Source organism: Pogona vitticeps, chromosome 2 (assembly GCF_051106095.1).
Source record: "Pogona vitticeps strain Pit_001003342236 chromosome 2, PviZW2.1, whole genome shotgun sequence".
Taxonomy (NCBI): domain Eukaryota; kingdom Metazoa; phylum Chordata; class Lepidosauria; order Squamata; family Agamidae; genus Pogona; species Pogona vitticeps.
Window position 1 is genome coordinate 162,960,350 of NC_135784.1, and position 123,249 is coordinate 163,083,598.

General features: G+C 42.7%; 2 protein-coding genes and 1 long non-coding RNA gene across 4 annotated transcripts; 2 read left to right on the forward strand and 1 right to left on the reverse strand.

Moving 5' to 3' along the window:
• The first annotated feature begins 18,727 nt into the window (after positions 1-18,727).
• Positions 18,728-79,357, forward strand: LOC110091588 (uncharacterized). 2 transcript variants are annotated; one of them, XM_072991057.2, is made up of 9 exons: positions 18,728-24,436; positions 43,659-43,873; positions 52,392-52,452; positions 55,827-55,922; positions 67,640-67,807; positions 68,828-68,953; positions 69,947-70,167; positions 70,894-70,952; positions 72,574-79,357. In XM_072991057.2, the coding sequence occupies exons 1-9, from the start codon at positions 24,104-24,106 to the stop codon at positions 75,564-75,566; spliced, it is 4,272 nt and encodes a 1,423-aa protein (XP_072847158.2). In that variant the 5' UTR covers positions 18,728-24,103; the 3' UTR covers positions 75,567-79,357. The 2 variants fall into 2 exon arrangements, with proteins under 2 accessions (XP_072847158.2, XP_072847159.2); XM_072991058.2 differs by lacking the exons at positions 18,728-24,436; positions 43,659-43,873; positions 52,392-52,452; positions 55,827-55,922 and adding an exon at positions 63,777-63,937.
• Positions 79,358-95,569: 16,212 nt separating this feature from the next.
• Positions 95,570-101,289, forward strand: LOC140704660 (uncharacterized). The gene is made up of 3 exons (XR_013541232.1): positions 95,570-98,105; positions 98,340-98,458; positions 101,059-101,289. It is a non-coding gene; the product is annotated as an uncharacterized LOC140704660 (long non-coding RNA).
• An 8,532-nt stretch (positions 101,290-109,821) lies between these two features.
• Positions 109,822-115,544, reverse strand: BCDIN3D (BCDIN3 domain containing RNA methyltransferase). Its single transcript, XM_020815759.3, has 2 exons — positions 112,712-115,544; positions 109,822-110,852 (listed from the first exon to the last, which is right to left on the reverse strand). The coding sequence occupies exons 1-2, from the start codon at positions 113,054-113,056 to the stop codon at positions 110,250-110,252; spliced, it is 948 nt and encodes a 315-aa protein (XP_020671418.3). The 5' UTR covers positions 113,057-115,544; the 3' UTR covers positions 109,822-110,249.
• Between the last annotated feature and the right edge of the window lie 7,705 nt (positions 115,545-123,249).

Here is a 123,249-nt window from a genome sequence, read left to right on the forward strand (position 1 = left end):
TTGCATTTAATTTCTGTTGAGTTTTTAAGGTAGCTAAAAGTAACTGGTTTAGTTACTTTTGAGAAAGGGGGAATAAAGAGTTACATTTAAAACTATAGCCATAACATTTTCTTGGGGGCTAAGCTGATAATATTTTAAAAGTAAGTTTTCAAACTCTAGTAGGGAGGCCTATTTACAGCAGAGAAAACAGCACAGAACTGACAGACAGATTCAAAGTGAATCAAGTCAGTGAGAGAAAGAGTAGCAGAAGAGTGTATTTAGAGGAAAGGGGAAAGAAGCATTACTTGTGACATTCAGAATAGCCCAGACATCCCCAGAGAACAATTACCGGCCTGACTTTTGTAAGCTTCTGGTTACACATTAATGATGGGATAATCATTCTTATAGCTGTCTGGAAAGCTCAGTGGTTTAGGCATCTCACTGCGGAGCCAGAGATTGGCAGTCCAGTTCCCCACTGTCCCTTCTAGGGGAAGAACCAGCCTGTGTAGCCTTGGGCAAGCTGCACAGTCCCAAGATGCCCCCAGAACAAGGGATTGATAAACCACTTCTGAGTCGTCTTTACCTGGAAACCCCTGAAAAGTGTCACCATAAGTCAGAATTGACCTGACAGCATGCAATTATTATTAGCATTCTTATAGAATGAGGTGCATCTAATTATGAAGAAACATCTCAGGAAAGGCTTTGAGGTAATGGTAGGGACTGAGGGAAGGCTAAGCTATGCTGGAGAACATTGAAGCAACGCATAGTGTGGAATTCCATTGCAACTTAATATAGTGTGCAGTAAAGCAGTGCTTCCCCTGTGATCCTAAACAGTGGCGGCAGGGGGGACGGACGGACAACAAACCTAGAGTGTAGACAAAGGTACAGGGAAGAAGGCTTAAGGTAAAAAAATATGTTTAAGTGTGGGACAGGTTGAACTAGCATGGAAAAACAGTCTCTCCAGTTGGCACATCAACCTTCTGGGATTTTTGCCCATCCCAGATTATGTCAGGTATGCAAAGATGAATTGGATGGAAATGTTCCAACCTCAAGGCTTGTCAATATCTGCTGGTGGCTTTTCCAGAGGTAGGTCACTGCAGTATATTTCACACTCAGGCTTTTAGACTGTCCAATTTAGGTTATTCCCTTGACTAATTCAGCTATGCTGGTGACTTTGCTGTTTAGAAGGCATCTGCTTAGATCTTGAATTCCCACACGTTGTATATTGACATAAATTCCTATGAATGCAATTATAGCAGAAGATAAATAGGCTGGAAACTTTAATTACCTTCAGTGACAATAGCCTCCATGCTACCATATGGAATGTTCTCCTCAAGATCACCTCCAAGCATTTGCTAAAACAATACAAATATGATGCCCCCAATACATTGGAGTCAGCGTGGATGAGCTTCTCAGTAATAAAAGCATACATGTATGCTAGCCATATACACATAGCCCTGGTGCAGAAGAGTAGATGAACATGGGGATGCTAGGTCTACTCTTCCTTTGCTCAATGATCCCATCATCATTATCCATGTATTCAATGTCTGAAATCCTATTGCTAAGCACAGGAAGTCATACTAGAGTAGGCCCATTGAATCAGTGCGGATTTGGTGAGTCAACTTATTTACCATAAGTTCTATTGATTCAGTGGCCCTATTCTAGTAATGACTTACTATGCTAAGCAACAGGAATTCAGCCATTGCATTCATAATGTAATACATTTGTCATTCCATTACTGGAAGAAAGGAATTAATTCAGGTACTCGTTACTTTTGAAAAAATTATTTCTAAAACCTGCAAGTACTTTTAAAAAGCAACTATCCAAGTTCTGAAATCTCCTTCAGTGACATAACGTGATAGGTCTCTTAAATGAATCTCTGCATTAGGAAGAGCCCTGAGTTTAAATCCTTGCTCAACCATGGAAATTCACGGGGAGGAGAGAAAAGTAGTAAATCCACTCTTTAAATATCTCACATATCTTGAAAATACTGTTAGAGATGGTGTAAATCTAATGAAATTTAACACATAAGGATAAAGACCACCAGGTATATGTAAAGGCACCAATGTTTAAAGGACCAAGGTCTTTTAGCAACTGCTTGATAATATTACTATGATATTTAAAATAGTAACTGCAACAGACACTTTTAAGATACGATTGTCTCTCCCTCCTTCTTCCTCGTTACTACTTAAACTGCAGTCCAGCCAAGAAGGGTCCTATAGACATCATTAAGGGTCCTCCTCCATTAAAATTACTTTCCTCCCTTCACCCTGGCATTAGAATCAGAAGTAGTAGACCCAGCCTTTGTGTTCTGTGGAAGTCCTCAGGGCATAAATTGTCAGCCCAGAACTAATTTAGCTGCAGGGCTTGAAAAAAATGCATGAAGATTACAATATGAATCAGAGGATGGAAATGAATAAAAATGGATTAGATAATCTTACTGAGGCTTTTCTGGAGCTATAATTGGTAGCATACACACGTGTAGGAAGATATGTGGATAAATTGTGGCAAAAGAGAATTCTTGCCAAATGCCTCATCAATCACAGGGTTTTGTGTTGTTTGACAGGGTTTTATGTAACCACACCCCTTCTCCGATAGACACATAATTCTGAGGTGTTTCATTAAAGTCTTTTTTGGCTTCTCTGAGGGAGCCACAAAGTAGATACAAAAACAAATATTGAAAATTGATATGAACACAGCACATATTAAAAATATAATGTAAATTGTACAATATATTGATGGGTTTTTTAAAGAAATCCATGGGAGCAGGACCCTCTCTTCACAACTCTCCCTGCCCCCTCCCCAGTGTTAGAACTGTTATCAAATCTCTTCTGTTTTCCTTTGACAATAGTGAAAATCAGTGCACCAATGGGGATGGCCATTCCTGCCTCGCTCATAAAAAATGAAGATACTCAAGATGCTGCAGCCAGTTTTGAAAGCCAGTTCTCTCAATTATGTTGATGCTTCTTCCTTAGGCAAAAATGCCTATGGAGTTTTACGTTTTTCCCTCAGGAGAAGCAGCAAAAATACCTCAAAATTCTTCTGTAGAAAAGTTCAGGGCCATCTGAGGAAATGTTCATTTTCAGTGGAGGTAATACAAGGAATGGAATCCCCATTGATGCACTGCTGTTATTGTGGCAATGGGTCCTTATCCCAGAACTCCAGCTCCGCTCTGCACTGCTTTTCAGACTCTTCATCGTATTTTTTTTAATTAAGACCCCCTATCTTTCACAGTAATCCAAGTTTATGCACCAACCACCGATGCTGAAGATGCTGAAATTGACCAATTCTATGAAGACTTACAACACTTTCTAGAACTGACACCAAAGAAAGATGTTCTTCTCATTATAGGGGACTGGAATTCTAAAGTGGGGAGTCAAGAGATAAAAGGAACAACAGGTAAGTTTGGTCTTGAAGTTCAAAATGAAGCAGGGCAAAGGCTAATAGAGTTTTGTCAAGAGAACAAGCTGATCACCACAAACACTCTTTTCCAACAACACAAGAGGCGACTCTACACATGGACATCACCAGATGGGCAATACCGTAATCAGATTAATTATGTTCTCTGCAGCCAAAGATGGAGAAGCTCTATGCAGTCAGCAACAACAAGACCTGGAGCTGATCGTGGCTCTGATCATCAGCTTCTCATAGCAAAATTCAAGCTTAAAGAGAGTAGGAAAAACCATTGGGCTAGTGAGGTATAATCTAAACCAAATCCCTTATGAATACACAGTGGAAGTGAAGGTTTAAGGAACTTGATTTGGTGGGCAGTGTGCCTGAAGAACTATGGATGGAGGCTCATAACACTGTACAGGAGGCAGCAACAAAAACCATCCCAAAGAAAAGGAAATGCAAGAAAGCAAAGTGGTTGTCCAACGGGGCCTTAGAAATAGCAGAGAAGAGAAGGGAAACAAAATGCAAGGGAGATAGGGAAATATATAGAAAATTGAATGCGACTTCCGAAGAATAGCAAGGAGAGACAAGAGGACCTTCTTAAATGAACAATGTAAAGATATAGAGGAAAATAATTGAAAAGGAAAAACCAGACATCTATTCAGGAAAATTGGAGATATTAAAGGAATATTTTGTGCAAAGATGGCCATGATAAAGGACAAAAATGGGAAGGACCTAACAGAAGCAGAAGACATCAAGAAGAGGTGGCAAGAACACACAGAGGAATTATACCAGAAATATCTGGATGACCCAGACAACCTAGATAGTGTGGTGGCTGACCTTGAGCCAGACATCCTGGAGAGTGAAGTCAAGAGGGCCTTAGAAAGCATGGCTAACAACAAGGCATTCCAGGTGATGGCATTCCAGTTGAACTATTTAATATCTTAAAAGATGACGCTGTTAAGGTGCTACACTCAATATGCCAGAACATTTGGAAAACTCAACAGTGGCCAGAGGATTGGAAAAGATCAGTCTACATCTCAATCCCAAAGAAGGGCAGTGCCAAAGAATGCTCCAACTACCGTACAATTGCACTCATTTCACACACTAGCAAGGTTATGCTCAAAATCCTCCAAGGTAGGCTTCAGCAGTATGTGGACCGAGAACTCCGAGAAGTATAAGCTGGATTTCGAAGGGGCAGAGGAACTAGAGACCAAATAGCTAACATGCGCTGGATTATAGAGAAAGCCAGAGAGTTCCAGAAAAACATCTACTTCTGCTTCATTGACTATGCAAAAGCCTTTGACTGTGTGGACCACAGCAAACTATGGCAAGTTCATAAAGAAATGGGAGTGCCTGATCACCTTATCCATCTCCTGAGAGATCTATATGTGGGACAGGAAGCAACAGTTCAAACTGGATATGGAACAACTGATTGGTTCAAAATTGGGAAAGGAGTACAACAAAGCTGTATATTGTCTCCTTGCTTATTTAACTTATATATGAAAGGTTGGACTGGAGGAATCCCAAACCAGAATTAAGATTGCCGGAAGAAATATCAACAACCTCCGATATGCAGATGATACCACTCTGATGCCAGAAATTGAGGAGAAATTAAAGAACCTCTTAATGAAGGTGAAAGAGGAGAGTGCAAAAAATGGTCTGAAGCTCAATATAAAAAAAAACTAAGATCATGGCCACTGGTCCCATCACCTCCTGGCAAATAGAAAGGGAAGATATGGAGGCAGTGACAGATTTTACCTTCTTGGGCTCCATGATCACTGCAGATGGTGACAGCAGCCACGAAATTAAAAGACACCTGCTTCTGGGGAAGAAAGAGATGACAAACCTAGACAGCATCTTAAAAAGCAGAGACATCATCTTGCTGAGAAAGGTCCGCATAGTCAAAGCTATGGTTTTTACAGTAGTGATGTATGGAATTGAGAGCTTGACCATAAAGAAGGCTGACCACTGAAGAATTGATGCTTTTAAATTGTGGTGCTGGAGGAGACTCTTGAGAGTCCCCTGGACTGCAAGAACAAACCTATCTATTTTGAAGGAAATCAACCCTGAGTGCTCACTGGAAGGACAGATCCTGAAGCTGAGGCTCCAATACTTTGGCCATCTCATGAGAAGAGAAGACTCCCTGGAAAAGATCCTGATGTTGGGAAAGAGTGAAGGCAGAGGAGAAGGGAACAACAGGACGAGATGGATGGACAGTATCATCAAAGCGACCAACATGAATTTGACTCAACTCTGGGAGGCAGTGGAAGACAGGAGGCTCTGGCGTGCTCTGGTCCATGGGATCACGAAGAGTCAGCCATGACTTAACAACTAAACAACAACAACAAAGCTCTTCCACAAGGATAGTACATACATTTCTTTCTGACAAACATGTCCTCTTGTCCCAAAGGTCTGTTCATTTATAGGCTTCACTGTTTGCCCAGAAAATCTCCCTTTTGGCCCCTCAGACTGGCATGGTTCTGTGGTGTGGGAAGGCCCCTTACAGCTGAATTTTGGAGTCAACTACAGTGGCAGCAGAAGCATTAGCTCCACTGTGGTCAGTGACTTTTACTTATCTAACTGTGGACCTTGAGTTTGTATTGTTCTATTTTTAACTTTAAAATAACCTGTACCGGAATAAGCACCAGGCCCTGCCTCTCTGCGCAGTCCAGGAAGTTGGTAGGCAGCTGCTCAGACACCCTGGTATGTTGGAGCATCCGTGTGTTTGGTGGATCGGATGCTCAGGATTTGTGGGGTCACTTGCCCGCTTATGGGACTTGCAGTTGTTGAAGAAGGAAGAGGCAGTAGAATTGGGCCCTAATTTTCAAGTTAAAAATAGAACAAGACACATACACACAAATATTCTATCCATTTTATATAATAAAAGTAACTGATAATGGCAGTGCAACTCACAGTGTAACAACAATGCAACCAGTGGCTTTTGCAAGCTAGATAAATAAATTGCCTATTGAGGCAGGTAACTGGTAATGCAGCTGACTACTTTTTAAAACTTACATCCCAAGCTTTGGCAAGCCTGCATAACTTGTGACCTACTGACTGAAATACAGACCACAGGCCATGTTTGCACCACCCCCTCACATTCAGCAGCTTGATAAATATCCTGATTTTGCTGTTTGCAAAAACAGGAGTCTTATTGAGTGCCTGACGGGCCACAAATGACCAGTAAACTTTGTTTGGCTTGGTGTGGCTCACAAGTTGCTTAATCTTAGGGTATATCTCTCAGTTGTCCCTCCGAACATTGTTCCCAACAGATTCCATGCATTCCTCTACCACCCTGGCACTCTCTTTGCTCTCTGACAAGGAAATGACTATCCCTCCGTCACATTCCTCTAGCCTTCCTCACAGGTTGCTCCCAGGAAAACTGTAATTATATAAGGAACTAAAGGGAAGGACATGGAAAAAGCTGGTCCTCCTCAAGTGATGGTGAGAAAAGGACCACCAGGGTTCTGAATGCTGCCAGGAAGTCAATTCTGGAAGCCAACCAGGGCACAGAAGGGACTGCTGAATCTATACCTTTGCAGGCTCAGATAACTGCAGGAACGTTCCTGTTGATCTGTAGACACGACAGTGTATATACCTGAATGGAAGTGTCATCAGTAACTGCTAGACCTAGGGGATGGAGTAATTACTTGTCTGTGTAGAAATAAACAGTTTGATGGAATGGATGGAGGGCGGGATGAGGGGAAATCAGGCTCCTTTTGAGCAGAGATGCAACAAAATCTGACACCTTGAGCGAGATGTCATTTGGAAAATGGGAGCTGCCTCCTTATAGACTGAGGGCCTGATCACACAGGCCAAATGACGCCCAGTTCTATCGATCCTTTTCATACCTCTGTTGTACTGAATCACAGTCACTTGGTATATATACCAACGTGAATGTTCCCATTTGTTTTAACGCTACCAATTCATTTCTTCCTATTTGAAATGTGGAATCGATTTATTTTCTCTGATGTTTCCTGGGGCAAAAGAACTGTGGTGCAACAGAGAGGTCCGAGCTTTCTCTGCTCCTCCTGTTTCCCTTCGCAAAGGAGCAAGGTACTTTGCAATAGCAGGGTTTTTTTTAAAAAAGAGAGAGAGAGGAGAAGCAACCCTTAATAAATAAATAAATAAATAAATAAATAAATAAACAAACAAACAAACAAACAAACAAACAAACAAACCCTTCCCACCCTCACCCTGGCACAACCTGGACAAGCATGTAGAGAACAGATTGCAGACAATTGACTGGAAGTTGTGATGAGAGATCTGGGGCAAGGGTGGATGGGGGTCGGGAAGAGCTTCAAATTATGACTTTTTCCTCTCTGATTTGTGCCCTCTGGAAGATCCTGGATGAGATTCTGCCTCCTCCTCCGGCTGCTGGTCTCCATGCCTCATCCACCCCATCCCAACTGGCAAAGGAGTGAGGAGGGTCAATCAGGGAGAGGCAGAACGGCTCCCGGCATCTGTAGCGATGGTACTGCATTTGAAACATGTCCCTTTTAATCTAATCTGCTTCCCTCTTCCCACAGCACCCACGGACACGAGCCCTTTGCAAAGGAAATACATCGATTGGAGCATGCATGCATGCTAAACTGGCAAGCAATGAATTGATAAATCATCAGTACAATTTAAAATAACCGTCTTGGCAAGAGGGGAATAAACTGGAAATAAACCGCTGACCAGGAAAATGAATCAATGTTAGCAATGCGTGGTGTGATCGGGAATTTATGAAACAATCTGAGATATAACTGATGTTCATTTGGCTCATGTGATCAGCCCCTGAGCCAGATCTTTGGTCTCTCTAGCTCAGTATTGGCAGACTCTAACAGCTGCTCTCCAGGGATTGAGGAAGGATTTTTTCCCTAATCACATCTAGAGATTATTTCAATATTCCTTAGTAGTCTCCCATCCAGTACGGACAAGCCCCATCCTCATTCGGTTTCCAAAATCATTTAGGAGCAAGTGTTTTCTGGAGATCATGGGGAGGCAGTATAATGCTGACTGCTCAGTCATTGGGAGGACTGTATTCAAACAGCAACAGCCTTAAAGGCCGTTCTGCACACTGGGTTATCCCCCTCTACCCTACCCTTTATTGTTTTCTCTCATCGGTGCCTCCAAACCATTCAAGGAAATGTGATTTGATCAAATAGAACAAAGGATTAGATTTGCAATTTTATCACATATATTCAGACCACAGAAGTCTGGTTTCCTGGATTGCAGAATTTAAATGGTTTTGATTTGTTCATTTGTATATTGCGGGAGCAGGGTAGCAAGAAAAGTGGGGGTGGGGGTCGAAGAAAGCATTTTGCTGTTCATTGATTCCTCATATTGATCTAATTGTTTTGATTCATGTAATTGTACAAACGGTCCCTGCTGAAATAAGGCATAAGGCTGCTTTTTCTGTGTCCTTATTGTGAGTAAGGCCTGTAGAGACAAGCACACTGTCTATACATGTTTTAATTCAAGAAACAACATGGCATCTAATTTAGTGTCTGGGAAACACTGGGACAGCAGGTGGCACTAGATCTGGTGGCTGTGAATTGTGATGCAGAAAGCCAGAAAACAAGGAAATACAACCCAATATTAGATACTGCTTTCAGAATCTCAGAGGAGCAGTCAACCTGAGGGATGCTTTTAAGGGAAGAGTTTGGCACATATAAATAGGGGACAATCTTATGTTTGTATCCCATCTATCTAAAATGAGAGTAGTAAAGTCTTTATGTTGTTTATTTACACCTGCTTTCATCAATGTATTTATTTTGGTATGGAATCATATAACCGTGGGATTTTCAGATTTTTTTGCACCACATATTCCATAATTCTTCCTTCTGGGAGTTCCACCTGACATATAGACATCTACAAACACCTAAATATGGCTCACCTGGAAGATAAGCTAAAGCTGGAAGGCTTTTCTCCCAGGTTAGCCACATTTAGGTGTCTGTATGTCAGCTGGCTGGATAGTTCAGTATCTGACTGTGGAGTCAGAAATTAGGAGTTCAATTCCCCACTGTGCCTCCTGTGAGTAGAGCCAGCCTGTGTGGCCTTGGGGAAGCTGCACAGTCCCAGGGCACCCCCAGAAGAAGGAAATGGGAAACCACTTCTGAGTACTCTGTACCTCAAAAAGTCTGAAAAGGGTCACATAAGTCAGAATTGACTTGACAGCACATGATGATGATGATGATGATGATGATGATGATGATGATGATGATGATGATGATGATGACAACGACGAGGATGATGATAGGTGGAACGCCCAGAATGGAGATAGGCAATAATTGGGATAGAATTACTGTACTGTACTTCAATTATTATATAGTTATTATAGTGATTTTGATTGTTGTTATTGTCTTATGGAATGATAATTGTTTATTGTATGTTTTTATCATTGTAATTATGTTATGGTTGTATTTTAATTGTTTTTGACTATTGGAATGCGCTCTGATATAGAGTGCAACATGATTAATAACAACAACAACAACAACAGTAGTAGTAGTAGTAGTAGTAGTAGTAGTAGTAGTAGTAGTAGTAGTTGTTGTTGTTATGGGATTTGTAGTGCATAAAAATCTGAAACTCCTATGCCTGATCATATATATCAGGGATCTCCAAACTATGGCCTGCCGGCCACATCTGGCCCACCTTGCCTTTTTATCTGGCCTGGTGAAAGCCATAGGCTCAGGTCCTCAGGCCCTTCAGCACGTGCATGCACACAGACATGCATGTGTTCCTTCAGCCCTCAAAAATGTGTAAAATATATGATGTGGCCCTCATGCTGAAATGTTTGGAGACCCCTGATATATATGAAAAGACAATGAGTTAGAGTCACTTAGTGCATATAATAGGTTACTTATAATTAATTCCTTTTTGCAAGAATCGAGATATAATTAAATAACTTTATGATTGTAATGTAAAGAGGAAACACTTTATTCCATTTTTGGTGTAAATATTTTATAGCTTATAATTAAATAACTTTATGATTGTAATGTAAAGAGGAAAAACTTTATTCCATTTTTGGTGTAAATATTTTATAGCTAAAGAGTAAAAGGACACAAGGTGGCTTACATCACCAAAAGACAAAATTAACGCTAGCTACAGTGAGTATACAAATACTAAAAAGGATCAGACAAAAACCTACTGTAAAACATAAGTGTGACATTTACCACGTGGCCCCTGCTTGTTTCACCAAACAATAAGCTCACGTTACGTATCCCACCACGTCCTTTAACGCGCAGCCACCAGTTGACCTCTTTACTAACTATGTTTCCTGTGAAAGACCGAGGTCCATTCAATACTTAACTCTGAAATAAGAAGAGGTTTAGCAAAATCAAAGCCAGGAAAAATAAACCAGATATACCTGCGCTGGATAGAACTTGTGATTAGAAGCTTGGAGGGCCCTAAATGGGAAATAATTGACTGATACCAAGGTGCTTTACTGTTGCTACAATTATAATAGATAATAGTAAAAATATTACGATAACATACATACACCATGTGCAAGCAAAAACATAAATATCTCTACTTTCTATCCATAAATCCATCACTTTTTCAGAATCCTATGCCTGGTGATACACTGTAAAACAACCTTTTCCTTTGCCTCCTATAAAGTGTGGAACAATGACATATATCATGAGGTAAGATGATAATGATGTCGATGTAATATTGACAAGCTGAATCCTAACCTCAGTTACAGTTTGTGAAACCAAGGAGTGCCGGAGAGTGTAGATTTGATTCATGAGTTGTATGTGAATTGGTGTCTATTGCGCCAGATTAGGATGCCTGAATAGTGAAAGAAGTAAATTAACATCTAAATAGAATTAAAAGAAGCATGGAAGCTGGATACCACTCAATTTTATTTTGAAAAAAGTCGCACAAGATTCAATAGGATGGAGGCCAGTAGCAAGCATGATGGAAACTAAATGGTTGCTGCACTAGGTAGCTATATTTTCACTCTCCTTCTTCATACTGGGTAGCATATAGGAGAACAAACATGACACATAGAATTACATCATCATACTTTTTCTTTAGATGGCAACCAAGTAAGGAAGGCAAGAGATACTCAAGGCATGAAACAACATGGTTCTTTTACCATATATGGGATGGTGTAGGACATGAAGATGGGTGGCTAATGTTGTCAGTATGTGCCTCTCACAGTCCCAAATGAAGTAGTTCTGGCTCCGTTGACCAGTGTTGAACTGGTACCTGAAGGGTAAAAAGCAACCCTGAACTTTGCCCAGATAAAACAGTGATCATCTTAGAGAAATAGCCTTCCTGGGATTATAAAATCTGCTTGAGATGGAGTTACAGTCTCTGTTTAGATCACTGCTCATATGGCAGTGGCAGCTAGGCGAGCGTCTTACAAAGACTTACATGCTAGCAATGACACTTCCAGGAGAAAATAGATCTGGCCACAATATGATTCATGCCCATATTAAAATCCCCTTTGCTGTAATGCATTGTGTATCTAGCTACCTCTAGAAAAACAGACATTTCAAAAGATTCAGAATTCTACTGTCCAGTACGGGGTGGTGGATGTTCCTGTTTCATCTGTAATTCCTCCTGATTTGTTTCCAGGTTCCATTGAAAAATCACATATATGGCCAGGAACCCAGATATATAAGGACCAGTTTTTCTCATGCATACCTATCCTCCATGCGACACCTAGGTTAACATCAGTGTTCTTGCTTTCAGCCCCCATCATCTGAAGTGCCATGGGCAAATATAGGAGACATAGTCTTCTCGACTGTGACTTACTTTTTACGTATCACAGGTCCCCCTGTTAACTCTATCTCTGTCTTTTCCAAAGATCCTCTGGGGATCAGGGTTTTAAAAGTGAAACCTATCAATCTGTTTCAGCATGTGTAACAAAAAAAAAACCCAATTCTTTAGTTCATTTGTTTTCGGTCATCAGGTAGCCATACTGCTGGTGAACCACAGCTGATTATTTGACTGAAGTCATTTTCTGTGATCCTTTAGTTAGATTGTTTTTATTGGTCTGTTGTTTCTTTTAACTTGATTCTATTGGACGGCTTGGGTCTCTTGGAGTCTCTGTCAGAGAAAATAAGTAGAAAGGTGAGCTACTGTTTGTTTATAAATAAATAAAATCTCTAGAGAAAAGTCCTATTCAATGGGGAACCTTTGAGTAACCATGTGGAAGCCTGCAGATGAATATATATATAGAAATAAGGTGTAAACTTTATGTTCTGAGGGACTAATGTATATTGAATTATCAGTATTCTGTCAGGGACCTATCAGAGTTGTATGAGAAAATCACTGTTTCCTGAAACAGAACAGGACGATGAAACTAAGTATTTCATACCTAACCAATTAGTGTTCTTATTGCTTGTCTCTAATGCCTGAAATTTCTTGGGGATTATGTGGTTGTGACAGCCACAAACGCATGGGAGTCCTCCCAGAATGTGAAACCTAAAGCATTAGGGATAAAGATAATTTTCTCACATGCCCCAAGGGTAATGTCACTGGATTTTATTTTCTTCTTCTGTTTATTCCCCCAATTTACATGAGGAGTCCCTGAAAAGTTAAATTATTGAATGATATTTTTAAATAGAATTATCACTGCAATTCTAATGCACACGGAATGAGAAATTGTCACTTTTTAAAGAAATATAAGTTGTATCTCTGCATGATGGAGCTAATGTGGCTTGTTGAAGGGAACTGGTTGCATGTGAGTGTGTAATTGGGTGAAAACGGTTCTAGTCCAGAGGCTCCCAACTGTGGGGAACCCAAGTGTTCTTGGACTACAACTTCCAGAAACCTTTACCAAACCAGCTGTGCTAGCTGCAGTTTCTGGGAGTCCAAGAACGCCTGTGTTACACTTGGGTTCCTGAGTGTCTGGAACCATTGTTCTAGTCATTGTTCCAAGAAAGGGCCACATGTTTTCTATAGGCATGTCCTAATCAGTGAATAAACAAGGCTAGGAAAACAACAATACAGTCCCATGGTCCTAGAGAGGATATGCCAGAGGCCACAGGATTTGGGGAGCAACCTCACAACCCTCCTTTTAGCACCTGGTGGAAGGCTGCTCCATTCTTGGAACCTGAATGTCAAGAGAGCCAAGAGGTGCGTGCTGGGACAGGTTATGGATCTGCATGATCCCAGATCGTCCCATTCCAACAAGCTCTGAGAATGGGGAGTGGAGCAAAGCCATCAAGAGCTTGGTGGTTTAGGTTTGTGGCTGTGGAGCCAGAGGTTGGGAATTCGATTCCCCATGGACTCCTTAACAAGGGGCTGGACTCAATGATCCATAGGGTCCCTTCCAGCTCTGCCTTTCTAAAATTGTATTGAAGACCATCACCTCACCTTTCTGATTGCATTTCTGAGCTGGCTGGAAAGAGGGGGGAAACCAGTACTTCTGCTTTAGCCTTTCTCTCTCTGGACTCCAGAGGGTTTTTTGTGAACCCTCAGAGCGTGTGACATGGCACCAGTGTATGCGTACAATTTGTTGCAAGGAATGTTGTTTTTACTTTCGATTGAGAAGTTGTGATTTGGTATGCAGATGTTATTTTGGTTTGGTTCAGTTGTTCTTAATTGAAGACTTGGTGATAATTCTGATATTGCAAAACTGTTGTAACACTTATTACAGCAGCATAGTGTTTGAGGTGAGGATGATGTAATGAGCAACAAACATGAAAGTAGGCAAAAACCACCCTTCGCCACACCCTCTCTCTCACTACAGAGGAGTGGGCCTTCTCTGCTCCATTACGTTATTTGTTTGGTGCATTCACTCTGCCTTGTGTGCTACTCTTCTCGAAGTTGAGTTTAACTGGAAGAGTTTCTAAAATGAGTTCCAACATTTCTGAAAGGAGTTCCAGAACATGCACACTTTACTGTCATTCCAGTTCCTTAATTTCATTCTCTTACCCTGCCTCACTCCCTTTTTCTATGTTACTGTTGTCCACATACATATTTTTTAAAAAGCCCTGGTGTGCATGTGGATGCATTGTATTGTCCTTGTATCAAGATTCTTTCCAAATGATTTTTTTTATCAGTGCACACTGCAGTGCTATACCCAGGGAGAGGAAAAACCCTGCCTCCCCCCCCCAAAAAAATCTTGATATAATCAATCATAAAAAAATAGCCTGCAAAAAATAGACTCTTGATTCAAACATTTGTACAATTATATCAAAACTGCTTTTAAAAAACATGATCCATACATCCGTATGGGACATGCAGAGTGGTGAAACGCCACTTTCAACAATACGATCACAATTAGATTGCTTTTTTGTAGTCTTTTATTGGGACATATGCACGCAATTGTTAACACTCGGTTGATGAAAATGTCACGAGCTTAAAAACACAACACACCATAAGCTGTAGGAAACCATGTATATAGAACCCTCTGATAATAATTCTTCTACTTTTAAAGAAACCTCCACTTTCCAAGCATTGCTAGACAAGATGGAGAGTCCAAAATCGGATGAAACATGAGGAGAAAGATGAAAGCAAACTTTTTTTTCAGGAGCCTGATGATGTTTTCCACCCTACATTATTCCTAGCAGGATTCTCATATTCCTTTGTTAGGGCAATGGATGCTATGCTCACCAAACAAAAACTAAATCTCCCATACATCTAAGCCAAGGAAACAGGAGAGAAAGTTCATTTGAAAAAAAAATTCAAGTATTAGGAATGTTTTGCTTCATGGGTACAGACGGTGCCGTTCCAGTATAAGCCTCATCACAAAGGGCTGATATATTTCTCTGTCTAAATGTTTTTATATCTATCTGCCTGCCTGCCTGTGTCAGGGTGTGACATTCCACCCTGTTCTAAAATCTCCTTTGGAAAATAAAAATGCCATGGGACAGAGAGACTAAAATACCTGCTCAATATAATTAAAGAACAAATTAACAAAGCAAGATAAATACCCAGAAGGTAACCTATTGTAGGACAGACCCAAAGGAGGAAATGACCAAGCACCGCTAGTTGACACCTTCAGTCCACAACTGAGACCACGTACAGGCTTGAGGGATCTCCAGCCCATCCTTCACAAGAATACTTCACTCTCCCAAGCCCTTGGTGGCAGATGCAGATGTCTAGTTGCCTACAGACAACCCCTCAGCCTCAAGCAACTACTAATACACAACAGACCACACAACACTGACACAGAGATAGGGACAAAACCCTGCTACAAATTGAGATGCCAACTCTGCCCCCACATCTGTTCTAGCAACAGAATTGCAGGACCTAACAATGTCACACACAACATCAAGGGCACCTTTACTTGTTCCTCGGCTGATGGGACCTATGACATCTTTTGCCAATCGTGCTCCTCTGTATTCTACATACGACAAACAAAACAATCTCTAAGCAGAAGAATTAATTGACATAAAATCAGGCACCAGAAAGCACAATCCACAGAAACATATCTCAAATCACTTCAGTCTACCAGGATACTCTTCCCAAGAAATGAAAGTTGCTCTACTGGAAAACACTACAAAACAAGAATACAGAAAGAAACAGCTGAGATAAAAATTATTCATATATATAAATGGAATGAATATCCGTTGCTTTAGTCAATACCAAATATAATAATTATGCTCTTCACTACTGTTGTTTTCCTTCACAACTACCAGACCCATATTTCAGAACAAGACTCAAAGTTATAGTCTGTCATTTTCTATACAGTATTAATACACATTGTTCCTGTTGGTCTTTAAAGTTCTTCTCTCTCTCTCTTTCAGCTTTTGTGTCTCTTGCTAAATGTTTACAGAACTGAATACCAAACAGAGGTCATAAATTATGGCATGTGTGAAATGCACCTCATATGTCTGACAAAGTGGGGTAAGAAGGTCCATGAAATCTTACATTAAAATTTAATAGATTTTAAGGTGCCACAACACTTTACTTATAATTTTTAATCTTTCTTCTGTTTTTGCTGACATGGAAGGAGGGTCATTAAAGGTGATGAGAAATGTATTACACTATATTGGCAAGTATGGTTGGTATTTACGACCTTGTAATTGTGGCTGTGGTTTTGATTTAATATAGATAATGATGCTTCCTATTAGCAAGTTTAGATATTGAATCCTCAGTGTTGTATACTATCTGTGTCAAGCAGTGGTGGTTGTACAAATACCTAGTAAACTTCAGAGATGGTTGTTGTGGGTTTTACGGGCTCCCTGGCCGTGTTCTGAAGGTTGTTCTTCCTAATGTTTTGCCAGTTTCTGTGGCCGGCATCTTCAGAGGACAGCACTGCCGGCCACAGAGACTGGTGGAACTTTAGGAAGAACAACCTTCAGAACACGGCCAAAGAGCTCAGAAAACCCACAACAACCATTACATCCCGGCCGTGAAAGCCTTCGCGAATACAAACTTCAGAGAGTTTTCTGAAACACACACAACTATTCACCTTTACTGCCACCATCTTTGGGGGGTAGAGAACAAGGAACCACATGATGAGTCAGATAAGAGTGCATTTTATTCCATTACCCGTTCAATCTGTACACAAAACACATCATACAGAAAGCCAGACTAGATGTAGATGAAGGAGGAATGAAAATTGTCAGAAGAAACATCAATAAGCTAAGATAAACAGATGACACTATTGTACTGACAGAAAGCAGCAATGACTTAAAATAACTGTTAGTGAAAGTGAAAGAAAAAAGTGCCAAAGCAAGACTGCAGCTGATCATTAAGAAGACCAAAAGCATGGCTATAAAAGAACTACACAACTTTAATGTTGACAACAAATAAATTAAAACAGTCAGAGATTTGTATACCTTTGGATCAACAATCGATCCAAATGAAGACTGTAGCCAAGAAATCAGAAGAAGACTGAAACTCAGAAGGGCAGTGATGAATAAATTAGAAAAGATCATGATGTTTAAGGATGTGCCACTGGAGACCAAGACCATCCACACCCTTGTATTTCTGATCATCATGTATGGGTGTGCACACTGGACAGTTAAGAAAATTGGTAGGGGGGGGGGAATTGACTCATTTGAAATGTGGTGCTGGAGGAGAGCTTTGTGGATACCCTGGACAGAATGACAAACAAGTGAGTTCTAGAGCAAATCAAGCCTAAACTATCTCTGGAGGCCAAAATGCTGAAACTGAGGCTGTCCTACTTTGGGCCCATCATGAGTAGGCAGGATTCTCTAGAAAAGACAATAATGCTGGGAAAGGCAGCAGGGAAAAGAGGGACACCGAATATGAAATAGGTTGACTCCTTAAAGAAACCTCAGGCTTGAGTTTGCAAGAGCTGAACAAGGTTGTTGAGGACAGAACATTTTGAGATTGCTCATTCAGGGGGTGACTTGGCAGCACTTAACGACAATAACAATAAAGGAAATTACAGTCCAATAATGGATTCTGTAGAGAACTGCTCTGCAGATCCATGAGAATTGAAATACGTATAGAATAGATATTGTAAAATAAAGTAATAAATCATCTGCAGGACAGAGGCAGAATTCTGAGTCAGGGTATTCACTCAGCGTTTTGGACGGAAGGTCTGGATTGCCACATACACAGTGGCTCCACACCAGTTTTGTTTGTCACCTTCTTCCTAGCTTTTGACGCCTCCATCCTTTGGCTAAATACTGTATAGCCAATTAAGGATAGGAGATAGATGCCTTTCAAAATTGCACCAGATATTTGGCATATAGAGAGAGGGGGTGGTGGTGATAGAAACAGGAAAGACAGGAAAACACCCTTTCAAGAATTTATCGCTCCCACACCATCAGACCTTGAGGAAGTCCAAAACAATCAGGAAATGCCATAGTCTCCATCACATTACACAGCGTTTCCCCCTCTCATAAAATAGTTTACACTAATGTAAAGCTAAGTTCATCCCAACATGTGAGTCAATATCTTCCTGTCAACACACAACATTTTGTGTAATCTTAAGCATCTGCCCTACAGTTGTGGAGATAAAGGGGGAGTGTTAGAAATGGACATCAACACAATTTTGAGGCAATTCTGTAAGGGGGATTGTTGTTCAAGCCATATATGTCTGTGTAGAAAAAAAAGGGGGGGGGAGAGCATGTTTAAGAAACATCTTCCCGTATAAGAAAGCCATAATTTTTGTTCCAGACATGTCTGTTTGCAAAAGAGAGCCATGATGTTTTGGTAATTATACCTGTTTAAACTTTATAGTGCCCATATTTTTGCTTTTCAAGAGATTGTGAGAATGCCCTCTTCCTTTTTTTGCTACCTTAAATATGCTAAGATTATAATTCTTCTGATTTCAGTTCTGTTCAAAGAAAGTAAGTCTCTGATCTCCAGAAAATATGCATTAAAATGAATGATGTGAAGGATGGGAAATTTATCTATCTATCTATCTATCTATCTATCTATCTATCTATCTATCTATCTATCTATCTATCTATCTATCTATCTATCTATCTATCTATCTATCTATCTATCTATCTATCTATCTATCTATCTATCTATCTAATGAACTTTCCAAAATTCTCAAATTTCTTCCTCTTTAGAATAGAAAGAAGTTTAGAATTATTTTTTGAAAAAAAACATCCTGAAATGTGAGAGAAATGAAAATTGACAAATGTCTGGGCTGGAATTCCTGTATATTCAGCTATGCTAGGGCTGATTAGGGTTGCAAAACACTAAATAATCTATATCTTAGATGGATAAAGGGTGACCCATGAGCTGCATGTGCCCCCCATGTCCTCTTTTGCTGCCCCCCTGGGGTTCTTAGATTTTTTTAATGTTAAAAAGACAGAATCCCAATTTTCCGCTGAAATTTATACAGCTAGACATTGTTTATAAACAGTATTTCCAGTCTTAACTGGAAGAGGAAATATTTAATTATGTCCAGCTCCAAGGTTCTTCCCCTGGTTTCTCTCCCATTGTAACCAGTAAATCAATCAATCCATCCATCTGTTCTTTGTTATTTAAAAAGTCTTTGCAAACTTTACCATTTAAACGGCTCATGCTGTTTCTTCTCACAGGGTAACCAAATGTAAACTGCTTGGTTCTCAAGGTTGAGTGCAATTTATTTTCTAAGGAATTAAATGTAATCTTTATTTAATTTTAATCAGTCTTTAATTAAGTCTCAGTGGGCTTTGAGGGGAAAATGATGATATAATATTTAATAATAACTACTTACGTCTGAGTATAATTTTTAATAGTAATAATTCCATTACTTTCATTTAGTAAAAATAATTTTATAACAGCCAAGAGACTATGTAAAACAAAGCTGGGAACTAATATATTCTTGGGCCCAGAAGAAGACAGGAGCTTAGGGCAAAGTTTATGATGCATGTATATACTGAAAATGAAATTGGGGGAGCAGGGGGGTTAACAAGGCTGGAGTCTCTGACTCCAAAGGGGGGAGGGGTTGGTTTAACTTGAGGGGTTAGTTTTTTTTCCTTCTTCTTTCTTTTTTTTCCCTTTCTTTTCCCCTTGTCTCTTATTTGTCTTGCTTTTTTTGTGCAAAATGAAATAAAATAAAATAAAAAAGTAAAAATAATTTTATAATAATAAAATAAATATGTAGTGCTCTCTCTCTCTCTCTCTCTCTCTCTGTGTGTGTGTGTGTGTATAATGTCTGTAGTACACATTCTCTTCTCTCTGATATAAAATACAACATAGAAGGAAAAAAAGACTAAGCTCTACTCAGCCCCATGCATCTCCTTAGGTAGTGACCTCTTTGGGTAAACAGCCCTTCTATAACTGGCCAACAGGAAATATGGCCCCTGATCCCATGGAAGTCCCCCCCTACTCCTTCTGAGCCTGCACAAATGAACTTCTTATTCCATACAGTCATGTGCCATTATCTGGTGAGATTTATTTTTAATTGCTTAACTCCTGCTTATATCTTTATTTAAAACACCCCTTTTCTCTTAAATCAATGGCTTTTAGGGTACTGCAAAACAATCTATTGCAGTGCGCAGGAGTCGGAGAAGAAAAACATTCAATCTTGAGGAAGAAACTCTGGCACAGAATATTTCATTTTAGAACTACAGAGCTGGGCGGGACCCTATGGATCATCAGGTCCATCACCTGTCAATGGGGCACAGTGGGGAATTGAACTTCTAGCCTTTGGCTCTGCAGCCAGGTATCTAAACCATTGAGCTATCCAGCAGTTATGTGACATTAAATGTTTTGCAATTTTAATCTATAAATTATTGCATGGCATGATACAGTTTCAGAAAAAACACATAACACTGTCCGTAAGTATGAAACACTGACCAAATGGAACACCAGTTTAGTAAAAGGCCAATGGCTGCCATTTTGGTATCTTGGGAATAAAGTCTTAGGTTCTTCCCTGTCCAAACACTATAGGGAGCTGAATATTCTGTTGAGGCATAGAATAAGAAATTCATTTGTGCAGGCTCAGAGGAATGCCCATATTCAGAAACAGAGGTTTAAAGTGAAAGGTCACATACGAGGAGAGCACACATAGTATAGTGGATAGAGTGCAGGACTATGACTCTGGAGACTTGTGTTCAAATCTTTGCTCAGCTATGGAGACTAATTGTGGGGTACCAAAGGCAAACAATTTCTTGAATATCTCTCACATCTCAAAAGCCCTTATAGGATTGTCCTTGACATCTCATAACAACAACATATATTAACTCTGGAGCACAGGGAAAAGTATGATCATTGTGGAGTCAGTTCTGAAGCCTATTAATCCACAATGAGGTGGCATTTTTCTGATGTGTCAATCTAGAAGGATTGGTTGGAGAAAGTGAAAATGTGTAGCAGCTAATGTTGGTTTCATGCAGAAGAGATAAACTAAAGGAGACTGGAAAGAGAAGAGAGAAGAGCCTGGAGGTTTGGGAAGAGTAATGACTAAGATGGAGAAAAGAGGAAAGAAATTAGGCCTGGAATTGACTGAGGACCAACCACAAAGGTAATAGATATTCTTGCCCGAGAGAGACTGAGGTGGCTCAATGGCCAGCTTGGTGCTAGTATTGCAGAAAAAATAACTGTTTTGACTATATCTGATAGGCTCTGATTAGGACTAGAAAGGTGTTTTCTTCAAGGCGTTCCTATAATTTAAATACAGTACATTGTACACAATGCTGTGCAGTAAAAATAAATAAACTACAAGAATGAGCTCCTAAAACCATCATCCCCAAGAGCTACAGAAAGACCAGTAAAAAGAAGTGTGCTTCTGGAACTTTCCTGAAGATTCTAAGAAAGCAACCTGATGACGGCCCAAAGAAGTAGGTCACAGTGTTTTGGAGACTCGCCTCTCTAAAGACTCTCTGACTTTTACTCAGTCGCCAGCACAATCACTCTTGGGATAGCAAAACAGTTTGTGATGAGAGAAAAAACGATAGTACTGTCACATGGCTTTCTGTATCCAAAAAGTTGTTAACATTCAGCCTTGTTGATTAACATATTCTTAAACCTCTCTGTTTGAGGTCCCGGTGAGGCAAGAGGATTGACCGACTGGCCTTGTTCTCAGAAGTGCTGCTGCTTCGCAATACTCTGCTGATGACAAGCCGCAAATCCATGTCTTGTTTTTGAGCAACCACTACTCGTATCCAAGTCCAGCTTAATTCAGATCTTTGCATTGATTTGTTTATTAGTTACAATCAGATCAAGACAGCTTTGGGCGATGCATTTTTTTATTTTTATTTTTTTAAGCAAGATGATCCTGCTCTCCGTTTCCTCTGCAAGTTCAAACTGGCAAGAAAGAAAACATGATCCCCAGTTTTGCTGTTGAGAAATAGAAGAATTAATGGTGTGAAGATTTGTGTGATCTTACAAGATCTTACCGGAGTTAACTGCTGAAGTTGGGACATACCAAAGCTGAGGCCCTTTTTTTATTTCAAGAATCAACTTGGAGGATTGGCTGTTTCTTCACATCAAGAAGATGCACAGAAGTTGTTGTTTTCCCCCCTAAAATATTTGTTCTCCAGTTCAGAAGGCTTGGCAGACATTCTCCTCTAAATACCACAGCAGTGAAGTCAGTATAAACAGATAATTATGTATTCTGTTACTACAAAGGGCCAGACAGAGATGTGATTAACTAACCCTGCTTCTGCTTACCCTTCATATAATCAACGGTCCTTCTCAGCAGGCCTGAAGCACTTCACTTTCCATGGTGCCCGCCATGGAGCTTCATAACTTTCAATAATTTTACATGACGGTCAGAATTTTGCTAGAGTTGTGCACATTTAAACTGACATTGACAGAAATGTATATACAATATGTATAACTGCCAGGTTCTGGTCTTTCATTTCCTTATACCCATGTCCATCAAGAAAACTCACGCCCTCTGGTTTGCTTGCATGTACTCATTAAAGCAGCAAGAACACCTTGCTTGTGTGAAGGAGGTATACATGATGAACAATATTGGGGAAATGTGCATTTTTGCTTGCATGTAGCACATATGTGCAGGCAAGACTCTTCTCTTCAGACTTTTGCTGCTTTGATGAGCAAAGTGATTACAGGCAGAATATGGCTAGGTGCTACCCTCTAAGCATATACCGGAACCCAGTTGCTATACTAATGCCTGGAGAGGGCTTGTATCTCTTCTGTATGTGCTCCTATGTGCCTGTTTTATCATGTCTCCACATTAGAAAATAAACAAAGAAATCCACAGGAAAATTCACATTGTGAATATACATGTTTGCATCTGCTGAAGTGTTTATGCCAAATAAAACTTGCTGATCTTTAAGGTGCCCTAGATCCCTTCATTGTTTTGGCTGCAGCTGTTTATTGTTGCTCCCCAAAAACATTTAGAATGTATAGTCTGGAATATTTTCCCCCTCCAAATGTGGGCACCTAAATATATTATCCTACAATGCACGTATTTCTAAACAATTTAGCTTCATGTGATTACATTTAAATGTGTTTTGATATGTTTTGGAGCTAAGAACTGCATCACAACATTTGGGAACGTGTCGCACAGCAGCCCAAGAGGTGTGTACCAGGCTGGTTTGAATCTGAATTTGCAAATACTCAAGTTAATCAATTATCTACAGGTTGAGTACACATACAGTGAACTGTATCAAATGTATTTTTACCCATCAGCATGGTTGGGGGGGGGAATGTCATTGCTCACTGGATATGAATGATAAGGAAAAAATCCTCATTGTTCACTTCTGTAACGAGGAACTTGTAGCTACTTCAATTAGCTTCAATTTAAAGCAGACAGAAGGTGGTTGTGTTCCCCTTTGCATTCAAACTACCTGAAACCGAGTGAATTGAGAAGGCAGAATTTCTTCTTTAACTGGCATGTGCCATAGCATGCCATTCTTTGGATTTACGTAGCTCTAGTTGTCAGTGAAGAAACACGATGACCTCAGTCTTCCAAAACATTCTACTCTAGGCTAGCTGTTCCCATGTGTCTGTTTGCTTTAACTTGTGTATTGCGTTATTCTCTCTTTACCACCTTCTCTTTTTGCCATTTTAGGCTGAGGAAGCTTCTCTCAGCTCCTCAGGGTGCCCGTAAACAGAGGCAAGTGAGTAATTGGGGGTTGAGTGCCGGTGTCTGTGCATGTGCGCTCATCTCACAAACAAAACTACAAAAGACAGGAGGGAAGGAGGAAGGAAGGGAGAGAGAGAGAGAGAGGAGGAGGAGGAAAGAAAGCCAACAGGTTGTTCTGGATTACATCAACAGTCACACCCTCACGTCTTTATGAGCATAGCAGAACAGGTGTTTGTAATTCATTAGCCAAACCGAGCTCGGCACAGACAGGAATTAAATCTACGCTGCTCTCAAACGTGCTCTGTTTCTAGCTACTTTCAGTCGCAAATTGGCTGGCCCAGTGCTTCCTTAGGTTCCTTCTGAGACACCATGACTAGCCGCTACAGGGACTTCCGTAGCCTCAGCAGCAGCTCTCTCAATTCACCTGAAGCTACCTATAACAGAAGAAGAGAGCGGTCGTCCTCCCCTTGTTCAAGATTTGAAGCCTGCGGTAGCCCCACCAGGGGTGACGCCAGCAAGAGAAACTTCAGTTCTTCGAGTTTCACCGGGTATAGCCGTCATGCTTATCCAAAAGTTTCTGTTAATAAGCGGCTCTTGACTCCGCTCCACCTGGACATTGATCCTGCCTTCCAGGAGATACGGAACAAGGAGAAAGAGGAGATGAAGACACTCAACAATCAATTTGCTGCCTTAATTGGAAAGGTAAGATAAGTCTGTCTTTATGTTGACCTAAGACCTCGCTTTGGCCTACTCTGTCATAAGGAAAAGCGGCCGTCTCTAGTGGTAGATTCAGGGCACGCTTTGAGGTTAAGAAGCTCTTAACCTGTTTATGCTATTGCTGTTACTGCTATTATTTCATAGTTTAGATGGTATGCCCTAGGAACCCAAGTGCCCATGGCCAGCCCTGATGTAGGCTTCTGTTATAGGCAGAATCATGGTGATGGAAGAGGCCTTTAAGTTCATTGAGTCCAACCCCCTGCTCAGTGCAGGAATCTGAGTATGTATATCTGACAGACGGCTGTCCAACCTCCTCTTGAATGCCTCGTGCATTGGAGTGTTCATCACCTCCCAAGGTAATTGGTCCTACTGTCAGACATGGAGCCTCCATGTCCAGATGAAATGGGCCACTATATCAGTTGCTAGAGAGCAAGACCAGGAGACACCTGGTTAACCCCTGTGGAAGCAGCAGGCTGGATTAGATTGCTCCTTAATATGACCCAGCAGGACTGTTCTTGTGAAGCACTAGCAGAAGAATCATTTGACATGTTTCCCGTCTTCACATTCGAAGTCGTTTGTCCTGTAGTAGGATTGTCAGATGAGAATCCTTGTATTGCACCGCACGCTGCTACTTCGGATGTTGCACCGGGTCCACAAACAAAGGATGTCTATCACCTGCACGTACTTTGTCGATGCTTCTTATTGCTAAGATCCATTCTATAGCAACTCTTTCTGCCTTGTCAGATCATTCACTAATGTAGAATTCTGGTACTACAGACGTATTAGCTTTGTGCCCATGACAACGGCAAAAAAGAAAAAGAAAAAAAAAGGTTAAAGTGTGAGATTGAGGGTAAAATTATTCTCAAGGGTTGGTGGGCGGATGAAGGTGGGAGGTAACCGACATGTGTTTCTAAATCATGTAGAAATAAATGTGTTGTCCAGTGCAGATGATGGAAGGTATAGCCTTGCGAGTATCTACCTTTTTTTTTAAAGGTCTCCATAAAAACGCCCACACTGGCAAGGTATAGAAGGGAAGCACAAGGAAAACAAATATTGACAAGCAAAAGAAATCTAGAACAAAACACAACATTGCAGAGTGGGAGAGAGGAGCGTCACTCATCATTTGCAATTAACATTACAGGCACTGCTAAATACCTGCCAGGGTCATTCAAACGGTCCTAGTACTCATGAGTGGTAAGGGACATAATAACTGAAGAAAGCCTGCATATTCCACTGAGGAAATAGGGATGCAAGGTGACAAAATTCATTTCTGAGGCAGTTCACTAAGTATCTATTCTCTGACTTAAAGGGTATATTTCATGCTACAATTTTATTTCTTTTATTATATTAGTTTAGATGGTATGGCTTTCTAAGGTAAATTCTGAGGATTCTGCAAAGAGTCCTGTTGTACAGTATGGTTACTGAGAAAAGAAGAGTCAATAACCTAAAGTGCAGGAGAACTGAATGTCTGTTATTTTTCTTTTCCCTCCTCATCCCTTTTTCCTTTTGTGCTGTATTTGGTTGCGGTTGTGTGTTGTTGTTTTTTTAAAGATTGTTAAGGCTAAGGGTAGGAACTGTTTTTATTGACCTGTCAACTACTCCTGAAGCTTTGTTGGCTAAAGAATGTAGAAATGCTTGAAGTCAATAACTTTGTGGCGCAGTGGTTAAAACGCTGTACTGCAGCTAAAACTGTGCTCACGACCTGGGGTTCAAATCCCAGGTAGCCGGCTCAAGGTTGACTCAGCCTTCCATCCTTCCGAGGTCGGTAAAATGAGTACCCAGCTTGCTGGGGGGGCAATGTGTAGCCTGTATGATGAAATTGTAAACCGCCCGGAGAGTGCTTGTAGCACTATGGGGCGGTATATAAGTCCAAAAATAAATAAAATAAATAAATAAAAAGGTGATGTCTGACGTAACAAAAGTTCAGATTATAGTCGGGACCCATATTTTCAAATCAACACCGAGTAAAAAGTTCTAAGCATGTAGTAAAAATACCCTAGCTTGTGTCATTTAGAGTTTTAAGTTGCTCCTCCTGTTTATCATCTATTTTGCTTCGTGGAAGGACCTGTTTATTTTGCAAAACATTCAAAAATATGAATGCACTTGCCTCACCTGCAGAAAGTGTGATAACCCAGAATTGTTCTATTTACTTAGCGATCTGTCCTGAGATATGCATTTAAGCTAATAAAATTGGTAAAACAATACAAATAATATTTTTTTTAAAAAAATAAACAAACAGAAGCAATAAATAAAGAACGATTAATCTCATGGGCCATTAAAATATAATCCAATTAAAGAGAAGAGGAGTTGTGATAAAATAAATGCAACTGGACAGCTTTTGACTGATGCTGAAAGGTTGTAAGGGATTTGCCAAGCAAAACTGCCAAAGAAGGTGTTCCGCTATTTGGGTGCCTCCCCTTATACATCTCTCCCTGTTAGCAGCAGCAGTAGTCTGTCTGGTTTTGGAAAGACACCCAATGAAGTGAATCGTTGTTAGGCATGTAGAAGTGGTGTTCTGTTGGATACCTCTCTTTGACCATTAAAGGCCCAGACAAGGACCTTGTAGTGAAATTCGGACATGGACTGACTACTACTACTAGAGAATTATTTAAATGTACATTACCTCACTCTCTTTCATCATCACATTCTCTGTACTATGCACATTACTTCACTCTCTTTCATCATCACATTCTCTGTACTATCCACAGTGGTCGTAATGGTTGACTATTGATAGCAGTGAGATCTTTTGGCAAGCAGGATGTATGGCTCTATGCAGTCATGTTCCTGTTGCATTCGGCACTTCATACAGAGGGAACAGAATGAATCATTTGCACAGATGGGTCCCAAGACCCTTTCAGGTTTTACTAAAGCACATAACCTTTAGAAGTGTGAAGAAGAATGTCACAGCAGCACTGTACAGCTCTCCCTTGTGAGGAAGAAATCTGTGTATTAAAGTCCCATAGAGGAGATTATTTTCAAAATAGAAGTTTGACTACTCAAGGCAGATTCCTGCAAAGCCCTCATGTTCTGTAAACAGATAGTAATCTCCTTAAGGATTGCTTCATTGAAGTGTCTAACGTAGGCACCAAGTGCCAGTCTTAAATATTAACAAATATATCACTGTGGCACACAAAGGGATTATGTGGAAGCACACTCTCTGTTCCATACATTAAAAGACCAACTAAACAGAATAATCTAGGCTGAACAGAATAATACGGTCTTTCTCAGTATGCTTTTCAACCCATATTGATGAATTGTTGTTGACTGAGTGGAAACTTCTGAAGAACTCCTTAGAAAGATGAGTCCTAAACGGGAACAATCTTCTCTGCCTACCACTAGAGACCTCAGGGTAGAATATAATTCTCTAAGAGTGTCACAGCATGTCGTAAGTAAGGTGTATTCTCAGTTGTTGAGGGCAGTGTAGTAAAATAGGCCCTTTTACTACCCTGCAAGAACAGAACACCTGCTTAATGAAAATCTCTCCTCCTAAATCATGTTGGTTGGACAGATATCCCTTTTCTGTTCTGTTCACTATGAATCACTGAAGAAGAAAGTTTAAAAGTGGTACAACCAATAGTGTATTAAGCTCAGGGTTGGAAATAAGTGATCCACTGACTGTTTAAATTTCAGGGATGGTGATATATACTATGTGAATAAGTCTGGACCAGATTAACAAGGTCGCTGTTGAGGCAAGTCTTTCCATCATGTCTCTGCAGACATTTGTAGAGAATGTGTACATTGAAAAGAAAGTACTCAGAAATCTTTTGCTTTCACTCTACTTTGTTCATGGCTGGTACTATCACTGACCACAGCAGGGCCTCAAGTTATGTGGCCTTTTAAAGTGGATGCTACAGGAGAGATGAGGCATACAGCTGGTGCCTTCAGCAGCAGACCTAAGTTCCTTAGAACATGTCATTTGAGGACCTTCAGTACAAGACTTCACCATCTCCTTCCCTGGAAGCTTGTCATGTCATAATTTTGTGGGTCTGTGTATTCTCATTGGGAAAGGAAACACATCAGTTGAACAAGCCAATCACTGAAATCATGGACCATGGACCGCTGTTTCCAGGACTGCGGCAGGACTGTTCTCCCAAAGCAGCCCTCAGGGCTTGGCTGATAGATCATGAATGATCAGTCAGATCACATGATATGTTTCACACATGCTTTTTTGGTCAGCTAGAGTTCCAGAATCTCCTAGCTAGCGGCCATGCTGCCTAGGGGATTCTAGCAGTATTATCCCCAAAACCTAATTTTTCCAAGGTCTGGTTATACTGTTTACATTTCAGAGGCAGTATGCAAATAAGCCTGGATCACTTGTATTACGTCTGTCTTTCTTGACTCAGTTCTGTTTGGATTACTAGGTGTCTCACCAACGATGCTGAAGGCAACTGCACAGTTCTCCATTTATAACTTGAGCATTCTTTGTTGTTGTTGTTGTTGTTGTTGTTGTTTGTGGTCAAGTTGCTTAGTGACCTCCAAAAGATCCTGTAATTAGCAGTTCTGCTTAAGTATGGCAAATTCATATTCTTGGTTTCCTTTCTTGACTCATCACATCTCATATTACTTCTTCCTCTTTTCCTACTGCCTTCATTTTTCTCCAACATTATTATCTTTTCCAGCGGGTCTTGTCTTCTCATGATACCTCTGAAGTATGACAGCCTCAGGTTTGTTATTCTCACATCTAGTTCAGTTTTGATTTGATCTAGCACCCACTTGTCTTTCTAGAGATCCAGGGTATCCAAAATGTTGTCCTCCAATAACACATTTCCAATGAATTGACTTCCCCCGTCACCTGTGTTCAGTGTTTAGCTTTCCTATCCATACTTAGCAGTTGGGAATACCACAGTATGGTATGGTGTTGACCTTGGTTTCCAGTGACACAACATTCCTTTTGGAGGTCTTTTTTTTTTTTTTAGTTCTTTCATAGTTGCTCTTCCAAACCCCAGTCTTCTGGTTTCTTGGCTAAATTCTCCATTTAGATTAGTCACTGAACTGAAGTATAGAACATTTGTAACCATTTCTATTGCTTTATTTTTACCATTAAAGTTTGTAATTTTTTTGTAATCATTGTTTTTCTCTTAGCATTCAGTTGTGATCCTGCTGATGCACTTTCTTCTTTTACCCTTATAAGCAGTTGCTTTAAATAAGTTCTGTCTTCTGACATAAATATTATATCATGTCTGCCTTAAACTTGAAGTTTCTTCCACCAATTTTCATTCCTCTTTCATGTGAATCTAATCCATTTTTAAAAAAATGAGAATTTCTAGGTATAGACTGAACAGTCAGGGAGATGAAATGGACCTTTGTTTGACACCTATACCAATAGGAAACCACCCTTCTTCTTCCTATCCTCCTATAAGAGCAACTTCCTCCCACCAGTATTTTCATGGGTGGGCGGAGATTAGTAAGATAAAAACTGAAAGGCATTTAACACACTTCTTTAAAAAAAAAAATGCCATAGAAAGTATTCACTCTCATGATTGCAGGCTTTGTGTTCTAATTCAGAGCATTGATTGCTGCATTAGAAAAGCAGTAGTGTATTGATGCCTTAGCTACAACAGGGTAGGCAGTTGGGGAAAGGTTTCTGCCATTCACAAGGGTGGCACCAATTGTAGCTACACTAGCTATTTTATGCACACTTCCAACTTTATAGAATGAAAATGATCGGTGATATTTTGCCAGGCTTAGGAAGATTCAGTGAGAAGGTCAGTGGCTGAGTAAATGCTTTGCATAGAGTTTTCCAGGAACAACCCCCAGCGTTAAGTTCCAGTCAATCAGAACTTGAAGTAGAACCTGGAAATTTCTATTCAACCAGAACAAATGTAATGATATTCTAATCCGGTGTATCATCCTATGTCATTGCTCATTTATGGATAGCTCAGTACATCCTTAAAAGTGTTCATCGTAAAGAGATATTTTTCCAAGCTCTGTTCAAGTGGTAGGACTGGGAAAGATCCTTCTCCAAATCATAGGGAAAACTTTAGGACCCACATCCAGCTAGGAAAGAGTAGGGCTAGATAGAACAGTGGCCTGACCCACTATTCTGTCTAGGCCTGAGAACTGAGAAGAGTGTTTATGGAGAGTTTTTGATGCCATGTTTTGGGATGTGTCAGTATTAAGACTATTTAATGGGAAGCATAAGGTAGATTCTGCAGCTAAGGAGCTACGGATTCAAACTGGGCAAGGGTCAAAAGGTCATACTGGCAAAATAAGGGCAAATCACTACTCAGTCATTAAAGAAAATACTTTTTGGCTGCAAACTTGGAAAATCTCACATGGTTATGTCCCATAACTGCATGAAAATAACCATAACCTGGCTACAGTGAACACAAAGAAATGAACTCTGAGAACAGAGTGTTGAGGGCACTCCTGTTTCTTTCTCTTGGCTCATGTGTGTTTTTGGGAAGATTTCACTCCCTCAGAGTTTATGTCTGTGTCTTCAAATGAGAATGTATTCAAGTTTGTGTTCTTGTACAAGGCCATGATCAATAGGGTAAGCACCTTGCTCTAGGTGCGACATAATAGGGTTAAACAGGAAGGAGCCTATCACAAATCTCTCTTTGGTTATTCTTAGGCAATTCCAAACAAAGATTGGAAGCAAGAGCCAGTGCTAATAACTAAGTTTAGGAAGAGATTGACAAAAGTGCGGGTGAAATCCATCCTCTGCAATCTTGGGATAAAAAAACAGCAGATGCTCTTTAGAAAGAGAATGCACTAAACATAGTTTTGCAGGTGCCATTATCATGATGGCCTGAGCTAAAACCAATAATCAAGGGGGATAGGCTATATCTGAGGAACTGGGGAATTTTAATGAACACTTAGACACGAGGTAAATCTGCACGTTGCGTCATGGCAACTGAACTCCTTTCTTATTATGTGGAAACGTTTCCCTACTTGCCCAAGTAGTTTCTTCAGTCTTGGGTGAATAGTGAAACGTTTCAATCTAATAAGAAAGAAGTCCAGTTGCGATGACTTCCAGATAACCTCACCTGGATGACTGAGAATCTCCACAGACATAGACACGAGTTTTGCACTAATGTGTATAAGGGATGCTGGTATCTTTAATCCGAATGTGTCAGAGTCATCTACTGAAATCGCTGAAAGCATGAACCTAAATTCAGACCTATGATGAGATTTTTGCTCTCTCCTCCTGCTTTGTAGGGTTTCCATAGGAATTTTAGGAGATTGCAGGAGGTAGGGAGGCTGTATCCTTTCCTGGTGGCTGTGATTTGGACCTTAATGTATTGTTACCCTGTGTATTTATATATTGCAATAGTGCCTTGCTTCTCTGTGGAGTGGGGGGGGGGGAGTGAGAGAAACCTGGGCCCAGCCTATTTGGTGAAGTAGAGTTTGCACTTTTGGAAAGATGGCAGGTGGATCTTAAATGTGGCCACACAAAGTCTGAGGCCTGATTTTCAATGTCACTTTTGAGGTTTTAAAGCAGGCAGGCCAGCTACCAGACAGAGCAAGATTATTTCCTTTTCATGCAACAATTTCCAATGTTTTGTGCTTTCATACAAAATATTTATCCTACAGTCTCCCTGCTCTGAGCTGCGAAAATTTTTAACATTTGTTGTATTTCTCAGGATCCCACCAGCATTCCTGCCCTGTTGAGTAGCAGAACGTTTTGAAACATTCCAACATGACGAGCTGAACATATTTTGGTCAAGAGTCTTGTGGTGCAGGGGTTAAACTGCAGCCCAAATTATTCTGCTTGTGACTGGAGATGGGGCACGAATCAGAAAAATGATGAATGAATTGATTTGTCAATTTGTTCTTCGCCTTAAAATGCTATAAAATGCCCGCCCAAGCACCTAGAGTCCCTTCCCCCTTTGGGGTGTTTACATGATCTGTTTTTGCCTGTACTGTTAAGCCCAGCAAGCAGTTACTTTTATGTTTAATGGACTTTCGCCCCCATAATTCAGTGGGAACTTCCCAACCATGTTCTAGAAGACGCTGCCTCCATATAGTGGTCCCCAACCTTGGGCCTCCAGATGTTCTTGAACTACAACTCCCAGAAGCCTTCACCACTACCTCTGCTGGCCAGGATTTCTGGGAGTTGAAGTCCAAGAACATCTGGAGGCCCAAGGTTGGGGACCACTGCGATATGGAAGCAGCCTCTGTCAGAACTTTCCCTCCAGTGGGTCTTTGGAAGGCTCAGGGAATCTCATGATTCACACAGTCCATTGAGGTGCTCCCCCCCCCCCCCCGCTGACTGGAAGAACGGTGAGGGAACCTAATGCATGTAAAACATGGCCTGTTCTACCTTCATGCTGCTGAGGGGCTTTCAATCTCATAATTTGGTCTGAAGAGTCCCTGAATTGGGGTGGGGTAGAAGTCCATTAAATATGAAAGTCCCATTCTTAAAGTTTCTGCTTGTACAAGAAGGAACAGCTGATAAGCAGCTAACGGTTACTTCAATGCAAATGTTTATAGTCAGGTGTTTGCATATCTGTTTATCTCTGTTATCTATTACTTCCCATATCTGCCTATGTGACTTGTTCTCTCTGTTGGACTTCTCCTTTATCACTTGAATGAAATGGCTCCCATCTACTTCCACAACATTTATTTGCATATATTTGGGGGGGGAGGCAGCAAAGAGAACTGCTCTCTCACAGTTTATTTTGGATGGTTTCTCCTGAATTCGCTTTTTTTAACCTCAGGGTCTTTCTGTTCCAAATATGTGACTTGAGTGTTTTGCTAAAGTCTTCAAAGACAAACCTCCAAACAAAATTCTCCCCCATTTTCATTGGTGAAATTCAACAAGTACAGCTATTCTCAGCCTAGTAAGAGCTGTGTGGTGTTCGTCTGCTATATATACTATAAAGATTAGGAACGTCTCAGGACAAAAAAAAAATGAGATGACCTAATTCATTGTCAACATGGTGAAAACCAGCAGGATTCGAATCCAGAATTGAAATTCTTGGACCTGTTTTTCCCCCCATGCAAAGTGTGTCTATGCTACACATTCACAGCCGCTTGATATGACTTTAACTATAACCACTTAATCCTACAAAATTCTGAGATTTATCTTTGGTGAGAAACATCTTAGAGATGGGAGGTCTTGACTGTCATATTCTCTCCATTCTGAATATTAACAAATACTGTACATAAAAATATAGCAAAATCCAAACAAGCTCAAATGAGATGGTGGTCTAAATTTTGCCCTTGTCTCCTATTAGTTGTTAATTGTAGTACTGTATTTGTTTGGGGGTTACTGATTTTTTTTATTATTGTGAGCCACCTTGCAAAAGAGGCTTTCACTTTTAGGGTGGACTGTTAATATTTTAAGTAATAACTCTGGAAGAAAAAACAGCAAGAAAAGCAGTGTCTTTTTTCCACTTATGTGGTGCTTCTGATTGTTACATACAGCACTGATGTTACCTGTCTGTCATGGGTTTGGAGGGAAAGTTCCATCCTATGGGGAGTGGAAGGCGGGACATCAGGAGGAGGGGCTGTACTGTATATATATGTGGAGCGTGTGTGGTGAAGAGAGAGATGCTGAGAGACACTGGGATGTGACGAAGCAGCAGCTGGGAAGAAGAAGCTGTTGTGGGAGTCTGTGTGTCAGACAGGGTACTTCTGTGTGTCAGAGTACCAACCTGATAGGTTCAGGTGTCTGTTGGGTAGCCAGAACTGATAGGTTCAGGGTCTGTGCTTCAAGTTAAGGGTTCTGTGTGAACCAAACTGTATGCTTGTATGAGTGAGAATAAGCCACGTTACTTTATCTTATTCACCTGATTGTTTATTTTTCCCTGTGTGTATTTAAAATAAACCTTATTCTTTTTATTGTTTAAAAATCCATCCCTGGTCTGTGTGACTTCTTATAGGGAATGGTTGGTGGCAGCTTAGTGTAACTGTGTGACATATCCCAGTAGGTCTGGGTTTGTCACATTGATTGGTGTCCAGCGTGTGGGATACGACTGGTCCAGTTGTCCAGCGGTCCAGCAAAGCCTTGGCAAGTGTGCCCAGAGCAAGGGGGGTCTAGTCAGGGACAGTCTGAGGCGCGTAGGTAATCTTCTAGGTGTACCTCACGGGGAGGTGCGCTAGTAGAAGAACGTGCCAACTGGGGAGACTTAGATTAGGGTGCTCTGAGGTAGCCTAGTTTTGGCGGGAAAAAGCTGAGGCAAAACTGCGTAGTAACAGTGAACTAGCTTGCCAGCTGAGAGGCCCAGCAGAGGGGGGTAGGCTCTGACTCGTTACTGTTGCAAGTTTAGTGCTGAAGAACAGCAGCAATCTCTAGGGAGAGCTGGTTCTGAGGCAAGAAGGAAAAAAGTGGTCGTTTTATTTTGAGGCTTGACTTTTTAAAGCAGCCTGTTCTGAGGGGGGATTATGCCCTTGACTCGAAGCCAGATGGCCGAAATGAGTGAAGTGAAAGACCCCCAGATTGACCAAGGTTCTGAGGATGAATTTGGCTCAGTGCAAGGTGACAGCACAGGAGAGCAGAACCCAGAACTTAGAAAAATACTCATAGCCCAACAGCATGAACTGAGGGTGAGGGAAAGGAAACCGAAATCTGTGGCAGCAGCCGCAGAGATCGCAGATTTTATTTCCCAAATAAGAAAGCCCTTGGGTGAGGGGAAATCTGTAGGTAAACCCAAAGAAACCTACAGCAAGTACTCTCAGGGACCAGGGAAAAACCAGCAAGGGGGAGGGGCCCATGGTGAAGGGAAGCCCTCAGACATGAAACTAAGACCTCAGATTTTGGAGGGAAAACCAAAACAAGATGAGAGAGAATCAAAATACACTAGAAAATGCTATTTCTGTCAGGGAAAGGGTCATCTAATCTCGGAGTGTGAGAAATTAAAGCAGCTAAAAGGAATGGTGCCTCAGAATTCTAGTGGGACCAAGCCAAAAGCTGTGTTCTGTGTCCAGAAAGAGCAAGGCTCAGTGTCACTGAGGGAGCCTGTTGCCATGGCTACTCAGTCTGGAACAGCTACCTCTGCTGATCAGGCTGAGGAAAATGGTCCTCTTGTGGAGGTAAAGCGCTGCTTGCTGATAAAAACAGATTCTCAGTTGTTTGAGACAGCAGGAGTGGACGTAGGAATACTTGACCGTCAGTATAGGGGGCTGCGGGACACTTGTTCCCAGGTAACCCTATGCCATCCAGATATTATTCCTAGGGAGTTTATAATCCCAAATGAGAGCATAAAGGTGGCAGGGATTGAGGGGCAGGTAATCTCTCTGCCAGTAGCAGAGGTACCTGTCAACTTTCAAGGCTGGAGGGGAGATTGGCGGCTAGCGATTTCATCGACTCTGCCAGCAGCCGTGCTCGTGGGAAATGACCTGGCTGAACATGTGAAACGGGTGCTAGTGATTACACGCTCACAAGCCACCACGGGGACAGTTCAAGGGGGTAATGATGAGCCAGAGACGGCAGCAGAGGGGAGTTCAGAAGCTGTGGTGGAAACCTTAACCACAGACAGCAGATTTGGACAGGAGCAAAAGGCAGACGCCACTCTCCAAAAGTGTTTTGAACAGGTGACTGACGCCCAGCTAACACCTGAAACCCCAGTGAGATTTCTGGAGAAAAAGGGGATTTTATATAGAGAAACCCTGAGGAATATCTCAAAAGGGGGAGATGGGATCAGAAGTCAGCTGGTGGTGCCTGAAAAGTATCGCCCCATGATCTTACAAAGGGGGCACTCTGACATGTTTGCTGCACACTTAGGGGTGAACAAAACACAGCAGAGAATCACACAGAATTTTTACTGGCCTGACATAGGGAAGCAGATCAGGGAGTTCTGTAAACAATGTGATGTGTGTCAAAGGCAGGGGAATAACCGTGACAGGACCAAAGCAAAGTTGTGCCCTTTGCCTGTGATTGACACTCCGTTCAAATGCATAGGGGTGGATATTGTGGGACCTTTGCCCAAGGCCACAAAGAGGGGGAACAGGTTCATTCTAACAATTGTGGACCATGCCACAAGGTATCCTGAAGCCATACCCTTGACTAACATTGAAACTAACACAGTGGCCGATGCTTTGGTGGGGTATATGTCCAGGATGGGATTTGCCTCAGAGATAATCACAGATTTGGGCGCATCGTTCACATCAAAGCTCATGAAACGCTTATGGCAGATCTGTGGAATTAAGCACAAGGAAACCACTGCTTATCATCCTGAAAGTAATGGGTTAACTGAGAAGTTCAATGGGACTCTAATGCGCATGATTAGGGCTTACTTGGCAGAGAATCCAAACAATTGGGACCAGAAGCTGCAATCCCTTTTGTTTGCTTATCGATCAGTGCCACAAGCCAGTACCGGGTTTAGTCCATTTGAACTTTTATTTGGGAGAAGGGTGAAAGGGCCCCTTGATTTGATCAAACAAAATTGGGAGCAGATCACCCAGGATGACCCACAAGACGTTGTGACATACATAGACACCTTGATGAATGACCTAAAGAGAAATCTAGAGCTGGCAGCAGAAAACCTGCAAGCTCAGAAGGTCAGACAGAAAACATGGTATGACCACAAAGCTAGAGAGAGGCACTTTGACCCAGGGGAGGAAGTGCTTTGGCTTAGGCCCTGCAGAGAGAATAAGCTGCAGCTCAAATGGGCAGGACCATATAGGGTCATTTCCAAGATGTCAGACCTGAACTACCTAATAGAGCAGGAGGAGAACCAAGCAAGGAGGGTGGTTCATGTGAATGCCCTAAAACCCTACTACAGAGGGGAACAGAGGGTTTTATTCGCGATAAAAGCAGCTGAGAGTGAGGAAGCTGAATTACCCTTCTGGGAGGGTAGAGGGGAAGTAAAATACAACCCAGAGGAGGTAAAGATCAGTCCTGCACTCACCCAAGACCAGCAGCAAGAACTAAAAATGCTGCTTAGTAAATATCAACAGGTGTTTTCCAACAAGCCGGGGATAGTGAAGGGAGTGATGCATCGGATCCACACAGGGGATGCACCCCCGCAGGCAGTATCCCCATACCGAGTAACGGGACCCTATAGGGACAAGGTGCGGAAGGAGCTGGACGAGATGCTGAGGGAGAACATAATCGTCCCCTCTTCTAGTCCTTGGTCCTCTCCGATAGTCCTTGTGGACAAGCCTGATGGGAGCATTAGGTTTTGTGTCGATTATAGGAAATTAAACCGGGTAACCACTCCTGATGCCTACCCAATGCCCAGGCTAGACAACCTGATTGAAACCATAGGGGGTTGTCGGTTCATCTCATCATTGGACCTGGTAAAGGGATATTGGCAATTAAGAATTGATCCCAGGGATCAAGAAAAGACTGCCTTTTGCAGCCCTTTTGGTCTCTATGAGTTTCGAGTCCTGAGCTTTGGTCTCAGAAATGCACCAGCCACATTCCAAAGGCTGATGGACCAGACCTTGGCAGGGCTCAGTGACTTTACAGTGGCCTACATTGACGACATAGGGATCTTCAGTAATACCTGGGAAGATCACCTGTTACACCTGGAGTTAGTGCTGCAGAGGTTAAGTGCAGCAGGGCTAACAGTAAAGGCCAGCAAGTGTCAGCTGGGTAGCCCAGAAATAAAATACTTGGGTCACATGGTAGGGGGAGGAGTGATAAAACCCCTGGAGGCCAAAATAGAAGCTGTTCGTGATTGGCCTAGACCCAACACCAAGAAAAAGGTCAAATCATTTCTTGGGTTGGTGGGCTACTACAGAAAGTTCATCCCGAGGTTTAGCGAGATTGCGGCTCCGCTGACCGATCTGACGAGGAAGAAGGCTGATGACCGCATCCCGTGGACCAGCGACTGTGAGGCGGCGTTCCAGAGGTTGAAGGAGGCGCTCATCAACTATCCAGTCCTGCGTGCTCCAGACTTCGACCGGGAGTTCATCATCTACACCGATGCGTCTAACAGCGGGGTAGGAGCAGTTCTGTGCCAGGAGGATGAGAATGGTGACCAGCATCCAGTGTCCTACCTGAGTAGGAAACTTCAAAAAGGTGAGAGACATTTGGCAACCGTGGAGAAGGAGTGTTTGGCCATAGTCTACGCGATCCAGAAGGCCAAGCCTTACATCTGGGGAAGACATTTTATTCTGTGTACTGACCATTCACCATTGCAATGGTTAAAGACAATGAAAACCCACAATAGCAAACTTATGAGGTGGGCTTTAAACCTACAGGACTATGACTTTGAAGTGAAGGTGGTCAGAGGGTCAGTGAACTGTGTTGCTGACGCCTTATCAAGAAGACCTGAAGATTGAAGACGGCGAAAGAACATGGACTATGTGTATATATTGATGACACAAAAGTAAAATGTACCTGGTTTTGAATTTGGTTTGTATGAATAAAGGTAAATGGATGTATTGTATATGGTAAATGTTTAAATGCCTATTTGCTATGGTTAACTTAGAATGTAAGTATAAGTAAGTATAATATGGTATGTATAACTGTTGTTGTGTATTTTACCCAGGTTGTTTTTTGGTGAAAAGCACCTTAGCTTTCCCCCTACAAAACAACTTATAAAGAGGGGAGGTGTTACATACAGCACTGATGTTACCTGTCTGTCATGGGTTTGGAGGGAAAGTTCCATCCTATGGGGAGTGGAAGGCGGGACATCAGGAGGAGGGGCTGTACTGTATATATATGTGGAGCGTGTGTGGTGAAGAGAGAGATGCTGAGAGACACTGGGATGTGACGAAGCAGCAGCTGGGAAGAAGAAGCTGTTGTGGGAGTCTGTGTGTCAGACAGGGTACTTCTGTGTGTCAGAGTACCAACCTGATAGGTTCAGGTGTCTGTTGGGTAGCCAGAACTGATAGGTTCAGGGTCTGTGCTTCAAGTTAAGGGTTCTGTGTGAACCAAACTGTATGCTTGTATGAGTGAGAATAAGCCACGTTACTTTATCTTATTCACCTGATTGTTTATTTTTCCCTGTGTGTATTTAAAATAAACCTTATTCTTTTTATTGTTTAAAAATCCATCCCTGGTCTGTGTGACTTCTTATAGGGAATGGTTGGTGGCAGCTTAGTGTAACTGTGTGACATATCCCAGTAGGTCTGGGTTTGTCACACTGATAAGGCAAGAAACAGCAAGATAAACTTCTGCTGTTTTTACATTTTACAAGTGGGAAGAAAACTCGTAATCTGTCTCTGAAGCTCTTTCAACAGAGATTTGGAGAAGTGGGGGGAGCAGCAGTTTCTCCCAAGGGTTTGATCTTCATCCAAACTGGGTTGCAAGGGAGACAAGATCTCATTTTCTCCCACAAGACCTTGAGCAAGCCAAGAAAGACCGGATTTCCTTTCACCTGCAGCGCAGGTTGGAGGAGAAGAGAAAACAGGTGGAAGAAGTCTTACCTCATCTTCCCTTCACCGAACTACAAGCAGAGGGTATCTGTTCAGAGGCTGCTGGGCATCCTCCTTGCCAGACAACTGGGGCCAGTGTAGACACCTCTTGCTGTATCTATGAGTGGTTTTATGGGTGCCATGTTTCCTAAAATGTGTTTGCATCTATATTAGTTAACTATTTGTTAGACTCTAATACAGTATTCAGTTTCTGCCTGAGAGCCTATGGCTATAATCCTGTGGATTACAAGTGACTCAATCATTTGTTTTCAGTTTTGTGCTTGGTTAATTTCTTTGGGAGGTTAAGCTTTAGGAGACATTCAAGGGATAAGAAGCTTTTTCCTTCACATTCTGGGCTGAAGCAGGTGTCAATCTGGATTCCAGGAACCAATATGTTCCTTGTCATGGACTGAGGCAGGGAAGGCAATTTTAAACTCACTGTGGACCGAGAACAGTCATCATTGATACTCAGCTGCATAATGCTTTGCTAGACCACCACAATTACCACACATTTCAGTGTGGCTGCAGAGTGCAGGTATGCTCAGATCCTTGTGTGGCTGGAAGCCATGGATGGTTTGCTCTCACCCACAAAGGGCTGTCTGAATTTATGTTTGCTTTCTCTCCCCCCTTCTCATTCCTTCTCATTCTCTGCAAGTTCAATAAGGAGATGGATAAATGAAACTACTAAAATAAGCCGTAGCCTTTTTTTGTCTGTGTCCTATCAGGGAAAGTGTGCCAAATATGTCCCTAGAAATGGATTCCGAGACTTCTGATACCACTCTTTTGGGAAAAGATGCCACCACATCTCTTGCAATCTCAGCGTTTGAAAGTCTAGGCAACTTTCTGTCAAGTGATTCAATGGATAAGTTTGTTTTCCATGTGCTATCCCGGGAATTATTAAAAAAAAATTAATTTTAAAAAACCCTGGCAAAATGGCTTAATGAAATTTAAAGGTCCTTCATAAAATGTAGCTGCTTTCAAAGAAGTAGCCACTTGTCTCAGCAGACTGGTGAAAAGAAAAGAAGTCAAAATATCGTAACTCTTCCAAGACTAAAAGTCCAGTTTTGTGGATCACATAATCCTCAGCTGGTCATGGGATATGTATAAATATGCACAACATGTATTTGCATTCCTGTGTCTGAGGAAACGAATTCTGGCCCATGAATGTTCAACCAGAAATAAAAACTGTTAGCATTTGAAGGTCTACAATGTGTTGCCTTATTTTCTTTTGCCATCATAAAACATAATAAGCAAAACTTGCATTAAAAAAGAAACAAAAAACAAATGAAAACAGGAGGAAATCTTAAGAATGAATTGTCATTTATTCTTAATAGTGCCCTTCCCTGTCTGATAGGGACAGGGTGCCCCCTGTTCTCAAGCCAAATATAGACATCCAAGCCTCCGCTTGGACCTCTGGATTTCCTCTAAAGTATACTCACTTTCTGCCCCTACCCTGAATTATTTGCCAGGTTTACTTCTTTTTGTCTTGGCTCTTGATTACAGAGCTAACAGAGGGAACATTACACAAGTGGGGTGAAAGAGAATGGGTGGATGAAAATGCCCTGGTGGTGGTGGTGATGGTTGTATCAGTTTTTTTTTAGTTCCCCAATCCCTTATCCTTCTTGGTTCCAAACCTACAAGCATTGACAGTGGCTTGTTATTTGTTTTCTTCCCACAACATGCATAGCAGGCTCTGATTCACCTCAGCTGCTACTCATAGTTACCTGCCTTTTTATTTATTTATTTATTTATTTATTTATTTATTTATTTATTTATTTATTTATTTATTTATTTATTTATTTATTTATTTATTTATTTATTTATTTATTTATTTATTTATTTACACCTCACCTATCTGGTCAATTGTGACTGCAGTCCTCTGTGAGTTCATTTGGGCATACATTTATCACTGTGGGGCTTCCGTGAAAATATGTGAACTCTGTCTTCTGTAAAGAATGGGTTCCCTTTTGCAAAAATATGTATTTAATGGGGGCAGCTCACATAATATGTGGTTGCTTGCTTATTTATACATTCATTGCAGGAATGGGCAAATTTCCGCCCTGGATATGTGTTTGATCCTCTAATGCTGTCATTGTTTGAGTCTCAGTCCTTAGCCAGTTTTTTTTTTCTGGCAAAAAAAGATGGATTGCAGCTCCTGAAAGTTTCCAGGAATGATAATTAAACTTTTAAACAGGTCACGTGGTCCTACTGCACTGTTTAACATCCCAAAACACTGTCTTTTCCAAATAGAAAGTTAACTTTTATATATTTCTGGTTTCTATCTGTCTTTGGCAAATTTGGATATTTTTTTTGGTCTGTAAGGTCCTTGAAGGTGTGTCTTGTGGCAGAAAAGTGGTCCCTAAACTTAACAAATTTGACTAATAGTAATTAATTGAAATAACCAGCGTGGTATATTGGATAGAACGATGAACGAGGATTCTGGAGAACAGGATTTGAATTTCCACTTGGCCCTGAAATCTCAGTGGGGAATTGGAAGTAGGAAAATGGCTCCTTAAATATCTCACTTAACTTGAAAGCTCTATTACGGTCACTATAAGTCAATTTCGATTTGAAATAACAACATGAACAGGCCTTTGACACCTGGAACTTACAATCTGAAATTCAATTCAAAGGGCATCCAATATGGGCATGGAAAAATATGGATAAGTTCAATCGTGCCCATATGGGTTAATTTCAGCAGAAAATGTGAAGAACTAAAGAGATTAAGGAGCTTCATGGAAAATGTGGATTTTGAGGAGGGATTTAAAGGGGAACCACTATAAAATGGTTCCATGGTTCAGCTGGAGGCACCAAGAGAGAGAGGTCAAGACTCTCAAGAGCAGAAATTGCAGTATGGAGTGATCTGATTTACACCTTCCACTGATATGCAGATTAGAATTTTCAGACTCGTCAAGCATTCTGCCATTGTTCCTAGGTACAAAAACATATCAGATACATATTTTGAAACGTGTATCTTAAAAGCAGAACTTGAGCCACAGCTTCCAGATTTTGCACGATCCACATGTTTCCTACCAAACCTTGCATCCAAACATGGTTAAGGGCGCAATTTTTGTTAAGAAGTATGTATGCTTACTGGCTTGTGATGTGTTCCACTTCACATGATGGAGAATGAAAATATGAATCTCCCTGAACAGAAACATGACCTCCCTTCCACACATATATTGGCTGAGATCCTGTACTGTAGTAAGTCATAACTAGAGTAGGTGCATTTGAATCAATAGGGATTTGGTAAGTCAACACCTATGTACGTTTTATTGATCCAATGGACTTACTCTAGTTGTGACTTACTACTAGATTTCACCTATTGTGTACTTCTGTCCTATTAATATTTAAAGATACTATGTTCGTATTTTGTTGTCATCATTAACAACAGCTTTATTGTTCCAGGCATTATTTTTGACACTTCCAACAAGGTGTCTGTAAGCACTGCATATGCTGCTTGGCACGTGCTTACAGGAAATGTACAACACAAGATCCTCATCTGACACAGTTGCACAATAGGTAGGAGGTTACTTGATCCAAGATAGCATGTAACAACCCGAAAAATTACAAATAACCCCTCCCCAACTCTGCCATATCTAGGAGATTTAACTTTGAAATGTGGAAATGATAAAAAATTTGCAAAATGGCTTTGCTGACACAATGTTTAAGTGTAATATCAGGGCCGGGTTTCTATCGCTTTATCTAGAGCAATGATTGGGGTAACCCAGGTGTTTTTGGACCTCAACGCCCAGAAAGCCCGGCCAGCACAGAAGAAGATTTCTGGGAGCTGGAGTCCCAGAATACCTGGGTTGCCCAAGGTTAGAAACCACAGATCAGGCAGTAGGTAAGAACTCTGGATATAGAAATTCTTATATTGGAGAATCAGATGGGTGAGCAAGAAGATTGCTAAGGTCCCCTTCAGCTTACTCTGTATGCTAATAACCCACAGGTCCAGAGTCTGGAACAACACAATCAGGTCCTGCTCACAAGGTGGAACATTTTGAGAGAACAAGACAACTCTCTTTCTGACTTGGACATCAAACTTTTCTACGACCAGTATATGAACAGACTGAGCTTTGAGATCCGCTCCATTGATAATGAGAAGGAGCAGCTAGAAGCTGAACTTGATGAAGTACTGGAAGCCATGGATGATGTTCGGAGCAAGTAAGTCTCCTTCTCCTCCTTCCTCTCATCTTTTTCTACCTGGTCTTTTACAAGCTTGTGCAAATTTATAAAACTTTTGCCACCAGAAATCAAATACCTTCATTGGCCCACTAGAATATTGTTTAGAAGGTAATTTCCAGAATCATTCAGGACTTGTCATCAAGGCTCAGCATTACAATGCTTGCGGTTTGAGGGGAAGGAAGTAGAGATAGGAAAGTTCAGAAATCAACCTGTCTGGATTCTGATGTCAAACTACAGTATCTGCAGGTAAAATTCCAAGATGGAGACTAAACTTGAAGGATCGGCTTGAAATGTGGTGGAATGAGATTGTCTTGGCAAATGTAGATTGCTCCAATAAAGGGCATATAATGGCTCAATAAAGGCATTACAGTACTCCCTTCTGATTTTGAATGCTGCTGATGGACCCCACAAGTGCGCTTGTTTTTGGCTTTGTAACCTGGTTGTCACCATGATCAGTCTTTCCAAATAGGCACTACAACCTATATACATCTACACATTTCATAACTATACAGTACCTATCCAAATGTCTTGCTCTTGTAACAGATATCTTTGCCATCAGATATAGAGGTTCTAGAGGGCTCATGCAAGGAAAGTCATTCACTCTGCTCTGTGCTGGAGAGACAGAGGTTCTTGAATGGTTCTTTGGTTGCCATGCAAAGCAACAACAGCCTGCCTGAGACTGACTTTTCTCTTTCCTCCTTAGAGAACTTCTGGATAGCTCAGTGGTTTAGGTAGCATGGGAGTTTAATTCCTCACTGTGCTTCCTAGACAAGGGTTGGACTTAATGATCCATAGGGTTCCTTCCAGCTCTGCAGTTCCAAGATGATGATGATTATATAAATTGTCTGACTTGTTTATACCTTGAAAAGACTTCAAGAAATGAATTAATCAATCACTTCTTTTGCCTGTGTCAGTTTTATCTGTATTCGTTCCTATGTCCAGTTTCTGCATTAGTCTATGGTTTTTAAAGCAAAGCCCCATAAACATTTGAATTTATTTTGTATGTATGTGCAATTTTCCCAGATATTTTTGTGAAACTGAGAACAACATTGTAAAATTCATAGAAGAATGTTGCCTTTGGGGTTACTGCGTCCTGATCTCCATGTTAGCCCAGGAAATGCAACTTAGTTAAGATGGTTCACTTAAAAATGTGGACCAAAAAAATCCTCTAGTATGTTGATGGTTCAGTTGCAGCAATGCTGGTGTATCTAAGCAATCAATACAAGTGGATAACAGAACCAGAGCAACAATCATACTCTCTTTCATAATAAATAATAATGTCAGAACCACAGAGCTAGAAGGGACCCTATAGATCATCATGTCCAGCCCCCGTCAAGGAGGCACAGTGGGGGAACTGAACTCCCAACCTCTGGCTCTGCAGCCAGAGACCTAAATCTTGTGTTGAGTTTCAGTCTTTAGTTTCAACCAGAGCAGCATGCAGGATCAAATTCCAAGTAAGTGCATTCCTGACAATGTTTGTAAGAAGAGTTCCTTTCCATTCTGAAGAACAAACCAGCCCTTAATTTACATCTAGGCTGTTTTGTCTGGCTTGATTGGTGGATAATGTATGTTGATTGAATGGCCAATGAATAAAGTTCAACTGAATGATGAGAAACAAGAGTCGCTGAATCTGTAACTATGTGTAAATTTAGTATAACTACTCTCCCTTTCATCTTGCTTTTCTCTCTATATTTTTTCTCTTATTTCTCTTTGTGCCTTCCTGAATCCCACACTCTCCTAACAACAACCCCTCTGTTAATCCTAAAATCACTGTCTTTCCCCCCCCCCCACCTACATTACCTTTCTTTTGCAGGTTCCTGACACTTCAGTTCTCTCCACCTGACATCCAGTTTTTCCTCTCCTGTTACTGCATTTGTAACTGACTTCTTAAGACACACATGTTCTCTCAGCTAACCTCCCTTATTCTTCTGCTTTCCTTCCCTAGCAAGGGAGGAAAGTAGAAGGAGGCAGTTTTGTTTCTTTGTACTGCATCTGTCTGTTATAAAGGATGTATATCTTAGCTTTATTCATTTTCACAGCAGAGAACAAAATGAGTGCTAGATAGCTAAGTGGTTTATGTCTCTGGCTGCGGAGCCAGAAGTTAGGAGTTCAGTTCCCCACTGTGCCTCCTTGATAGGGGCTGGACTTGATGATCCATAGGGTCCTTTCCAACATCTGTCACCCCAAACTGGGACCGTATATTACCTGAAAACTGAAATGTACATGTGGGTGCAGACTGAATGAACCAAAGTCAGTGGTACAACTAGGAGGTGTGAAAATTATAGATTTAACGAAATGAAATATGCCACGATATAATCTGTGAATCTTAGAAAGAGATTCCCTAGACATCATCATTCATCAAGCAAAGTAATGGGGCTTTTGTTATTATACTTGATAACTTCTCAAGGGGAAAAAGAAAGAAAAAAATGCTAAGAGCTCAGGAGCAAAAACAGAAACCACCAACTATAATTTTAATTGTGGTGCCAAAGCAAGGGAAACTTCCTTGTTTAGATTTTTTTTTAAAAAAAATAGCAACACCAAGAGGTTAATTAATGTCTTCTAAATTGTGCTTCATGAATTGGCTCTTGGGGCACCTTAGACTTGGCAGCCCTGCTCGCTGAACAACAAATCTCATAATTCCATAGCACTGGGCCATGGTGTGTGCAAAGTTGTGTCAAGCTGGTAGAAGTGTGCAGTGAAGATTAGTTCATAATTCTTAGTAAAGCATTTCATCTCTTGCAGTTAGGAAGTAGCCTCTCCCCTTCCACCTAAGTCATCTCCTAAATGCAACACCTCCGTACCTGATACTACCAATTGCAAGGGTTCTGCAACCCACTTGCCACAGGTCAAAACCATGGGGATGTAATCCCAGAAGGAAGACATGCTCCATCTCTGCTCCCCACTCAGGTAAACGTGGTCAGATCCCTGTGATACAGAAAGCTTGCTCTCTGAGGGAGCTGAGCCTAGGAGGTAGTTAGGATAAGAGGGGATGGAGAGGGAGCAGGTTTGTTTGGATGAGTTAGGCTGTAATTACTCATAACATGCATGCCCTGGCTGCAAGTCAAACATTCCAGCCCAAAGGGCAGGAAAAACCAGAAGAACCAACATTTCTGCCATCTCCCATGTCAGAGGACTTGTGAAATAGGTAGCTCCCAGGGTGTGGAGGAGGTTCTGTCACTACCCATTCCATCTTTGGAAAAGTTGTATGTTCCCTAAGCTGCAGGCTGTTTCTGTTGGTTCGTCCTTTTTCATGGTCACTGAGGTTGTATCATGCATATTTGCTGATCCGAGGGTTTCATGGTTTGAACTGGGAGCATCGCTGACAATGGCTGAGACCTGTCCTCTTGAGCTACTTGAATTGACCTGCACATTCAGGTCTCAGAGTTCCCTTCAAAGTATAGAAGGAAATAGGAGCGTTGCAACTGACAAGGCAGTATGCAACTGCAGGTCGGTCAGGCTGCATATACTATGCACTGGAGCCTTGCCTTGCTTGAGCAACAAAACAGAATAAGAAGAGCCATGCTAGATCAGACCAAAGGCCCACCACTCACTCCAACATACTCTTCACATAATGGCAAATAAATATCTCCTGCTTGGTTGTATTATTGTGATCTTCCAGGCTTCTCCCACTTAGAGATGGGAGAGATACTTCTGAGGTTCACAGAAATCCACACATTTATGAAATAAATGGGATTCACTCCAAAACAACAACATGCTTGAAAAATTCTCGTAATTGAAAAGGTGCATTTTGAAAATGTATACATTGTCTCTGGAACAACTTACCTGTAGAGATCCACCTGGCCCCCTCAGTGAGGGCCTTTAAGGCCAATCTGAAGACAAGGCTATACAGGCAGGCCTTCCCTACAGCCATCACCTAGCCTATCTTTCTTTTTTCCTTTCCTTTTCTTTTTCCATCTTGAATTCTGCTGTTAATTTGGGCCTTATTCTTAGTACATTTATATTTTCATATTTTATTTTCATATTTTATCTAAACCGCCCAGTGTGGACACGTTCCAGATGAGTGGCATATAAGTTTAATAAATAAATAAATTTGAAACATAATGTACAAACTTTATTCTGTCAAGTTTTGCAATTCACTGCAAACCCCAGTCAGAACAATAACAGAACCTTGGTGATGACAGCAGGTGATAAATATTCACACATCCCTGCTCACACTCTGAGGATCCTGTTCCAGTACTAAAACTGGACAAAGATGTCCATGGCCCCAGTCTATTTTCATATAGCACCAATGCACATTAAGGTATATCCAGGAACAGATGCATGGTGATGAATTCACACAGGCGATGCAGCATGGCACATTTTTAAAAAGCTTATAAACACAAGGAAGTGCTCAATTCATCACACCTTCAGAAATGGAATTACTCTTTCATTCTGTGACAAAAACATTTGACGTTTCCACTTTGCTTGAAAAAGGACAGGAGAAGCATGAACCTAATAGGAAATAAGGGTATGATGCTATCATGTAGATTTGGTCTCGGCCCCTGGAAAGATGTTGCCAGTCAGTCGGTAATACTGAATTAGGTAATGCTGAGAGAAGTGACCTGGTGGAAGGACTTGGTATAAGGCAAGTTTTTGTGTTTCCCTCAACATTTCCTTCCAACGTGTGTGTTGAGGCTTGTCAGAATGATAGCACTCCAATGGGGCTGAGGCACATTCGTGGGAGAACAATAATTATCAGTGGCACATCTTGGGAAAATTACTTTTCTGCACTACATCTCCTCGAATCCTCCAGCCAATAACCATGCAAGCTGGGGGATGCTGGGAGCTGCAGTCCAAAACTGCTTACTGTTAGTGAATGATGGGTGATGTAGAAGCTGCATGCCTCTGGAGACTTGGCTTGTTGCCCTCCCGCCTGGCCATTGTGAGAAACAGATGCCATGCTTGTCCTCTTGCGCACCCACTTACATAGGAGTCGGTCTCCTTGAATTTTGTGCATTGTTACAGAACTGCACCCGTGACAAGTGAGAAAGAAACATATGACAGTTTCCTGGTTCTTCCCAGAAACCTGAACTCATCAAATGTAACTAAAATATATGGAGGGGGGGGGGTTTCATGGAGCAAGAGGTGTCTTTCTCATTTTATAAATGCCTCTAAAGAAAACAGTCATGTGGTTAATAATCCATTATAGCCATGTCCCTCCGACTAATATTTCTCTCTTTCAAATTCAGCACAGGCAAACGTTTGATTTCCCCCCTGCCCCAAGAGATGGTTGTGTTAGCCTCTAGCTGCACAACACCTAAGAGATCTGTGGCATCTTTAAAACTAACAAATTTATTATAGCATGTGTTTTCATGTCTGACACCCCACTTCTTCAGAGGGATGGAATACAGTATAATCTTAGAGGTTCATAGCTCTCGCTCTCACTCTCTGTGTGTGTGTGTGCCCACGCACACATTGCCCACAGAAATACACAGTACACGCAGCTGATGGTGCAGTATTAAGCTCAGAGCAAAATAAAATACAAAAAATTAATAACAGTGATACTGATGCTTTCACTTAACTAAACTCTTCATGATAGCATATCCTGGCAATAACTGAAGAATTAAGACCTGTGGCACCTGCTGTCCAATCCAAACTTCTACTTGACTGTTTATCACTGTGATCTACCTTTGATGTTTCTTTGTGTTGTCAGCCAACAAAGTGTCCTCTTTCCATGTCTAAACTGTTATGATAACTAGTCAATTAGTATAGTGTTCTAAGAAACCATTATCCCAGTTCAAACATCCAGCAATAAAACTAGATTTGCTAATATAATGTAATTTAGCCATCTCTCATTCTAATAGACTTCTGACTTTTTCTGTGCTCCCCAGCAGGCACCCAAGTCAGTGCTAAGTATGTTCTGGAAGATTAAAGTGTTCTGCTACTGTTTTTTTTTTTCTCCTGTACTTTCATTTCTCATGCCAGACTAGTGTCTCTTTTTTTAATATGGCTGGCTTTATAGCTCAGTGAGTTATGTTTCTGTGGAGCCAGAGGTTGGGAGCTCCGTTCCCTACTGTGCATCCCAAGAGAGGAGCCACCCTGTCTGGTCTTGGGCAAATGATACCGTCACATATGTGTGTTCATCACGATGCATCATAAAACCTTGTTATAAATCCAGATCCCGAAACCGCACCACCAGGAGAATGGAATAGTAAACCACATCTGAATATATTCTGCCTAGAAAACCCTGGAAAGGGTCACCATAAGTCAGAACTGACTTGACAGCATACAATTATTGCTTATTATTTTTATTTGGGATGGGAAACACCCTCCGTATTCTATGTAGAATGCTCACAGCTGACAGGGAGCACTGTAGATCACATTAGAATACGAACAAATGAATGAACCCCTGATGCTGTACATGACATTGGCAGATCCTGTAAGAATGTTGTCAGAACAGATGTGAGTGCAGTGTCAGGATCTGGATTTATAGCAAGGTTTCATCACTGCATTTGGATCTGTGCTGAAAGGCCCATCAGGGTTAGTGAGCACTTGTTTAAGTCTGGGAGGTTACCTGCGAGCAAGCACAGGCCTATAACCCACCATCTGTGGTTTCATCAGAAGAGAGCAGTACAGACATTCCATTAGAAATATGACTCTTCACTGCTTCACAGTGTGAAGAAACTGCTGCTTTCATATCGTGATAACCTATAGTATGAAGAACTCAGAAGTGTGTATCGGTTAACCAATGTTTGTCACACTGCATTTGTTAATTGTCCCACTTATCACCAGGATATCTGTGTGGTCACCAACAACTTTGCTAAGGACCAGTGTTAATAACCGGATTATCATTCTCAGTACATTCACTATTTAATTTCACTCTGACTTCAGGATCAACATTCTGCTTACAACCACATGTACTGTTACTTTGGGTTGCCAGGTCAATAGTCCCATTCCCTGACACTGGAATTCAAAGGAAGGCCTTCCGATGTCACAGAATGGTGTATGTGTGAGATGGATAATGTAGGGAACCCGTGAAGAATTTCAAGGCCAGTGTGTGAATTCCAGGACAGGCAGCCCAAAAGCATGCAAGGTGAAAAAATGACAAGGGTGCTTCTGTACATGTCTAGCTGGCATGAAGCTATGAGAATGAACTGTAGGGTTGCCAAGTTGGAAGCATGTCATTCTCTGAGATTTTCTGGTCCAGATTTCTGGAGAATGGACCCTAAATCAAAGCTTCAGGCCATGCTTCTGACTAAGTGTACTGTAGTCTACGAAAGTTTATTCCACAATATATCTGAGAGTCTTTAAGGTGCCACATGACTCTCTGCTGCTAATCTTTGTCAATAAGATAATAATGTACATGTGTTGTGTTACCAAGATGAATGCATTCAATGGTATTCACTAGAGTATTAATATGCCAACCATTGTGTTCAGAGCTTGCGTCAGGGAGCCCTGTGGGACCTATACACCACCTAAGGCTACACCCCGTGGCTTCCTATTGAAAAGAAAATGGATCATGAACATCTTTGTGACTGCCAGCATCACAAAACCAAGCAGCCTTAGTTCCCCTCCCATCTTTAGCAGCTTAACAAACCTGTTTTGAAAACCTACACTCATGAAACCTTTTCTGAGAACTCAGGTGTAATGGGACACCACCCCATCCATCTAATTTTGTTAACCTCAGAATCGTTGGGCCCCATCAGATACATTTTGACACACCTTAGAGAGATTCTTCACAAGTTAAGCACATGCTTTTCTAATATGTGCTGCTGCAAACATTCAGAATGATTTAAATGAAATTAAGCTTAGCTAGCTACCACTTCACTACACATTAGCAGCTTTTTCATATAAGAAGAAAATATAGTGTCCTCTAAACTGGAACAGCTAGAAAGCACGAACTAGGAAAAATACCTATCCCAGATGTTGGGATGGAGTGATTTAAACAGCAAAAAAATTAGATGATGTTAATTAGTTGCTGACCAGTAGCTCCTAGTTTCATACCATCTGGCAGCACTAGCCAATAATAGATCAGCTCTAGGGCTAGTCACCCAGTCTGAGTCACAGACTTTTTGAACATGGCTTTTAAAAAAAGTACAGTAAAAGGAATGGAGAACTGGAAAGAAATTCCTTGTGTTCTTTGAGGTGGTGTGTTGAGATCGTGAGCTGTCCACTACACTGAGAGGGATTTTTTTTTCCCCAAGCTTGTCTGGACTTAACGGAAGTCATGTTTTCCTCTGTCATCTATTCCCAGAAGTTTCTTCTCCCATATATTTTGATATTGTTCTGGGAACTGTTGTGGATAGGAATAGGCTTTCATGATTACTTACCTGAACAACACAATAGGTCAACAAGCTATGGCCCCTTACATTTACACATCGGGAAACAGGTGGCAGAGATGTGGGGTTTTTGTGGGTGGGTGTGTATATATGTATGTGTGAATTTCATTTTCTAAGCAGATCAAGGTGGCAAGACTAGAGAACTTAAAATATATACACCAGTTAAATGAATACCTTCTGTCATTTCATGCATACCTACTATATCTTTCTTCCTTTAGGTATGAGGAAGAAATAAACAAGCGCACAGGGATGGAGTTCACTTTCACAGTACTCAAAAAGGTAAGTAGGCAGCATGCTTTTTGGTTTCATATCCATGCACTGTGTTGGCAGATCAGCTATATCTGCCTTGGTAAACAAATTACCTGTTGGTCTGGCTTCCCTAATTTTACAGGGAAGAGAGGAAACCCTTAAAGTCTTTTTAAAAATCTCATTGGATGGATCCCTTTGCTTTAATGTAACCCGGAAACCACCAAATATAGAAGTTGGTGAGATTTTCAGGGAACTGACAATCCATGAAAGAGGAGAACAAAGAAAGAGGCCACCCCCTGGCATGTCTGCCTGAAAAAAACAACTGAGATGATTAAACACTCTGCCTGAACAGATGTGAGATGGTATTTCATCTTGCCACACATTACACTACGAGTAATTTTTAAAATTAATGATTGTTTTGCATTTTAAATGTTTAGTTTTAAAACTACATTCAGCCCTCCTTTTGTAAGTACCTTCACTAGAGCTGGAATGAGGTTTTGGGATATGAATCATTAAATCATCATCATCATGTGCCATCAAGTTAATTCAGACTTATGGTGACCTTCTTCAGGTTTTTCCATTTAGAGAATACTCAGAAGTGGTTTACCCTTTCCTTCTTTGGGTGTGTGTGTGTGTCCTGGGACTGTGCACCTTTTCCAAGGCCACGCAGGCTGGTTCTACTATTCCCAGAAGGCACAGGGGAATCAAACTCCCAAGATCTGACTCCGCAGCCAGAGACCTAAACAAATACGCTACATATGAATGGCTAAACAGACTTCAAAAACTGAAAAACATTTCAGACATTAATAATGAGAAAGGTAGATGAAAATGGATTGGATTGTCCAACTCCGCTATTTGGATTTTTAAATTTTCAGATTTTAAATTTAGATTTAGACAGCCCTCCTCTTCTTTATTATAGTAGTTTCCTCAACCTTCTCACTACTGTGTGCAAAGTAAGTGAAATCCAGGTAAAAGAGTGTGGGATGGACACAACAAGTACAGTATATGTGTCCCTGAAGAGGTGAACAGATTTCGGGGCTACTGATTTTATGCAGCAGCCATGGCCTTTCATCTTTCAATTAAATAATCATTTTGACCTCAAATATGTATGATCATTATTCATCCAAAAGGGAGATTCTTCTATAAATGGAACTCAGACACCCTACAATTGTTCGGCTGGCATTCAACTGCAACGTCTCTAGGCCAAACCTATGTAATTATAACCAGTCTGTTCAAGATTATCCTACTGTTTTATATACAAACTGAATGTTCCAGCCTTTCCTGTTCTTAAAACGATAATGACACTGTTGTGCCACCACAGAGTTGCCTTAGCTCTGCCTCTGGAGAGGCCGCTTTGAGTGTAAGTTGACAGCTATGGCTATGGAGGACTCTGGGAATGAAATAGGTTGGGCGTCGGAAATATTTCCAGTGACAGGCTGCTGTTATGAACTGGAAATTCTTTTCAAATGTGTTCATCCCCCGATCGAAACCTAGGTGCAAGTTATTTTCTGTTTACTGTGCTGGTGCTATTCAGCAGTCTAATTGATCTAATAATTAAATGATGACTCCGTAGGCTAGTCCAGCTTCCAGCTTCCTTCCTTCTGTACTCCGCCTAATTTCTAATAGAACAATTGATGAAATCATACGTGCATTTTGGAAAACAGAGGGAAAGCCAGGTATGCACCTCAAACCTGGATTCTGCTCTGGATTCCCATGTTACCGATTTAGCTGGGATTTAGTTAGACTCTAGCCTTATTTACCTGGATTCCTGAGGTGGCTGAAAAGTAGCCCCATACCCTCTCCAAACCTCTATGGCATCTAAAAGTCCCTTCTTGTGACACTACAAAATCCCATTCTTGTGATATCACAAGGGTTTGTCCTTTGATGTCAGGACAGGGCCTTGAAACTTTAGGGCAGCCATTTTTAACCCCTTCCCCCTTTTGGGGGGGGCATGGCCATAAACACAATATGAAAGAAATATAGGCCGAATCAGGATTGTATAAGTTGCATAACTAACCTACTGTAATAAGGTGGTGTGTGATGAATTGTTTTCAATTCTGTGCCCTCCCCCCCTTCAAATCTGCCAAGGACCCCCAGGGTTGCCTTAGGGAATAGGATACTATTGACATGGCAACCCTAGTCCTTAATCCCACACAGAGAGAGAGAGAGATCAATAGTAATAGGAGAGCTTGCCTGAAAGATAGCTTTCCCCGAAGTGTGTGCGCAGCTGCAGAAAGGAGCTGGCTGAGTCTTTGAACAGACCCTCAGCTCAGATATGCTCCCCATAACATTGGACACCTGGGTCCAAGTCCCCCATGTAAACTGACAGAGCATGCCCCTGAGAGAGAGAGGAGACCCAGAATCCTTTGCAGAACATGCAGGATCCATGTTGTGTGGCCTCAAACAGGGCAGATCCACCTTCTGTTCCCTAGACCAGTGGTTCTTAACCTTTGTTAATCAGGTGTTTTTGAACTGCAACTCCCAGAAACCCCAGCCAGCCGAGCTGAGAATTGCAGTCCAAAAACATCTGAGTAACAAAGGTTAAGAACCAGTGCCCTAGACCCCTTTACTACTGTGTTAATGACAACAGCAGGGGCAATTTTAAGACTTCTGGGATGATCTGACCCTTCAGTTCCTGTGCAGCTGCCTGGCAGCGCATTTAAAACTTAAGTTCCATATAAAGATCAAGGCCAGTGTTCAGCAGTGGCAATGCCCGGGGCAGCATGAGTGCTCTCCAGGGTCACCTCGAGCTCGGCGTTTTGCCCTAACCATCCTTCCCTCAGAGCAAGAAATATGTGGCAAGCCATGCTTCTGAGAGCCCCATTTTCTTGCGGTAGGAAAAGAGGTCATGACAATCCTCCAGTCTGGAGGACAGACTTGCAGATGCAGCAGCAAGTGGAGACGATGCATACACAGAGGCCGCAAGCAACGAGCAGACCTGGAGGGGAAGGTGTTGGACTCTTCTGACCCACCCACCCCTCTGAGCTGTGGGATGAGCCAAGCTGGAACGCTTGGAGTCTGGTACTTGACATTCAAGTCGATACAGGAAGGGTTCTTTGCCAATAGAGACTTGGAAGACCACCAGTGGTGGGGCACAGTTTTGTTAAAAGCAGTTTGAATGTCGAAATGGTGCCCAAGGAAATATGAGAGCTATGCAGTTTTTTTGTCTGTAAACTGTACAGTTAATGGAGCCCCATGGTATGGGTAGGAGGAAATGGGCATTTTGGTAGGAACGCTTGGTAGACATTTGAGCATTTGGTGTCTCCTCCCACCTCATCCCCAGGAGGTCAAAAGCCATCTGGCGTGTTGTTGATGCCCCCTATTCCAAAATGGCAAGATCCTTGTACGGTATCCAGCCAAATCCCAAAACATCAGTTCTTTCTCTCTCTTGCTGTGCTGTGCAGGATCTGGACAACGGCTTTTTGCACAAAACTGAACTGGAAGCAAAACTGAACGGACTTCATGCTTGGGTGGAGTTAATGAAAACAATTCAGGAGCAGGTAAAAAAATAAATAAATTTAGAGAATGTACTAAGTATGAACAATTTCTATCATCACATGAAGACATGCAGAAAGATGCTTTGAGGAAGGTAGTAAGTAGAATTTGTAACCTAATTTTGGAACAAGAGGAAAAAGAGACTGAAATAGAAGGTTTGAAATCAATTTGGGAACATGATTTAAAGACAGAAATTAAAACAGGATTGGACAAAAATTTGGAAGATGAGATTTTTAAGATTAATGTCGGTAAGAATAAAGGAAAAAAATTAAAATTAGTTTAAGGTGGTACATGACGCCAGTGAAATTGAACATAATAAATTCAGACTATTCTAAGGCCTGTTGGAAATGTGATGAAGAAATTGGCATGTATTATCATATGTGGTGGGAGTGTAAATTGATTCAGAAATTTTGGAAATTGATTTTTGATATATTTGGAAAAGATATCAAACTTAATTCTAAAATTACTTTGCTATCAATTTTTGATAAGATGAGAACTTGATTATTGCTCAAAGGAATTGATTTCTAATTTTATGACAAGTGCTAGAATATTAATAGCTAGATTCTGGAAAGATAAAAATGATTTTAAATTAGAAGATTGGTATAATGAAGTATGGAACATTGCGTTAAATGATAAATTGACTACTGAACTTAAGATGAAAAGAGGGGACATAAGTTTAAATATTTTTAAGCTATTTGGGGTAGATTTATTGAATTTGTATTAGTGAAAGGAAAGGGGAAAGCCTCTAAGCAACAATCAATACAATTTTGGAAAGAACGTTCATAATAAAAGTATTGCTCGAAAGGGTCCTGTGGATATGGGGGTGCACTGTGTTTTAGATTGTATTAGTATGTATGTATGTATGTATGTATGTATGTATGTAGGTAGGTAGGTAGGTAGGTAGGTAGGTAGGTAGGTAGGTAGGTAGCTAGGTAGGTAGGTAGGTAGGTAGGTAGGTAGGTAGGTAGGTAGGTAGGTAGGTAGGTATGTAGGTAGGTAGGTAGGTAGGTAGGTAGGTAGGTAGGTAGGTAGGTAGGTAGGTAGGTAGGTAGGCATTTTTATTTATTTATTTATTTATTTATTTATTTATTCATTCATTCATTCATTCATTCATTCATTCATTCATTCAACTTATATGCTGCCCACTCTATTTTGTATTCTTGCATTTGTTTTGGAAATTTTAAATAAATAAATAAATAAATAAATAAATAGATAGATAGATAGATAGATAGATAGATAGATAGATAGATAGATAGATAGATAGATAGATAGATAGATAGATAGATAGATAGATAGATAGATAGATAGATAGATAGATAGATAGATAGATAGATAGATAGATAGATAAATAAAGTTGGGCTGAGGTTGTGGGAGGAGCCATAAAGTAAATTACTAACTGCATTTGAATTTGTTGACTGCTTGCATATCTACCAGGTATTATTTTTAAGAGCTTGTCTGAACTTTGAAAAAAGGGAGGGAAGGGAGACAAGAGATCTTGTAGATGTTCATTCTTGGAAGCCACAAGATGCCAGTGTGTCCAACCTGTCCCTGACTCATGGACAATCTGTTTTAGAAGATGCACAGAATGTTTGCCACAAGTGTGTGGTGCAGACCACACTGGCGAGGTGTACAGCAGATGGTTCTTCCCTTTTATCTCTCTACCTCCTCCACTCTAAACATTACAGTCCTTCAGATTAAACCAAATCAAAAACAGAAGGATGGGAACCTTGTTGAAGCAGCAGTACAAAAAGTTTGGTAAAAAAAAAAAAAGATCTTGATCCCTTTTTCCTTACCCATTTATTCAGAAGAGGGGCAGAAACTCTTCCACAGAGCTTTTGAGCAAGTATAAATTGAACATGCCAGTGTTAGTGTATAGCAAAACACAGACATCTGTGGGTTAAAACTTTTATTGCATACAAATTCAGCACAAAGTAATGGTGGCTGTAAAACCACTGGTGGGAACTACAGACTGATCCACACAAAACAGTGTTGCAAAGCAAACTGAATGCTTTCTTTTCATCCCAGACATTGCCTTTAACCAGGACCATTTATTTATAGGCTAGAAAATGCAGCAGTAAATTGCATTTGCCAAATTATTTTTAAAATAGCCCTTTCTTGTAGTTTGACAAAATACGTACAGAAAGAGGATGCGCCTTCATCTCTCCCTTTCTTAGGCATTCTTATCTGAAGCATTAGGGTTGTAATTGTCAGGGCGCAATTATAGCCATAATGCTTCAAGGCACAATTATGTCTGCCTGGTTCAGAAAGGAATTCCCCAGCATTCATTCTGCCTTCCTCCTCCTCCTCCCTCCTCCTCCTCCCTGTGTTTGGTCTAGATACAAAATCAGAGGACAACCTTTCCACAGGAACTCAAAACATGGAATTCAAGGAATTCAAACTATGCTCAAGGAGACGAGGCTTCAGCTGCCAGAGCCATTGGCTCAGTTGAACATAGACTTCCTTGTGAGTTGTGTGGAGAATATGCCCATCCTTGCCAATTTTCTTGAGAGTTGTTTGTCTTTAAAATGCCAGCCTAGAGCATCTGTGGGTGGTGTTTTGGAAGGCTCAGAACAGTTCTTCCCTTGTATTTGGCAAGCCACCCTCATTTCCTGCTTTGTTATCCTCTTTAAGATTGGCTCATACATCAGCCATTTGGGAACTCACCGACCCTTTTCTCCCTTCTTACCTGTGTCAGGAATTGCTCCTCAGTCCTGTCCTCTTTTAGCAGGGAAATTCACTTCAAGCCATTCAGACCTCCCTGCTTCCTTTGATCGCAGGCTCTCTAGCATCAAACAAAGAGGCGCCTGGAAAGCTGTTTAACCACTTGCCTAGGGAATATTTCTGGGCCATCACTTATACTCTTTCCTTAATATCGACGTCTCTAATTTTCATTGCTCCGTCCTGTATCATCAACTGTGTTCCTGGAAAAGACCTCACTGTCACTTTAGTAATACAGTGACCGATTAATTAAAATGAGAGTCACTAGTGTGTCATAGGGGATAGAGTAATGCACTAGGGCTGCAGGAGACCTGGGTTCAAATCCCTACTTAACCATGGAAACTCACTAGTGGGATGGTGGTAATGATAAAGCCACTCCTTAAATAGCCTGCATACCTTGAAAGCTCTGTCACTTAGATGCAGACATGAAGAGTCGGACAGGACTAAACGACAAAACAACAACAACAACAAGAACATTGGTAGAGTTAGTTTGCTACCATGTCCTATTGTATTCTACCCTCCTTGGGGATGCAAAGTTTGGGTCACCCGGCTGTAACACTCCTTTGGGTAGCCGGTGGCAACTACTTTCCAGAGGAACCTCCATTATTTTTGGATGCTATTTTCTTCCTTGGGACCTTAGGGTCCCAGCACAGAATGTAGTTATTTGAAGCACAGAGGCTTGCCTCTATTCTATATATAGGTAAGGGTAAAGGCTCCCCTTGACATTTTTAGTCCAGTCGTGTCCGACTCTAGGGGGCGGTACTCATCCTGTTTTTCAAGCCGTAGAGCCAGTGCTTATCCGGACAGTTTCCGTTGCCACCTTGCCAGCGTAACTAGGGAACACCATTTTACCTTCCCACCGAGGTGGTCCCTATTTATCTCCTCGCATTTTTACATGCTTTCCAACTGCTAGGTTGGCGAGGAGCTGGGACAAAGCAACGGGCGCTCACTCCGTCGCGTGGATTCGATCTTACAACTGCTGGTCTTCTGACCCTGCAGCACAGGCTTCTGCAGTTTAGCCCCCAGCACCACCACGTCCCTCAAAAAAATACCTGCTGAAACCCGGCAGGTATATCATCTATATATGCAGAGTGCTAAGTCAGGAGAGGTGCATTGTTGTGAAATACAATAATATTCCACCTCTCTTGACCATTGTCATGAAGCAGTCACAGGTGTGATCATGAGAAGCGTTCATTGTGATTATGAGGAGTGCATTTTGGGTTCAGATAAATCCCAAATGCAGAAAGGAATTGGGCTGATCTGTGCAGATTTAGGCAATGAATCTGAACTGGGGAATCTCATCTGAAGTAGGCTGCTTCTGAATCTTTACACTTCTGTAGATTCATTAGTAAATTGGACTGGGATATGGCTAGAGGCACAAGGGGCATCTCTTAAGTTGACACATTTCACCCCACTGCTGTCCATATAAGGTCAACACCAGAATAAGAAGAGCTGGGGAGGAGAGAACTTGCAACTGACAGCTCCATCTTCCAATCACAGTTAAATTTATATGTGACTGTGTCTTTCTTTTACCAGGGCTTGCCAATCATACTATTTCGGGGGGGGAGGGATGTTGAATTAACATATAAAAGGACTGTAGCAGTATTCAGTAGATTTTGACATTTTTTTCTCCTGAGAGCAAAGATATTAAAAGAATTTTTGCTGAGTCTTTCTGCGGCATGAGAGGGTGTCGCACTGTGCACTTCTTTCAAAAATACCATATGATCAAGTCCTTCTGACTCTACCATTAAGTTCCACATCAGTCATTCTTTCTGGTTCAATGTTACTTTATTTTTGGTGTCCACTGAACAGAAGACAAGAAGTCACATTCATTATACAGTAGACTTTTGGTTTCTACACCTAGGTTTCTTAAATTTTTCCTGCCTAAAAACAAGTGTATGACCTCCAGCATGTTCATACAAGTGGTTGAAATGCCATTAGGGGCCACAGAAGGAAATGTTTCTCATGGAAACTCTCCATAAGAAATACTGCACCTCTTTTTTTTCAAATGGTGCAACGTCTGAATGAGTGCTACTATGCTGTTTCTAAGAGCAGTAATGATATTTTAAAAATATTATTAAGAGTAATGTCTTTTGAAAAACTCCAAATTGAAAAGACATCTCCTGTACAGGTCTTGGCAGGTTTGATTCCCTCAGAACGGGAAACTGTTTCTGTAAATTCTAATTATTATCCAATTTGGTTACGAAACTTCTTTTAAAAACCTATTGACACATTTCTCTCTCTCATTATTATTATTATTATTATTATTATTATTATTATTATTATTATTATTATTATTATTATTATTATTATTATTATTATTATTATTATAGAAGCTGGATAGCACAAAACTTCTGCAGCTGTTTCTTTGTGGTAGACACAAAACTCTTCAAAGGGGGAAAAAACTATCAGTAGTTGACCAATTAATGCTCCTCTGAGCCTAGAGCTTTCTCCCACCAGAGAAGTTATGTCCCGCATTGTGCAGTAGTATCATTCACTGTTGTATCTCTGTGTGACTTTAAGCTCATCTCCTGACCATCAGGAGGAGTTGTGCCAAGACTCTGAAGATTCACTGAGCCATCAAGAATCTGAAGAGATAGAGTCTTCTGGTGGTGGGCCATTTTTACATGTTTTCAGTCATAAAAGTAAAGCATGTTCCCAACTTATATTCAGAGGGAATCTTGGTAGGGAGAGTGCCCTCACTACCTTAATGTAGTTCAGTATGAGAGTGCTTGGAATGGATTACTTTCTGTTGGTGTCAGGACAGCCCGTAAGGGGGCCGTTCTTATCTTCAGTGATGTTGCTTCTCTGTCTGCAGATTCACTCCGCCTCCTCTTTGCATGAGCCTGGCGTTGCTGACTTTGGCATCGTGTTACATTTTTTCATCTGCCCTTTGTGCAAAGCAGTAAATATTTCCTGACTCTTCTCTCCTTTAGCTTTTCCTCAGAGTAGAGTTGTGATCGGGTGGGGCTTGGAAAATTTCAGGACTAAGACAAAAACCTCTTCAGTCCAACACTCTCTTGAAACTCCCCACACACAACCCATTACAAATCAGGCCCAAAGCCCTTCTGCCCAGATACTCCATACCATCCTTGTAATTTTTTGGCTTTCCCGAAAATGTCCAGGTGAGGTAGGAGTTAGCAAAAAAAGGGCTGAGTGGAAGAAGAGGTTGTTAAGCTGGGGTCTACATACTTCATGAGCATGCACTACAGCAGATAACATCGCCATTTACTTCTCATGATGCCCAGTGCTGTGAATGCTTGCTGGAAATGGTTAATCAAAGGAACTAAAACTATCAGGCAGCTGGACTAACCTTCCCTGTGAGGAAAGGTGAACAGCACTTGAGGCTGTTTAGCTGGGATGGGAGTGGGAGAGAAGGTAAGGGGAGTTTGACAGCAGCATTTTAAATTATTATGTGGTGTGGAGCACACTGTCAGAGAGAAGTACTGTACGTCCCCACCCACCCCCATCTCATAGCATTAAAAGCTTGGTCCACCCAATGGGGATGAATTGGTAGGACAGGCCAAAGGACTTAACTTCTTTGCCCACTGCATTGACAAATGATGGAAGATGGTGCCAGTAGGGTAGAGTTCCACAAGACAAGGTTGCCAATGTAGGTGGCTTCAAAAGGGGATTAGATAGATTCAATGAAGATAGGTCCACCCATGGTTACTAGTTAGGGGATCTAGTATGCCTCTGGAAGCCAGCAGCTGTGGAAGGATGGTAAGAGAACCTGAAGGAAAGCAGCTAAGACCCTCAAGCACACTCACTCTCCAAGGACCTTCTCACCCACCTGCTAGCAGCCCCTTTCCCTCCCATCAACCCATTAATGTTGCTTCTGGTCCGGGAGCTTTTTCTTTTTCCCACCCTGCTTCTCTCTGCCATGTCAGCAAACCAAGCACAAGGAGTCCGGGCTAACGCAGATCTTTCAGGACCTACTGGATGCATTGAAGACACTACAAGTCTCAGCAACCCTCCGGGGTTTGTACCAAAGGAACTCCAGGAGGGACGTGAACATCTCTGCCCCAATGCCATCACGCTTCTCCAAACCCCATCTGCATTCCCTTCTCATCCTGTGCCTGTTTGCCCATATTAGTTTTTACTTCCCACCTAGACATTTGTGTATACTTTGCACAATTTTCCTAAAGTGCTTAATTATTTGCATGTTACCTCTCTTCCCTAAAATGTGCATTCATTTACTCTTCCCTCTTGTAGACTAAAATATGTTTGTTCAGTTGTACACAGATTAGACGTGTGCCATTTTGTGCCATACTTCATTTCCCCATCCATAAAGTTTGCCAGTGTACAGATTCCTGAGGTGAAGGCATATCTTAGGATTCTTGAGATTGTTAAATTCAGAGAAATACTCTTCCATCCCTAAGCTTCAGCAACACAACAAGGAAGGCAGAATTTCCTTCTCCCCAGGGCTGAGAGGGGAGTAGCAGTAAAATAAGCAGGCGGGGAGGTGGGGGAGAGGCAGGAAGGTGAAGCTCACAGATGGTTGGGAAGGGAGGGAGGCTAAGAGGTAAAGTGGGTGGGCAAGAAGGAGTTAATTCTTCCCCAGCTTGGATGCAGTTTGAGTTTGAAACAACCTCCTGTTTGAGGTAAGCATCAGAAGTCACAAAGGTTTATTATATCCACAATCAGAGATACCTTTTCAGTGCATCTCCTGTTAATTGCTTTCTGTGGTTTATGTTTTAGAATCAATTGTGAGGCTTCTTCTCTCTGCTGCACCACACTGGCTCCCAATTTCACTCTCTGGCCAACCTGTTCTGTTGTGCTCTGGAAGGACAGTAAACTTTTCCTTCTGACTCTACTCATGAGTTGCCCGGTTCCAGCCTGGCTTGTGCCAGGCGTCCAGCAGATTTTTTCAGGCTCCTTCTTGCCTACCCTCAAGACTGGCTCCTTTGATTGCTTCAGGTTAACATATATCCCATGGCCCGTGAATGCATCAAAAATGGTGCACACATGAACCTCTCTTCCTTAATCCTTGCAGACTTTCGCCTTGTTTAAATGCAGAGGCTCTGCCTGTTTGCCCAGGAATTCAGTGTCAACAGAGGTTGTGAACACAACTTGGAGAAAAGTAGCTTTTTGCTGCTTGATGGGCAAACCAGCCTTGCTAACCTCGGCTTTTTGTTCCTTGCCAGTGAAGTGAGAGGCACCATTTTTAAAAAAAGGAGTGCAGCACTTCTTGTTGAGACAGTTTTAAACTGTTTTTTAAACCTGATGGGGTGGGGCAGGGCAAAGAAAGGACGAGAGAAGGAAGCAAAAGCAGCTTCACAAAGGCATGAAAGGAAAAAAGGTAAATAATACAGTGGTCCAGTTCTTTTCTTTCTGAGGCCAGGTAAACAACTCCATTTAAATCAATCATTGGTGGAAAAGGCATAGGTTGAAGAAATATGTGGCTGGGCAAACAATGAATGTATTCTGGCCTCTGAATCCTTGAAGTTGGTTTATGTGTGTGGGGTGGACGGGGGAGTTACCTGGTAGGATTGTGCTGCCTTTGAAAGTCACTGAGCAGAATCTGCTTTTGTTAGATGCTATCAGGGAGGCTTTGCTCTGTTTCTTGACAGCACTAGTCACTTGGTGGGTATGTGCCAGAGGTCAGAGCACTGCTAGATGCTGCAAAAGAGAAAGGAGAGGAGCAGGTTAGAAGGAGATTAAAAGGGGCAAGCTGCTCCATTGAAAAACCAAACTCTCTGCTTACAAGCTTGGCAGAGGTGCAAAAAGCAGAGGTCTCTTGCTAGTAAAAGTTTAATATGAGCCCTGTAGGCTAGAGTTGCCCCTTTCCCTGTGTGTTAGATGGAAGGCAGGCAAGATTTAGAAACAGTTCTCATGGAGTTGTGAGGCAGATGAAACTGCCTCTGTACCTTATATTGAAATATATCTCATGCATGGGGAGTGAGGTAAGGCTGCATCAAGTAGCCCTTCCTGTGATGGCATGAGAACCAACGAACCCTGCACACATAGCGCATCCATCCTCCGGGAGGAAGTCTTCTGTCTATACTTGTTAAATAATGTTGGAGACCCTTAGCAATGGCAGTTCCAGCTTCATATGGACACTTTAACATGTGCAGCTAAATATGGAAAGGCTGCTTTTCTCCAGGCCTTCCTACTTAGCGGCAGGTGCCAGGGTTGGGGGCAATCACTGTGCATGCCCGTGGAAAGTGGGGCATATTGGTACAATGCAACTCTTCCTTCACATTTTTGTCTAGTGCATGTGAAAACATTCCTAAACAGGGTTCATAAAGCAGTATAATTCCCACATGGTTCGCCAGGACATGCTACTATGTTGATAGATTGATATTTGTTGAGTAACTAAAATATCTTCTGAGGAAAAGCTAGCCATTCACACAGCAGGCTGTAGATCTCTCTTAGTCTATGATACACAGCCCTGGCATTGCCTTCATTCAGACAGCTTCTGTGATAAACAAGTAAACACTGCTATGTTTCTATACTGGGTATGAGAACCCAGCATGGGGTGGATCTACTATGAAAGTAATGAAGCTTATGCTTCAGTGCCCCTAATGCTGGAATAACCCATTGAAGTAGTTACCCACAACTCATTGCTGGTTGTGAATAGCCCCCCGTAACAGTTCAAGCTTCATGCCTCAAAAATGTGGGCCCGCCACTGGATACAGTAGAATTAACTACAATCAGATGAGGTTCTCTGTGGCATCTCTGTACAAATCACTATGACAGAATCATTTCATTCTGTTCCAATCACAAGATTTGCCCAAGACTGCAACTTCTATAGATTCATGGGAAATATGTACCACTTAAGGACACCATTCTCACATGTACTTGTTCTGAAAAGAAACTTCTTCTGGTGTTGTGACTTTTTAAAAATTTAGATAGAAAGTGTGCCTCGCAGCTGGATGTTTGGAATAAAATATTCCTGGGAAGCTTGAGGAACTGGGTTTAGTTTTTTTTTTCCTTGTTTTTTTTTGGGGGGGGGTATGACAATTGAAATGAATCTCAGTATCATTTGATAGCAAGGGAGACCATCACAATTAGCATTATCCCCGAGGGAGACTCCAAAGTATGTCCCTTTAGCCTGCTATTCAGCTGTAAGACCTAATGTAGTGTAGTAGACTGAGAGCAGGAAATCCCCATGCTCAAATCCCTTCTGCCATGAAGTCCACTGGATGACTCTCAGCCAGCCCCCTCTCTGTGTCTCTCTATCAATCAATCAATCAATCAATCAATCAATCAATCAATCAATCAAACACACACACACTTTTCCACCCCCCAGTCTGTCTGTCTGTCAGCTGCCAAATAGGGTAGCTGCAGTGATGACATAGGATCCAGAGAAGATAGTGAGCCACCTTGAGCTCCTTGTAGGGAAGTAGTGTGAACATACCTACTACTGTGGAGAACTTTTCTCTTAAGAGTTTGTAAGGAGGTGTATGTATTGCAGGTTTAGGAAAGTGTTTTATTCAATATACTGCCCAATAGAGACACCTAAAAGACAGTCTACAATACCAAAGATAATGGGTAGCTATATAGGAAACACGCAAAGGGCCATAAAACAGGTAATCCAAATTGGTAATCCTTTGAACCATCTTTCCCAGGAAATTCCCTTTGATCGTTCCTTCAGAAAGGGGCCTAAGTACTTTTATTGTCTTTAACGTACCTTTGCTAAAAGATAGGGAACGAACAAGCTCTTATGTCTTTCAGTAAAAGGTAGTCTTCCCACATTTTGAGGATATTTCACTGGCTATCTTTATATAGCTACCAGATCCTAATATATGTGGCTATATTTCAAAGCTGCAATGAGGTAGCTCCACACTACCACCCCCGCTGGTTTACATCTTATGTAGGTATCCTTCAGTCTCAAGAGACTATGGTAACGTGCTCTGAATAGAGGTCTTGGAACAACATCTAGTGTAGCTGAGAAGGCCAATTCAAGAGTGACAATCCCTTCCACATTGAAGACAAATACAATCTGTCCCCTGTCCAGCTCCCTGATTTTGCCTCGGCCTGCTGAAACAGTGTCTCTTCAAATTGAAAGAGGCCATGCTGCACCACCTGCCTGAATGCTCAGATGTCAAAGTTTTCCATCTGCTGAGGTCCATTCCTAAGGCCTTCAGATTCCGCTTGCAGATATCCTTGTATTGCAGCTGTGGTCTCCCTCTGGGGCGATTTCCCTGCACTAATTCTCCATACAGGAGATCTTTTGGAATCTGACTGTCAGCCATTCTCACGACATGTCAGAGCCAATGTAGACATCACTGTTTCAGTAATGTATACATGCTAAAAATTCCAGCTCGTTCTAGGACTACTTTATTTGGAACTTTGTCTTGCCAGGTGATACCAAAAATGAGTCGGAGACAACACGTATGGAACATGTTCAGCTTCCTCTCCTGCCATGTACAAAGGGTCCAGGACTCACTGCATTACAGGAGTGTGCTCAGGACACAGGCTCTATAGACCTGGATCTTGGTATATGCCGTCAGCTTCTTATTAAGCCATACTCTCTTGGTTAGTCTAGAGAACATGGTAGCTGCTTTGCCAGTGCGTTTATCCAGCTCAACGTCTAGCCGGAGAGTGTCAGAGATCGTTGAGCCGGAGTACAAAAAGTCATGAACAACCTCCAATTCTTGCATGGAGATGGTAATAGAGGGAGGTGAGTCCACGCCCTGGCCCGTGACTTGCGTTTTCTTCAGGCTGATCATTAATCCAAAGTCTTGGCAGGCTTTACTAAAACGATTCATAAATATAAACTCACTAAGCGGTGTTCAACAAGTTACCACTGTTTAATCCGCATGAGTAATACTAAGCTGCCTTCAGATTTTTTCCTAGATGGAAGATATATATAATGCTAAACATTATCACATCTGTATCCAGATATAAGCTAGGTTTCCAGTGCTAGGTGCAAGAGAGAGTGCAATGATACAATATCTATAGTCATGCATAGCTGAATTTCTAGTACTTAGTTGCAACCTGCAATAATTATAACTTTGACCAGTTAACTTCAATTTTTTCTCCCTTGCTTATGTAGGAACTAGAGGAATTGCTGTCACAAACCAAGGATGTCTCGATTGTGCTGGGGATTGACAACAGCAGATACAACCCGGACCTGCACAAGATAGTAGAGGATGTAAGAGCTCAGTATGAAGACCTGGCTATCCGGAGCTGGGAAGAGTTAGAGGCTCTCACCCGAAGCAAGGTAGAGATTGTCCCCTAAATCCTTGCAGGCAGGTGCCAGTCTTAATAGAAAGACAGAAATGGAGAAGGGCGTAAAATGTCACAGTGGCTTAAAGAGAGAATATGGAAAGGATGGTCCACAGCTTAGAAAAATGCACTAGGAAATGACCAGTTCTGTATCTTTCCAGCTAATACATGAAGCAGAACTAGGAATCAGATCGTATGATACAGATCTTGTATATGATTTGAATATATATCTGAATGATGACTCAAACTGTTCTGAAAGGTTTTGGGATAATAGGCAGAACTCAAGCTGCGTTCCATCATGAGGCAAATATGAGTTGACTAGGTCAAAATCGTACAAACAAACCTACCGAAACGATCAGCTTGTGTTCTCTTTGCTTTAAAAAACAGCTCCATATTTTTACAACAGTAATATATTCTGTTGCTGAGATCTAACGTTGGGTGTTTGGTCCTCTAGAACATGGAAGAGACACAGGAAGGATGAGGAAACAGTAGCTACTTGGTTCTGTTGTATAGCAGGCCACACCCAGCTAAAAGGATAAAGACAGGAGAGGTAATGATAACACACACATTTAAGTCAGAGAAGGACACCCTGGTTAGGTTGATGACTAGTTATCCCAAACGAATCATAGAGGTGGGTGTTCATCTCTCAGCAATGGCAAGAAAATAGTAGATCTGTGGAATCTAGCATGAAGAAAAATACCCAGATCAAACAGTCTTAAGCCGAGAGAAGAAGGAAAAAAAATTAGAGAAGAAAATAGGAGTGATTAATGGAAAGAGGATGTACAAGTAGGAGACAGATTAACATTCAGGGGGAAAAAAATTGAAGATGCCATCTTGGTCACAAACTTAATTCTATATGGTCTTTCTATGAAGCCCTAGGGCATAAGATTTTGTATCTGTGTGTACAGTTTCCAGTTGCAGTTTTTCTCTGCGATGTTTTCTTGGGCCAGCATTCCTTGGTAGTATTTTTTCTTTTCTAACAGGACTGTTATACTCTTTTAATTCTTACCTCCAGCTGAATGAAAGAGAAGTGCTGTCTGTTAAGTATGGTGATCATCTCCTTCATGACCGCAGGGTGATTGCTGAATTGAACATACAGATTCAGAAAATGAGGTCTTGCATCGTTTCTTTGAAAAGCCAGGTAAGATATGGCTGGTGGCAGGCTAGAAACAAATAGATATAATAGAATTGTGGAGTTTTAAGGTGCCCAAGGCGACCAGATCTCATCCCTGTGGATGCAGGTGATCTAGAGCCAAAGCATTCCTGACCGGTAGCCAGCCCAACCTCTGCTAGAAAAACCTCCAATCAAGGAAAATCAGCCATCCCTCGGGCAATCCATTCCACTCTTGATTGGCTCTTATCATCAAGAGGTTCTTCCCAATGTTTTGCCAAAGCCTTCTTTCTTCTGGTTTGATATAAAAAAATTAAAGAAGGCTGCAAAATCAAGATTTCTTATAGATCCTCGACAGCTTTTTCCCCCCACAGATGAAAGTGCACACCTTTTATGATTTTCAGAACATGAATGGAGCTTTTTTAGGGACTGGTCCTAGTGTCCGACCAGATGCATGCATGTCTCATAGAATGTTTACATTAGACCAGGTGCAGAAATCAGGTGTATGGGGCCACACACATTTAAGTCAGAGAAGGACACCCTGGTTAGGTTCAGTTGGACTAGTTGCCCAAACGAATCATAGAGGTGGGTGTTCATCTCTCAGCAATGGCAAGAAAATAGTAGATCCTAGCTTCTGTTTCGGTGGAGGCAGTGGTGGAGCAAGAGGAGGCAGCAGGACAAGATAAGCAGCAGTGGGAAAAGAGTGGGGATAGGCTGTGGGGGCAGGAAAATCAAATTTTTTTAGATAGCCCTATGGGCTATGTAAAAAAAAACCCCTAATGAACCAACAAATTGATTTGTGGTTCATCGTGCCACGGCAGGGGGGAGTTGTGGATCACCAAGGTTGACAGAACCCATGAACCAAGACGAACTGCCATTTTGGCAGTTCATCCCCATTTCTAGTTTATGCATCTAGCTTTTTTATTTGAAGGCGGTATGGAAGGCAACAGGAAACAATGGAGGATAGGCGGTTACTGAACTATGGTGTCACTTATTTTCCTTGTTGTCGTCTGTCCACACAAGTGTTTGCGTCTGGAGGATAACATCAAAGAAGTTGGAGAGAAAGGGGAAGCTGCCCTCCATGATGCCAAAGCAAAACTGGCTAAATTGGAGGAAGCCCTTCACAACGCAAAGAAAGACTTGGCGCAGTTGGTTAAGGAGTATCAAGAACTGATGAACATCAAGCTGGCCTTAGATATAGAGATTCTCACTTATAGGAAGCTCATGGAAGGTGAAGAAATCAGGTAAGATAACTGGTTTGAACTCTCTTCCTATGTGAAATTAAGAATAGGCTAAATTTAAAAAGGTTGCTCCTACTGAGGAATCTAAAAGGTGAATTGATAGTTAGCAGCAGTTTGCAGCTGCGAGCGTTTGCCATTGCCCTCCGCCAGTGTAACTAAGCAAAGAATTTTGGCCATAGTTTGAAAATGGGCACCAAAATTATACACTCAATACATGTAAAAAAATGTTTGCAAAAACAAAAAAGGACCCATGCAAAATTGCAACAGAACAATTTGAAATAGGACATTTCAATAGAATTTTCATACGTACATAATAGCGCTGTTCTGATAGACAATAAATTCTATGCATTCCCATTTTTTCCAGCCTAGAAATGGCTGAAGACAAGGAGTTGGGAAATGGCAGAAAATGACGACTTTTTGCAAACATAAACTTAGTGCCTACTTGGGCACATCTGGTTTCAGTGTTTTGAGGTTTTGAAGGGGAAGAGGCCTTTGGGAAGTTCCCAACCTCCATAACATGAAAATAGCTACTCCTAGAGGAGTCTAGGAGGACTCTAGGAATGGAAGAAGACACTGCTATGTGTTTTATGTGTTTCAGAGGAGGCTCTGGAATAGCCAGAGAGGGAGCACAGATAAGCCCCTGGGGGTTGCATGAATCTCTGGCCACTAAGGAACACAAGCTTGATGTTCATAACTCTGGTCATTCTGTTGTTTTTTTCCCCCTCACAGCATGGAGTCCCCACCACCTGCTGTCATTAGCAGAATTTACTCTTCTACCCCCAAATTCGGTAAGTGTATTCTTAATAGTTTGATGATTTCTCCAAAATGGTCATCATTTTAAAGGACATCCTGATGTTAATCATGTTCCACTTAGTTTCCAAACGCTAAAAATGTGAATGAATGGAGAAGGCAGGAGCAAAAAGGGCTTGGCAAAAATGAGGACCTGCCCAGACTGTCTGTTTGGAGTGTGGGGTGATTTGGACTATAATGGGTCTGTTGAGGTCAGCAGGAGGAGTGATGTGTCCTTTGGTGTGCTTCTTCCATCTGAACAGCAAATGGCCCCTTGTAGCCCAATCAGCAAATGGCCCCTTGTAGCCCAATCAGCTGTCAATTAGGTGCTTCCCCTGGTCCTCTATGGAGGATCAGGGGAAGTGAAATTATTTTTTTTACATTGCTTCTCTCTCTGTCACTGCCATTCCGTTTTCTTCCTTCCCAGCTCCCTGCTTCCCTTCCCTCATTCTCCCCCCCCCTTTCTCTCTCCTCCATCAGAATTTGCAGCCACAATGGCAGAGGCTGCTAGAGGCTAGTGTCTCCAAAGTAATCAAAGAGTGTGCCAAAAAGAATGCATGCCTTACTACTGGTCGAGAAAGGAGTGACAGCTCCTAAAGGGGAAGGATGGATCATTCTATGTAGAAACACTTGTGGACAGGTTTATTTTTCCCAATCCAGACTGTGCCACCAGCGATCCATATAATACATCTATATATCATATATAGCATATCATGGAAAAACTTCCTGTTAGAGTAGTAGAGCAGTGGAACCAATTACCTCGAGAGGTGCTCAGTGCTCCAACACTGGAGGCATTCAAGAGAAATTTATATCAGTGGTTCTTAACCTTGGGTTACTCAGGTGTTTTTGAACTGCAACTCCCAGAAGCCTTCACCATCAGCTGTGCTGGCTGGGGTTTCTGGGAGTTGCAGTTCAAAAACACCTGAGTAACCAAAGGTTAAGAACCACTGATTTAGATAACCATCTGTCAATTATCCTTTGATTTGTATTCCTGAATTGAGCAGGAGGTTGGATTTTAAGGCCTTATATGCCTCTTCCAACTTCATGATTCTATGCCAATGTGGACTAGCACTAATAGGGCAAAAGTGGAAAACACTACAGTGGTGCCTCGCTTAACGAGCGCCTCGCTGAGCGATGAAATCGCTTAACGAGGCGCTCTGGGCCATCGCTGGAGCATTCGCTCAGCGATGGCCCCTATGGCGATTTTTCGCTTTGCGATATTCGCTAAGCGATTCGCTTAGCGAATATCGCATAACGAAGCCGGGGAGAACAGCTGATCGGCGGTTCCAAAATGGCCGCCGGAAGGTCCGCGCCGCATTTTCGCGCCCTGCCCTCGCTTACCGAGGGCGCGAAAATGGCAGCGCTATGGACGAGCCTCACACAGCGGTGAGTTTTCAAGCCACAGGAACGCATTGAACGAAGTTCAATGCGTTTCTATGGCTTTTTTATTCCCGCACAGCGATGTTTCGCTATAGCCACAGCGAGGTACCACTGTATTTGGAATCAATTACTCACATGGAATGCCCTTCAAAATGAAGAACACTAAGTAGAAAGGCATAGGTGCTGAATGCAAGATACAAATCTCTCAAAAATACAAGCAGACTGTTTTTATCTTTTCAGCTTCATCAAACTCTAGCATCCCAACAACTTCGAATATGACAACCAGAGCACAAGAAAATTCAACAGATGAAATGAGCCACAGTGGAAGCCGTGTGCAAAGTGGACTTTCCAGAAATCAGAGCGGAGGCAGCATGGGGGAAACAGGGGGGGACCTCTCTCGAAGCCACAGTACTAGAAGTGCAGCCACTGCAGGTGGTAGCTTTTCTAGAAGCCCCAGTAGCATAAGTGGAGGTGCCTCAGAGGCATTTAGAAGTCATAGCACCACCCACAGTGCACCCTTGGACAGCAGTCGTTCTAGAAACACTAGTAGTAAAAATGGAAATTTTGCCAATAGTGAAGAGACTATGGACAGCAGTGTTTCTAGAAGTCTCGATCATGGAAGTGGAAGTCAAAGAATCCATGGCAGCAGAAGTGAGGATAACCCAAAAGGTAGCATTTCTAGAAGCCATAGTGGTGGAATCAGAGGCATCTCAGATGGTAGCCTTTCTAGAAGCCAGAGTAACAGAAGTGATGGTTTGACTGACAGTGTATTTGTTAGAACCCAAAGTGGTGTAAGTGATAATGTGCAAGAGGGCAACTATTCTAGAAGCCAAAGCCATAGAAGCGTAGGGTGTTCCTCACCTTCCATTTCCAGAACCCAAAGCAGAGAAAGTAACCGTGCCCCTGTAACTAGCTATCCTAGAGGTCACCATTCAGGAAGTGGACACAATGTTCAAGGCAGCCCTGGCTATGGAGGAAATGATGGCAGCTATTCTAGAAGCCAAAGTAGCAGAAGCCAAGTTTCAACAGATGGTGGCTTTGCTAGAATTCACAGCCATGAAAGTGAAGGTGCCCCAGAGAGTAGCCTTTATGGAAGCTACAGTGGCAGCAGTGCATCCTATGTAGAAGGTGGTCTTTCTAGAAGCCAGAGTGGTGAAAATCAATTACATAGCAGTGCTGAGCCTGTTGTTTCCAGAGGTCGTAGTGCTGAAGATGGTGGGGTCCCAGTGGGTGGCATTTCTAGAAGCCAGAGTGATGAAAATCAATTTCATAGCAGTGCTGAGCCTGTTGTTTCCAGAAGCCGTAGTGCTGAAGATGGTGGGGTCCCGGTAGGCGGCATTTCTAGAAGCCAGAGTGAGGCAAGCAGGGTCGTATCAGAGGATGACCTTTCTAGAAGCCAGACTAATGAAAGTGAACTTCAAGGCAACCACAGCCATGAAGGATACATTGAGCCTGTTTCTAGAAGCCGTAGTGCTGAAGATGGTGGGGTCCCGGTGGGCGGCATTTCTAGAAGCCAGAGTGGGATAAGCAGAGAAGTGTCAGGAACCAGTCTTTCTAGAAGTCAAAGTGGTGAGAGTGAACTTCATCACAGCTTTGGCAATGAAGGATATTCTGAACCTGTTGTTTCCAGAACCAGCACTGCTGAAGATGATGGTGCCTCAGTCAGTGGCATTTCTAGAAGTCAGAGTGAGGCAAGCCAAGATATCTCAGGGGGCAGCCTTTCTAGAAGCCAGAGTGATGAAAATGAATTTCCTGGCACAGACAGAAATGCTGAGCCCCTTGTTCCCAGAACCAGCAGTACTGAAGAGGCCAACATCTCAGTAGGTAGTGTATCTCGAAGCAGCAGCAGGGCAAGCAGAAACCACTCCCAGGCTAGCTTTTCTGGAAGCCAAACTCGAGGCTTTGCAGACTCTGTTTTCACGAGAGCCCACACTGAAGGGGTCTCACAGTCCGGTCTTTCCAGACTCAGCAGTGGGTCAGGTAGCAGTGGTCCTGACAGCAACCAGCCTAGACGTCAAAGCAGTGGAAGCAAAGGCACCTTAGAGAGTACTTTTACCAGAAGCCAAAGCAAGAAAATCAGAGATTTAACAGAAAGTCTTTTTGGTAGAACTCACAGCAGTACAAGTGAAGGTGGCCTGTCTAGAGGACAGAGTGATGAAAATGAAGGCTTCGTAGAAGCTGCCCCTTCTAGAAGTCACAGTCATGGAAGTGGAGGGTTTGCAGAACCATCGGTTTCCAGAACCCATAGTGGTGATAGCACAGGCCACACAGAGAGCATTGTTTCTAGAAGTCACAGTGGTGGAACCAGAGGGATTCCTGAAGGGAGTTTTTCCAGAAGCCAAAGCAGCAGAAGTAGAGGGTTTGTAGAGAGCAACCTTTCAAGGGGTCACAGCAATAACAGTGTAGAAAGTGATGGTGATACAAGAGCAAGTCTTGCAAGTCACAGTGAGGCCAACAAAGTGGCCTTGGAGTCTGGCCCTTCTAGAAGCAGAGATGCCGCCACAGATAGCTTTTCTAGACACCACAGTGATGGGAGTGGAGGTCCTGTGGAGACATCTACTCCTATTTGCCCCCGCAGAAGAATGGAAGACCGTGGGGAACAAAGCCTTTCCAGAAGTCAGAGTGGGGAGAGTGGGAGCTTTAAAGCAGCCGACTTCTATAGAAGCTCCAGTGAAATAAGCAGAGGTGGCTCGGAGGCTAGTCTTTCTAGATGTAGCAGCAAAGAAAATAAACATTTCCCAGAAGGCATCCTTTTGCGAAACTACAGCTACAGATGTGCAGTCATATCACCCCCTCAGGTTTCGAGAACCGAAAGTGATTCTGAAGACTTTCTGGAAGATGACCTGTCTAGAAGTGGCACCTCTGGAATTTACAGAAGCCAGAGTGGTGACAGGGAAAATGTGTCAGAAGGGGGTGTCTCTAGAAGCTACAGCGGCAGGAGTGAAGAAGCCCCAGTGGATTGCCTCAGCCACACTGGTGGGGAGGAAGCTTTTCCCGAGGGTGGTCTTAAGGAGCAGGAAAATACCTCCCATTCCCACAATGGTGCAAAAGAAAATGTTTGGCAGAGAGGTGAAAGTGGAGGCTTTGTGGGGAGGAACCTTTCCAGAGGCCAGAGCAGTGAACTGGTGGCTTCAAGTCCTGTCTGCTTGGTCTGTGAGGTTCCATCTGATGAACACCACCACTCCCCAGTTGGTGAAGTAGGCCACTCTGCTGAGTCCAGTATCACGGAGTAGGCGTACAAATGAATTGGATCCAGGTGTCTTCTTCTAGAAGTCCCAATCCATCCCTTGGCTCAGGGACCATGGATGGAAATCCACACGAAGCCTCACAATGCTCAAGTTGATAGCTGGAAATACAATTCTGTGGGCTTGGAGGGGACAACACAGACTTCCTAGGATGTTATGCTTTGTGGGGTCAAGGTCAGAGAATAGCTTGAGTCCTTCCAATAATATACTCTGTGGTGAGGGAAACTAATATCGCAGTTTTACAATACAGGCATTAACTACAAGAAACCATAAGCTAATGGCATAGTCTTTTAAGCAGTATTATAAACAGGATCTTGCCATTCTCCTCTTTCTTTTATTTATATTAATTATCTAGACTTTTAATTTGCAGATAGTTCTGGGTGTGCAGATCATGTTAGACAAATGGTGTGATGCTCTGCCAAGGATGTTATTAGTGGGATTCATTTAATAGGGACCTTTTGCCCCTGGTCTTCTGTCTGCTTTTAAGGACACCATTTTGAATTTATCTGCCAAATTCTTATAGGTGTAGGTTTCTTAATGACTTTCACTAAAGAGTTTGTACAGTTTCTGTGTACACCAGCAAACTTAGATCTATTTCTGAGTTCTATCATCTATTTTACAAGCTAGTTTTTTGGTTGGACTGAATTTTGCTATGATAAATATGTGTGGGTTTTTTTAAAAAAGCATTAGGGCTGGTTGGCCACAAGATGACTTGAGATATATATTTCTGAAGCCCATTATTTTTTTACAGGTATGATATTTTACACCTGTGCATACAAATAAGCACACATCAAAACACAGAACTATCTGGATTAGCCAATTCAGGACCGTCCCAATCCTAGAATTTAGTTCTGTGCTAGATGTGTCAGGTCACTTGTTATCTTAGGACACTGAATGGCCATTGGAGGTCTGGAATGTAGCAGGAAGAACATCTTGTTCTGCTGAACCATCTAGTGCAGAAGGCACAGAGTGGCCAATATTGCCTGTCAGCTACGGGGCCAAGTCCACATGCCTTTCTTCCTTTGTGTGCCTAAGAAACCCTACCAGATCACAGTTTATATGCCCTCCAGTTTCAACACATTAGCTGGCCGGATAGCTCAGTGGTTGAGGTATTTGGTTGTGGAGCCAGAAGTTAGGATTCAATACCCCAGCGTGCCTCCTTCTAGTAGATCCAGCCTGTGTGGCCTTGGGCAAGCTTCACAGTCTCAGGATATCCCCAGGATATTCTAAGACTTCTCTACTTGGAAAACCCTGGAAAGTTCAGAATTGACTTGGCAGCACATGATGATGATGATAATGATTCAAGAGAATGCTTCTCGATATTCCAGCCCTGTTGTTTCTAACAGAAACTTGCTTACAGACATAACACTATTTAAAAGCCCATGATTGCTTTTCAGTGGTCTGGTATCTGTAACCTATTCTTCTCTTACCTCCAGTGATGACTGATGATGACCCATTGGGATATGGGATTGGACTGGGATAAAGAATTCTATGTGGGCTGGAAGAGGAGGAAAGAAACAGAAGAGCACATTTTAATCTTCATTGAAATTCAGATCAAACAGCCTACCCAAATTTACAGCCATTGTAAGTTCTTGCTAGCATACTTTAGTTCAAAATAACGCAATAGCTGGTGGATGTATAGTTTTACATGTCTTAGGATAGATAGATGTTGTATGTCTTTTCATTCTATCAGACAGCAACTGTAGATATAAAGCTTATTTTTCATGGACTTTGGAGTCCACTATTACTGATTTAAGGCTGGGATCTAAAACTGGGAATCTCAGCTCAACTCTGGGTTGACCAATTGGGTGGACTGGAAGAAGTCACTTTCATAGGGTTCCATTGTGACCCTGAATGAAACAAAGAAAGCAAAACTTATGTTGCCATAAGTTCTTTAATGGTCAACCCTACTAAAATTAAAGGGACAAGCTAGTCACCATTGATGTAAGCTGCTTTGATTTCAGCAGCATTGCTTCTGGTTTGGCCACTGGCAATCATTTCTTCATCCGTTAATCACGGGTGATCCCAGCTAGTCAGGATCTCGGTAACAAAGAGGCTGCTGCCATAGCACTGTGTGCACAGATTTAGCTATATGGCTTGTGGTGGTAAAGGGGTTGGTGGCTCTGGTGATGATGATGATATATGCAAATGGAGATAATTGAGAGTGAAGTAGAGGAAGACTGCAAATTAGATGGACAAATGAGTTTATAAGATCAGCAGGATTGGCATGGATCAGAATAGCACAAAACACTTCTACCTGCTTCCCTGGCTTTCTGTGTTGTTGTTGTTTTAAGAAACACGGTCATGTTCACAGAATTCTCTACATTGTTCAGGAGATAAGGAAGTCCAGTACAAGCTCTCCCAAATGTCCCCTCAGCTTGTGGATAAGACTAGATAGCATGTTGGAAATGAAATGAGCTAAAGCTGTATTTACATGGCAGAATACAGTGGATTTACTCCTCAATAAACTCACACAGCATTGCAATACAAATACATGTGAAAATTAAGACAAAGATGCATGTGAACCTGGCGTAGATGTGGTCAGGGAGGAAACTGTGCAATCAGCTGCTAACTTTGAAAAGACTATCAAGAAAACAGTAGGTTGTGTGGAAAACTCCAATAGAGAGTGAAGGAAACAAGAGGTTGATTGTGGGACATGAAATGATTACACAGAAGGGTTTTCTTCAAATAAACAGCCAATAGGGCATATTTCAGATTCCCTTCCTCATAGGTTAAGGACACATAAGAATTAGTCAGCCATTTGTGGGCAGTCTAGGCTTTCATCACCTGTGCAAACATTGCCAATGAAAGCCAGATATGACAGTAAGAGACAAGTAGCAAATGTGAACTTATGTGGTATTCTACTGAGATATGTATTTAGTTGTGATAACACAATGAGCACTGCAGATGGCACTTACATATATTTGCATAAGTTATTTTGGTCTTTCATGCTTCATGCTTAATTCCTTTTATGTAACTACAATATACACCACTGTAGGGCAGCATTTATGTGCTTTGGGGTCAGCGTTTGTCCTCAGCCTTCACTCATGCAACCTTCCTGCCATTGTAAGCAAGAGCATCAGAGGTGCTCAGTGGGCTTGTCCTAATTATATCCAGGTATGAGGGTAAATACCCACGAGACCAGACTTTTTTTAAAAAAAGTCACCATTCATACGTGTGGTGTATCTGTCGTGCTACAACAGCCAGGTTACTGGAACGTATGCCAGCCTCTCATATGTAGCAATTTTTAAAGCAAACTAAAAAGCCATCTATCAGGACTAGTGTTTGTATACTGACTCGATCTGAAATTGAGGGGATCCGCTTCACAATCAGTGGGATGGGTTCTACGTTTGCTCATCTAAAGCCAGGTCTGAGTTTCCTATTGTATTTAGTCACAAATTTTTAAATTTGGACTTCCTTTGTCCTTAAAAGATTAAAAAATGGCCACAATACTCTGATTATGACTTTGACAAGGCTTAGTTCCCTGTTTCTTTGCCCATTCTTGTGTGGCTACCTCAATACGAGTTCAGTGGGAAACCTATTCCATAAGGTTGCATGGTGCTGCTGAAGGCAAGATGCTATTTGAATGCTTCCATTCTATTGTCTTAAACTACAACTGTTAATAAAGACCTGAACCATTTAAAAAAAGAAAAAAATGAACAGATGTCATTCTTTTGTGGAAAAGTGCCTGATGTCAACAACCAACCTTTGCTTTTAATTTCAACAGATTCTAGACACACAAGTACACAGTGCATTTCAAAGAGATCCTGGGATATAAATTAAATTAAATTAAATTAAATTAAATTAAATTAAATCAATCAATCAATCAATCAATCAATCAATCAATCAATCAATCAATCAATCAATCCTTGGGCCTAAATCATTAAGCCAGCTTTAAGATTTCACTTATTTCTATGTCTGGTATACTCGGCCTCACATAGCATAGCTCTCCAAATATCTTATTGAGAGGACAACAGAGATTCTTACCGCGTGTTTATTTGCAGCATGGACTGAAGGGGGCTGCATTCCAGGAAAGCTGACACCAAATAAAATTTGACTAGCCCCTTAAAGAATGCCACAGGTTCCTAGTTTGTTTTCACTTTTACTTAGTTAATAGAGCTACATATGGAAATTTCTAATTGAGAGGAGCTACCTAATAAGATTCAGTTTCATCTGGAGGCTATGTTTTTCTGTAAAGCTCTATAAAGCATTGAAGTATTCATTTATTTATTTATTCGTCCAACATCTATGTCGTCCATCTGGCTATCAAGGCCACTCTGGGCGGTTCACAACATCATAATGCAGGCAGCACTTTAAAAAGCATTAAACATAATAAACAAAATCCAAAATTAAACAGTAGAATAGCAACTTAAAGTAATTTTAGATGGACTCACGATCCCTTTCTGACTACATCACTTCTATTCTGATCCTATATTGTCTTATTTCCTTTTTTAAAAAAATGCTCCTGATACAAGTGTACACTTTTGCAGGGTACAGTGTACACAGTGTTTTAGATTCAGACAACTATTTCAAGGGTTTGTTTTCCTTTTTCATATTTGAATTTCTTAATGGTTATTGGGGCAGGAAGTTCACCAAACCCAGCCTTCCACCCCAAACATGTGTCTCCACCAATTAAACCATGCCAGTAACACATACTTCAGTTCCCTTCTTCACCTGCACTCCATAACCTTGGTTTCATTCCAATGGAAGTTGGGCACCACAAAAAAATATTACTCAGTTAGCCTTTCTCTTGAGAAGTATAGGAAGGCATGGCTCCATCCCAATGTGAATGATTGCTATGTCTTGATCTGGAAAAGAAGGTCCTTCAGGTTAAAATAACTAAGAAGCCTAGCCTGGCCTTGGCTTGCTATGGCAGCCTGTGCTGAAATTTGTCAAACTGTTTCTGCTCCATGCTGACAGGCATGTCTATTCTACAGTGAAGTAGGTCCCACTGGGTTCAGTGAATCTTCCTGTTGTAAAATTATGTATGAGGGGGAAAAAACCCCAAACATAACAAAATAGCCATGAGTAGAAACAAAATTCTGGGTTTATTAGGTTCCTAGTGTGGTGTCATGGATAGAGTGATGGATTAGGACTATGGAGAATAGGGTTCGAATCCCTACTTGGCCACAGAAACTCACTGGGAGAGTGGACTTGGTGAAACCACTCCTTAAATATCTCACCTACCTAGAAAGTCCTATTAGGGTTGCTGTAACTCAGTTCCAACTTGACAGCACCCGTTACTGGGATTAAAGTAAGGTTTCCCATTCAGATGTTTTTTTATTCATGGAATGGAGGGTTGGGCCATCTTATAATCTTTGCTTCTAAGAGCAAAATGTCTGAGGCCAGCCCTGAGGACAAACTGAAGAAGACTGCAATAGGAATCTTTCCAAACAGAAATAAGGAAGTTCAATTATGTGAGTCAAAACGGCACTAGGAAGAGGTTGTCCAGAAGTGATTCATCGAAGAAACCACCTTCATTTTTGTTGTTCAGGCAACATGATATTCTAAGGGATGCCAAACAGCAGCCAAACAGAAGACATGGTTGCTGTGGCAACCATGTTCGCCATTCTTACAGGAATGTGGCCACTATTAGGAAAGGCTTTAAAGTCACAGGGCCTCTTGCTTAGAGTGGTTTACATTCTGGCCACATAAGATAAGCTCACTTTCCTCATGAAACACCTAGACAACAGATCTTGAAGCCCTTTGAGCAAGGAAACACTGAGCTTAGAAGAATTACCTTTTTTAAACTCCCAGACTCTTCCAGCCTTGGTATTTGGGGAGATGTGGTCCAAAAACATAACTTTCCTTCTATCGGCAAGTGCTACTTCTACAGGCACACCTCAGAATTTATAATGATAGATAAGAGAGAACTGAATGAAATATAATGGTGCCATTTTAACAGTCACTAGATACGTACAAACCCAGGAGACAGCAGAAGCTGAGGAAAAGGGCAGGTTTTACACACTCACAAGCGTCTTCCCTTCAGATGTCTCCTACTAACCTCTTCAGGAGAAAGTGTGTGGATTCCAAACCTAATAGGCAAAACCTACCCTGGACTTCCAGTGCATCCCACCAAATATTGGTTCAGGATGCAAATGTTTACTTTCTCCTGCAGATAGATTTCTGGTCACTTTTACAAGAAAAATTAAAATGTACATTACCTTGGGAGCACTGTTGTGACCACTAGATGTCCTAGTCTCTACCAGAAAAGGTGTCTGTGTGCACATACTTACACACATGTACACACACACACACACAGGGAGGGAGGGAGAATAAGGTCCTGTAGTCTTTAAGGATTCATTAAAAATAACATGGCTGCTCTACACTCAGAAGCACCACCCAACAGGGAGAGTGAGGTATAGTGTGAATGGAAGCAAAGGAGGACTGGGCTCCATTACCATGAAGGATGAGGTAGAAAAGGACTTGGCTTTAGCAGTGCCATCGGCTAACTTCCCCTTTTCTCCACCCAGCTGATCTCTCAAAGGTGAGCCACTCAAGTCCTAGCTGTCCGATTATATAACCTTCGCAGTGGCTCAACTCACTGGATGATTTGGGACAAGTATGTGAACATGACTGCCCCCATGGTTCCATTATTGCTTGTTATCAGTGTTCTTCAACCCAGTGATCTCTAGATGTGCTAGCCTGAAACTCCCCCTATCCACGTGGAAAGGACAGAAGGGGATTCTGTGAGCTTCAAAGTAAGCTCCCTTTTTGCATCCATGAAACAAGGTGTGGCCCAGCCAACACCTCTCTGTCTGTCTCATTGAGGATGGATATTTGTATAGGTGTAGAGCACCCTCTAGCCCTTAGAAGGCACATAGCCCTGATTTCCGGCACAGAACAATGCAGGGCTTATCCTGGGGGAGCTGCTTCCTGAAATGAAAGGCACATGAAATGAAATTCAAGGGGATTAGTGACTAAGCTTTGAATAGCATCAATGAAGATGGAGGGGTGCGGCTGAGGTCCTGGAGAGAGAGAGAGAGAGAGAGAGAGAGAGAGAGAGAGAGAGAGAGAATCAGCTTCAACAAAGCAAACAGATAGTATATTACTTTGATTGGCTGGGAGGGGATGGGTAGGGAGGGATGGTTGCTTTTTAATTCGGCACCAGATAAGCAAGTTAAATATTTGAACTACTGATTCAGGGTACTACGGATGCCATTTTAAAAGGGAAAACGGCAGACTATAAAAGACAATGAGGGCAGCATATTAAGAGAACATGGTTGGCAAGTATTGGTCCTCCAGGAGGGCTGCCCCTCCCAGCTATCCTGTGACGAATTTGTATCCTCTGAGCACCACTATGAAGCTCTATGACCAGTTGTGTACCTAAAGGGGAACTGGGATTGGAATGGCCACTCAACTGAGAAGGACATGCCGTAGCAAGAAGGAGGACGAAAGAGGGCAAATGTCTGTTCAGAATTTGTGCATATGAATGTGGAAATAATATTGTTGTTATGGATGACTCTAATAGGGGTTTACCATTTTCAATGAATTTCCATGACTAAGTGGGGATTTGAACCCAGATTTAATACAACATTCTGTCCCCTACAATGCATTGCTATAGTTTAAATAAAAAATACAAAACTGCTCTGGGAAGGACTGTGATTCATGTGTGACCAGGTGACTGTGTACCCACTCTAGTCTGTTCTCCAGGTGCTAATGATGGGTGAATAATGTCAAAGACTCTGGCCTTTAATAGAATGGAGCTGAAAGAGACCCCAGAAATAATTGAGTTTGACCCCCTAATGAAACAGGAAACTCCAACATCCAGCTTCTATTTAAAAGCCTCTAATGAAACAGAGGGACGTGGTGGAGCTGCAGGTTAAACCGCCGAAGCCTCTGTGCTGCAAGGTCAGAAGACCAGCAGTTGTAAGATTGAATCCACGAGACAGAGTGAGCGCCCGTTGTCTGTCCCAGCTCCTGCCAACCTAGCAGTTCGAAAACATGTAAATGTGAGTAGATAAATAGGTACCACCTTGGTGGGAAGGTAATGGTGTTCTGTGTCTAGTCGCGCTGGCCACGTGACCACGGAAACTGTCTTCGGACAAGCACTGGCTCTACCGCTTGGAGACGGGGTTGAGCACCACGCCCTAGAGTCGGACACAACTGGATTAAAATGTCAAGGGGAACCTTTACCTTAATGAAACAGACCATTTTCAAGGAAAAGGTTGTAGGCAGGATGAGTGTATAGCCAAGGATGGGCAATTTATGGCCCTCCAGATGTTGCGGTGCCACAATTTCCATCAGCCTGCTTCAGTATACCTAATGGGGAGGCCTCAGAAGACCTGTGGCCCAGCCAAAGTTGTTGTCCCTGGGTTAGCCTTTCCTCTGCCAGCTGATATCCCTCCATATCTTCCCTATCCTCAGTTTTTTGTTTTCCTTTTGTCATTTTATCTCCTAGTGCTCCAAGATCAGAAATAGTCCCAGTTGGGGAAACAATGCTGAGGAGACACCCCCACTTCTGCTCCTAAAAGTAGTCTCTACCCCCCCCCCCCCAGTACCACGAAACATAATGGGTCTCAAATCAGATCAGCCTGGTATTGTCTGCTCTGAGTTGCAGCAGCTCTCCAAAGTCTTGGAGACGTTCTCCAGCATCTGAGGTCTCAGATAGAGAAAGGTCTTCCAGATTATCTGCTACTTGAAATCCAGCAAAATCCAGGCACCTCAGATGGGCTCTGGGAACTTCTCCATGTGAAGCATCTCTTCGACTCCTAAGCTGAAAGACTTTGTGGCACCAACAGTTGATCTCTGTGAGGAAGGGGGAGGCAGTGCTTGAGGTGTGCAAGAAGAAGCCTGAAGGTAAGGGTTCCCAACGCTGGAGGACATGCAGAGGCAGTGCTGGGAAGCAAATCTCTCTGGGAAACATAGCACACCAGCTACTCTGGCCGTCCTTTGAATTCTGTGACTCCTCTCTGATCCCTGCTCCCACCCACCCCTTTTTCCTTTCTTTCTAAGCATGTATTCACAGTGCCATCTAGAGGCCGACAAGTTCAGTGCACATACAGCTAGCATGTAGGCAGAGTGCTAGCCATGGGGATAAGCAGGCGGCTCACAGGAGGCAAAAGCTTTGCAATTAGCGATAAAACTTTTCTCTCTGCATAGGTTGTTCTGCAAAGGTACTGTGCCTGCATGATCTCAGTGCAAGTGGATTCTTTGGGAAAAGGGAAAGCAGTGGGTATCCCCTAATGACCAATATACCTATGCTTATCCCTCCCCTCCCCATTGAGCACTTACCAATCAAAAGCAGTCTAATTGGCAATTTGACTCTCAGAACCTTCTCAGTGAGATAAAACAAATGAATTTAACTTCTTAAAGGAACTCTGCTTTTATGACCTGCCTCTCAAGGACTAATCTGATATACTACACGGGCATTTGTCCTGTTAGAAGTTACAGATTCTGCGTGCATCATGATGCTGTTTTCTCTTATATCTGGGCAGTGTTTTGCTGATGCCAGGGACAGCCAGTCTTTTCCTCTGAGTTTCCGTCAGCTTTGTTGTTGGGAAGGAGCATGGGTGTTGTATGGTGTGGTCCAACACAACAGATGTTTGATGTGCATATAAGATCTCCAGGTGTGGAAGTGTCCAAGCCTTCTTGCTTCCCACTAGAGTTATCACCTGAAGTCTGGAGATAACTCTGTACTCTTGGTGATCTGGCACTCATCCTGTCATCGTACAGCATTGTACACTGGAACTCCCATCCTGTCCATCTGCTGAAACAATGTCACTTTTCTTTTTCAAACTGGCGGACATAGAAACAGTTTTGCCTTACAGGAGAACGGAGCAGAAGTGAAAAGGCTTCTCACCACTATTATTACATTAGGACTAATCTGATATACTGCAAGGAATAGATAATTTTAGCACTTCACTCATCACAATTTAGAAAATATATGTATTTTAAAAAATAAAAGGAGTTGCTGCAAACAGAGATCTACAGCAAAAAACATTTCCTGTTCTCAACTTTGTCTGGATCATCTTTGGCACCAACGCAGAAAAGGGGTGATAAACATGGCAGGAAAGGGGATGAAAAGGCAGCGAACAGGGGATAGAAATTAGCATAGCAGAAGGAGAGGGAAGAGGCGAGGAACATTATGAAAAAAGTTGCAGTTGCAATCCTCTGTGTGGAAAGGGTTTGATAAAAACCTTGTTTATGTGGAAGGGCAGCCTGAACAATGCCTTTATGAACAAGAAAGAAGCTGTACACGGATCACATAAACCACCCGTTCTGGATGAGCCTTCAGTCTCCTGTCTGTTTTGACCCTCAAGGTTGCATATGAACTCAGTGTATAGACCAAGCAGCCCCAACGGATGTACAGAAAAATGCACAGAGCTTTCTTCGCACGAGAGATGGAAAGAGAGACTGGAGGCCATGTGTAACGTATGCCCCTACAGTACAGAAGTATGAAAAAAAGGAAGCAATCCCACATATACCTCTCCTTCCCTCTTGCAAGCTCTAACTTGTGAAAGGCCTCAGAATACCAGAAGACTAAGAACACTTCTGTGCCTTTCAAACAAAGAAGGGTAGTAGAATACTAGAAGTTTCCACTCAGAGGAACATATTTGTGTTTGTGGGGACAGGGAGGATTTTTGAGCTAAACCACATGCCAGGGAGACAAGTTCTAGCCTGTTCTTCTCCTTAGCATCCTAATGTTTGAAATCACCTAAAGTTGTGGGGAGGGGGGGTTTGAAATGTTACAGTGCCCCCATCACCTGCTGCTGTAAAAAGTGGCACAATCCAGGAGAGGCTTTGTAGCTTATTTCTGATTAATGTAAAAACTGCCCCTCAGTGAGTGCAGAGCCTGAGGTTGACCTTTGATGGGGTTCTGTTATCAACACGAATGAGTCAGTTAATGAGTTTTTACTTTCCTTTTGGGTTTGGCAAAAGGCCTTGGACACTGGGCTCAACATGTTTCTTGGGAACTCTGCTGTCTCACAGGAATCCAACCCAGTCCACCCCTGTGCAGCTGAACCTAAAGGCCAAGATGGTTTTGGCTGAAAGAGAAATAGCTCTGGAAATCTTTCAGGAGAGAGGGTGTGTATGTGGAGGGTTTAGCTGCCCCCACACAGTAGGACACTTAGCCCTCCTAGTGAAGGGAGAAGCTTGTGTACCTTAGCAGGTAAGAGAGGTGAGCTAGGAAGATCTTAGGTTCATCAGATCCCAAGTTGGCCTTGAGCAAGGCAGTTGCTTACAGGTCTCCACTCCCCACCTGCAAAACAAGGATAATAATTCCCCTACTGTACGGAGCTGATGGATAGATGAATAAGTAAGAAAATTGTGATGATCCAAAGCAAAAGACAGAATGTAACCATAGTAAAAGGGTGAGGAGTTTCAAAGAGGCCCCAAAAGTCAGAAGCAGTCTCATGGCACCTGGGTGGCTGGAGAACAAGTGTAGCCCAATTCACAAGTACGAGCAATTCTGCATCAAGCACAAGGTGTTTGTGGACTGGGATAAGGGGATGCCTTCCTCTCAAATTTTGGGGGAATGCCCCTCACCACTCCAGCCACAAGCTGTCACTAGTATCAAGCAGAATGAAAGGCATTTCAGGTGGGTTTCGAGCAGTCAACACTGCCTGTTAGGAATGAAAGCCTTGAACTACTCTATGCCTGTAAATGCTTTTCCAACCCCCCAGAATCCTGGCCTATTCAGCAAGCTGCTTGCTCCTAATACTGGCATTTGTTAACACATCAGCAATCAGAGGAGGAGCAAAGGGCACAGAGTACTTTGGAAGGAGAGATCTAGTTTTATTTTACAATTTTTGGAGGGGGAGGAATCAGATATAATGTCAGTAGGTTCTGTCTTTCTTGTCATACTGCAGGCACATAGTAATTCTTTCCCCAGGTAGGTAGGTAGGTAGGTAGGTAGGTAGGTAGGTAGGTAGGTAGGTAGGTAGGTAGGTAGGTAGGTAGGTAGGTAGGTAGGTAGGTAGGTAGGTAGAAAGAAAGAAAGAAAGAAAGAAAGAAAGAAAGAAAGAAAGAAAGAAAGAAAGAAAGAAAGAAAGAAAGAAAGAAAGAAAGAAAGAAAGAAAGAAAGAAAGAAGATTTCAAAGGAGGTGGAGAAAGCAGCCCCACCCCGCTGGAGAAATGATTAGCATCTTTCCAGACAAGTCCAGTCTCTTACTTAGGTGTGGCAGGTAAGGAAAGCTGTTTCGTTTGCCTTATAAGGCTGTCTTTTGACTGATTTGCTGGCCTATCAAGAAAGGAATGCAAACATTCCAGCCTTAAGTGAGATTTACAACATCTGCCAAGACTCTTTTAAAAAAAAACACCTTTGCCAGGTGTACTGGCAGCAAGGCACAGGCTCAGCCAAGGCAATTTCTGTTAGTCAACGCCACTCCTAGTTTAACACTTGGCTTTCAAGGCCAGGCTGAAAGGCAGCACAGGCCACCGTGAAGCCTACACCACATTTCGAGGGCAGATTTCCTCAGGAATCCGTGATTACTCTTAGCACTGGGGAAACTGAATACCTTTGTCTGGTTGGTGACTGGCATGCAACAGTGTTTCTGATGCATGTGAGCTGAGGGCCCCATTGTAGCTACAATATAGGGAATGCTTGTGTTTGTGCTGCGTCGTGACCAGAATTTGGGAAAGGGAAAATATATTGGAGTCCCAAAATCTCTCAAGCCAGGCAGAGACACTCCCACATTTGGTTACTGGGGTTATGTGGAGCATAACCCCAATACCACACTGTGACACAGTGTGGTATACTGGACAGAGCATCAGACTAAGCAGATCTGGGTTCAAATTGCTGCTGGGCCATGGAGACCCCCTGGGGAGAGCGGGGTGACAACATTCCTTGAACTTCTCACATTCCTTGAAACCCTCTCTTTATGGTCACCATAAGGCCAAATGATTTGTTAGCATGTACCCACAACGCAATGACCCATGTGGTAAGCCACAGCCACATTCCAGTAACCAACCACCATAGAAAGTATGGTGCAACACCCCAGATGGCCGGTTTTGTAATTGTAATTCAACATATCTGGCGAGAAAAAGACAAGAGCAGTCCTAGCACATATTTGTCCATAACGTATGACCAGTGTCTTTACCGGAGCTTCGGGACGTTGTACTTTTTGGATAGCAACTCCCAGAATTCTGGAAATTGTTATCCAAAACATAATAATAACAACGTTTAACAGCAATCTCTGATCTCTCTTGCCCTCCCCCCACCTCTTTTGTTTGCATACCAGTGGTTTCAGTGACACAGGAGTAGGTTCCATCACCACCTCTCAAATAGGTTTGAGCAGTAATAGAAAGATGGACTGGGACTCTGAGGAACTGGGTTCAAATCCCCACCTGGCCACAGAAACTCACTGGTGGTCTGGAACTGATAAAACCACTCCTTAAATACCAGACTTACTTTGAAAGCTCTCTTACGGTTGCTATAGATCAGCTCTGACTTGACAGCACAAAACACACATACACACACAATATGGGAACAGTTTTGTCAAGAGTGGCCAAATGAGAGAGAGGCGGGGCCTCTGGCCTGAGCGGTGCACCTCGAACAATCATGCAAACAAGGGGATTTTAGCAATATTTAAAGATTCTCAGTCATCCAGGTGAGGTTATTTGAAAGTTGAGTCATGGTAACTGGACTTCTTTCTTGTTAGTTTGAAACGGTTCACTACTCATCCAAGTAGCTTCTTCAGTCTTGGATGAGTAGTGAAACATTTCAACCTGATAAGAAAGAAGTCCAGTTGCCATGACTCAACTTCCAGATAAGGGGATTTTAGCAAATTCAAATTGATAATATAAGAGCTTTCCAGCAGATGCTGCTGCCCCCTCTTTTTATCCCACGATGACCAATGCAGGCGTTAATAATGCTGAAGAACTCCTGGCACCTTCCTAACTGGTAAGGTCCGAGGAGCTCCGTCTTGCTCCCCTGCTTGGCGTCTCCTTGGCTCCCCAAATGGTAATTGCTTTCCACTAATCCAGGCTCTCCCTGAACACACTTGTGTGGGTGGCTGAGTTTCGTTTCCCTCCATGCAGTAATAATGCAACTCAGGCTACTTGTTCTCAAAAAGGTAGAGTGCCTGTTCTCACGTTTCCCTGCGGCTCAGCTCGGGATGGGCTGGAACCAGAGTGCCACCAAGCGGCAGCAAAGGAACACGGAGCCGGCTTAAAAGCCTGGAATATGGAGCTCATGGGCCCCACCCGGACCCACTCTGTGCCCAAATAAGAGCACCCAGATTGTGCCCAACCCACCCTGTGAGACAATTCTGGCAGCACTCTGACCCAATCCTCGTCTGGGTTCATGCCAATACTGGTGTGTTTCTGGGTCTCCAAGAAAGCCCCATCCCCCATCCAGAGGGAAATGCAAATAGAAAGGCCAGGCCAGAGACTGAAGGGTGCAGGCAGGACAGAATGCCTTTCAGGCTGCAGACACCCCTACACACTCCCCCACCCCACCCCCACCTGCTTCCTGAGTCAGCCACCAGGGCATGGTCCTATTGCACTCTCTTCTGCTCTTCTCCACACCTTTTCTGTCCTTTTTCTCTCCTCTCTTTGCCTTCCCTGGAACCGAAATTAGTCCTTTGGGAGGCCACAGTATGCACGTTGTTCATTTAATCACTGACTTTGTAAGAATGAAGGCCAGGAAGGTTTATTTCTAAGGCCAAGAGCATATTCTCCTCCTTCTTTACCATCAACTCTGGTCTTGCTCAGTTTCTTGTTGCCCTTTTCCCCTACGTCCGATCATGACATCCAAATGTCAGATAAAATACAAGGGCTCCATCGGTGTCCCACTCCGCCTTGTTAATGTCTCTGGACTCTTTGCTGCACCCTGTGGTTGCCCTAGAACAGCACAAATGCCCCCATTTGGTTCATATTTACAGCTCTGTTCAAGGCCGATGCTTATTTCCAGTCTAGAATAATGACACACAGAAGCTCCTTCCCAATAGAAGACATGCAAGAGATATGATAATAACCTACTGTATTTAGATAGTGTGTTTGGACCACAGTTCTGAAAATAACCCGGTCAGATGGCTACTGGCAATGCTGGTTATGGGATTTCGGAAGCTGTTGTGCAAAAAAACTTTCCACCATCTTATCCAGACTTCCCCCCCCTTTCCCCCCCCCCCTTTTCCTCTCTCTCTCTCTCTCTCTCTCTCTTGCTGCTGCCTAGCTGGGGGAATGCTTCTTGTACAGTATTATTATTTTCCCCTTGGTTCTCATACTGGAGGTGAGAAATCTTGTGGAGGTAAATTGATTCACAACAGTCTAACTCAATCTATTGAGAATACAGTGGCCCCTCGACTTGCAGACGGCTCAATTTACAGACTTTTTGAGTTACAGACTTCTCTAGGTGCAAAATTTAGGTTCGACTTGCAGCCAATCGACCTACAGACTGGAAAAAAACCCAAAATGGAACAAAAACGGCCAGTTACGGGATTAATCGGTTTTCAATGCATTGTAGGTCAATGGAGCCTCCACCTACAGACTTTTCGACCTGCAGCCACTGTTCTAATACGGATTAATTCCGAAAGTCGAGGGTCCACTGTAAGGAATTTAGCAAAATGTCTTCCCATCCCACCCAGTCCGGTCCATTTAGGAACTTACAGGAGTAAAATCCCCAGATGGGGCACCCTATGTATTAGTCTGGAGGGGTATTCGGATGGCAGAAAGACAACTACACCTATGAGGCTTTGTGCAAAAGACACTCCAGAGTTAAAAGTAGAATGTTTTCTGCCCCCACTCCCTTTTCTGCAGCTGGTTGTGGGAAAGAAGGGTGACAACTGCAAACCTCCTCCAAAAGAGGATTAAGAGGAGCCCTGCCATCAAAACGGCGGTGGGGGGGGGGACAGAGAGTGAGAGAAAGACAAAGCCTCCTTGCTTCAGAGTTGGCAGCTTCCCCTGGCAGGGCCAGGTAATGGCAAGAGGCCAGGCCTAGACTGGCCCCACGCTACACCGCAGTGGGAAAGCCTTCCTCCTCTTCCTGCTGGGGCCTGCGAGGGTTTGTTAGCCTGGCAGGCACACCCTCCGGTTTCAGGGCTTTGAAAGGAAACACTTCAGAGCTGAGGAATCCCAGGGATGGGAGTGGGCTGCAGCCCGCAAGAGGAGAGGAGAGGAAAGGAAGCCGGAGAGCAGGCCCATCCCTCCCTCTTGCACAAATAAGGACATTTTTTTTTCTGCTAATTTGTTATTTCACTAAAGAGAAGGTGCAGCAGTAAATTAGGGGATCATTCGTTTGTTCTTATACAAGATGTGCATGTGGGTCCATATATATATTTAAACACACACAAAAGTGCACCTCCTCACTCCGAAGAAGGCTCTTTGTTCCACCAGCCCTTTCCCTTTTGTGGAGGGGGTCCAGGCCTGGGGGCCGCAGCCACAGAATACAGTACAGGGAACTAGGAAGCTGACTTATATTAGCTTTAGATCTATGAACTATTTATTCCAGTACAGCCTGCTCTGACTTGGCAGCAGCTGTCCCAAGTTTCCAGCAGGATTCTTTCCTAGCCCTACCTGGAGACACTGTAGAATTGAACCTGGCGCTTTCCACATCCACCACTGAGCTCTGGCCACTTGGGAAATAAATAGCTTAGGGTGGCTCAGGCCAGCAAACCAAGTGGCATCCTACCAAGAGTGTCTGTAAGAATTTGGGTGGAGTGCGGTGGTGGGGCAAAGCCGCACAGTGCCATGTTAGCATAATTCCCATTTATCCTGCATGCAGCTATGAAACCTGCCTCTGCCCCTATACATAAATAAACGGGTTTAGGATTCTGGGATTGCAGCTACTGTCCACCACCACCCCCTTGCACCACCTTGTATGGACACCTCTACATCCTGCAGTCGCAGGCCAAACCACGATCCAGAGTCATGTATGCTTTATATATTTACATTTCGACCCCTGGTTCGACCAGAAGTCCCTATCCTGTGCTCGGCTGCAGTTAGTGGATCCAGCTGGACTCCGACAGTGCTGGTGTGACAAACTGCCCTGTTCAAATTTCTTTGCTGGCGTTGCAGACTCTATAAGTTGAACAAGCTCAGGCAAACCAGCTACAACCCCTCTACACAGTGACCCACACGTATCTGAAGACATCTGTTTTCAGCACTTGCAGAACCCCAAACAATCAAAGTCCTCCATGCAAATGGAGAGGGCAAAGGAAGGATGGAGTCTCTGGTTGGTTTTCTCCCTGTGAACAATGTGTTAAATGCAAGGAGGGCTTCCTTGCCTCTGCAAGGCAAAAAAAGAAAGAAAGAAAAAAAAAGGGGGGGGGGGACTTAGAGGCAAAGTGACCTTTTCAGAATCAAACCAAATACCAGGCATATTTCTGAACAAGGTGCTTTTCCTAGAGGTCTAATCCTTTTTCTCTGCAGTTCATCCTCGGCCTCCATTTTGTAACCCTTGAGTTATAGGGCAAAAATTTCATCACACATGCACTCCCTAGCGAAAAGAAGTGGCAAGGAGAGAGATGTGACAACACAGTGAAACTAGACTGTTTACCCATATTAACAGTCCTGATGTACTTTCTGTCGTGGTAGCCAAATGGTTATAAAAGTGCTGATGCACTCAATGTGCAGCCCTGTGGATAAAAAAATGTGCATTCTCTGATTAGCGATAGTGGTTATGAGTAAGAAGTAGCGGAGCCACAATGTCAGGTGAGAACATACAGACCAATACCTGTCTCCTACTTTATGGGGTGGTGGTGGTAATAATCCTAACTACATTTTGCAAAAAGCAAGGTTGTTGTCAGAAGATGCTTCTGCCATACGCTGAAGTGGCAAGCCTCTCTTTCATGAACTTTCATGAAATTCCTTCACATGCATACCGTCCTGTCTCTCTCTCTCTCTCTCTCTCTCTCACACACACACACACACACACACAGAGAGAGAGAGAGAGAGAGAGAGAGAGAGAGAGAGAGAGAGAGAGAGAGAGAGAGAGAGAGTTTTGGTGAATTATGGCCACAGAAGTCCGACATGACAGTTTTCATTTGGAAGTTCTTTCACATGTAAGCGGAATTAGAAAGGGCAGGTCAAATGCAATAGTGGTCTTCACTGGACCATATTTTAAGATGAACAACATTCTTCCAAACTGAAGCTTGTGCAGTGAGCAGGTGTCAGCTAAGGGATCAGAAAGAGCATACCTGCAATGTCTCAAAACTAAAAAAAATTAAAAAATAAATTTTGATGCAATTTCGGAGATTTTTCTCTCTGTCCTTTCCTGCCATTGAAGAAGAAGACCATTTGGCTGAATTTTCTCTGAATATTCTCCATTCTTTTAGGGAAGGAACAGGAGACCAGAGCCTGGAAACAGGGCTATATCTAAGACATTGTACAGGCGAGGAAATGAGAGCCAGGCTGCTACAGATACGTATTGTGCTGCTACTTGCAATGACAGCCCTGGCTCCTGCCCGACTCCAATGCCTGAGAGGTAAAATGGAGAAAACTGCATGAGTGTCACTGCTAATTGGGGGGGAGGGGGGAGAGAAACTGTTGTACAACTGCTCCTTCCCATGGAGGGTTTCCCATGAACAAATGCAGGAGGCTTTGTTGAAGTCCACCTTCTGCACACTAGAAAATTATGGATTTGTGTTCCATTTTTCCAAATATAGAGGTGCAGCAGGCAGAGCTTGCTCACCAAGAGACCACCAGTGGAAAATATCAGTGACCATCCTGGCTATGGTGTTCTTGGATATTTAATCCAGAAAAGTAACTTTTGCCGTCTCTGCCAAGGAAGGACCATCTTTTTTTGTTGCTTTAGTGATATTATGTGATGCTCAGTGATATTATGGCTGCAATCTAGACAAACTTCCTTGGGATCAAGTCTTGTTAAAGCATGTCTCTCTAAGTGTGTGCTGTAAAGCTCTTGGCAAGGGAACTGTCAAAAAAGAAGGAAGGAAGGAAGGAAGGAAGGAAGGAAGGAAGGAAGGAAGGAAGGAAGGAAGGAAGGAAGGAAGGAAGGAAGGAAGGAAGGAAGGAAGGAAGGAAGGAAGGAAGGAAGGAAGGAAGGAAGGAAGGAAGGAAGGAAGGAAGGAAGGAAGGAAGGAAGAAAGAAAGAAAGAAAGAAAGAAAGAAAGAAAGGGCAGGCGAGCAAAGAAGGTCACCATGGACCTGCTTCCCGAGCCTGTTTAGGATTAAGAAAAGATCATCCTTTCCCACTTCCCTACGCTGACCCACTTGCTCTGTCTGTTCAGATGAACTTTACACTTTCCTCCATGGTGTTAGAAGGCTCCATGGATGCATATTTTGTATGTACCCCCTCCCTCTTTGAAGACATTAAACAAGTAAGGAGCCTGTCTGAACCTGAGAAGCAAGCTCCACGATTTCCCCAGAGCCACCTGTCAAACACACTGAACAGAGCACTAGGGTTGCACAAATAGGATTGCTTGGTTGCGTAAGACACCAGGATGCAGTTTCATCCAAAAGGTACTTCCACCATCCTCTGTGGAATTGCTCGGGATCTCTAAAGAAGCTTTCCACTGTATAGAGTAGGAAGGCAAGAAGAGTAAAGCTTGGCTTCCATCCAACCAAGGTCTTAATACACATATACAAATTTATCAGAGTTTGAGAGAGTTACTTTTGGGGACCACTCCCAAGCTATGGGGTGCTGTGAATTACAATCAAAATAACTTCTCCCTCCTTCTTGAATGTATTTGATGTGCCATGTCCATTTGGTTAGCCTAACAAAATAACATGGCACTAACTAATGTCACATCTAATTTGCTATACCACCACATTATCATTTTGTTATACAAAGTGATAATGAAGGACAGAGAATACTGCTGTAGGGGTAAAGGTATAGAATACCCTGGATCACATAGCTTGGCATTTGCAGGCTGGGCTGTTCAATGCCAGTATTTATTTATTTATTTATTTATTTATTTATTTATTTATTTATTTATTTATTTATTTATTTATTTATTTATTTATTTATTTGATTTTTACCCCACCCCTCTAGACCATGTCTACTCGGTAAAGCTCTGGAGGTTTCGTTCTTATTGCAGAACTGGTCCAAATGCTGTAGAATGGAAACCTCCCATTATCAGTGAGGGGTCTCTTCAGAGCTAAAGTTGATCTCAAGAAATTTAAGTGATCTAAACATCCTCACCTCACCCCTTGTTTGCAAACCGGACTTCTTTCACTGTGTACAATCCCACCACTTCATGGACTTCTGTTCGTTGGTCACAAGTGTTAACTGAAGGTTGGGAGTGCTCAAGACTGGCTTCGTATATTCAGCTAAAATTGTAGCTTGGCTTACAGTAAAAGGGAAAAGTAACCCACTTCCTATAGCAGTACAGTAGTAGAAATCACCAACTGTGAAAGCCAATGCACGGCTTCTCAAGTAAGACTACAGCATGAAAATTTTAAAACAATATTCCTAAAATTCAATAGAGCTAGACTGGAGCACACCTGAAAGTTTCCCCCTACGTTCTCCACCATCAGGTGGAAGAGGTGGCTATTTATCTAAAGGGGACTACATGTGTAAGTCAATCGTGCCATTGTTTCAGGATCGTGAGACACCATACTTGTGGAATCAGGTCTTTATGCTTTCTCCTCCCCTCCCCCTACAGTGGTAGAATGTGCAGCAGATATGGCCTTGAAACCCTACATGCAGAGGTAAGAGACCCCATGACAAGTCAGACATCACTGGCAAGCAATGGTGAGCACATGGCCTTCTAGGTGATGGAGGACTGCTACTTCCAACAGTCTTTGCCAGCAAAGCCATTGGTGTGGGATGAAACAGTGGGGTTGTGAGTATTCCTTCCTTCCTTCCTCGATTGACTTGTTCATGTTGCCCTGACCATGCTCTTCTCCTTGGGTTGTGTGCAGGTGTGTAAATTAGCCATTCTTTATAATCGTATAAATAAAAGACTCCTGTTGTGCAAAGAATGCGGCTGGGAAACTTGAGACACAAGAGGATGAGTCATTTTTACACCTCCCTCCCCACCCCACTGTCTCCTGCAATGGTGCTTGGATTTTTTTTTTAAATGCTCTTCCAGAATCTTTTTTTTTCCTTTGGTTTGTTCCTGATGGTATCGCAGAGGGCGTGACTCCGACAGCCCCATGCCAGTTATTAAAACACAGCTTGTGCTTCAGAGATGCTAAAAGGGTGGGGCGGGGAAGAACAGGTGGAAGGACAGAAAGAGATATTAGAATGAGATGCTGAGTCAGATGCCTGGTATTGCAAAAATTCTGTGTGCATGTCTTCCCCTCCAAAGCCCACCACACACACACATTCTCAGGTTGAAGAAGCCCTTGTGTGACTTTGAACTGACATTTCTTTGTTTTGCTGCTCTAGATCAGGGCTTCTTCCTGTGTACAGACTTTGGAGAAACATTTCAAGTGCACCTAAGCTAGAGCTGTACTTTGGAAGTGGGTGATGGCAGAGATTTACTAGTTGTCATTTTTATCTTCTCAGCAATCCTTGCTGCAAAAATGTATATAGATTAAGATCTCTTCTCTCCCCCCCCCCCCGTTGCAAATTGGAGTGTTCAGCCTGCAAGAATACAGTTTTATCTAAAGCTAGCACAGTACAGAAAGAGAGTCAGTGCTGTGTGGTAGCTGGAATTTGAGACTCCAGAGCAGTGATTCCAAATCTTGGGTCCCCAAATGTTCTACAACTACAACTCCCAGAAATCCTGGCCAGCACAGTTAGTGGTGAAGCCTTTGGGAAGTTTTAGTCCAAGAACATCTGGTGACCCAAAGTTGGAAACCAATGCTCTAGATCCAGGCTGTATTTCCCACCCAATTCAACTGTAAAACTTTGGCCAATTCATTTCAGCCTAACCTATCCCATAAGATATAATGAAGGGGAGGTGAGCATATATGTTACCCTATATGTGCTACCTTGCGCTGTCTGGGAGAATTTGGAGTATTTAAGCAAATCAATCAACATAAAGAGATTATGTGTGGGATTGCACATGCACAGTTCACAGTTTCATCTCTGGAAGAAATAGCAACAGCAAGGACTACCTGCTTTGCTGTTGTGACTTCTTCCAGAGCAGCAATTTTGAATTGTGGGCCATCTGCTTCTTTTACTTGGGTCAAGATGGCCATACATAGCCCTTAACCCATAAGTGTTTCTTTCCCCACTGCATCACCCCTATGCAACAACACAGAGAATGTATATGGGGCCATCAAGAAACAGTGCCCCTTCTCCCTCTTTGCTTTCAGCAGGCAGCATGGCCCCAGGTCTCGTCTCCTCCCACACCTCCATGCTCTTTTTATCCTTATCTTTGTCTCCTTATTTCTATGAGCATCTGTTGAATGCATATTAGTGGTTCGGTTCACTATCTATTCTGTTTTAGAAGACAATGGCTGAAACCTGTTGCTTAGCATAAGAAGTCACACTAGAAGGGGGGGGGCACTGAATCAGTGGGGATTTAGTGGACCAACTCTTCCATAGGTTCCACTGATTGGCATAGGCCTACTCTAGTCATGCCTTATTTCAGCCACTGTATGTGTATTTTGTTAAAGTGCTCATTCATGTCTTTTTCCATTACTTAGTGCAGTAGCCGTGTATGTCCGGGCACTGGTCAAAGAAATGGTCAAGAAATAAAGTTCAGGGTTGCAGAGAGATGAACTTGCATGGTGAGTGGTTTTGCACCATAATGAGAGCTATGGGTTTCCTCTTTAGGCCGAAGTGAACAGCTCAGAGGTATGGCAGGGCTTTGCCTTGAGGTTAAGGCAGGCTTCCCACTGTCCTCTGTTGTCTCTTGCCTCGCATTTCTCAGCAGTGTTGTCACTGGGAAAAGCTCGACGAGAAATGCCAAGAATACAGGTCCTGGCTGGTAGTAATTCTGCTTTTTCTCCTCTCTCCAAAAGGGAAAAGACTTGCTTCAGCTGGTTTGAAAGAAGTGCTGACTTCAGCTGCCTGAGGAATATGGGTGGAGAGGAAAGCAAGGAAGTCCTTTTTTTAAAAAAAAGAGAGCAGAGGGAGAAAGGTTACTACAGGAAACATTCACAGACATTTATTACAAAAATTGAAGTGAAAATAAGCAGACTTTTATGGGCTTTAAGGGGCAAGGCAGAGAACAGCAGGAGTTCCTTCTGTTAGGTTCATGGTACTCTAAAATGGTTCTCCTTGATCAGTATCCTACAAACTCTTTAAAGTTAGTATCCGGATTAAGTCACTATCTGTAGAACAAAACTCAATGGTTTTTCAGCTTTCTATTTTCTCTCTATGACTATTTCTCTCTCCTGTCCACGACCCCCCCCCATTTTCTCATCTAAACACAATACTTAAACAACGGCTGACAGTGGCTGCATCCCTGATGTGACCTAAGCCTTGTCTGCTGCTCAGGAGGCTAAGAGCACTGAGGGGAATGTAGTATCCCCACTCCTCCCCATGATCCAGTTGAACATGGAAGCTCACTTGTCTGAAGAGGGGGAGGCAGCGCCATCCTGGCCGATTCCCCCAACACCGTGGAGTATTTGGATCACATGGAGAGGTTGTTCATTTGTTTCCTTCATCACCTGTGTTTCATTCCAATGAGTTTCAGGACCGAGGGTTCTGTACGGCACATGTGTAGCCCACTTTATCAACACAGCCATCGTGTGAGGCAGCTCGGCAATTGAGAGACTACTGTGGTTCTGTGGGGAGTGCCCCCTGGTTCTCCCAGGTCCCAGCCTGATCCTCCAACCACTAAGCTACATTAGCACCTGAAACACCATTCATCTAGGTTTGGGCATTTTTTTTAAAAATCACTGTGGTTAGTTGAAAACAGAAGCAGGAGAAGAAGTGCTGCCGCTCCAGCTTTTTCCATTTTATTTAACAAAAAAGAAATACTTTGGAAATAGTTACAGCCGGTAAGTTGACTACCTGGATTTGGATTTGACAGCCATTCAAATAAACTATGCCCACAAATAGGGGGGATTGTCCTCTGTTAAAGGGTTGCCTGTGCCCTTCTTTCTTTACGGAGGACAGTCCACTGTTTGAGGCCATATTTTATCTGAAGGGCTGGCTGGATAGCTCAGTGGTGTAAGTACCTGGCTGCAGAGCTGGAGGTTGAGAATTCGATTCCCCAATGGGCCTCCTGTGAGTAGAGCCAGCCTGTGTGGCCTTCGGCAAGCTGCACAGCCCCAGGGCTCTCCCAGAAGAAGGGCAAATCCCTTCTGTGTATTCTCTACCCAGAAAACCCTGGAAGGGGCCACCCTAAATCAGAATTGACTTGACAGCACATGATCGTTATTATTATTTATCTGAAAGATTGTTTGATCGAAATCCAACATAAAGACAAAGTGCCTCAAAAAGGGAAAGCAGAGAAAGAAGGCGTGGAAGCTATTCAGCCATAGAAAGTGTCTTGATAGCAGGCTGGGCAGAAAAACCAGTTACAAGCTTCCCCACCTCCTTCAAAGATGATTTCTCTTTACATTATCTTAATTATTTCCATTTGCATCTATACATATACATTAGAATGTGCACATTCAGTGCAGTTCTGTGCCCTCTTTTGCTCTCTTCTTAAATGATGTGTTAAGCAGCCACTCTACACACACCCTGTTTTAGAAGACAGGGCTGAAATCCTCTTACTTAGCATAGTAAGTCACACTAGAATAGAATCAGTGGGGGTTTGTTGAATTAGCTTCTCTATACATTTGAGTGATTCAATGGGCCTACAGTAGTTGTGACTTGCTACACAAAGCAGCAGGATTTCGGCCGCTGTGGGACAAACTATTCCAGGTAGATTAGAACACAAGAAGAGCTTCACTATATTATCCAACAATTGCTGGGTAGCTTAGTGGTTTAGGCATCTGGCAGTGGAGCCAGAGGTTTGTTCAATTCCTTGCCATGCTTCCCTGACCAAGGCTGGACTAGATGATCCATAGGACCCCTTCCAGCTCTGCAGTTCTCAGATTATTACAGTACATCATACCAAACACTCTTGAGTCCAGTGTCTCATTTCCCACAGTCGCCAACCAGATGTATCTGGAAGGAAACTCTCAAAGCTATAGGTAATTCATAAGGCTATATCCTTCTCTTGCTGCTATTTGTCATCAACTAGAATTCAAAAACATGCTGCTTCTGGTTCTAAAGATGGAATAAAGCCATAATGATGATCAGGCATTGACAGATATTTCTTATCTCCTTTGGCCGCTAAAGCATCCTCCTACACTATCTAAGTGGGGCAGCATTGCTACATCCATATAAATATATGTTGTAGCTTTCCATAAGCAAGAATCCTTCTACAGTGTCTCCTGGAAAAGAGATGGCCCCAGCATAAGGAGAGAATATTACAAATTTAGTGTATCTTATGAGGATGGGGGGAATTTTTTTTAAAAAAAAAATATTATTATTATTATTTGGGGCTTGGTCTTTATTTTTTTATGGAATCAAAATCAGCCAAACAGTTCCTACAGTTATCTTTCAGAGTTCTCCAAATTTTGTAGCACAGTTCTTGGCTATGAAGGCTGCATATATAAACGTGTATCAAGGAACCCTGTGTACAAAAACATACGTGTTTGGGAAAAATGCATGCAAAATGCATCAGTTGCAAAATGGCATATAAATTAATGCTCATTTGTTTACTTCTTCATTTTTTTGCAGACTGATGTGGAAGTTAGAACTGATTACTATAGGCACAGGAAAGTAACTTGGGCTTGAAATGGACTTACTCACCATCCCTCATTTTTGGAACATTGGAAGGTATGCCAAATCGTGAAGTCAGCTCATGATTATTGATTTCCCATTTTGGCCTGTTTTCAAGGTGAGTGCAAGCCAGCATATAATTGGACTTCACACATTTGGAGTACATTCAGGGTCCTCCCTCCTCCCCATTTAACTTGCTTCCACTACAGGCCAAGCTGGGTATGCCTCAAACAGCCCGTAGTCAATTGAGTTGCCAGAGGCTTTCAGAATTTTTGGAAGGCTGGAACTTTAAAAAAAAATCCCATCTGTTGATAGCCATCGTGTTCTTCCTTAGCTCTTGAAAAGGTTTGGCTTCCGTAAGGTAGAAGGAGGGTGGAGTCAAGAGACAGACCAGAGCCATCACCTACCCAGGGTTTGATCACTCCTCATCCTGAGGCACTGAAGTAACTAGAGGCATAAAGTAAAGGAATCAGGTGGGGCCTTTTCTGGGAACAAGGCTGACGTCACAAATGCCTTGGGCCAGGGCAGAACTTTCAGCCTCCACCAAGTGCAGATTTTCTGTTCCAAAGGAAGTAGAAAAAGAATGACCCAAAGTTTTGACAAGATGGTACAAGTTTCACACTACAGACCCCGTGGATTTTAATGACAGAATCACTGTTGCTTCTGGCAGTGGATTCACCACAGGTTTGCCTGGCTTTTGTTGGCTGAGCCCATTAAACTTGGCATCTCTCTCAGCCTTTCCATACATAATGGAATAGCATTGTGTTTCTCCCTAAGCTTCCCAAATTCATTTAAGCCTCCACATATTTGGAAAACACAGTCACTCCAAGAGGCCTGGCTGGCTGTTTCTAACTCAGCTGAGCCCATTGCTTGTTTCCATGGAAACAGATGCCTCTGACATGACAGGCAGTGTAGGAAAGACCAAAAACCCATTGGCAAGCTCTTTGGATGGGATGGTAAAGGGGATATGAAGGAACAGGGGAGGACTGCCCTTCAACAGAAGCCCTGTGATTCTGTGCTGGCTTTCAGGCTGGCTGCTGGCTTCAAGCCTCTACAGCACCTTGGTTTTTCCATCCCTTAAAAAAAAGCAGCAATAATTAGTAACTGCACAGTGGGTGGTTTGACAGTTAATTACTTTAAATGCATGGTAGAGGCGCAGTGGTGTTTAGCCCTGATGATGACCATGAAGGGTGATTGCTTAGCAGTTAATGAAACTTTCTGGGTGCCTTTCATCTGCGCAACCCTGAAGTGCTTTGCAAGCATTTTGGAGCTGGTCCTGCAAAGTGCACCGCCTGTGGGGTAGGAGGGCTGAGTCTCATGGCTCTGTCATGTTGAATGGCAAGATGCACCTGGGATGGGGATGGCTTGCATTCAGCCCTCTCTGTCTGTCTGTCTGCCTGTCTGTTTTCAAAACTGCCCACTTCAGAAGGAGGACAACACCTCCCACAAGGGAGGGAGGATCATGTCTGTCAAACAGGCTTCCTGTTGCTGTTGCAGTCCATAATTTCCTAGGTCCTAGGTGGGCATTCAGAGCTGCCAACTTTAGTACTACGGCCCTCCTGTTTCTAGAAAACACTTTTCAGCAGAACCAGGGGAAGCGTTACTTTTGGGGACTACACGTCCCTTACCCCCCCTTCCCAGCTAGAAAGGCCACGGGTTTCCTTAGCAAAGGTGGTTTCCTTCTACGCCTTAATTTCTAATAGAGAAACAAAGATGGAAGAATACATGAATAGATGCAGTTGCTCTGAAAGAGGAGCTTGGGGGAGCCGTGGGCCTCCAGAGGTTGTTGGATTCCAGCTCCCATCAGCTCCCATCAATACGGTCCATAGTCAGAGATTAGGAGGACTGTGCTCCTGTGACTCTAGGGGGCCACTGGTTGGCCCTTCCCTGCCTTAAGGCCAAGAAGGAACATAGTGTCATAAAGAGCTTTCCCCAGGTTCAAATCTGGCACCTCCAGTTGCTAACCTGGAAGTCAAAGAAGTGGGGAGGGTCTCAACCACCGTTCTGTGCATACTAAGAGTTTGGTGGCTGGAATGGCCACTGCAGAGGGTTGAGTAGTCCCCCTCCCCCCATCACTTCCCCAAGTACAGGAGGGAAAGTTTGCAAGAGGAGCAGTCAGAAGGTTTGGTTGTTGTGCGGTTTTCAGGCTCTTGGCCCTGTTCTGAAGGTTGTTCTTCCTGACATTTCGACAGTCTCTGTGGCCGGCATCTTCAGAGGACTGGAGGAGGAACTCTGTCCATCCTCTGAGCTCCAGTCCTCTTGAAGATACCACCCACAGAGACTGGCAAAATGTCAGGAAGAACAACCTTCAGAACACGGCCAAAGAGCCCGAAAATCCCACAACAACCATCAGATCTCAACCATGAAAGCCTTCGAGAATACAGTCAGAAGGTTTGCTGCTCCATGCCAGTGGCAAATAGCATGGGGCTCCAGTAGTGTTCTGGACTCAGCAGAGTCACGCTGCCTCTGACTTCCCAAGCAGCAGCGAGAAAGAAGCCCGAGTAAGCCATATTAGGAAAGGAATCTGGCTCCTTTGTTCTCTGTTTCCACCTTTCTTCTTGGGCAGAGAGCGACATCAGTTTTTCACTTCAGGGTGAGGGCTTTCCCTGGGGGTGTGGGGTGGGGGAGGCAAAAGAACGGGGAAACAGCCTCTTTCCTATCCTTTGATATGAACACTGAATGGGGCGAAACATGATAAGGGAGGTGTGCAGCAACCTGTATGGATTTCAGTTGCAAATTAAAATGAGGCATTTCCTCAGGAGACTTCATTCTGTGGTAGGCTACCACCTCCAGCTGGACAATCTGAGTAACAGGAAGCGACTATAAAAAAGAGACGTGTGTGTGTGTGTGTGTGTGTGTGTGTGTGTGCGCGCGCGCGCGCGCGCGCAGTGCGCAGGCTCACACAGACATACGGAAAGAGAGACTTTATACCAAGCCTTTAACTGATGCCAGAAGTCAACTACATTCCTGCAGACTAGGAGCTGGGGCTGAGATGGATTGAATGGCAGGACTGCTAATACTAGTGTTTAGGTACTCCCTCTTCCTCCATTTTTGCATAAATGTTATGGAGTTGCCTCCTAGTCAAAATATGGGCTCTTTTAGTTCCTGGCAAGGGTTGCCTGTTCCATGATTGACACTTTCCAAGGTTAACCTTGTTGGCCTGTTGATGCAGCAAACTGGTTTAGGTATCAACTCGGAAGACAGATGGTGGGTTAAGTAAAATACACGTCACTGGAAGCCACACCAATTTGCTTTGTCTGTTGATTGGAGGAGGTACAACCTTAGTGAATCCTGATTCAGGCTCAGGTGGTAAAGAGATCCTGCTCTAAAGGTTGGATCCTGCCATTGGGTGTGTAGATCCGGCATTCTGCACCCAAAAAGACAGGTAGCCTAGCCTCACTGACAAACACCGCTGAAAAGAAAAAGCTTTCAATTTGTTTTCTGAAGCCATTTTATTGGGGGGGGGGAACAGAAGTTATGTGGACAATAAATATTATACATTCCATGCAGTGGCCTTACTTACAATATGGTGGCAAGTGCTATATTGTGGTAGCACTTTTGTTTAGACAACAAAAAAGGAGTGGTTGGTGGCAGAATCCCCTCCCTCCGAACAGCTTCCAAAGTTCAGCTACTAGTGGTTCCCTACCTTGTCTCCCTAGATGTTTTTGGCCTACAACTCCCAGAAATCCTGGCCAGCACAGCTAGTGTTGAAAGCTTGTGAGAGTTTTAGTCCAAGAACATCTGGGGACCCAAGGTTAGGAGCCACTGAACTAGAAAGTAGCATTGCTTTTTCAAGGGAGAGACGTATATAGAGAGCACAGGCCCCGGTCCAGGTGGGGATACCGGGGGAAAGACTTGTGGAATTTTGATTCTTTCTTTACCCAACCCCACCTGCTGTCTGATCTGGCTCAGATGATGTTTTCTTAGTGGGGTGTCAGGGGGAGGATGGGAAAGACTTCACATACCTTCACATGAAAGTGCTTTCAGTTCAAGATAAACACCCAGCTCAGAAGCAGATGTGCATCAGACCACCCTAAAGATGAAGTAAGATAATTCCTCTTTCCACTTTCATGCTAAATCAGGCCTTGCATTCTGTATTTGTACAGAAAGAACACAAGGCTGTTTTTAGACAGCACTTATTTCGTGGCCTCCATACGAACCGTTCATGGAAGTTTGCAGGGATCCGGACATCATCTTCTTCTGTCTGTGCCCCTCCCATGTCTACCACAGTTTCTTCTTTCCTCTTCACAGGGAAAACCCAGGAGATGGAATAACTGCACAGTGCCTTTTAACCATGAGCCCCCTTTTATGTGTTTTGTTTCTAAAGAAAATGTTTTTTGGGAAATGTAGGAACACCGTCATAGTTGTGCCAGGGAAGGGCAGCATTTACATGTGCAGTTTCTGGCCTTGGAAAGTCATTCACAAGCTTGCAAGCACTGCATTGAAAAAGCCAAAGGTCATTAGTGCCCAGAGTTCACCATGGGGGAGCATCCTTGTAAGGTCATTAGGGACCTTTTGTAAGGGGCAGTAAGAACATAGCAAAGCAAGTTGGTACAAGCTAGACTTCAAGAAGCAAGTGTCCCGATTCCATCCGGGTGACTTAAGAGACAAAACTGGTTAGCAAAAGTTTCACACCAAAGGATGTGAAAATGTCCGTGCATGCATATGTGGTGTGCCTTGCAACAGGAAGCTGGTCTGAAGTTACAAGGAGGATAGTGCGTCCTGCACTCTCTCCAAAGGCTTCTGTTAATGGCATCCACCAGGAAGAGAGAATACAGTTGCCACCTTTAACAGTTTATGCCACGCTTTGGCCATATGAATAGCACTGCCCCAATAACCACAATGGTCCCCTAAATTTACCCTGCAAGATCAGGGTGATTTAATTGGGTGAGTGGGGGAGCTGAATTTTGTCCTACCATTAATGCAGATAAGGAAAGAGACATTTTCCAGAGCACGAAACTGTAGGATCACCGGCTAGGATTCTCTAATTCTTTGCAGTAACAGCTGTGTTTTCTGCATACCTGTGCGATGCCAATGGGATATAAAAAGCGAGGCCAGCGACCTGTGTCCTCAAGAAGCTGTTTTTGGCCTTTGGCTTTGCAGACATTTTGGCTTCCCATTGCCAGCAGCCTCTATCAGTATGGCCAATGAAGAGGCAGAAGTCCAAACCATCTGGAGCATCAAAGACTGAGACCAAAGACAACCAAGAACAACTTTGAGATTCTCTGTTTCCTTGGTAGCTATTTCCATAGGGGAAAACATTCAATGAATATAGCACAGGGATCCCTTCATCATAAAAATAGTCTAAGAGAGACGCCTTGTGGAGAACTGAATTGCTGCAATGTCCCAGCAGTGATCATACTCTTTCTTTAGCCTGATCAAAAATACAGTGGTACCTCGCTAGACAACGACCCCGCTGTACGACGAATCCGCAGGACAGTGACTTTTTGTGATCACTATAGTGATTTGCAAAACAGTCATTCCTATGGGGGAATTCCACTGGACGTCGATTAGGTCCATGCTTCGCTGACCGTTTATTTGCAAGACGATGATATTCACAGCTGATTGTCGGGTTCCTAAAATGGCTGCCCTGTGTTTTCCGGACCCATGCTTTGCAGGGCAGCCATTTTAACAGCTGATCGGTTCTCAGAAAATGGCTTCCCCTATGGACGATCTTTGCTGGACGACGAGGTAATTTCCCCATTGGAATGCATTAAATGGGTTTCAATGCATTCCAATGGGGAATTGTTTTTCGCATGACAACCATTTCCCAGAATGGATTATCGTTGTCATGTGGGGCACCACTGTAACCAACAGGGCATCCAGAGTGTAGTGGATACAGTGATAGACTAGGACTCTGGAGACAAAAGCTCCAATCCCCACTCAGCCATGGAAACTGACTGGGGGAGTGGAACTGGTAAAACCACTCCTTAACTATCTCAGTTACCTTGAAAGCCCTGGTAGGATCACTATAAATTGGTTCTGTCTTGACAGCACATAACAGCTAGTCAGCTATGAGGTCTCTGGCTGCAGAGCCAGAAATTAGGAATTAAATTCCCTACTGTGTTTCTCAGACAGGAACTGAACTTGATGATCCATAGGTTCCCTTCTAGCCAGTGTGGATAAATAGGCACAAGACAAGCCATTTTAATCTCCCACAGTCTATTTCCAGCAAATAAAGGGATGTGTTCTTCCTCCCCCAACCCCCTTCCCTGTGTTAGGTTTTCAAAGAGAGAATAAGCTTGGAAATTCTCGCCAGCTTGGATTTTAATGCACAAAACAGCACAAACTACAACAATAGATTGCTCTCAGTGCCCCCCTTCTTGTTGGTCATCTCCACTGCTGGGAATCTATTGCTCCCATCAAAGCGACCCTAGGCAGTCTTCTGTTTAGAGCATGTTAAAACAGTTTGGTTTGCACAGACATTTTAGCTTGTTAGTTTGCACTTATAGATGTGAGACAGAAGGCGAGAGGGATTCCCCACTCGCTGGAGAGCCGTCCCTCCTCCACAATGAGGATAAGAAGGTGAGACCCCAGCCAGCACCAGAGCCTATGGCAGAAGCTCAGCAAGGGGAAGAAATAGAGAAGCTGACCGAAGAGATGCAGAAAGTAAGGATGGGGAAGGTTCAGGAAGAAAAGGTGGGAAAGGAGAGGAAAAGAGGGTGGAGTTTGAGGCAACAACAGGGGAGGTAAAAAGGAAGGAGGGGCAGTTGCCGCCCTGTTGGGCATGGGTATGGAAGATCCATGGACGGGATTATGGGAGAGACTGGGAGTGCCTAAGGAAGAGGCAGATTATAGAAGGAGAAGAGAGATTCCACCCAGACCCTCTTATTGGGGAGACGCCGAGGCTAGAGAGTGGAGGAGGACATTGAGAGGAGAAGGAGAGAGTTGAGAGAGAAAAGAGAGAAAGGCTGGAATGGAGAATAAGAGAGATGAGGAGGAAGAGTTACAGGGATGACCTTGGCAGAACTGAGACCCTGAGAGACGATCCCTGTGGAATGATGATTGGGATGACGAGACTGTGCCCTTGCTGGAAGACTCAATGGGGCAGACCATAAGAGAATGGGTCCCTTCAGATCTACCAGGACCATGGAACGCCAGTTGTGGAAATCCGTTCCTGTTTGAAAATTGGAAACCCCTTCGGGACCCGTTGGCAGAAGGAGAAAAGACTCACAATCATATTGCGGACACTTGTTTATTGTTACATGCACCAATAAATCTTTTTCCTGTTTTGTAGTAACAACAATCTACTGATTTCTTTGAGCTCAGCACGGAGCCAAAAGTTGAACCCTCACAATAGATTAAAAGGTCACTAAAATATTGTTCTTCAAATACTAGACCATCTTGGGTTTTATTGTATTTTGAAGTCATATGACTCCTTGGGGTGTTTGTGTCCCGCCATGCTATCTTTGGGTTGAAAGACTAGCATTCACATGCTTTAACAGCAACACCAGAACAATAGGTGCCTTTATGCCCAGTACTAGAGATGGGGACGACTCCCCTTTTTGGCAAGTCATCCTGCTTCATGAGTCGTCACAAGCCGACGACTCACAAAGCACGAACCGACAAATAACAAATTTATTCATCAACTCGTGTGGGGGAAAGTAAAATAAAAAATAAAAAACCGCTCCCACCACCCCCTGCCACTGCCTCCCTCCACCCCACCCCATCCCCGTCACCTCCGCCAACACCCCCATATGACGGGGAAAAATGCCATTCTATGGCTTTTCCATTCTGCCTATTGGCCCGCCAATCAGCAGGCCGATAGGCAGCTACCCCACACACAGACACAGCCAACCACCCCCACAGCATACCCCTACCCCCTTCCTCTTCCTACCTTAGCCCCACCAACACCTCCTTAACATAATCGTCATCACCACTGGGGGGTGGGTGGCTGCTGATTGGCAGGCCGGTAGGCAGAATGGAAAAGCCATAAGACAGTTTTTTACTATTATTTATTTATTATTATTATTATTAATTATTAATTATTATTATTATTATTATTATTATTATTATTATTATTATTATTATTATTATTATTATTATTATTATTATTATTATTATTGGGACAAATAAAAACGGGGAAATATTTGTCGATCTGTATTCGTCGGGAGTTAAAATTTGATGAATATAATTTGACAAATATATGACAATTTGGCGATATTAGTTTAAAAAAACCGATCCGTTTTTATATTCATCTCCATCTCTACCCAGTACCAATTAAAATCTATAAAAGTAAATATTAATCAACAGGGTAAAATTCCAAGTCAGATCAGCCTGTCTACCCACCTCCCAAAGAATGGATCAAGAAAAAAAAGGTAGTGAGCTTATCTCTGTAACATGAACTATGGGATAAAATGTAATGTGAAACTGAAAGATGGAAGCCCATTCTACCAAGGGAGATCCTTTGCATGCCACCGATGTATACTGACAAGAGACAATCTCTTGGGCTTTGTCATAGATACATCTCTCTTGGCTGTTAGCACTATGAGGTGGACAAGGGCCAGCACCCACACATTCTGAAAATTAAGAAGTCAGGATACCCACAGATGACAGCTCTATGCTTGCCCTGGAATGGAATCCTCTTCCTAGCTCAGGGGTGGGTGACGTGTCCCCACCCCCATGCAGCAGAAAAGTGCTGGAAACATGCAATATTCAAAATTATCCCTGGAGTGCATAATCAGCCCACCGTCTTTACCATGAAAAAAAAAAGGTCGGGAATGAGGGCATTTATTTTTATTTAAGAAATAAATATCAAAACTCCATGATAAAGTAAATAAAACTGTACAATGGAATCCAACTTGATTATGCAAAGTAATTACACTGGGCATATATTTTGTATCTGTACATCAAGGAGAGAAGGAAAGCACTCGAGCCTTGCTCCCCACCAGTGGAAATCCTCCATTCTGCGCTGTTTCCTCAGGTTTTTGGACTGTACCCATATTGTGAACAGACATTCAAGTCCCTTTTTGCAGCCTTTAATGATCTGAGCAGTGTTTAAAATAAACAACTATCTCAATGATGATGCTTTTCAAGATAACGGGCTCCTTTCCTGCTTCTGTGCTCTTGTAGTGCCGTTCCTGAGCGGTAGAGAACAAGCAGTCCTGCCAATGACTCACCAGTTTACCTCTGACCAGAACAATGAATGTCTAAGACTTTGATGACAGCTTATTTTCACACAGTTTCGAGTGAAATAGCAGGAGACTCCTATCCCAGCTGGTGCTCCCAAAGCAACAGGCGAGTTCCATGGCACAGTCCTTGATCAAAATCTGAGTGATTTTCTCTTCCATGTTCCCATTGATGGTGAGCGATCGGAAATGGTCAAAGTCATTCCGGCCCAGTTTCCGCAGGCGCCGGGCAGCTGCGCGGTAACACTTCCATGGCTGGGGTTCAATAAGCAAGTAAGTGCACTTCGAGGCAAGGCAAGACAGGAACTTCTCCAGGCCACGGTCCCCATGGTTCAGGTGGATCCACATGGTCACAGACATACAGAAGCAAATATCAAAGACAGAACGGCCAAACCTGGTCAGATAGGAGCTCAGCAGCACCTCCCTTGCGTGGGAGTCCATGATATCTAGGGCAGCATAGGAAATGGAGCCTGGGAAAGGGCTACTTTGTTGGGCTCTCTCAATCAGCTCAGGATCAATGTCACAGCAAAGAAGATGGAAGTCCTTTACAGGTGCAGAACAATCAAGGCCAGCTTTGTTCTCTTCAGGCTCAAGGAAGTGTCTATAGAGAGCGATGCTGAGCTCCTGAAGAAAAAAAAAGGGGGGGGGGGAAGAGATGCCTTTCAGTCAGTACACTTTGTAATTCTTAACCATGAACCTTCTGATCCTGTTTGATTTTGACTTCAGTCAGTGTGGGCAGTGGGAATTTTAGTCTAACAACACAGGCACACCCAAGACTGGGAGATATATTTCAAAAAATAGAGATGCCCATCCAATCTCTGCCCCTTGGTGACCCAATCAGATACAATCAATAATAATAATAACCATTGAACTACAGAGCTGGAAGAAACCCCATGATCGAGTCCAGCCTCTGTCAAGGAGGCACAAGCTTGGTATTGAACTCCCAAAACTCTGGCTCAGTAGCCAGAGACTTATACCACTGAGCTATAATCAAAATACAACCATCTTGCATATCTTTGCAGACAGCTCTTAAGGCTAATGCTTTCTGAATTTTACACCATGCCTTATCTGCAGTGCAGTTGTTTTTGTTCTATTCTTGCTGTTTTGGAATTTTACTGTGGTTAATAGCTGGTTTTAATTCTTCATAGCTACTTTGCAAGGTATGATGCAAGTTGGTTTTTTTTAATAAATCAAACAAACAACTAAAAAGTATGTTACAAATCGTGTCTTCTGTTTCTCTCTCTTCGCCCCCCCCCATGTGTTATCAGACTAGGCTTCTCCAATCCAATGCTTTTCATATGTGTTAGACTACAGTGCAATGCCTGACAAGCAGTTATGCTGGATAATGCGGGATCTAAACATGCAGAAAGAACAGCTGGAGATGGCTGGATCAGAAACAGGGTCTAATATTTTCCAGTATAAGAGCTCATATTTGTTAAGATGGGAGGCGCGCACACAGCTAAAGAATGCAGTTATGTGTTTGGTGGTATTCAAAAAGTAAAACCCACTGTTAAAAAGAGGCTGATAATAATACAAGACCGCTGACATGTTCCTCGTCGTTTAGTCGTTTCCGACTCTTCGTGACCCCATGGACCAGAGCATACCAGGCCCTCCTATCTTCCACTGCCTCCGGGAGTTCCTACTGTTGTAGGAACTATGTTCTATAGTACTATGTTCCTACTGTGGCTCGAATCCGAGTACAGTACTGTAATAAAAATGTCTTAAAATCAATCAACTGAGTGTTTAGCTTTGCACAAACAAACACACTTACACACATGCAGAACAAATTAATGACGTCAGACCACTGCAAGTGTAAGAGAGAATCGAGCTAAGCTACAAGACACTTTCTTCCAACCCATTACATCCAAAGCCTGTTGCCTGCTTTTAGCTCTACAACCAAGAGCTACGGGAGGAGAACATCCAAGCTTGAGAGGCTGTTCAGAATTTCTGACTTTTTTGCACAGGGGCAGGGATGGCAATTGTGTTCCCCGACACTTTTTCCACCATTTTCCACTACTATTTCAGGATACCTGTATTCTTTTCTCTGAAAAATCAGCGACCTGCTCCCTGAAAGGAGAAACGTGGTCTCGCGTGGATGAGGTTACAGAGCGTCAAGCAAGGATCTTATTGTCCCTCTTTTTAATTTAAAGAAAAAAAAGGGGGGGCGGCATCCTTTGGCCGTGCGTCCTGGATTTCTCCGATTCTCTCCCCACCGCCCTTCCCCAAAAAAGTTTAAAGAGTCATTTCCTTCCAAGGGCGCTTTGGAAAGTGGCCACAGCCCTGCTTTGTCCACCCTTAGACAGGATCCCCGCATCCACTGCAACGCTCAGAGAGCAGCTCTTGAGACGCAGCTGCCCCGGTTGAACTTCCGCCCCCTAGCAGAGAGCGCAAAGAGAGGCGCGGACAGCCGTCGTGGAAAGCGCTTATCATCTTCCTTCCCCCCCCCGTCCCCATCACCCTGTTTCCCCCATGGCTTTGCTCACCCCTGAATTGCATCCCACGTCCAGCCCCAAAAGGGGCCCCGCACGAGGGCTCGGGAAGAGCTCGCTCAGGAGCGAACCGGGCAAAAGGCGGAGGCGCCCCTCCGGCGGGTGGAAGCGGGAATAGTCTGGGAAATTCCCGTACGGCGCTGCCCCGCCGGGGAGAAGAGAGGTCCGACACTCGCTCGTGGGCGCCGCCATCTTGAGAGTAGCAGAAGTTAGCGTCCGACTGGGAAACCAGTCAGGGATCAGCGAAGGTTCCGGGTGCAAAGATGTCGGAGGAGGCGAGGTCATAAAAAAAAGCGTTCCCTCCCTCTTTCCCTCAGAGCAGGTTTGCCTCACTAGCATCCGCGGTTCCTTTTTATGGTGTCCTTATGCCGAAGTTGGAAACGTCCCTTTGGGCTACAGGTTGAAGAATGCCTTGGAGGATGACTTCTGAATGCGTCAGCTTTGCATTGGGTTGTCCGAAAGAAGAAGGAGCTAGAAAGCCACCAGCTGCGAGCATCGTGCGAGAAACAATCCCCTCCTCGCCGGTTTTCTGCCCGGCCCTTCTTATAAGTAGAGGCCTTTGTTCGATTCGTTGTTCACAAAAAAATAAATTAAAAAAAAAAAAACCCTCATCAATAAGAAAATGGAACAGCATCATGTGTTTCTAAGGTCACCCCCTGGGGTGCGTAAGAAGCTCATAGCAGGCGGGCAGTTTATCATGCATTACCCTGCTAAAGTGTTTGCCCAAACTAAAGAGTTTGTTTTTAAAAACCAGAGGATATATTTTCCTGAGAAGTGCAGGTTTTTTTCATGGTGCTTTTTAGCCAAGAAGGGGTGGTGATGATCCACATTAGTGGATTTGAGGGCGTTTGGTTCCCTGTTGCACACTGACTTGGTGCTCTGGTGGGTGTGTTGTGCTTTGGTTTGTGGCGAGATGCCATCTGTGCATCCTCTTTCTGTCTAGGTCTTCTTCATTCATACCTCTGGTCCGCTTGGCAGTTTCCCTTAATCTGTCCTGGCCTTCATTGTACCACAGCTGAACCCAGAGGTTTTCTCCCGACTCTGAGGCTGCGATCACAGGGGGAAATTGATTGCAATTTGGACCGTTTGTCAAGCAGTCTGGTGTGATCTATTTCCCAGTGATCACAGATGGCATGGGGAAATGTGCTCCAGCCGAATCCTGATCCATGCCAAAGCTAAACCTTTTTGGTCCATGTGTGCAGCTTCTGCTTTACAAGGTTGAGCTGTCGCCAGCAGATAAAATAGTCACTTTAAGGAAAATTGCACCTGTTGAAGTGACTCGTTTTGGTGGTGGTCAGGCATGCACCTTTACAACTATCTGATCGCACACTGGGTAGACATGTACATTTCCAGTACAAACCTATTCTCATGCTCTCTCCATTGTAGTGAATGGCAAGTGGGCACATGCCTTGAGACCCCAATTCCTGGCTCAGGCTGCATGAGATCTTTGATATGTTTGACCCACACCATGTCCTTCCCCTGACAATATGAGGATATGACAAAAATGGAATGGGAGCATGATATAATAAATCATCACAACCCCCACATCCCCATAGTCATCATCAGCATAAAGGAAGTGAGTGTGTCATGTGGCATTCAAACACACAGCTGTCAGAAAACTCTGGCAGCCATGGATGCGGCTTCAACTACTGAGTTCCTTAACACCCTTACACGGAAGACATCCCAATGAGCAACAAGTTGTAAGACCAAAGGAGAAAGAGGAAGAGTGAACTATTATGAAAGGTGCATGGATAAGCTGCAATGGGAACTACAAGGGAAATGAATTAGTATATGGCGGGAAGCTGTGTGATAATTATGTCTGTTTTCTCTACGATTCCAGTCCTGTGTTGTACCTGAAGGCACCCAAACACAACAGAGTTTTTTGGTTTGTGTTGCATGCCCGCAGCCTGTAAATAAGGAACATAAATGGAAAACAACAAAATGCCACAAAAAACTGTGTTGAAATACCGACAGCACCCTGATAGGTGGTACAATTTAGTTACATGTAAGGGTAGAAAAGTTCAAGAAGCATTTGCTGTTTAAAAAGAAACTAATATTCACAGTATAGAGACAATTACAAATGGGAAGAATTGCCTGATAAGTACATTGTGGGAGCTGAAAAAGCCTGTATCAAAATGGCAGCTGCAAGGAAGGTAGGTAGTTCTTCCCCAAAAGACGTAGGTCTAGTTGATGATTCTCAGGATTCTAGTAAAAAAGTAAAATGGATTATAGAAGCCCACTCAGCCCTACTCAACAGCACTAAGCGCACAAAATATTCTATGCCATCATCCTCTGCACAGTTGTTGGTGCATCAATAACTTGATGGGTTCCTGTTATTAACATGTACTCAGGGATGAATCCATACATAGTCATGTACGTAGATCTACTGGCCAAAATCCTGTTGCTTGGTGTAGTAAATTGCAGTAGGGAAAGTTAGTCTGATGTAGTGGACAGGGTATCAGACTAGGACACAGGAGGCCTGGCTTTGGGTGTCTGCTGAGCAGTGGAAACTGACTGGGGGAGTAGAACTGGCAAAACCACTTCTTAAACATCTTACCTTGAAAGGGTTGTTGTAAGTCAGTTCCGACTTGATGGAACATAACAGCAGGTCAATTGAATAAAAGGGGATTTAATCAGTCAACTCTTCTGTACATTCCATTGATTCAAATGGGTCTCCTCTAATTGCAACCTATTTTAGCACAACAAGTGGCAGCTTGAGTAGACCCACATGAATCAGTGGAACTTATGGAGTTGATTTGTCAACTCCCCATTCAATCCAATGTGATTTACTATGCTCAGCAATAGGATTTTGCCATGACTAATTTAAATCCCAGAGATTTCAATACTTGCAACAGTAAATCTGGATTCAGTTCCAAAGTTGAATATATCCCAAAATATAGCTGTAAGTCTAATTGAACTCAATAGGACTCAACTGCTGAGTAGATAAGTATGTGGTTGCATTATACCTCCTCCTGGATTTTACTTGGGTCAATAAACAACATTCACTCTAACTTTCAGCCCTGCTGGGCAGAGCTCTGCACAAATACTAAATTTACAGGTAGGCTGCAGGTCACCACTGGTATATATGCTGGCTGGTGGGTCATGAATGGACATGAGAGCTTCAGATTCTTATCCTAGGGGATAAGAATCTGAATCAAAGCATCACAGGTGCCATGGAGGTCCGTTCTCTCCTGCAGAACCAGCCCACTCCACTCACCAGGCTTTGCATGGTGTGCACAGCCATCATCAGTAACATTGCACCAATCATGGCAGGTGACCAGCTGGCAATTCCCCACCTCCCTGCACTGCTGACCACTCTGGTGAGGAGGGGGGATGACAAGTCTGCCCACTCAGCTGCTGAGTGTTCAGCAACACAGGAAGGCAGGGAAGCACTAGCCAGGCTACTTCTGCGATTGGCACAATGTTACCCATGATGGCCCTGCATACCACACAAAGCCTGAGCAGTGGACTGGTCGCCTGTGGTGACAATACTCCTGGGGAGAGGAATACAAATATCCTGTCTCTAGTCATACATATACATGTTTAATGCCTATTAGTATAGGAAGTTTCTACATTATTAATCATGCAAACCATGAAACAAGTAGAAGCCAAGAGGCCAAAGGGGGGGGGAGGAATTTCGGTTACGTCATATTTTTTCCAGTAAGGAGGGAGTTAACTAAGGAAAAAAAATAGGAAGTACCTTAAATCTTAAATGAGGTACAACCAATTTTCATATACTGTATGTTACTACAGCACCTCAGTTTTTCAGACATTTCAGAGCCAGAAGTGTAAGGTGGTGACTATACTGGAAAACTGAATTGGAGTGATTTGGCTTTGCTAAGATTTAATTCAGCGCCTCCATTACATCTGAAATTGCACTCTGTGCTCACACATGGGCTGCCAACTGATTAGTTTACTGATCATACTGGATGCCATGCAAGTTTCGTTCAAGCAGTTCCTTCCTTCCTTTCTCTGATCCTGCCCCTTTTGTGGTTTCTTGTGAAGTTGTTTTCTGATTTAAAACTTCAGACTGCTGCTTTTCTTAAAAAACCCTTTCTATAGAAAAATGACATGGGAATATCCTTCAGTCTCAGAGTACAAAACATCAAAAGCTTGAATAGTAATTTTGCAAAATATACCACAGTTCACACATCAGAATCATTCCATAACAGGGATCACCAGCTCTCCCTTCCCATCCTTGATTCTTTCTTCTTACTTTCCAGTAACACATGCAGGAATGACCACATCTCTGGTCACAGTTTATCATGCCAATAGTTTAAAACCATAGGTAAATCCCAGCCTCATTTGCTTTAAATGAAGGGTCTGCAAAATATTGATAGCATCTCTAATCTGTTACATAGAAGTAAAATGACTAGGGAAGGAAAGATACCTTGGAAGTCAAATTGTCCACATTCTCACTTACCTGTAGATGGTGCCATTATTCAAGAAATAATGTCTAAGTCATCCATACTCTTAAGAAACTATACCATTAGTATTCAGTAGTTAGTTGGCACTGTCAGGTCAGGTCATGTGTAATTAATTAGTACTAATATCTCCTGATTCCATTGGCATGCTATGGGAATCTTGGCCATCTTTCTCTCCAGAAACTAATTTGAGGATTATTTTAATTCTCCCAATATTCCTGTGATCATTTCTTTGCATGCAATCACAAAGCAAGATAACAGGGTTTTTTTGCATAGTGATGGGTTGAATTGAAAAGAAGAAACCAGATGTGAGAAGGGGGTGAAATGGCTTGACTGGGTGCAGGAAATTGTTCTTAAAATGGTGTGTCCCTGTTCTGGCAGCCACCTTAAATGCCACACTAAGGATTTCAGCAGGAGAGGGGGGCAGGATAAGGAGAAGTGAATTTCTTTGGTTTGAGTTCATACTCAAACCTGTTGCTCCCAGAGAATTTGCATTGATATTTTAGGGAGGCCAAATAAAAAAGACAGAGAGTTGGATATGATGCAAATATGGAATGTAGAAAAATATTTATTCCATCAATTTTTATATCCTGTAACAGGATTAGAGAATTTTCCAGAGAATTTGAAAGGCGATTTAGAGAAGATACTAAGGAGGAAACAGATTATTAGAATACAGTAAAAGATTGGAGGGAAAGGATAGGTGGTAAAGAATAAATAATAGAAGTGTTGGTAAAGAAAAAGTTATCATAATCTAATGTTACTCAGCTCAAATGTTGGATTAGAAAATAGGTGAAGAGAAATGGGGAATGGAATTACAGAAAGAAAAAGAAAATGGGAATAATAGAATGAAGGGGATGATAATTAAAATGTATAGAATTTTAATGGAAGAGTATCAACAAGAGGTTTTTAAAATGGGGAAGCTGAGTTGGGAGAGGAAACAAGTGTTGAGAAGTGGAAGAATATATGGAATAAAAGACTTAAAATATGTGTCTGTAAGAATTAAAGAAAAAATTATGAATTGGTTTGGACATGGTACTTAACATAAGTGAAATTGAATTGCATGAATAAAAAATATTTCAAGATATGTTGGAGATGTGAGCAAGAAATAGGAAACTATTTTCATATGTGGTGGGAATGTGAATATATAATAAAGTTTTGAAAGTTGGTTTTTAAAGAGATAAGTGAAATATTACAGTTAAATTTAGGAATATGTCCTAAAATAGCACTTCTATTCTGAACAATGGAATTGGACAACAAAAGAACTAATCACAAATCTAATAGAGGCAGCTAAATTAATAATAGCAAAGAATTGGAAAGTTAAAAAAAAAAGCAAAGCGTGCTGCTTATATACCGCCCCATAGCGCTTCAAGCACTCTCTGGGTGGTTTACAAGTTAATTATGCAGGCTACACATAGTTAAGTGCAATCTCTAGTTAAATGAATGGTATAAAGAAGTGTGGAACATAGCTATTAATGATAAATTAAAATATCAAAGTAAGAATGATTTTCAAATAAGAATATGTTTAGAGATATATGGAGAGAATGTTACTGATTTTGTACTAACAAGGGGGAAAGATTACGTACTTTCACAAGAGTCAATGTATTACTGGAAGAGGAACAGGGCTTCACAAAAGGAAGGAAATAGAATACTGTATCACCATTGGTCCCAGTGCAGGACATGGTGGCGCTGTGGGTTAAACCGCAGAAGTCCCTGTGCTGCAAGGTCAGAACACCTGCAGTTGAAAGATTGGATCCATGTGACGAAGTGAGCCCCCATCGCTTGTCCCAGCTCCCACTAACCTAGCAGTTCTGAAGCATGCAAAAATGTGAGTAGATAAATAGGGACCACCTTGGTGGGAAGGTAACAGCGTTCCGTGTCTAGTCGTGCTGGCCACGTGACCATGGAAGATTGTCTACAGATAAATGCTAGCTCTGTGGGTTGGAAATGGAGATGAGCACCGCCCCTAGAGTCGGACACGACTGGACAAAAATTGTCAAGGGGAACCTTTACCTCTACCTATGTTTTCTTTAGTTTGTTTTTTATGTACATGTAAATAAAAAAATATTTAAACATTATTACAAAATAAAAGAGGCAGTGTGTGTTTTAGTTTGATGAAGAAAAAACAGTGAGCTAATGTGGTCTTCAAGTATGAAAAGAACATGCCAAGGTTACCATCCAGAGAGGTGAGGTAAGTAGATCTTGTAATACTGAGTCTGGAAGCAAACAAAGGTAGCAAGACCCAAAGCACGTAAAAATGCGCAAATCTAGGAATTCTTGCAAGGTTGCAAAAAAAGCACAAGGGGGCAGCAAACTGAAGCACAGTACATGAACGCATTGCAGGTTGGGGGACTCCCAATTTTACACACACTTTTGGATACTGCTTTTATGCAGAGAGAAACTAAGGGTGATGAGGAATGCTGCCCTGCTGCTCTATAAACTAGAAGGACTTGTATCGTTGCATTTGAGACATCTGAAGGAAGGAGGTATAAGCGAAAGCAAACCAGAACAGAGGCTAAATAATGTAAATTTAAAAATGGCTAACATCCTATTGCTTTGGGGGCTTGCGTAGCGGTTCCATGGGCAAAGGACCCATGGAACCGCTATGGCCTGCCAATCTTTAGCTTACAATTAAGTAAGTCAGAGGTCACTCCTTTGCTGCAAAGGGGCTCTCAGTTCATGCAAGCCCTTGCTGGGTTCCCGCTTCTGTCAGAAGCATCCTGGGAAGGAGCCACAGCTGGAACTGACCTTTTCCGTAGAGTAGCTGATGTTCTTTTTAACCCTAGTCCCCACATTGTTGGAAACTGTGCATTATAGAGACAGGAGGGCGGTGGCAGCTATTCCCTCCCCCCTGCACACACAAACATGCACACACATCTAGTCCAGGCTGCTGTACCAGTGAAACCCTGCAGGAGCCCAAGAACGTCTCAAACCAGCATTTTGTTGCACAGGGAGATGGTTGTGCACCCTTAAGCACAAATGAGCAGCCATCACAAGAACTGAGCAGTTTTTATCATGCTCAGTCCATCCACTTCAATGGCTTCCATGGATCTTCAAAGATCCACAGCTCCCTGCACCATATGCTTGGGATATACAGTATGTGCATCCAGAGTAAGAAACAAGGTCAGGATCAAGACAGTGGATGTGAGAAAGACTTGGGGTATGCCCATGAATGCTGCTTTTCACCAGTGTTAAGTGTGGGTCATGCCTGCCTATTTAGATGGCTCCTCCTCTCGTCGGCCATGGCGGGACTTGGTGTAAATGACCCTGTAGAGTGGGACTTCCCTTATCTCCTGGTTTGTGCTTGGAAAAGGCCCTTCGCCCCAACTCCTTCAACAAAAACGTACATATGAGGAAATACTGCAATATTTTTTATTAGGGGAAAAAGGGAAAGGAAGGCAGATAGAAGTAAATATAGTTATGCCTCATTTGGAGAAAGTGGATCATCAGAGGTCTACCTCCCCCTCACATTATTACTAAAATTTAGGGCTATCCACTGAAGGGGAATGGTGGGAAATTCTGCAGATAAAGGGGAACATGCTTTTCCTACAGCCTAAATTATGAGGCTTGCTATAGTAAGAAGCAGTGTTGGCCATCAACCTGGACAGTATTTCTGTTAGATAGATTAGTGAAGACCTGGATCCTAGTCATGATGGCTGTATCGCCTCTTTTTCTGGAGGCAGGATGTCACTTGTTTAAAGAGGACTTGGCCATCATCGCTCAGGTGACTCACTATGGGGTGACTTGGCTCATCTTCATTTACTGTTCTGGAATCATACTTCTGACTTCCTTTTTTAGTGGCAAAAACTGAACACATCAACCCACAAGGTGCTTCTACTCATATGATATCTATCTGCTTATCTGGCTAGGGGGCCACCAGTATGAAGTAATTAATTTGTTGAGAGGTGGGTTCTGTACAATCACAAATAGATCTGTTTAGGCTTTTTCAAACCAATCTGCTGGATACGGATTAATGCAGCTAATGGTTCATTTGATCCAAAAATTTGCTATCTTCATGTTTGTTATTCTAGTAACATATTCTGCCTCCACACCTTACCACACCCTGCAGATGAGTTTCCACCCACCTCAAGATGAACAGTTTGACATCCGTTATGATCTGTAGGCAGGATGGTTTCCAGAAGAGCATCCTGAAACCAGTAAAACCAGGGAGCTGGACAGGGGACAGATTGTATCTGCCTTCAGTGTGGAAGAGATTGTCACTCTCGAATGGGCCTTCTCAGCCACACTAGATGCTGTTCCAAAACCTCCATTCAGAGCATGTTACCATAGTCTCTGGAGACTGAAGGATGCCTACAATCCCCATGGACAACCAACGCAGCATCAGCTCTTGCTGAAAGACCCTCGGAAGGTTATTAGAAGGCGAACTTGATTAAACGTATAGTTTTGGAAAATTAGCTGAAGCATCTGGAGGTGCTTCACATCAGATTTTGCCTTCATGGAATCATATGGTATGTGTATATATATTGCAAGACATCAACACCTCCATAAGCAATGCCAAGATTGTTGCTAGGTTAGAAAGCTGGTCTTCCAAGTCTTCAAAATCATATCTTCTACTTTGTCTTCTTGCTAACAAGGAAGCTTTCTTGTTCCAGGCATCGAATGAAAAGATACATAAAATGTCCAAACTTTGATTTGAGCATTTGGGTGATGTTTTTTTTGCAGATGCTCAACTCTCAGCAGAATAGCAGGAAGCTCTATATCCCTGCATGAAAAACAGATGAGCTACAAATGTCAGATCAATACATATTTTTGGCACTGATGAAGAACTGCAGGATAGCACTGAGATTTCGGTATCTGACTGCAAAGCCAGATGTTGAGAGTTCAACTCTCCTCTGTGCCTCCTTGGCAAGTGCTGGACTTGGTGATCCATTGGGTCCCTTCCAGCTCTGTGGTTCTTTTCTTTTATTTTAAAATGTTTGCATTATGTTTCTTATATAAGGGTTACACTGGGGACAAGGGGGTTCAGAAAGGAGCAAATAAGTTTAACAAATTTTTCAACACAAAGATGTTCTAGAACTTCCCATCATTTGTTACACAATTTACTATTACAATAATTTACCAATTATTCCTTCATCTGTTTATAGTGGGTACTTCCAGGTTTGTATCCACTGTATCTACATTAGTCCAAGCTCAGGAGCATTCTCATTAATATCCAAGTCGATAGAAATTGAAACCACATACCATCAGTTCATCTTTTTTTCCGTTTTTGACAAAAAGTCTAGTAAAGGCTTGCAAATACTGTAGTTCTAAAGTTGGTCAATGATCTGTCCGGAGTTTTACACCAGTTACACCTTAAGTAACCAATCTTCCACTGGGGGTACTTTCTTCCTTTTCCATTGTTGAACATAGAGGAGTAGCTGTTGTCAAGTATCTAATGAGCACCACTTTATTCTTTTCTACCTGGTTGTCTACAAAACTCAAATGGAACAATTCTGGTCTTAAATGCATGTTGATTTCCAATATCTCATACATGACTGAGTAAACTTGCTTCCAGTATTTAACAGCCACTCCACATGTCCACCACATCTTTCATTTGACATTCTCAACACTTATTGGAGACACTCTGTACATTTTGGACAACTTTTCTGGTATTAAATACCACCTATGCATCATTTTATAGAAATTTTCTCTAAGGTTGTAACAACTTGTAAGCTTCAGTCCATGTTTCTATGTACCCACCCATTGTTCTAGTTGGATGTTATATCCAACGTTTTTGCCCGTTTTCTCATACACTCTTTGACCTGCTCTTCTTCTGTGTCAAATTTCGAAAGCATTTTATATGTCATAGAGATCAAATGGTCGTCGTTATTACGCAATCCCTTTTCAAACATGGATTTGTCTTCCACAGATTCAAATACTTCCATGTCTGCTTTGAATCTTTCTGACAGTTCTACATATGCAAAACAGTTCTGTGGTTCTAAAGCAAAGGGAGAAACACTCACATTGTGTTGGACAAATAGGTGCAGGCAGCTGTGGCTGAAATCCAGTAGTAAGTCACAGCTAGAGTAGTCTGACTGAAACCATGGAAATTAGGGAGGAGGTGACTTGCTAAATCTCCACTGATTCAGTGACCCTACTCTAGCTGGATTT

Bases quoted from the DNA above. Each gene is read 5' to 3' on its own strand.
- BCDIN3D (XM_020815759.3), bottom strand. From the start codon at position 113,056: ATGCTAGTGAGGCAAACCTGCTCTGAGGGAAAGAGGGAGGGAACGCTT. The intron at 110,853-112,711 runs GTGAGCAAAGCC...TTTTTTCTTCAG, and splicing joins ACGTGGGATGCAATTCAGGG to GAGCTCAGCATCGCTCTCTA.
- LOC110091588 (XM_072991057.2), top strand. From the start codon at position 24,104: ATGACTAGCCGCTACAGGGACTTCCGTAGCCTCAGCAGCAGCTCTCTC. The intron at 24,437-43,658 runs GTAAGATAAGTC...AATAACCCACAG, and splicing joins TTGCTGCCTTAATTGGAAAG to GTCCAGAGTCTGGAACAACA. The intron at 43,874-52,391 runs GTAAGTCTCCTT...TTCTTCCTTTAG, and splicing joins ATGGATGATGTTCGGAGCAA to GTATGAGGAAGAAATAAACA.